We start from the raw sequence: 144,179 nt of genomic DNA, 5'->3' as shown, positions 1-144,179 counted from the left end.
GGACGCGTGGATGGGAGGGTCAGAGGACATGATCACAACCGGAAGAGGCAAGTCTGGCGGCCCAGCGCGTGTCTGCGGGCCCTGCAGCAGTCCTGGCTCTCCGACCTCCCGGAAGCCTTGTTCCCAGGTGGCTCAGGACGGATTTGCTCCTCGCAGAGAGCTTGCCCTTGCATATTCATGGCAAGTAAAGCAAACACACAAAGGATAACCTCTCTTCAAGTAGCAAACGATAGCACTGACAGCAGAGTCACTCCCTGTGGCAAAGTGGGCAGCAGCTCCAGGAGTGGCCCTGAACAAACAGATGGGTAGGCAGAGTTAGGGGGCAGAGCCCGGGCGAGGTGTGAGCCAGGACACGCACCCGTCCAGCCCTCCACACCCCAAAGCCCGCCCTGACCCCCACGGGGCCCCTTCCTGAAACCCACAGCCCACCCAGGTATCCGCTACAGTGGCACTGGTAACAGAAGAGGAAACCCGAGAACATCCCAGACGTGGTGACACCCAGGGAATGGGCTTTGTTCAGGGTCACTGGGACCTTACTGAGATCACAGCCTCCTCCCCGTGCTTATGTAACCCAGGCAAGAAAGAAACCTGCGCAGGGCAGGAGGCGGGTCACCAAAGCCCAACCTCTGCCTGTGCGCGGCTGCACCCGGGAGGTGCACGACGCACCCTCCTTTCCACGGCCCTTCCCATCGACGGAGGTTTCCAAGCAGCATTTGATACTGAAAACGTGGATTTTCCTCTATGATTAATCATAAATAATGTACTCATAGAAGGAGAATCTACCTTTTAAATACCAAAGAAAGATTGCATCCCGGAAAACGTGAATCTGCGCTTGTGTCGTCAAAAATGAAACTCCATAGAGCGGGCGGGCTTCCCCAAAGAGCAGGAGCCACAACCCACCAACGCGCTCGCCACATCGGCCGCTCAGCACCCGTCCATTACGATGACGTGACACGGGTTCCCCCATCTTTACGCCCACCTGGGCCCTACAGCCTCTTCCAGAAATACTTCCAAAGCAGCATTTGATACTGAAAACATGGATTTTCCTCTATGATTAATCAAGAATCACGTAAACATAGAAGGAATATCCACCTTTTAAATACCAAAGGAGGACTGAGTCCTGGAAGGGAAAATCTGGCCCAGCTCATCACAGCACACCCAAGAGCGCCCGTTCTCCGTCCCCAGCACTGCCAAGGTGACAGGGTGCCTGGCCTCTGCCAGGCGGGCTCCTCCGTGAGGGGGCGCCTAAAGGTGACCGACGGCAGACGCGTGGCAGGATGCGGGGCACACGTCCCCCATCTGTGCACTTACCCGAGGCTGCACCCGCCTCGCCTCTCTGAGGACGGGTTTTGTCCCACACGCGAGTTCCCAGGGCCGCATTTGATACTGAAAACGTGGATTTTCCTCTATGATTAACCATCAAACACGTAACCATAGAAAGAAAATCTACCTTTTAAATACCAAAGAAGACTTAATCCTGCAAGGTGTGGACTAGGCACAGTCCATCGGAAGCACCAGGGACGCTGCACAAGAGAGATGGGCCGTCGGAGGCTGTGACAACAGCCTCGCCCCTGTGCCCAGCGGGCAGCACGAGCGGGGGTCTCCTAAGACAAGCGGGTGGCCCCCAGACATATGGCACAAACCAAGCACATGCTCTGAGGTCCACCCTTGGTGCACTTACCCCGAGGGGCACCTACAGTCTCCCTGATGGCAGCTCCAGTCCAGGCCGTTCCCAAGCAGCATTTGATACTGAAAACGTGGAATTTCCTCTATGTTTAATCATAACAACATAAACATAGAAGGAATATCCACCTTTTAAATACCAAAAATGGGTTTAGTCCCGGAAAGCATGAGCCTTAGCACAATCCGCCAGAAGCAAAGGTCACACAGGACAGGCCCCCTCAGCACAGGCCTCGTGGGATGGCGGCAGGGATGCCGAGCCCTGGAGGACAGGGGTCCCAACGACAAGCCTTGCCAACAGAAGCAGAGGCTCTGGGATGTGCCTACCATCTGCTCCCTGAGGGGTTCTGAGGTCAGGACTCTCTGGAAAACAACTTTTAGGTGGGTCTTCCATCTATGTTTAACCATGAATCTTGTAAACATGGAAGGAACACCCACCCCTTGGGGATCAGAATCTAAGCTACTGTGGAGGCACCAACCTGCACGCAGGGCGTCAGGACTGACCACTGGAGGTGGCAGCACATTCTGGCCTCCCCGTAGGAGCTGGGATGCCAGCCCCATCTCTGTGGTCCACTTGGTGGACCCATGACTAGGCATAGGATCTGGGTCAGCCTGGCTGCCACTTGTCCTGGTAGGGGACACCCTAACGTCTGTGCCCTCACGAAAACTCATGGCAACATTTCATTCTGGAAAAGCAGAACTTTCAAACAGTTCCCCATAAAAAAAAGCCAGCAGACTAGGGATTCTACCCTTTCCGTTCTAAAAATGTCAAGGACAAAAAGAAAAACCCTGCAGGGTCCCCAGAGCCAGCGTCATCTCCATGCAGCCCTCCTGAAGCAGCAGCGACAGAGATCCTACCAAAGCATGAGCTGGAGCATCCCTTCACGTACCTTGGGGAGTAAGGATGACAAAGAACCTTCCGGAAAGTGAGGTTTGAGTCCAGAAGGCTCCAATGGGCTGCGTTCAGTGGCGACGTACAGACTGGTAGGAGTGGGCAGACAGATCACAAACAAGGTCTGCTCACACACAGGGTGAGGGCAAAGCAAAGCCCAGCAGCCACCAGCACCTCACCACCAGCTCCCCGCAAGACGAGCACAGCACCCCAACTCCACCCCGGGATGCCCTGGATGCAGTCTTTACCAAAAGAGGTACTGTGAATTCTCGGAAAAACGTGCCTCCCAGAGGACCACACCAAGCACCAGAGTTTCAAGTTCAGTTTCCATCTTCAGCAAGACTGCCACCACCACCACCAGGAAGTCCTCCTGAAAACAGATTTGGTGCTGAGGACAAATGGGCCAAGTGACGTTCTTCACAAAAGAATGGCGACCATTCAAAGACCACACAGAGGAACCGAGACCAATCTCACTTCTCCAAAGTTGGAACTGGTTCAAAAAAGTCTCATGTCTGCTGCTCACCAGGCAGAGTCCAGCATCCCTGCTAAGGAGGCCCCCGGGCCAGGAGATGAGCGGGCTGGGGGACAGCCATCATCTATCTAGCAAGAGCTAGGACACCTAGATGAGCTAGTGTCACCTACCAGGCACGAAGCAGCCTCCCCAGGTGTGATGACCTCCGAGAAGCCCTGTGAAGAACAAGTGAGACATGGCTGGTTAGGGGACTGGATGGGCTCAGCGACAAAGTCTGTCTTCTCTGCAACCACACATCACTCGTGCATGCCCCATCGTGGTCAGAACTCTCTAAGCTGCTCTGGAAGTTCCTGCAAGCAAGGCCTGACGCTGTGAGCATGCTATCGAGGAGTGACTCCCGGCAGGCCGACGGTGGTGGCACTTTCTTTCTTAACTTAAAAGCAGATGCCAGGGGCCCTGGACAAATGTAGTGCTGCACCAAGTCCCCTTGTCAGGGACCCTGGGCACAGTGCCCGTCCACCCACTGTCTTTCCAAGGACTGGGCATCACTCTCTGAGCATCCTGAGTGGCCAAAATGGCAGTTGTGGTCCCAGAGGTTAGTTAGCATCCGCTCACTCGTTCATCAGCTCTGGGTGTCACTGTCACCTTCAAAGCCTACCAGTCCCGAAACGGCCCTGCTTGAAATCAGGTGCTGGTCCACAGATCCTGAGGAGCAGCCTAAGTAGCAGGGGCAAGGCCTCCAGGAGACCCAGGGGACATCAGCCAGAGGCCAACTAGGAGAGAGAGGACAAGCCCCTTGAGGGGCTGGGGTGGCCCTTTCTATCAGTCATCTGGAATCGCTCCCTCAAGCTAAAAGGAGTCTGGCCTTTAAAAAGGAAAGCGTTATTGCAACAAGGTCTCATTAACATCAGCTGAGTAAGGGAGCCTCAGGACCCCACTGTGTGTTCATGAAACCCCTCTTCGCCTCCTGTCCCCAGCACATTTTCTCAGCCTCTGCCAGTGCCTGGTCTCTCCTCCTGAGAGCTAAGCTTCGGAAGCCCAGGGATGAGGGGGACTCTTCTCACGAGTCTGAAGCCAGCTTAAGCGTGGTTTTGTTCACATTTCATCGTCAGTTCTTTAAAAAGAAATTGCCATTCTAAAGCCCGATTTTTAATGTGTAGATTTACCTTCAGAAACAAGATTACAGGGCAGTTCACTCCATCTAGCCTCAATTCTCAAAGTGAAAATTAAATCAAGGGAACACTTTCCACCTGGCACACCACCTGCTCACACGCCCTCGGCCAGGGCAGACACTGCATCCTGATTCTACACCCACAGCAAGACCCTGAGGATGTGTTTCATGTTAAAAAGGGGTCGACTTTTAGCCTCCGCCCCAGAGCAGCCGTGTCAGGAAACCTCCCTTTGGGCCCTCAGGCCAGATGCCGACGTCCTGTATCTCTGCCAGCTGCCAGGTCATCTTCCTGCAAAAGAAAGACAGAGGATGTCAGTACAGAGGAGACAGGTGCCATCACCAAGAGGCTGTGCCCGGGACCTGCCTGGGACGTCCCAGGGCGGTGCAGGTGACAGTGCATCCCTGACAGAGCGGTGGGGCTCGGAAGTCCCCCGAGGTGGGAAGGGAGGCTGCTTCTGAAAGAAGACAGGAGCTGTCAGCGTCCCTCAGACACCCCTGGACAGCCGCTCCTCATACCCCCCAGGTGACTCAGAACCAGAGTCCCTTCTAGGAGGCCTGAGGCTGAGGTGGCCTGTGTTGTACCCAGGACACAGGGGGGACATATTCTGCCAGCTGACTGTGCAGATCAGGAGAGCCACATCTTGGGCAGTCTGTCCCCGTGGACCTCCTGACACAGACAGCCACTGTTTTCTAGAGGTGTCTTGGTCCTCTGTGTGTCCACTGAGGCCAGAATGGGGCAAGCTCTCATCTGAGGCTGCCATCAACCTCTCTTCCAAGAAGCTGCCGTAGGACTTTGGAAGTGGAAGTGGTGATGCTGAAACAGAGGCCACCCACACTCCCTGAGATGAACAAAGCCAGTGGACAATCGAGTCCCAGCATGCAGCCCCGGAGCCACCCCATGGCCTCTCATCCCAGCTGGCACAGCTCCCCAATCCTCCTGGGGTCGAGCCAGTGGACCAGGAGATCCATGTCCCTACACCACTCTGTCTGGAAAGCACCCCTCACTCATCCCAGAGCTGTTGATGTCACCAAGGCCCCCAGCTCAGTTTCCCTCCAAGAGGACATGCCGCCACCCAGAGGAGGCAGGCCAAGACTTATTGGTCATAAAGGACAGACGGGAACACCTGACTCTGAGTACCACAGCACTAGAACTGGTGCTGCCCGGGCTGCTGGCCACGGGGGCAAGCCTGTGGTCAGACACCGAGTGTCCTGAACCCAGCCACAGCGAGTCAATGGGAGCTGCCCTTGGGTAAGTCCTCCACGTACATACCAAGCAGGGCAGTGCCACTGAGCGTTCCGTCAGGGCAGGGAGCTCCTCAAGGTGAGATTTGATACCGAAAAAGAAGTGCACCATGTTTGTTTCGTCACATACAAAGCGAAAATAACATGGGCAACTTCTTTTCAGGTACCAGAGGTCAGCTCTTGCTCTCCTCCAGCAGTGCACCTGGGGAGGGACACCGGGGCAGGCAGTGGCGGGGGCGGGGGGGGGGCGTGCAGACACCTGTAACCACACGTGCATGCACCTGGTGGAAGGAGAAAGCCGCAGCAGGGGCTCACCTGGAGGAGGCAGATACCAGAGGCTGCGGGGCAAGGCCATCTGAGCAGAGTGGAGCTGCAGCATCCATCAGGGAAGAGGCCAGCGGGCCAGCTCTCTCTGCTTCAGGACCCCAGGGGTCCCCAGAATCCAACAGCAGGACAGGGGTGCCATCCGCACACGCTCACGGAGAGCTGAACTTCACAGGAGCTTCCTGGACCCCCAGAGAGACTCTCCTCCCTGAGGCTCGAGACAGAGTCCTCTTCTCCAGACGGAAAACAGGGACATTGAATGAGGTGACATGAGTCCCCACAGAGCATTTCTCCAGCGCCCACCCATTCACCTGCCTGGCATGCTCTGACTCCCAGGTCTCCTCCTAAGGCCCTGTTCCAGGAAGGCATCGTTAGCTTCTCAAAAGCTGGGGCTGGCCTGTGACTTGTGACAAATACAGCCAACCCATGACAGGAGCCACAGACCAGCAGGGACAGCAGATGAGACCCCAGAGTCAGCACTGCTGGCAGGAAGTCCTCCCAGGGAGGGAAGGAGCTGGGTGAGGGGCAGTGGAGGGGCTCTGGGCCCACCCCGTGTGGGTCTGCAGCAGAGGGGCAGTGGTCCTTCCCTGGACACTCAGCACAGTCAACGTGTGGTCATCTGTAAATGAGAACACCAGGTCACTGTGCTTGAAGCACACACTCGGTAAATCCATAAGAAAAAGCCCCCTTTCGCTGAGAATCTGCCTTAGAGAGGACAATGAGGACAGTCTACCAAGAGAAATGCATAGCAGAAAGGATACAGTCACAGTGACAGAAGAGTGGCACCATCTGTTCGTATCATAGTGAGAAAGCCCATCCCACAGGGGCTTGAGCAATAAGGATGGACAGACTTATGAACTGACGGGTGTAGAGGCAGAGCAGTCAAGCTCAGGCAAGGTTTGATCTAGGTCTCAGGTAGAACTCTGTCACCAGGTCCCAGCTAGGTTCCTCACTGTCCCGTCTGCCCTTCAGGGTACAGCACTCCCCTTCTGTGTCTGCACAGCCCCATGCCCTTTCCTCTATCCCTGAAGTGGCCATGGCACCTCTAAATCTCACATCATCACATGGCACAGCTCCAGGGAACAGAGAGGGTCTGCTGTGGTAGCTCTGTCGGGACAGCGAGCGCGGTCTCCTTTCCCAGAAGCCTTAGCAAATATCTCCCTGCACCTCATTGATCCAGTGGGGAAGCGGCCCCTCCCTGAACCAATCACAGCTGCGGAGGGGCTAGAGCAGCCAAGGCCCTGAGATCTGCAGGTGGACGAGGGGGAGGTGGATCCAACCCAAGCCACGGGCAGGAAGGGAGGAGTCGGCTAAGGAAAACCAGGAGCAAAGACATGGGGTGGTAGGATCCTGACCAATGTCCCCCTCCAATGCCACCATGCTGTCTCCCAGGTGGCAGCCGAACCGAGACGTCTTCGACGCAGAATAGGATACTGAAGGAGAAGTGCACCGCGAATGTTTCGTCACAAATCAAGCGAAAAAGACACGGGCAACTTCTCATTAAGCACCGCACGCCAGCACTGCAGGTGACAGGCTTCTCTGTGGTGGCATCACCTCTGCTGACTTCCTGAGAGCGAACAGGCATCATTAGGGTCGGGTGAGCCCTGGGCCCAGGAGGCCCTCGTGGGGGGGATGTGGACAAGCCCCTTTTATGTGATTTTGAAATCTGAAGTACCAGAGGGTGCTCGCCACATCAAAGTGCTGACTCTGCTGCCCCAGAGTCCTCTTGGGACAGAGGAGGGGAGGAGAGTGACATGACAGTAGCTTCCCTTGCTGGGCTCCATTCCACCCCATCAGAGGAAGGCAAGGCCCTCCCCAGCACCAGAGCATGCCTCCCAGTCAGCAGCACCTCAGGTGACAAGGGTGACCCAGGGCCTGGATGCGGGGTCAGGGAGCTGGCGGGCATTTCCACTTACTGTCTCAGCCTCCGCTGTCACTGCGGGAGCCCAGGAGGGTGACGGGCATGGGGCATGGAGTGACCCCCAGAGAGTAGGCCTCTTCTCCAGAATCCGTCCTGGGCATAGAGGGAATGCCTGGGATTGGAGGAGCAGGAGGCTCCCATTGTGAACACCCAGCATACCTCTCCATGAACCACGGCTCCAACATCCTGCCCTGGGGCGGGTCCCATCCAGAAGGCACCGTAGCCAGCACCTGGTGCTGAGAAGATGCGCTGTTTGGGTCCTTGTGCGTCCATCAAAGCTGGGCGACAGAGGAAGAGGTGAGCAATGACATCATGTCCCTTCCACAAGGCCTGGGTGTGGCCCTGAAGTCAGCCCAGGGAGGGCTGGATTATGTGTAGTGACGAATCTGAGGGGCACGTTAGGACCACACTGCCAGGTCCTTGGTTCCCCATCCGTCACTCACCAGCGGTGCTACTGGTACCCATGACCCTGCCTGGATTTTGGCTTCACATCCAAGAACTCCTCCAGGGGCCATCGGTCATTGAGGAGAGAGGAGCCACACACCATCTGTTAGCATGTGACAATCTCCTCAGCCTGTGTTCAAGTGCCACAGCCCAGGCTGACGTCACCCTCAGCGCCGTCTCCCTCCCCCTGCCCCAGGCTCCCAGGGATGAGCCGCGGTGGGTGGCACACGTCCCCCATGCAACAGTGCTGTGGACTGCGTCTTCCCCGGGCAGTGGTGCCCAGGACTCTTCCCCACGCCCTCTGCAGTCACTCCTCCCCACACCCTCTGCTGTCCCCTCTGGGCAGCATTTGACACTGATGGTTGCTTCTATTTATTTAACAAAGGTAGGCCCCTGAGTGTGGTCCCCCTTTAAATATCAGAGGTTCACGTGAATTCTCCCACATCTTCTCCAAGTTGGCACCAAGATGTCATCCCACAGGTGGACTGGGTGCTGATGGATAGTGAAACAGGTGACCTACATCGTGAATGAAGTGCACGTCACCGGTCTACCATCCCCTCAGCCACCCTGCAGAGCAGTTGGCATGACAGTGCCTTCAGTGATGTTGCTGGCGTGTCCTGACGCCACCTGAGCAGGACCGCACCCCGTGGAACCGCCGCCCACCATGGGTCCTCAGGCGGACGAGGCCACAGGGAGCAGTCTCCTCAGCAGAGCCTGGCTTTCCTTCGAAGGCAGCGCTGGGTCCAGGGCCACCCCCAGGAAATGTGCCACACGGTCCACCTTCCTTGAGTCTACCCAGTGGAGCTGGCCATGTCCCTTCCCTGAAGGCTTCATCAGACACAGGAAGTGCCTCCAGGGTGGGATTTGATACTAAAAAAGAGGTTTCCCGTGTATGTTTCATCATGAATACAGAGAAGACAACACGGACAACCTCTCCTTCAAGTATCGAAGATGAGCGCGGAGCAAAAAAAAATAAAGAAAAAAAAAACCACCCCCAAACAGAAACACCAAAAACGAAAAATGTAAAACTGAAACAAAACTGCCGAATCTTCGCCGATGATGGTGTCACCTTCAGGAAATTGTCGCCCGTCTACACTGCACCCTTAGACCAGGTGTCGTACGTCTATGCCGGGACAGTCTGACTTAACGTCTGCCAAAGACCCTTCAGGTCGCCCATGAAACACTGCCCACCATCATGAAGACCATTGGGTGCACACCCTCCTGAGGTGGAACCAGGGTCCCTGGAAGGGTGGTTTGACGTGAGCTGACACCCAGGCCCCAGGGGGCGGCCAGCTGTGGGTCCCAGCAGCTTTCCAAGCCAGGTGGGACTCTAAAAGCAGATGTGCGGCATCAGGTTAGTGCAAAGCACAGGGAGTCCCAGCAGCCTCCTGCTGACGGGGGTTAAACACCAGGAGCAACCCCCCCCCCCCCCAGACAGCACAGCAGGCCTCCCCTGCCTCCGCTTAACTCAGTTAAGGGACAAAAACATTTCATTTCCTGGAGATTGCTCGCCAGATGTTGATGCCAGTTCCAGGTTGGCTTTTCTATTTGCCATAAAACTCTGCTGACCACAATTTTTTTAATTATGGGGGGTAAGTATCTCCTTAAGAGAAGCAGACCAACCCTGATGGGACTGGAGCGACCAGAGTGGGGTCACGGCACAGAACATTCATGGTTTGCTCTTCACAGTTGTACAGTGTGTCCTCCTTTCTGCCCAGGATGGACAGGGGAGAGGGTTTCGGAGCCCTGCTGCTTCCCTGCACCCTCTCATTTGTCTCTGGACCCCACAGAGTGCCCGGCCTGCAGAAGCTCAGCAGCTGCCTGCCCTGGAGGCCTCAGGGGCAAGGGCACACTCCCCAGAGCCACCTCTCTCAGGCTCACTTCAGGTGGAAGCAGTGGTGTTGGGCACCCGCTGGGTAGACTTGGCTATGCCAGGCAACCCTTTCTCAAGTGCCATCGATGAATCGAGAGCCCAGAATCGTGCCTATAAACAGCAACAGCAACCCACTTCTGTGCCTTGGCTTTAGAGGGAGTGGAGAACCACCTCCCTCCTCCAAGGTTGGGTCACTCCGGGAAGTGCCCGAGAAGGCCAGGGCACCCGTAGCCCCAGCAGACATGTGTGCAGAGCCCACTTGCCCTGGAGGAGGCTGGCAGAGAAGTCTTCTAAGCTCGTTTCTGATACTGAAGAGCAGCCTCCAGAAATGATTTACTGTAAGGAAAACCACACAGCAAAGAAAACCTCCTCAATGCCACCGAGTGGAATCACCCACAGACACAGCCTCTTTCTGAATGCCCACACTGCCTCCCAGAGACGAGCAAAAGCCCACGGGAAAGCCCATGGCCTGTGGTCAGCCATCCACTTGCTTCCCCTATGTTCGCGTCACCCTTTGAAATCCCTCCAGACTTCAGTGGTACCAACTTGAGCATGCTTGTTGTAACTAAACAGGTGCCAGCCCAGATCGATCCCAGGGACCCCAAGGTCTCTTCTTGATATCAGAACCCAATACGCCACCCTAGGGCAACACGGTTTTAGAACATCCTTTCAGAATAAGCTGGAGGCTGTGAGGGCAGGGATCTAGACCAGCTGCACTGTCTGCACACAACAGGATTTGAGCAACAGTCATGAGCTGTGAGTTGGGCTAACTTCAAGCACACTGTCCCAAATGGCAAAGACCAGCCAGGCCTCCAAAGCAGGGCCGTTTGCTGCATGAGGCTGGCTGTGCACGATTCAACAGAAGCAAGACAAATGCACAGCAAAACCCACCTGCATCCCTGGAGCTGCCATGGTGCCTCTCTCTGCCTCCCCAGGTGGGCATCCCTGGCTGGTGGAGAAGTCCCTAGGAATGGATAAGACATGCAGGGTTAGGGGGATAGAGAAGGCAGGCGTTTGGGACGGGCCCTGTGGCCAGCAACATTTACTCATGTGGATTGCGTCCTCAGCTGAAGCTGAGGTCCAGACCAGAAGCTCTCTGTGGTGGGATCCAATGGTGGAAAAGGGGTCCCCTGGGTGAGTCTCATCCTCAGGAAAGAAACAGAAACCCAGAAGACCTCTCTTCAGGTCCCAGTTAACACTGACAAGACCACCTCTGACTTCCCCCAAACTGGACACTCTGCCTTGGAAGTCCTGTTGAATATGGATAGGACAGTGAGGGTTAAAGAACAGACGACATCAGTCAAAATGAGAAGGTACAGGCTGATGTCCAGGCAGAGATTTCTGCTCACTGATGGGTGCTGATGTAATGCCCTGCCCTGCAGCTAAGGTCGGGACCAGAAGGCCTCCAAGATGGGATCTGATACTGGAAAAGAGGTTAACCGGGTGTGTTTCATCCTCAGCACAGAAACAGAAGCCCAGAAAACCTCTCTTCAGGTACCACCAATTAACCTGACAAGGCTACCTCTGGCTCACCCCCACACCTGACAGTCCATCCCAGAAGCCCTGTTAAATATGGAGTTGCACCCTGACCATGGGTCAGTCTGCTAGAGGAAGCCACCAGTTGAATGCATGCTGTCCATCAACCATCCCTCCAAGTACCCCCTCAAAGGAGCACCAGGGCCACACACATTTGTGGTTAGTCACCAAGGTCATCTTTTCTCAGTTACCAGACAGGGGCCCAGAAGCCCCGAACCAAGACTGACTCCACTAAGGGTCCTCCTGAGGACCCAGTTCAGAGGTTGTTGGGCCAGGTGGCCTACGTTGCACATAGAGCACACACTCTGGTCAGTGGGGCACATGGGTGCCCTGGGGTGGTGCAGACAGCATGCTCCTTGCCCTGACTTCCCATGGAAAGCACTGCAGACACACCCGACTCTCCCCACATTTGGCACACGTGTCGCCAACGCCCCGCAGGTGCTCTCTTCCGAGTCTAGTGGAGCGCAGCTGGCCTTGGTTTATTGTCTCTTTCCCCCAGAGTTGACATTCTTCCGGAAGTCCTCCAAGTGGGGATTAGATACTGAGGGTTAGTGGACCAGGTCACAAACGGCACAAATACAGCGTGTGCTCTCTGGTCAACCATCTCATGTATCCAGGCACTTGTCGATGCCACTCTCCTCGGGGTCAAGTCACCCTGCCCTCGAAGTCGCCAAGTCAGAGCAGACTGCTGAGAAGAAGGCCGCCACACAGTTACTGTCACACACAAGACAGACAGCCCACGCCCCGCTGGGTGCACTGCGCAGACTCAGTCCCTCCCCATAGTTGGTGTTAGCTCCAGGAAAGCTTGCAAGGCGGGATTAGATACTGCAAAGAGGTCGACCGTGTAATGTGCGCCATAAATAAAGCGAACGCGCCACGGACCACCTCTCTCCAAGTACCAAGCAGCAGCAGCACTACACCAGGACAGTGGCTCTTCCTCAAAGCTGAAATCACCTCCTGGAAGTCCTCCGAGGCGAGATGTGATATTGAGAAGAAGCAGACCATGTGTCCTACGTCATAAATAAAGCGTACACACCATGGTCAACCGCATCTTCAAATACCATAAGTGGCGTGACCCCTGCCTGGCTTCCCTTAATTTGGCGTCACCTCCAGGAAGCCCTGGCAATGTACATCATAAACTGTCCACGGTTGACAAGTGTGGCAGTGACCGCAAACCCATGTCCAACGCCACTACCACTTCCAGGATGCCCTGTGAGGCTGGGATTGGGGGCCGCATACTGGCTGGGGACCAAGTGGCCACCACCATAAATAAGAAACACGGTCTACAGCCAACCACCTCTGGTCTGGGAAGGGCAGCACCCATCACATAGGCCCTGCTTTTAAGTTGGCATGGCCTTGAGGAAGACCCCAAGGCTGGCTGATGGGGAGATTTAGTGGACCACGTTAATGCGTTTTAAGCAACGCGTACAATTTGTGGTCTACCATCTCTCCAAGTCTGTACTGTGGAACAGTACAGAAGCCAGACCAGTGTGTCTCCCACACGGTTGACCTTGCCTCTGGGAAGCGCTCTGTGATTGAATTTGATATTGAGAAGACGTGGACCACATTACATACGACACAGAGAGAGCGCATGTTCTATGGTCAACCGTCTTTTCAGGTACCGTGCAGAGGGCTGATGTCGGACCTGGCGTTTCCTTCCTGTCATTAATATCACCTCCAGGAAGCCCTCTGAGGCCAGATGCAGAACTAAGAAGAGGCCACCATGCAGTGTGTGCTACAGCTGCAGAAAAGGTAGCAGAGAAGAGTGGAGATGATGCTGGAACTACTGCTGTGCCTCATGTCTAATATTGCCCACAAGAAGCCCTCAGTGCATTCGCTGTTATGCAAAGGTGGACAGAGAAGCATGCGTTGTAAGTAAAGCGTATGAAGCATGGTCAACTCCTGCTGGGTACCCGAGGCGGGACCAGTGTCTTGTCTCCGAGGTTAACAGGACCTCCCTGGAGACCTTCAAGGCTGACCTCGACACTGGGAAATGGCAGACCATGTTACATACACGGTTAATAAAGACATGCAGTGTGGCTGAGCCCTCTTCAGGTACCGTGAGGTCGTTGCTGATGCAAGAACCAGTGCCCTGTCTCTGAGCTGGCGGCATCTTCAGCAAGTTCTCAAGACTGGACTGCAGATAGGGGAGAAGAGGACTGTGGACTGTGGCTTATCTGAAAACACACATGGCAGGGTCCATCAGCGTGCCACAGAGGACAGAGCCGAGTGCAGAGCTGGGGCGTCTTCCTCCAGGTGGCTGCACTTGACATGGAAAAGGACACTGCATGCGAATCATCAATGACCAAGCGGGTCTTCAAGGATCTGGAGTGGCACTGTCTTGTGGGCTCGGATCTGCCTCTCCGTGGACATCCTGAGGTCGTCTGAGCACAATTTGGTGGGTAACAAGCAGCAGAGCGGGCAACGTTCCCCGTCCGTGGGCATCTGCAGAACTGACCACCGCGTCTTCAGGTCGCACAGGGGAAGGTGCCAGGACAGCTTCCTGTAGGTTGTCACTGTGCTGAGGAAGCCCCCAGAGGACCATTAGACACAGAAGACCGTGTCTCAAGAATTAACAGACACGGCGCATGTCTGACGTCCACTGTCCCGCCAGGTGTGGTGGCGTTGGGAGGGGCTCGACACCAGCGTCTCTTTTCTAGCTTCAGGTTCTTCTGCAGGATGGTCCCGATGGGTGGGCTGGATACCAAGAAGCGGTTTACCGTCCCACATACATACACAAAATGTATGTGGGACGGTAAACCATTTCTTCAAGTACCGCAGGATGGAACTAAGATTGTAAGGTGGCTCATGTCCACCAAGTTGCCTCTGGGCACCTCTTCGAGGCTGCATTTGACACTGAGGAGCAGGTCACAGTGTCTCCTAAACAAGAGCTGTGTGGTCAGCCATGTCATTGAGGCCATGGCACAGTAGTGATCCCAGAAAGAATTAAGGTCTCCTCCCCAGAGATGGTGAGACTTCCCAAGGCAGAGCTTGATACAAGAAGAGGGAGGTTATGTCATTTCCCATCATGCAGGAGGAAAAACAAAAGAACATGCCATACGGAAACCAACTCCTCAAGTGCCGGAGAAGCCCACGGTGGGTCCGATGGCGCCTCCCCGAAGATAGCGGCGTTTCCAGGAGCCTCGGGGATGGATTTGATACTGAGGGTTAGTGGACCGTGTTACATACGTCACAGATAAAGCGTACGCTATACGGTCTACTATCTCTCCGAGTACCACACAGAGACGCCGCCGAGGACAAGGACCGAGGACACGTCCAGAAAGGCCTCCGAGGCTCTGAGCTGGGTGGGACCAGGGGGCAGTCGGGCACGACACATGCAGCATGCCACACGCACACACAGGCTGGGAGCCGTGTCTCCACGGGCGGGTCAACACCAGCGCTGCGACCAGTGGCTCGTCCCCCAAACCGGCAACTTTTCCAAGAAGCCCTCTGAGGCTGGACGTCCCACTGGGCACAGGTGGACGACGTTATGGATTTCATCATTCCATAAATGCTGATTAAATGGCTACTGAGGGCTGGGCACTACGCTGGGTCTGAGGGATAGGGAGACGGGCACCATGGGAGGGAGGGCCTGGCATGTGGCTGCAGAACTGCAGGTGGGGGACGAGGAGCAAAATGAGGCTAAATGGCCCATGGGCAGCCAAAAAGAGCACCCGTCTAGTCAGACCAAGAAGGCCAGGCTCCTGGTTCAGAGCCCGCGAGGCCTGGGCCTTACCTATTTGTGAGCCTTAGTCTTAGGCATTGAAAAATTGTGCTGCAAGGAGACAGAGGCTGATGGGCATATCTGCCTCAAAGTCAGAGGCACTTCCAGGAGGCCCCCTGAGGCTGGGTTGGATTGGGAGCAGTAGCCCCCATGCCATCTTCACAAACAAAGAAGGTGTCATTTGGGTCAACTGCCTCCCTAGGGGCCAAGGTGGCGCTGCCTCTGGGAAACCCTTGACACTGGACTTAATCTTGGTAAGAGGCGGACATCAGCACACCAAGAGGAAGCAGCCGTGCGCGCGGCACGGGAAGCGTCTCTGCGACAAGGCAGAGCAGATCAGAGGCTGAGCCGATGGTTCCCCTCAAGGTGGCGCTGGCTCCTCCCAGGCCAGCCAGGCTGCCGGGAAGCCGTGTGCCTTGTCTCACAAATCTCTCCTTGTGCCTCTGCCTCATGGAGACCGTCTCTTCAAGCACCACGGCCGAGATGGGCCGGGGTACCTGCCCCAAGTTGCATCACCTCCAGAAAATGCCCCAGAGGCTGCATGGGATGCCCAGAAGAGAGAGGTGTTGATGTGCCAGACACTGACCACAGGCACCAGGCATCACCCAGGCAGTGCTGAAGCTACCCAGCATTCTCTTCCCTGATGCTCGCACACCTCCAGGGTGCCCTCCGTGGATGGGTGGATACTGAGAGTTAGTGGACCATGTTACATAGGTCAAAAATCATAACGCCTACGTTCCATAGTCTACCACCTCTGCAGGAACCATGAAATGGCGCTGACCCCCAGAAACGGGGCCTTGTCCCTGAAGCGGGCGTCACTTCCAGAAAGCTTTCTGAGGCCTGATTTGGCAAGTGAGAACAGGCATGTGGTGAACATCAACAGCCCTCCTCAGCTGTGGACCCTGGTGCCACAGGGAAAAGGTGCCCCGACTCAGAAGGCGTCTCCTCCAGCGAGGCCAGACCAACTGAGAAAACTGGGAACGCAGTGCTGACCATGCTGGGGCCATGCTGTGGTCAACCATCGGTCAGTCAAAGTGAAGGACAGTGTTTGGTTCTACATGGCAGAACAGGACTCTAAGGGCAGCGCTTCTCAGGTGAAAGGCGGTCACTGGACCTGCCCACACGCACCTGTGCTATGGAGGCCCTCGCCACGTGCTATGCTCACAGACCCAAGACACGGAGCCAAGAGGGCATGGGCTCTCCAGCTCCCACCCCACGTCTCTCCCTCTCCAAAGAGGCCTTCCTGGTGTCTCTCCACCCCTACTCCTAGCCCTACTGTGCACACCACAGCCCTATACGAATAAGATGCCAGGCCATCGGGTGGTTCATCCAAGAAAGGGCAAGAACAGGCTCCTGGGCTCCCTGCGGAGGACATGGCTGTCCTCTTAAGTCCCAAAGCCCATGGTAGGTGGTGTCACCTGGATGCACCCCTGGATGTTGAAGCCCAAGCTCCTTAGAGTGACATCAGAGGGTCTTCCTTCTCCCCCATCCTCCTCCTCTGGTCCCTGAACATCATCCACACCCCTGTGCTCACTGGTTCCTCCCCCTTGCGGTACGCTGTGCTGCTCGTCACTATCAAACTCTACCAAGGCCACTCCTCCCACAGCCTGGCTTGCACCCAGCCACAGCTCCCCACGGTCAGCGGTGTTCACTAAACACGCTGAGGTGCGGGAGCTACAGCAGTGATAAGCGTCTCCACCTTCCTGTAGCTTTTAGCTTAGCAGGGAAACCCCCACAAAAATAACTCCTATGAAGTACCAATTTCAGGACTACTGGAGACCAGGGCTGTAGAGGAACAAGGAGCTCTGAACAAGAGGGTCCCAGGCAGCAGGGAAGCCTTCTCTGAAGTTTTGAGCAGACGCTGAAGGAGGAGGCAGCTGACCGGGAAGAGTGGGGAGACGAGCAGGCGATGCGGGAGGAGGCAAGGCTCCGAGGGAACAGGAGCAGGAGCGAACCATTGTCTGGATGGAGCATGACAATCAAAAAGCACCCAGCAAATGGAACATGGAGAACCAGAGAGGGGCCAGAAGTGAGTCTGAGGAGCTGGGGCAGGGGTGTTGCACATCATGCAGGGCCAAGAGCAAATGCTAAAGATTTTGGACTTCATCTTCAGAACAAGGAGAAGCCATTATTAGTTAATAAAGGACATACTGAGTTGCATATTGCTATAATTTCTTTTGCCAACATGAAAAGAAATTGTTCCTGGGGGCACGGGTGGGTGCAGAAAGAAAGAGTACAGGAGCCCAAGTCGGGTAGGAGTCAGGAAGACAGGGTACAGTGGATACGTTTAAGAACGACGAAGAGCCCAAAGAGACTTGGTAGAGCACAGATGAGAATGAGGAATGACGAGCAGCAATCAGTCACCAAGAAGCCTTGCACGTGTCTGCCACAGAAGCTGGTGGAGAGTGGCACCACCCTGGGTGGGGGCACTGGATGAGGATTGTGTTTAGTAGGCAGGATTTGGTTCTGGGAGCAGTCCCAGTGCAGATGCTGAGTTGGCAACCAGAGGAAAGTCAATGGCAACCTCCAGGAAACCTTGCAGAGGACTCGGGGGGCGGTGGGGGGGCTAGAAGCCAAACACACCTGAGCCTTGGAAAAGCTGCTCAGAGGGCATCAGCTGGAGGGAGGGTAGCTGGATTCCAGGTGGATCGTGATGGACTGTACCATCATGAGAGCCAAGGGGGGGACGCCACGAGAGAGGGGAGACTGAGGAGGGTGGTGTAAGACCCCTGGGGAGCCCGCAGGATGGAGCTGAAGCTCAGGGCCAGACTGGCAGCATTGGGACAGAGTCAGGAATCACTTGGTGATCAGCAAAGAGACAATGGGCTGATGTTAATGGTGGGAGGTGGGGAAGATGTTTGGGTGGCTTCTTTTCTCTGCAGCCCTCACTGAAGAGGAAGCCATTCAGGTCTCCTTGGCTTTGGAACTCTCTGGGGCAGGGAGGGGCCCCGGGCTTTAGTGCATATACCCAGCACCCAGCACAGGGCATGCATTCACAGTACCAGGAATAAAGACAGAGACGACTCCAAATGGCAGCCCTGAGAGCGCCCTGTCCTCCCGGATAAAGTGGCACAGATCCCCGTTGGCCTTCAGGACACTACTGGGTGAGCCATCCCCTCTCCCTACCAGGGCCCAACAATTACTCAACCAACTTGGGGGCTCAGCACCTTCCAGACCTTCTTACTTCCCCAGGCCCAGCCACTGCTCCGTCCCTCCTCCCTCCAGTCTGGGGTGAGGGGGGTTGCATCCTCCTTGTCCTCTCCCTCAAGAAGTCACTCACTCCTTCCCCCTCACAGCTTCCTGGCCACTCATCCTCTCATGGCCTTCCGTGTGCAGAAGACCCTGCACACCGAATGCACAGGTCCAGCCTGGGCCCCGTGTCCAGTGGCCCAGGCTGGCTGCAGCTCCTGCCCTCCCAGAGCTCCCCGTCTGGGCCCGGGGTGATGGAGACTCAAGCTACACACTACAGCATCACAGAGATGCATGAGTGGGGCCTGTGGGGTCCACCCTGTCAAGAGTCCAGAAGGAGGAAGGATTCTCAGCTGGTGCAGCAGAGGGCAGGCACACAGGGCACAGAGAGGCCACTGCACCTCCCAAGGGCAGGGCACAGAGCCAGGGGAATGAGCAGAGAAGGCAGTGACAGACCCCACTCAGATCCTGTCACTCAGGAGCCTGTCAACAGGAGGCATGGGAGGAAACCCATAAAAACTACATGTGATCATCCCACACAGGGCCAAGTCAGAGAGCGCAATCACCATCTTCACCTCAGAGAAAGAGAGATGTAAGGTGACTTTTAGGAGCTGACATGTACGCAGAGACAGACTTTGGCAGCTGGCTGTGTGCTTTCTGAATTACCACAGAAACGGAAATGAGGAAAAAATGACGTCTCTATGACATAATGAAAGGTTGCAAGAAAAAGGGGGATTTAAAGAAAAGTGCATACGGTACAATTAAAAAAAAAAGCCAAAACATGATAATCAAGGGGAAAAAATGCAAATGAACTGTATGCCCTTTAAAAAAAGGATTTTCAATTTGGGTCAAAAGCCTCAAATCCAAACTATGTTGCCGATTTGAGACACACCATTTAATTAAAGGAACTCGAAAGTTTCAAAGCCAAGCCAAGGCACAGAAAAGAGAGCCTTCATTTTCATGCACTTAACTTTCAGGCAGCCACACAACCAACCATGCACAGAGACCTCCCACGCCATGGGGTTGCATCGCAGCTGACCGCCAGCAAGCAAGCCCTGCCGACACACCCCGGCCTTGCACACACAGCAATCTGTTAAATTTGCTGAACAACTATTTGAATGCTTAAATGGAAAGGCTTTCCAAGGGTGTGCGGGCCTACATGGCACTGAAAGAGGGCCTCCACAACCCAGAACTCAGGGTCACTTCCCCTCACCAACCAGAGCAGCTCTGATTTCATCTATTCACTTACTGGGCTTCTAGGTAACATTTGGCCTGAATAATGGGTTTAGCGGCATTTGGAAGCCAGTATTTAATTACATTGTGCTCTTATTGGTTTATAAGTAAGTGGAAAATGGAAAAATAAAATTTCTGCTATCACTAATAAGAGCATTGGTCTCACATATACTTAAGAAATTCAGATAAATATGGAAATCATTTGGCACACCCACATCAGCCCCTCTCTAGCTTCGATAATTGTATTTAAGGCAGTCAACTGTGTGTTTGGAAAAAAAAAAAAACTAAAGAACATCCATAGAATGTTAGAAATTGCCTTGAAAAAGTGCAGAATTCCTTGGAACATGCAATTCTCCAAACCAACTTTCAAAACCACTTTGCCCTCAATACAGGCTTTCACAAACAAGCATGGGAGGAAATAGGGTCACCTAAGGTAGGAAGACAAGTCAAGAGCAAATAGATGTGCTTCTGCAGGTTGGAGTCATTGAACAGGTCAGTCAAAACCACCCCTCAGAGGTGGACTGTACATAACAGCGATACAGCAGTCACAAACACCGCATTAGGGATAATCAACATCCCCAAATGAGAAAAAAATAACAGAAACACAGTTCCAGAATTCTCTCATCACTGAAAACATCAAATAGGCAAAAAATAAATAGTAAACATACTTCAAATCTAGAGGTAACATCATTCTTAACAGAAAATGAGAAATAAAAGAAATGATGCTCACTTCATCAATCATAGATTACACTGTCCCAAAAGTTCTGACAAATGTAATAAACCAAGAACAACAAAAGAAAAAAGAAAAAAACCCATAAGTGCTGTAAACTAAGAGAATGAGATTAAAATTATGGTTATTTATATATTTCATAATTTTTTACTAAAAATATCCAAAAGGACCAAAGGAAAAGCTAATAAAGAAAATAAATATCTTTACATCAGAACCTATGCCCTATTAACAAGTAGCATATCTTACTTTCAAGGCCCATGAAACATTTACAAAATTAGTTGTAGTATGCATAAAAGATACATTGATCAATTCCCCAAAGTAGAATTTATATGTCCACATTCTCTAACCACAATAAAAAATAACCACATTTAAATAAAAGGCATAATCAACAATACACAACACAAATAAGTTAATTTAAAAGTGAGATCTAGCTTTTCACATTTAATTCAGATAATCATGTCTTCTAAGAACAGGGAATGAAAATCATAAATATTTAAAAATTCTAAAAAGGCTACATATAAAACATAAGAAGTGTAGTTAAAATTGCAATTAGAAGCAAATTCATATCATACCTGTTTTCACTATTAAGGAAGAATAACAATAGGGCATATATGAACAAAACCATAAACCAAGCTTAAGGAAAGTAGTAGGAAGAACTCAATAAAGATAAAGGCAGATAGCACTGAATTTGAACACACACACACACACACACACACACACTGAATTAATAAATCATTCCAGAACTGATTCTTTGAAATACCTCTAAAATAGACATTTCTCTAGCTCATCATATAAGAGAGAGAATGTGAATATACAAAGAATAACAAAACTGATATATTATAGAAAGACAAAAATTCTATTACAAAAGAATATTATTTATAACTTTTTAATAAAATCTTAAATTAAAAAAGATAATTTTCTAACATTAATTATATTTAAAAACAATTACTGAGCACTAATGATGTGCCATACACCATGCAAGGTACTTTATCTATTAATCTTCACAGTGGTCCTCTTAGGTTCTCATTTTAGTCACTTAACAATTAAGGAAACTAAGAATTGGGAGCAGGTGGCAGGGGGGGGGGGGAGAATCACAGTTTTCCCAGCATCATATAGGAAAGAACTGAACTCAATTTATCTGATTTCAGTGCCTACAGGTTTAAACACTGAGCTATATTAGAAAAAGAATTAAAAGTCCTAAAGATGCAGAAAATCTGAAGAATCCAATAAATACAAAAGCAACAGGAAACATTATGAAAGAGATACCCTGGAGTTATGTAGATGAGTTCTTTAAAGTTTTCAAGAAAAAAGATCACTCAAATGATGCAATATGGTACAGAATGAATAAAAAAAATGGAATGTTCTCATTGATTTTATAAAGCCAGCATCACCAACACCAAAATCAATCAACAAATAGATTTAGAAAATTCTACACCCAATACTAGCAAAGCAATCTTATTAAAAGAATGATATACCAAATTAAATAGAATTTGATCCAAAAATGTTTCAAAGTTATGAAACATTACAATTAATTGTATCAACAGATCAATGCAAAACAACCCAAATATGTGTTAGGTATCAAAAGTGTATTTCATAAAATTCTAAATCAATTCCTGATTTTAAAGACATCTATGAGCTAGGAATACTTATCTAGACTGAAAAAAATGCTTAATAATCAAACTTAATAATGAACTAGAAATAAGACAAGATTTCTGTTATCACCAGTGTAGTGTTTTAGAAGTTCTAACTGATGCTATAAGGTAAGAAAGAGAAATTGACTAGGTAAAATGAAAATTTGCATTATGTAGATATGAATGACTTTTAACCTAGAAATTCCAAAATACTTAGCTAAGAGCTTGTAGAATAAATAAAATAATTCAGTGAAACAGACAGTAACTAAACATTTCCCTACATACCAGTTGCAAGCAGTTAGAAAATATGAGGAAAGATGGATCAAATTTACAATATAAATATCATTTCATTCCTTAAAATAAACTTAATGACAAGTTGTGAATTTGTCAAATTTGACAGATCAGTTATATATAAATGTAAAACTGTAAAATAGTGTAAAGCCCAAGTATCAAAAATATCAGTTTCTTTTTAATTAATTTTTCACTGAAAATCTAAAATTCTTTTGAAAGAATAAATAAATGACATCCCCCAAGACAAACTTTAAAAATAAGAAGGAAGGAAGACCATTGCCACTGAATAATAATACATTATAATATAATTAAAATGGCAATATGAGCCTAAAAATTAGCAAGCCAACAGAATAACCAAAAGCCAGAATAAGAACCAAAACTATACAAGTATCTACCACGTGGCACATATGGAAATGGGATAGATAGCTTATTCTCACAATAATTAAATTGATGATTGAGAATTCAAATGTAAAAAAATGAAAGAAGTAGAAAGAAATAAAATTGACTGTTCATATGAGTTCCATTTGGGAAGGGTCCTTATCAGAAAGTGAAACGCAAACAAAGAAACTATAAGGAAAAATAAGTGATAGATTTTTAGATGCCAATATGAAAATAAGTTCATTAATAATTGAATGAAAAATAATTAAAATCTCCACAAACAAAATTGAAGAGCAAATGAAAATGGGGGGAGAAAAGGGGACAACAGTAACTACTGTTCCTGGAAGGTATCAAGCATGGAAGTGTTGGAGTTGATCATGGTATGCAGCTGAATACATCCCCGTGAGCCCACTGAGTGTAATTGTAATGCACTAATTAAAACACACAAAATGTAAAAAGATAAACACACCAATAAAGAAGGAACCCAATTTCCAGTGCAGCTGGTGGACTGCAGGCAGATGTTGGCCTGGCCTGGAAAAATGGATGAACATAGATCCACATTGAGACACAAATGTGAAAACTTGAAATGATGGGAGACAAGAAAATCCTACACATTCAGAAAGGTTGAGGAATCACAAAGGCTTTGGCCCCCTCTCAATACCCCTAGAAGCTAGAAGACCATAATTTATGATTTCAAGATCTGAGAAGGAATATCAAAAAGGTTTCCAACTTAGAATTTTATACCCAGCCAAATTATGAATGTCAGTGTGGACATTTCCTATTCATATGTGAAAGGTCTCTAAAAATTATCTCCCATGAACTTTTCTCCAGAAACTGCAGGGGGTACACTCTAGTAAAACAAAGAGAAGAATGATAACGTGGGATCTATGAAATCAGGGATCCAACCAAGGAGAGAGGATCAAGGGACTCCCCAAAATGGCGCCAGGATACCTCAACGTCCACTGACCCATAGCACAACAGGCAAGAAGGACGCAGGAAGAAATTTCTTCAAAAAGATTTTTTCCACATATTTAAGTTGGATAAAAAAAATGCAATTGAATATATGAATAGGCTTGTAATAAACCTGAGCTCTATTCAAGAAAAAAAAACAACCCCCCCCCAAAAAAAAACCCCAACACATCAAAGAGAAAAGAACACATGCACACCTACATACAGGGTGAGTATTAACTCCAGGGGGGAAAAATTGTGAAGAAGAAAATACTCACATTGCTACTTCATTCAGCATTCAAGAGTGTTTACATTCTTACAACAATGTAAACTCTGAATATTGACCAAACCATAAATATATGGAGAGGTTGATACACAGAGGAAGGCACTAGGGTGAAGCCAAGGGCGTATGCAAAGTCGTCAAAGTCTTGTTTTCTGAGAAAAGTCAAGACAATGCCTGAGCTTTTTTTTTTTTTAAGTCAAGACAAATGGCTAAGCTTTTAAGAAAAATAAGAAAAGAAAATCATGAAGTAGAAAAATAAGAATATTACTTAGAATTATGGATGTAAATGTCAAAAGAATCAGCTAGGGAACTGTAAGCTGCCGCTACAGTGCGGAAAACCTGGGTGGAGCCGGGAAGGTGGGAGGGCGGATGCTTCTGTGACAATTGCACAGAACTATCTGACTCTTAAAACGAGGCATATGCATAACTTTGACAAAAGTAAAAACTAAGTGAGAAACGAGAAGTGCAAAGCCTGAGCTGGCAATTCAGATACAAATAAGCAAAGAAGAAGTAGGGAGTTCTTCAGACACAGGTGCAGAAGGAGCTCAGACCAAGAAAGAGAAGTCCCACATCAGACCTGTAAAGGCACAGACTTTGGCAATCCCCAGAGAAGTGGGTGCTGCTCAAGCTGACTCTAGAACACACGTGGCCACGAAGTTAGGGTGGGGGCAGATTGGCCACAAGGCACTCGCGCTGCTGGGCTTTCAGAATGAACTGCGGGGAATGAACCAGAGATATGAGGGTGAACACAGAAGCCCACCTTGAACTGCAGAATTTGGATTTTAAGTGCATCCTAATACCAACAAAAGCAAACCCACGAAGCTGACTGTGATACAGTCAGTAGCTAGAAGGCTCTGTAACCATTAAGGAACACAGAACAGGAAACCACTTAGTAGTATAGTTAGGTAAAGAAACAGGATAACAGTGATGAGTTCAATCACACACACACACACACACACACACACACACACACACACTCTCCTAATTTTCAGAAGTAAACAAGAAAACAGAGGCTGGTCACCAAATGTTGGCAGTGGTTGTCTTTGAGTAGTGGGACCAAGAAGATTCTCATTCTTCCAACTGCTCTTCTCAATATTTTATAAGCTTTTGCAAGAAATACGTATTTTTTTGGATATCAGAAAAAATATATATATTATTTAAAATCATTATTGTATGTGACCCTAATTGCTTTAGGGTCTTTGATGAGAAAAACTCAATGCTCCTGTGTTTTGTGTTCTCTGTGATGTAATCAGCTAACAGAGTGCAGTTGTCTGCATAATTGGAGACTCGGGCACAGGTGAGAAGGTGACCTTGAGCCCCAACTCAAGCTGTTTGAAAGGACACTGCAAGGATGCAGAGCCTCCACCCCTTGGAGGGACCAGAGATGAGGGACTTCTCTGGCCAGCCACGGCCTCTACTTGGAGAAGCAGCTGCCAGAAATGGCCCAGCCTCTGCACACTAAGGCTCCGGGAGAGGCGCATGGATCGTGGCCCCTCTCGGAGGCATTCACACACACTCTGGCCCTGCGTAAAGCTCATCTAGGACCACTGCAGTCTCCGCATGTCCTCGACTGGCCCTTGCCACAGGCACACAGCATGCAGAGAAGAGTCAGGAAAAGCACAGCTCACCCTGCAGAGGTGCTACTACACCCATGGCCGTCATCCTCTGGGAAGCCAGCGGCTCGCGGCCACATCTCCAGGGGCTCCATGCTGGAGGACCTTCCAAGGCAAGAAGGAAAGTCAAGACCCAACCTGTACAAGCAGGCAGCTGTGGGGTCAGGGGAACTTGCAAACGTTCACTGGGGCTGGGGGGCCCAGGGAGTGGACCCAGCCAGCACCTGCCCTCTGGGGACTCTTATCAAACATGAGGTACAAGTGTCACCTGAGTGGGTGGAGCTGAGGGATCTTGAGAGTGAGCAGTGACAGGAGGTGTGCACTGGGCAGCTGTAAGAACCTCAGGGAGGCAGGAGCAAAGGGGACAGCAGTGGGGAGGAGTCGGAGGGGCTGGGCGGGCAGCAGGCTCCCTGTGGGGCAGACACAGGAGGCAGCAGGAGGAAAGAGCTGCTGTCAAATGAGCCCTGACTTCAAGGTGTCAGCTGAGGGGAAGCAAGGAGGGATGAAGAGAGGCTCAGTGGACTTGGATGGCCCAGGAGAAGAAGGAGGTGCGGGGGGCGACTTGGGTTTGGCTGAGCAGACCACTGCACTCGTGATCAGCGCAGTTGAGGGGATGCTATCATTATGACCACTATCCCTGCTACTGCCCGAGAACTCAAAGGCACCTAGAACTGAACCCATTGGTCTTATCCAGGACACCCATCAGCTTGGTCTGCAAGTGCCTCTTCTGTCACCTTCTTTTGCCCTTCTAAGGATTCTGAGCACAACTGTGAGGACACCCACTGTGACTTACATCCACAGGGCCTGCTCCCTGGTCCGGTCGGCACTCCCCCAGGCTCGAGGTACCCCAGGCTGTGCTCCAGTCCTGGGCTGGGCAGTGGTCCTTTGGTGTAGCCACTCTCATTTGGATCAGTGTAGTCTGGCACTGAGCTCAGCCCAGCACTCTCCTTGCTGTGGAGGAAAGAGGCTGCCATCAGTGACCAGTGCTCACCCCTCTGAGCTCTCCCAGAGGTCACAGGAGCAGGTGTCTGGGGACAAGTAGGCACCAAAGGCAAGGTTCTTAGGTGGGACATGCCCGGACAGGCCGAGGGAAGCCCCTGCATCACACGAGGGAAAGAGGAGGGGGTCCTGCCAGGCAGGGCCCTGACCAAAACGCTGCAGCTAATGCAGCGCCTGTATCCTGTGCCTGCAGGACCCTGCTGCTGGGGCCACTGTCAGCAGGAGGGAGCTTTCCAGATGCTTTGCTGCGGGGCCTTAGGAAAGGTCACCACATGGCAAAGCTGGCCCGGAGGGTCTGTTATGCTCTCGTCCTGATGAGCGAACCATGAACACATGCCGCGGTCTATCAAGCTAAAACTTGTCCAGAGACAGGCCTTGGCCCAGGACTGAGGCACCAGCCCCCTTGTGCTCCAAACTCCCCACCCAGGCATCCCAGGCAAGGTGATGGGCACAGGGCACAGCTGAGGGGACATGGGACATCCCCTGGACATGGAGGCATGGCTGGGTTCCCTAGGCTCACTCCACCCTAGTGTCCTTCTCTGGAAGCGGGGTTGAGAGGGGGCAAACATGGCCACACCCATCCACTCAGCCAGCTGCAGGGAAGTTGTAGGAGAGGTGGCTCCCTGTGAGCAGGCCGGGGTGGGCACTAGGGATGAGGAACAGCTAAGTGGGGAGACTGTGGCAGGAACATGTGGCCACACCTGCTCTTGTGCTCTCTAGGTGGCTACCCACAGCCCTTGCTACTAGGGGGCTGGCCAGGGTCATCAGCCACAGATGACACCAGGAACATCAGCTGGGGAAGGGTGTGGCCCTGCCAAGGGAGCAAGCTGCCTTTATTTTATCATGTGCCAAAAACACAAGCTGGTCGGAGAAGCCCTGAGCCCTAGGGAAAATACAATATTGCCAACTGCTCCAAAATGGCGACTGAGGATTGGGGAGGACCTGGAGGGCCAAGGAGCAGGAAGGTGGGACACGAGTCCAGCAGAGAGAGGCTGAGACGGCGAGGGAAGGGTTCCTGTCATCATCTCTTGTACCTTTATAGCCCAGGGACTCTGAGGCTAGCCTGAGAAGTTGGGACTCAAATGAAGAGAAGAAGAAAATCTCTCCCCTCATCAAAGTCATGGAGGACAGGCCTTCAGAAGAGGGCAAATGGGGCCTTTGAGGGTAGAAGGTGTCAGGGACAGAAACTCCACATCAGACAGGAGCAAACCTGCATAGTGGCCCTGGAGCTGGGGCATGCACCCCGGGGGCAGGAGCCCCACACAGGCCTCACTGTGGAAGGAAGCCCACAGCATATGGAGACTTACGGAGTAAGAATGAAATGGACTCCCTTTGCAGCTGAGCCTTCTGACCACATGTCCCCAGACGCACGCTATCTGCCCTGGGAAAGCAAAGAGAATAGGAGGCAGGGCAGTGTCCACTCACTAAAGTCAGCGGGACCGCCTGTCTTCAGGGCACAAATGCTGAAAGCTGGGCCAGGGACGTCTCACCTGTGCACCCCTCCAGGCTCTTCTGTGGCCCTCAGCTCCGGCCTCAGCTGCTCTGTAGCAGGTGGCCCCTGCAAAGCCAGGACACCTGCAGGAGCAGAGCACACTGAGTCAGCACTGCCATCCCCAGGCCTCAGTGTCTTGTCTGTAGAAGGAGGAACTGGTGTCCCCTCCTAGAGACAGCACCAAGCCTAAAGGGAGAACGCTGTGCTCCACCTGGTGCACATCTCACATCATCTCATGGTGTCTTTCTTCCTATTCTCTGTCAAGGCCACCAGGGTCTCATGCTCAGTACCACCCAGTGCTGCTCCTGGGGGCATGGCAGCCCTGAGCACCCTCTCCTCTCCTGGAACAAAGTCCCATCTGCTGTCACTCACTCCTCCAACCCCCACTGGCTTGAGGAGGACTTGTGGCTTTGGCCAAAAGTCTGAAAGGGGAGCAAATAAGGGCCTGAGCACACTCCAGTTCCATCAGACAGCAAAACCGAAGCTGGAACTCTGCCCCGTGAAGGGCTGCTCCCCAGTCACGGCTGGGGTTTGCCTTGGCTCCCCCATCCCTTCTCCAAGAGGAGGCCCCAGGGACCCCACAAGCCAGACTCAGCCCTGGCTGGGGTCCACAGAGTTTCAAATTTTGAAAGAGGCCTTTTGCAAAATGTCAGGTTTCCAGCCCTAGTCCAATTGCCCACATCCTGTCCAGACCCCTGGGAGCGAGATTTACTTAAGAAGGGAACAAAATCCCCATGTTCATGCCACTGAGTGGAAACATGCCCCATCCCGGGCGATTCCAAGGATTACGGTTACACGTCTCTTAATGAGTCACAGACGGAAGGCAAAGTGGAGCTGGTGGAAGGAGGGGACAGGCCGTGCCATGAGGAGGTGCTGCTGCCCCCATGCTAGGCTCTCAGGCCCCTGCCAGGGATGTCACTTGTCCCCAGGGAGGCTTTGCGTCATTCCTAGGTGCACTCGCTCTCCTTCTCCCCACCACTCACCTCCGTCCACCCCTCACTACCAGGTTCTGCCCTGCAGTCGGGGCTCAGGGCACCCTCAGCCAGGGAGCCAAGGGCATGACTGAGTAAGAGTGTAGACTTATCCCACCTTGGGGAGGGAGAGGAAAGGTCCCAGCACTGCAAGACGGGGCTAGAGGAGCTCTGCGGGGACCCCAAGGCCAGAGGGTGGATTGGAGAGAGGCTGGAGCCCTGGCCATGAAGAGCCTCGGGATGAGGCCAAGGAGCTGGGCTTTCTCCTGGGGCCTGGGGGAGCTGGGAGAGGGCTCTAGGGAGCTCGGGGCCCTTGGGTGTGCGTTCCAGGAGGCCATGCTGGAATGCGGCAGGAAGGCCAATTCAAAGGTTGACATCCACCCAAGACAAGCTTGACCTGGCACAGTGGTGGCAGAGGTGGCAGAGAGCAGATGAGAAGAATGGCCCACGGGCTCACAGGAGATGCTCAAGGGGTGGAGGGGTGCTTTGGTGGACACTAAACAGTGGAGGAGGCAGAATTGGGGGACACCAGGGAGGATGCAGCCGGAGGCTGGAGGCCACTAAAATGCCATTAGCAACCAAGCTCCTTCTTGGCAATACTCAGAGAAGCTCAGAATGAAAAGGAAATGTCAACTCTTAGTCCCTTCTACCCCAGTGTGTCACCTAGGAAGGCATCTAAGAGAAGCACTTGAAGGCTCACCAGAGACCGGAGAAGCCCAAACACTCAGCAGAGACTTCACTAATATGCAGGGTGCTCCAGTGAAGGGCAGTGTGTGTTCTGCAGCTGCCAGGGCAATGACCAACAGGAACCCCCAAATCCATCCCGTCTGTCTCCTCCACAGTGGGCAAAGAGCCCACTTACCTGACCCCGAGGAACCAAAGCCCCCAGCAAGCACCAACCAAGGCTATAATCTTGTCCTTTCAATTCTTCCTCAAAACTAGGTAGAGAGAAGCAGAGGGGACGTGTGCAGGTCAAAGCCAGCCCAGTTGGCCACACTAAGCATGCCCCCACCAACCTGGCCTCTCAGCACTTATCACAAGCGTAATTGAATAATCTTGCCCTGAATATTTACTTGAAATCTAATTCCCACCCAAGACTTGGAGCTCTGCAAAGGCATAGGTGGCATCTGTCTTATTTCTTGCTATTTTTGCACAGCCTCTGGCAAAGAAAAGACCCAATATTTTTTGAATCCATGAAGGAATGCATGAATGGTTAATTCATCAAACATTGCCTGATGCCTAGACCCTCTCTTAGGCTCTAAGGATGCAGAAAGATCCTGTTCTCAAGAAGCACATAGCCCTTTGGGAAGAATTGGTAGCTCATGACTAATAACGTCCACAGGCTCCACTAGGGATATGGAGAGGGATGGATGAGGAAGAGAGGAGGGACTTCATAAAGGGACACAGGAGTTAAGAGAGGGCAAGACACTGTGAATGTTCCAGAGGGAGTGACTTTGTCAGCGCAGAGCAAGGCTGAGCAGGAAGGAGCAGAAATCTAGAATTGACTCAAAGTTGTCAAACACTGGGAGGCTGGCAGGCTTCATTTATCCAGGGAATTCTGGGAAGTGGTGGGAACCTAACTCAGGCTCTCTATACCTGCACATGTTTACCAAGCGAATCCCAGATCCGGCCCCAAATCCTCAAGGCTGATGTTGCAGCCCAACCTCAGCCCTGAGAGAACCCTCCTGCCACAAATATGCCTGACCTTGTCTCATGGGGGGCTAAAGTTCACCAAATGGAAAATAGCCAAACTGGAAGAGTCCATCTCAGATGTCCAAAATTAGGAAGGGGACCCTACCTGGTTTGGTCTGAAGCAGGAAGGCCAATGGTTTGAGTCCAAATCAAACCCTCACAAAGGAGTCGGCTGATCCCACACCGGACATCGAGCACTGACCACCAAGTCCCGAGGAGAAGTGTAAGACCAGGTGGAGTCCAGGGCCAGGAGCTCCCAGCAGGGGAGGAAGAGGAATGGTCAGTGTGAGGCACGTGGTGGTACTGGACATGGAAGGGACAAAGGAAGGAAGCGGGTCTTGGGCATGAGCCCCAGGAGAGAGAAAGTGGTGCAGCTCACCTCCATCTGTCTGCTCCCTGGTAGAAGGACGTGTTTCGTGGCCTTAGCGGTGCGTGGACTGGCCTGGCCTGGCCTGCCCCAACTGACATTCTTCCTAGAGCTATTTGAACCCTCCCGTCTCCTGGAACAGGAAAAGGTAGGTGTCATATCTGTCTGGGAGCTTTTAAATCAGCACAGCTGACATCACCAAGGATGATGACAGGAGTGCAGAACAAGAGTGGCATGTGACACTTCCAAGGCATCCTTTTCCTCCCAGGTACCATGATATGCACATGACACATATTAGGACATTCAAGGACCCTTATAAGAAGCTCTTGTTAAAAACCACAAGCCAGTCACGTTGGCACCGTTGCCCCCTCCCACAGACAAAGCTGAGGTCAAGAGGGGCCTTGCGTTTAGCCTACCATCGGAAACAAGAAAGAATCTGGTTGGCTTGGAAGGGCCAGGAGTGGGCCCACTCTCAGCAGGCATAAAAACAAGACTGGGTTATTTTCAATCTCCTGTCTTGGCAGAGACAAGGGCGGCTTTCGGGAAGACCCAGGGCTTCCAATCCACCATGCCAAGCCAGTGTTGCCCAAGGATGGGCCAACGGCCAGAGCAGTCAGAACTGCCAGTATTCTGTGCACTGTCTGGCACAGGAAGCTGGACTCCAGGGGGAATCTAGACTCGAAGGGGAGGGTGCCACAGAGTCTCTGATACCCAACACGCTTCTCCCAAGAGCAGCACCCAGGCCATGCTGGTTCCACAAAAGCACGTGTATTTTTAGTTCCTTGCTCATTCATTCAGCAGTAATTTACTGGGTGCCTACCAGGCTCCGGGCTGGGCAGGCTCTGGGGATACAGAAAGAATTTGACCCAGTTCCCGGCCCTCAAGGCACTTCTGTTTAGTGATGACATGTAAAGTGACACCCATGACAGAGGAGAAGGGTGCTCCTGCCCCACGTTCCTGCTGCGGCTGGGCTTGGCTGTGCCTTGCAGTCCTGTGGGGAGGCAGGAGCAGTGAGGTCATGCATCCATCCTCCAAGGGCAGCTGGCTCGGTCACTACTCATTCATTCATTCTCAAAGCGGCTGACTGGGCCCCTGATTCCACACTGACTCACCTACTCTCTGATCCCCTCTTGTATTCATTAGCTACTCTATCTTCACCCATCCATCCATTGGTCTCTTCAGGTGCTGATTTATCATTTCATTCTTTGACTCAGCTAACATGTTCCATATTTTTCTCTTCCACTGGCTTTTCATTCACTCACTCATCCTTGACTGATTGATGGATTCACCCACATGGATGCTCCACCTCACCCCCTCCTTGCCTGATTTGCCCACGGGCATGCTGGGTCATCTACTCCCTCGCTACTGGCTCACCTCTGTTTATCCACCTGCTGGTGAAGCCTCGGGGCTCAGCCTTGTGGGCTGCCCACGCTCCTGAGCACTGGTTTTCCATCTGGACCCACGGACCTGCTCATCTTGCACTCTTCCCTCAGCATCCCACTTAACGTGGGCTTGCTCGCTCAGGCACCCTCACCCACACACCACGCAGACATTCACTTCTGGCATTAGTCCCCAGCTCACTGAGGCTGCTGCGCTCATTTGCATAATCCTTCCCACTTTCATTGCATCATTGATTGATTCCATTGATTTTCAAGGACTCATCAGGCAAAAGTCCTCCTCATTTATCTTTTACCTGCCCATTTCTCAACAAGCTCCTGTAGCATGGGAGGTGAGGCATGAAAGCAAAGCAAGGGCAGAGGGCCCCGTCACAGCACTCTCAGATACCAGCTGCCCCAGTGGGGATCTAGGGGGTATCAGGGCCTCCTACCCACACCTGCAAACAAACGAGTCCCTAAAATACGTGCTTGAGACAGACAAAGATAACCCATGTAGATACCAAGAAAATATCCAAAATATCTCAGGAGTACATGCAGAGTGGGACAATCTACTACATGCTCTTAAAACAGAGATGTAAAAGACTGAACCTTTCTTTCACGGATGTGGGAGGTACAGAGCCACAATAATTATAATTCTTGTTCCAAAACACATCTTAATCACCAGTCCTATTTGATTGCTTCTAATTTACTTTTTCCTAGACTGATTTAATAAATAATATTAATGACACTGATAATTCTGTGAACCCACCAGAATATGAGAAAAAAAACACAAATATTTTGACACATGCCTCTTATTTCCATTACACAGAGATAATGGATTAAGTCTTTCTGGTTAAATGGATTTCCGAGAAGTAATATTGAGTTGATCATAACGTTTTTTTTTCATAAAATATTTTATCATTGGAATAATCCTGGTCATTTCAATTTTCTGCATACATGAATTTTCCTGGTTATTAATTTAGTCAGTTACCCATTTTAGGAAATAAGTTCAAAACAAAGAATCTACAGCCAATAAGAGGGAAAAGTGACTGACCGAAGTCTTTGCATGGACTCCTTAAAGACAGTAGAACAGTTTGACTCCTGCTGAACAAACCTTGTTTCATGACACAGTCACCCAAGTGGACACTGTATTTGCTAGCATTTTGACTTGTTTGGCTATTTGTAACTTTTAGTAGAACAATAAAACCCAATTCAACCAAGAACAAGATCTTTGGCTAAGTCTAGAACCTATTAAATAGGTCATCTACACCTATTTCTCATGGGTCTCTGTTTAGCAAAGTGAACTGATCTCGCTGTTGGTTAGGACACGCACTCTCCAAGGGCTTAGGCATGGTCTGCTCTCAATCTGTGACTGCATGGAGTCACTTATTCTCTTAAAAGAATAAATAGTGATAGACTATAATAAAAAGATGAAGTAAAATAAAAGCCTATGACTTACCCCCATCTATATTGTCCTTTGTCACATAGGTGACACACGTGATTCTTAAATCACGAGTAAGACAGCTGAGGTGTATCCACCTGTGTGCACACAAATCAGATACAAAAGGGAATGGGATTCCCTTGTCACTGGTTCACACCTCCCCCTCATGGAGTTAACCATTTATTTATTATTTGTTTGTTTCATTTTAACCTTTTTATTCACAATAAATCAAAAACCCAGGAACCTTCAGCCAACTAAGAGCAGAACATCAATGGCTGAACATCTCTATCTAGATGCTTCTTATAAGAAGGGGCAACCACCATGTTGACCTGTTTTTCCCCTTTTAAAGGGCCATGGTATTTCAGAACTGAATTAATAATATCCTTTGCTTTATAGTATATCCTCAAAATTGGCTCATGTTTTGGCCTCTTTTTCTTTCCTCATGAAAAGGTTTGCTTATTGATCCATTTATTTATTCACTAATGATATAGAAATGATATCAATGAACCCTCACAAACTCCAAGCGGCGGGCTGGGGATGTGGCTCAGTGGCAGAGTACTTGCCTGGCATGTGTGAGGCCCTGGGTTCCAGCCCCCACGCCACAAAACAACAACAAAAACTCCATGAGATTCCATGAATCATTCCCAAGGCAATCCCCAAATTCTTTTTTGGCAATGGATATTAGTTGCTCAAAAAAATGTTCAATCATAATTTTTATTCAGATGCATCCCATTCACATCGCTGAGCCAGATGATGCCCTACTGCACTGAAGGTGAACAACACATCAGTGTTGTCCTACTACGACCACCCTCCAACGTCCCAAGAGAGAAACAGCCAGCTCTTATCAAGAAGGGGATGTTTAAATAATAAGATATTTAAAATTTTGGAAAATTAATGGAAAAGCTGAGGGTGTTTTCCGCCTTGTACATCATCTTGTGCTAAATTGGATTAATTTTGGTTTATAACCCATTCTTATCATAGGACGATATGTGGCCTCCTAAAATTTAATTATCTTTTATAATGACACAGTGGAAACCATGAACTAATGACCCGAACCAAGAACTTTATTACTCACATTGTATGATATTCTCCTTACCCAGAGGGAAAGGCACAGACCTTCACGACTGGAGGATAATTTAATCAGCCATGGTACAGGCACCCTGTGAACATAAAGAGGCACCAGCAAATGAAAATCTGAGATTCAGGCTCAATTTAGTGAACACAAGGCCCCATCACAGAGATTAATCACTAACAATGATTTATGCCACATTTATATCTCTGACTCAGGAAAGGGCCTTCATTTTATTAATTAATGCAGGCGGTTATCCAATTTGATAATATCATGGACATGCTTAAATGAACCACCCACCCAACATCAAGAACTAGGAACATTACAGGCCTCGGGCACTGTCCCTCAACCCAAGGTAAGAGCACAGGGCTTCTTTGATTTTTTTTTTCCCACCTGATAGTGGGGATTGAACCCAGGAGCTGCATCCTACTCCATTTGATCTTTTCATTTAGATACAGGGTCTTACTAAATTGTCCAGGCTGACTTGAACTTGTGATCCTCCTGCCTTAGCCTCCCGAGCCATCAGCTCACAGGCATGATGACCATCTTGAACCTTTTTAAAAAAGGGCTTCCATGTAGTGATTTGGATGCATCTGAGCCTCAACTGTGACATGATCTCATCACTGATCTTCACATGGTCCTGATTTTATCCCACACTTTTATGTCACACACCGAGAACCCTAAACAGACCGCCACCCAAAAGATAAAATCTTGAACTACTACTCACATTGAACCACAAAGGACGTCATCATTACAGAAAGGTCATTGACTGGAGTTGTGTGCATTCTGCAGAGTGGAAAACAGATGGCAAAGAGAACAAAGAAAGAAAGAGAAGGAAAAATTAAAAAGGGGGATGAATATGCATTATTCTCTGATTTTAAAGAGTCCTCTCTATGTCCAGGTAACTATTAGAAAAAAGGGAGGAAGGACACTTGATCCATTGATCCATGTTTTCCCCTCAATTTCCTTCAATGTTTGTAATCAGGTATTAATTAATTAGTGAAATTATGTATTTCCATTTCTGTTAATAAATTTGAACTCACGACTGTCCCAGAGTAAGAACATTAATTATTATTTCCCTTTGTCTATATGACCCTGACCCAAAGAGGGATCATCCCTGATTGATTAATTTATTCATTAACTTGAGTGTTCCAGGATGGTATTCAAAATGGCCGAATTCCACAGTTGTACTGATGGTGCCATCCCCATTCTAACCCTTGGGTGTGACACGCTTTCATCCCTGGGACACATGGAGCCATTTAAACATTTGTTTCACAACCCAAGGAATACCTAGGAGCAAGCCGTCCACCCAAGGCAAGAACTCCGAGCACTCCTTGTTAGGTCCCTCTGCTGACTGGGGATTTGGCAGCCAAGACCATCATCTGTGAGGATCTGTTGTAGGGTAGAGAGAGCATGAGTTAGAGAGAATGGACTCCCCTAGAGTGCGGCTGTACTCTAATATTCTAATGGAGGCAAGGGAAGCAGGTTGGTGTTAGTCTTAAACTTGGGTCATATCCCTTTTATAATTGGCCGAAAAAGCACCCCCTTTTGGCCAGATTTACTCAGTTATTAATTTTGCATTAAAATAGATGCATGTGAATCCACCATCTCAATCCACAATGAGAGTGGCCTACAGCAGGCTTCATGCTCAACACCTCCACCCTCAGAACCCCTCGAATCTCTGGACTTCACACGTGCAGGATCGGATTAATTTAAATGCTAAGATTCAAAGGAATTTCAGGCCATGAATAATGCTGTATCCTACTTTATTTATCCATTTATTGATAAAATAGTTGGGCCACCTATTTCATTCCTTTTAAAGAAGGACAACAATGTTTAAACTCTCAGAAATCTGAAAATAAGCTATATCGTGCCTGTCTACATTCTCCTTACCATCTTATAAGAACCAGAATTCTTTCTGGAGAGAAGCATCATCTCAGGAACAAGTTAAACCATCACATCTATCCCATGGCACTTCCACCAAGGCCCCCCTGCGTTCTCCCTTCTAGCGAACTGAACTGATCATCACACCCTGGCAGGACCACAGGGATAATGGCTCTCCAGGTACACTGCCTATCACTCAAGTGCAAGGGACAGTGCGTCTGGGTAACAGAGGTGGTGAGCCCAACAACTCCTGACCAATGCTGACCACTGACTGTTAGCATGGAAGCAATGTTCAGCCTTTCATACAGAAATGGCTTTCCTGTTTAGTAATGAAATAGCCAGGCGACCACAGATAACCAGAATGTAAACACTGAAAGCTCACACATTTCTGAGAGATCAACAACAACAACAAACGCAGGGGTCTCAGCTGCTGGGAGGCCGCGTGGCACAGCAGCCGGCTGCACCCCACGAGCTAGAGGTGGCCCAGGCACAGCTCTGCTCCGTCATCCCTACTTCTTGAGCTCTTCATGCCACTGACTCACTCCTCATCTCATCACCAGCCATGAGCCACAAGATCACAAGAGCTGGGTCGGCGACTGTTTTGAACCCCTGGGTAGAGGATCATTTCCAACAGAACAATAGACCATGCTTATTTTATGTTGAGCTTAAACTTCCTGAAACAGGATTCATCATCCTGACCCAAGCTGCCAGTCACTGGGCCAAGGCAGCCTAAGTCACTCTGCCCACTTGCTCACGAGGCATGGACCCCCTTCCAGGCCCAGGCCATGCCAGGAACTGGGACTACTGCTCACACCTGAGACACCGCAGAGCTCGCAGCCGAGCTGAGCCCCAGCCCTCAGTCCAGTGGGCCCCAGGACCGCTCTGACCAGATCAAGGGCGGCAGAGGTGAGATCCTGACTCCCACCTACCCACCAGGCCTGGGTCCCACCTCTGTGATTCAAGCCATCTCGTATTTACTTGAGTACTTTTCCTGGTACGAAACAAAGGTGAAACATGCAGTGGACCCAGAGCAATGGCCTTGACACTGACTTATCAACAGTTTTGGACTCCTTGCCAGGAGTGACCCCGGTGTGTTGTTGGTGTGTTTGATGTGACATTCATGCGGCTGCCATTCCAGCATGAGATCCGGATGGTCTCTAATGCCTCAGGACCTACAGGGTTTTCCCAGCCCAGGGTAGACCTGATTTCTACTGTGTGGATCTCAGCGCCAGATAGCAATAACCCGTGGCCCACGTCACCCATGCCACCAGCGCAAGGGCATTTCGGACTCTGTGACCACTTTCTTCATCTGTATTTTTATTGACTAATTCATCAGCTCAGTAAAAATAATTACCTAAGAGTCACAAGAGTTTCAGATCCTTGACTCTCTCTAACATCTTCTTACGTAATAACCACGCGGAGCGACGAACACTTCTTTCGGTAATAAGCCTTAGTGTTTCTCTCTGCATTCATCAGCATGGTGTTTTTCCTGTCTCCAATTTTTATCCCGGGGTCAAAGTTTCCTTTCCATGATCATATTTTTTTTTATACTTTTTTAAAACACTGACGCCAAGAGAAGAACTATGACTGTGAACTGCTCCCACAGGTCTCCATAGTTACCGCACAGATGGTTCTCCGGAGCGCAAAGCACAGTGCAGATGACGTCTCCGTCTTTTAAAAAGGCTGAGGGAAAAAAGACTGGGACGTCATCTGCGCTGGTCTTTGCATTATTCCACTTAGCCAGTCTATCAGGCACTCAGGGATGCCGTTTAATGTGTCTTCCTTCGCATGGACAATTGTCAGCTGGGCCACCAGCATGGAACGTGGGCCCTGACCCTCCACTAAAGATATTAGAGCCTTACAGTGTCCAGGCCCTAATGGGAGTCAGTGCTTCCAATACAAAAAAGGTTCTCCTGCCTCACAAAATGCTTTTCTAGTTGGACAGTGCTGACCCCGACTCAAAAGCATTTATTGGGTTACTGGATTTTTCATTGACTCAGTTGTAACATTAGAACAAAAATGCGTGTCCACAGAGTGAACCAAGCTCTTTGTGCGACCCTGGCGCCCGTCTGCGGCATCAATTCTAAAGGAGGAAGCAGCTCGGTTGCTTTGCGGTGAGCCTTGGTGTTCTGCAGGGACGGCCAGGCCTGGCTGAGCTGCACCACAGTCGCGACTCACCTAGGATTGGCGTCTCTCCGTTGGTTGCCACTGCATAAAAGACTAGTACGTCTTAAACACTGTGATTCACAAAAATTCAAGAAAAGCATTGATACCACCAACCCACACGTGTGGACTCCTTGTCAAAACAGGAATGCCATCACTGCAACCCTCTGCCCGTGGCACATGTGCCTCAGCACGATGTTCACACCCGTTCCATGTTAACCACGAAGGCGGTGCACTCTCGTTCATATTGTCCTTACACCTAGGAACACACAACCTAAGCAGGGACAAGCACGTGGCTCCTGCACACAGTAGTCTGCAAGTTCCTCACACAGACACAACCAAGGGGCGCGTGAACGAGGAGAACTCACACCAGCCAAGGGTGCCCATTCTGAGGAATGCCCCAGAAGAGATGGCAGCAAAGCTCAGGCCCTCTGCCCGTGGATCCCTGCTGCTCGGCTTTCACAAGTTACTCATTTAATGAGCAATAATGTGGAGTATACGAAGTTCATTTTCTATTAGGAAAAAAAGAAGAATGTTAAACTTCTGATCCACCCAGAAACTGAACATCGTCAACGTTTTACACTGTCCACTCCACCAAGCAGGTGACAGGTATGTCAGGCTACACTGACTTCAATATGAATCAAGAGTATTTCTTGTCTCACCACATATTTTGATAAATTGAACAATGCCTAAATGTATTCATCTTTACTGATTCTCAATGATAAAAGTAAATGACCCCAATGAAGAAAGTGAAACTAATGGCATAAACACAATACCCCAAAGAAACACATTCTGTATTCTGACACCTGCCTACAGGGTCATTTGAAAGACAGAATAGACTTGTTATCTTTTGAGATGGACCTCAAAGTTACAGATACATAAACCACTAGTGGTAATCATCAATCCACAACTGGCCCTCAATTCATTTCTACACTGTCTATTGACAGTCTTTAACTCACTGCTTACTTTAAGCCTATAAACAATAAAATATGAAGAACTTATTATTCCTAGAGTATACAGAATCACTCAGATATTAAAATTTTCATTTATATTTAATATTATCTTCAGCATTAATATGCATTAGCAATAGAAAACTTCATACCAATGGAACTTTACCATTTTTCTCTTTTTATTCTCACGTTAATTCTTGATTCTTTCTAACATTGTTGCAATTTTAAATATAAAATAAAAATATGCAACCCCAAGTAAAGAATGAACCAGATTTCTTCTGTAGTGGACCTCAGAGTCGCAAAAACACCTATTCATTAATTGCAATTCATGTCAACAATAGTCATCATTAATTCTGGATTTGTACTTCTTTCCCCATCATTTCTATACTGTCTGTTGATTGATTTATTATTCACTGACAATAATTTGATATCTGTTCATTAAAAAATACAAAAAAAGCCATGATTCTATATATGGAATCATTGTAACAATGATGTGTCTGTTTCATGGATTACCCTAAGTTCTTAATAAACAATTGAATGCTTCCTGTCTCTACCACAACCTTGACTGAAGTCGAGTGGTGTTATGATTTGGATTTGGGATGTCTACCCAAAACTCCTGGATTAATTAAGAAATGGTCACAGGTAAAATGATCAGATTACAAAAGCTGAAACCTAATCAACTCGTTCAAGTCTGAGTGGTAGGACGAGGGAATGATTTCAGGAGACGGGAGGTAGTCATGGTTGGACGAGAGGAATCAAGGAGGGGACAACTTGGAAGGGCTGTGCTTCCTGTCCATCCCCTTCACTCCCACGCTGCTTCCTGACCCCTCCACTAGCTGAGCAGCTTCCCTCCTCCACTGGCTGCTCCCACCATAATGTCACACCTTGGCCCAGGGCAATGGATTTGGCCATCTAAGGACTGAGACCTCTGAAACTGTGAGCTCCAAATGAACTTTTCCACCTCTAAGTTGTTCTTGTAGGGCATGTCAGTTGCAGCAGCAAAAAAAAAAGAAAGTAAAAAAAGTTGACTAAAACAAGTGAAATTAGATACATTTAGCAACCCATGTGTCCTGCTAAACAGACCACTCACATGAGGACTGCAGTGAAGGTCAGGATTCACGTGATCCACAAGCTCCAAACTTGGGCCAACAGCAGTGATCCAGGAGGAGTCCTACAACGAGCCCTTCTAACAGCAGAGAGCAAAGGATGGTAATGAAAGGCACACAGTCACCATGGAGGCCAGATTACCACCCTCATCCACTCTGTCATTTAGGACATTTATTTCACTGATTCTTAATAAGTGAATAATTCCAAACTGAATAATGAGCCAGAACTACAATCTTGACAATGTTCTCAGGATCATCTTAAGCCAAAGAGAGCATGTGGGAGTGATTGCTCTTTGACCTTTGAGTACTTCATACCTCTCCAGATGTTTTCATAATGGAAGAACATGTAATCTTATTCATTTAAATGTACCTATATTTGATAATTCTCTTCTTGATTCAATTACACGAACAGAATGAACATACAGGAACCCTAGAAGCAAACAAATTAACTGTTCTGAACGGATATATAAAAAGATAATTAATAACAGCAGAATTTGAATAAGTAGGAGAACTCAGATCCAGAGGTAAACTCCATTCTATGAAGAAGAGGGCAGAGAAGATAGCAACAAATGAACATGAGTCCACATTCCCAAGGAACACGGAGACGTTGATGCAATTGCCCTTGGAGGGAGATACCAAAGGATCTCAGATGCCGCAGGTATTCCCAGTCCTCACTCATACAGATCCGGATGTCATCATCGATCCAACAGCTTTCCTCCACCTTTCCCACAATGGCTACTCTCAGATTCATTAATTTATACTTGACTGGTACAGTCCCCATGCTAGCCAAACCGTCCCACTCACAATCATTCACCAGGACTCACACTGATGGGCAGCTCCTCTCAGGAGGGTCCTAAGGGCAGCAGACCACAGAGCCATCCTCCTGTCCACAGGCAAAGTCCAATCTGAGGAGCAGAGGGCAGAGAAGGTGACAACTAATGGAGATAAGCCACTCCCTTGACATCTGTCACCCTGAGACTGTTCTGCAATCCTTGTGCATTGCACTCAGGGAAGGACCTCAGATCCAGAGGTTAGTCACTTCCTCCCTCAGAAACCTCCAACAGTCATCATCAATACACTATGGGTCCTCACTTTTCCCCCAAGGGGCTACTCTCTCATTCCTTCACTGAGTAAATCACAACTCGAATGAGGAGAAGCCCTCAGAATGCCACCCCACCAAGTGGGGACCGCTGCCTGCGACTCACACCTCTCTGCAGCCCCTGCCCGCCATGGGCTCATCACACCTCAGCATGGAGCCATCTTCCTGTCCATCGGCCTCGTCCAATCTGAGAACATGAGGGCAAAGAAGAGGGCAAAAATGGATGTGGGCCCCACTTTTCTCCTCTCACAAAGACCCTTTTGTGCCATCACCACCGACTGGAGTGACGGAAGGACCTCAGATCCAGAGGTTAGTCACCGTCCTCACTCAGACACCTCCAGCAGTCATCATCGAGCCCAACAAGTTCTCACTTTGTCCAACCTGTGCTACTTTCTGATTCATAAAGCAATGCGTTGACAGAGGGAATACAAGTTCTACAGATCCCACCCTGTCCCAATAAGGAACATGGAGAAGGACTCACACAGGGCTGCTGCTCCGCCTAAGCAAAGTCCTACGGCTACCAGAATATGGAGCCATCCTCCTGTCCACAGGACGCATCCATTCTGAGAAACACAAGGAAAAGTAGAACACCACAAATGAATACTTGCCCTACTGTGACTCTGGCACTCTGAGACTCTCCATCAATCATCCTTGGTGGGAGATACTGAAGGATCTCAGGTGCCACAGGTATTCACAGTCCTCACTCATACAGATCCGGATGTCATCATCAATCCAACAGCTTTCCTCCACCTTTCCCACAATGGCTACTCTCAGATTCATTAATTTATACTTGACTGGTACAGTCCCCATGCTAGCCAAACCATCCCACTCACGATCATTCACCAGGACTCACACTGATGGGCAGCTCCTCTCAGGAAGGTCCTAAGGGCAGCAGACCATGTAGCCATCCTCCTGTCCACAGGCAAAGTCCAATCTGAGGAACAGAGGGCAAAGAAGGTGGTAACTAGTAAACATACGTCACTCGCTTGCCATCTCTCACACTAAGAAATTTCTGCAATCGTCGAGCATTGCTCTCAGAAAAGCAAATAAGATCCAGAGGCAAGTCACTGTCCTCAGGTATACACCTCCAGCAGTCAACATCGATTTCTACGGGTCCTGATTTTTCCACAAAGGGGCTACGGTCTCATTCATTCGCTGAGTATATCACAACTCGAATAAGGTGATGCTTTCAGAATGCCACCCCCGCCAAGAGGGGACCCCTGCACGGGACTCACACTTCTCATCAGCCCCCGCCCGCCATGGGCTCATCACACCTCAGCATGGAGCCATCTTGGTGTCCATCGGCCTCGTCCAATCTGAGAACATAAGGGCGGAGTAGAGGGCAAAAATGAAGGTGGGCCCCACTTTTCCCTTCTCACAAAGACACTTTTATGCCATCACCACAGACTGCAGTGAGGGAAGGACCTCAGATCCAGAGGCAAGTCACCGTCCTCACTCAGACACCTCCAGCAGTCATCATCGAGCCCAACAAGTTCTCACTTTGTCCAACCTGTGCTACTTTCTAATTCATTAAGCAATGTGTTGATGGACTGACTACAAGCTCTACACATCCCACCTTGTCCCATGCAGGAAAACAGAGAAGGACTCACACATGGCGCTGCTGCTCCACCTCAGCATGATCCTTAGGGCATCTGTCCATGGAGCCATCCTCCTGTCCACAGGACGCATCCATTCTGAGAAACACAGGGCACAGGAGAACACCACAAATGGACACGTGCCCTACTGTGACTCTGGCACTCTGAGACTCTCCATCAATCGTCCTTGGTGGGAGATACCGAAGGATCTCAGGCGCCACAGGTATTCACAGTCCTCACTCATACAGATCCACATGTCATCATCAATCCAACAGCTTTCCTCCACCTTTCCCACAATGGCTACTCTCAGATTTATTAATTTATTCTTGATTGGTAGTGTCCCCATTCTAGCCAAACCATCCCACTCACAATCATTCACCAGGACTCACACTGATGGGCTGCTCCTCTCTGGAGTGTCTGAAGTGCAGCAGACCACAAAGCCATACTCCTGTCCACAGGCCACGTCCGATCTGAGGAGCAGAGGGCAGAGAAGGTAGCAACAAACGGTATATGCTCCCCCTTGACATCTGTCACCCTGAGACTGTTCTGCAATCCTCGTGCATTGCACTCAGGGAAGGACCTCAGATCCAGAGGCAAGTCACTTCCTCACTCAGACACCTCCAGCAGTCATCATCAATACACTATGGGTCCTTACTTTTCCCCCAAGGGGCTACTCTCTCATTCCTTCACTGAGTAAATCACAACTCGAATGAGGAGAAGCCCACAGAATGCCACCCCACCAAGAGGGGACCGATGCCTGCGACTCACACCTCTCTTCAGCCCCCGCCCGCCATGGGCTCATCACACCTCAGCATGGAGCCATCTTGGTATCCATCAGCCTCGTCCAACCTGAGAACATGCGGGCAAAGAAGAGGGCAAAAATGAAGGTGGGCCCCACTTTTCTCCTCTCACAAAGACCCTTTTGTGCCATCACCACCGACTGGAGTGACGGAAGGACCTCAGATCCAGAGGTTAGTCACCGTCCTCACTCAGACACCTCCAGCAGTCATCATCGAGCCAAACAAGTTCTCACTTTGTCTAAACACTGCAACTTTCTAATTCATTAAGCAATGCGTTGACAGAGGGAATACAAGTTCTACATATCCCACCCTGTCCCAATAAGGAACATGGAGAAGGACTCACACAGGGCTGCTGCTCCGCCTAAGCAAAGTCCTACGGCCACCAGAATATGGAGCCATCCTCCTGTCCACAGGACGCATTCATTCTGAGAAACACAGGGCACAGGAGAACACCACTAATGGACACGTACCCTACTGTGACTCTGGCACTCTGAGACTCTCCATCAATCGCCCTTGGTGGGAGATACCGAAGGATCTCAGGTGCCACAGGTATTCACAGTCCTCACTCATACAGATCCGGATGTCATCATCAATCCAACAGCTTTCCTCCACCTTTCCCACAATGGCTACTCTCAGATTCATTAATTTATACTTGACTGGTACAGTCCCCATGCTAGCCAAACCGTCCCACTCACGATCATTCACCAGGACTCACACTTATGGGCAGCTCCTCTCAGGAGGGTCCTAAGGGCAGCAGACCACGGAGTCATCCTCCTGTCCACAGGCCAGGTCCAATCTGAGGAGCAGAGGGCAGAGAAGAAGGCAACTAATGGTATACATGCCCCTCCCCTTGGAATCTCCCACACTGAGACTGTTCTGCAATCCTCGTGCATTGCACTCAGGGAAGGAACTCAGATCCAGAGGCAAGTCACCGTCCTCACTCAGACACCTCCAGCAGTCATCATCGAGCCCAACAAGTTCTCACTTTGTCCAACCTGTGCTACTTTCTAATTCATTAAGCAATGCGTTGATGGACTGACTACAAGCTCTACACATCCCACCTTGTCCCAAGCAGGAAAACAGAGAAGGACTCACACATGGCGCTGCTGCTCCACCTCAGCATGATCCTTAGGGCACTAGTCCAAGGAGCCATCCTCCTGTCCACAGCACACATCCATTCTGAGAAACACAGGGCACAGGAGAACACCACAAATGGACACGTGCCCTACTGTGACTCTGGCACTCTGAGACTCTCACTCAATCGCCCTTGGTGGGAGATACCGAAGGATCTCAGATGCCACAGGTATTCACAGTCCTCACTCATACAGATCCGGATGTCATCATCAATCCAACAGCTTTCCTCCACCTTTCCCACAATGGCTACTCTCAGATTCATTAATTTATACTTGACTGGTACAGTCCCCATGCTAGCCAAACCACCCCACCCAGGATCATTCAACCGGACTCACACTTATGGGCAGCTCCTCTCAGGAGGGTCCTAAGGGCAGCAGACCACGGAGTCATCCTCCTGTCCACAGGCCACGTCCAATCTGAGGAGCAGAGGGCAGAGAAGGTAGCAACTAACGGTATACGCTCCCCTTTGACATCTGTCACCCTGAGACTGTTCTGCAATCCTTGTGCATTGCACTCAGGGAAGGACCTCAGATCCAGAGGCAAGTCACTTCCGTCCTCACTTTTCCCCCAAGGGGTTACTCTCTCATTCCTTCACTGAGTAAATCACAACTCGAATGAGGAGAAGCCCACAGAATGCCACCCCACCAAGAGGGGACCGCTGCCCGCGACTCACACCTCTCTGCAGCCCCTGCCCGCCATGGGCTCATCACACCTCAGCATGGAGCCATCTTCCTGTCCATCGGACTTGTCCAATCTGAGAACATGCGGGCAAAGAAGAGGGCAAAAATGAAGGTGGGCCCCACTTTTCTCCTCTCACAAAGACCCTTTTGTGCCATCACCACCGACTGGAGTGACGGAAGGACCTCAGATCCAGAGGTTAGTCACTTCCTCACTCAGACACCTCCAGCAGTCATCATCGAGCCCAACAAGTTCTCACTTTGTCCAACCTGTGCTACTTTCTAATTCATTAAGGAATGTGTTGATGGACTGACTACAAGCTCTACACATCCCACCTTGTCCCAAGCAGGAGCACACAGAAGGACTCACACATGGCGCTGCTGCTCCACCTCAGTACGATCCTTAGGGCACCAGTCCATGCAGCCATCCTCCTGTCCACAGGACGCATCCATTCTGAGAAACACAGGGCACAGGAGAACACCACAAATGGACACGTGCCCTACTTTGCCCCTGGCACTCTGAGACTCTCGGTCAATCGTCCTTGGTGGGAGATACTGAAGGATCTCAGGTGCCACAGGTATTCACAGTCCTCACTCATACAGATCCACATGTCATCATGAATCCAACAGCTTTCCTCCACCTTTCCCACAATGGCTACTCTCAGATTCATTAATTTATTCTTGATTGGTACAGTCCCCATGCTAGCCAAACCATCCCACTCACGATCATTCAACCGGACTCACACTGATGGGCAGCTCCTCTCAGGAGGGTCCAAGGAGCACCAGACCATGGAGCCATCCTCCTGTCCACAGGCAAATTCTAATCTGCGGAGGAGAGGGCAGAGAAGGTGGCAACTAACAGAGATACGCCCCCCTTGGCATCTCTCACCCTGAGACTGTTCTGCAATCCTCGTGCATTGCACTCAGGGAAGGACCTCAGATCCAGAGGTTAGCCACTTCCTCCCTCAGACACCTCCAGCAGTCATCATCAATACACTATGGGTCCTCACTTTTCCCCCAAGGGGCTACTCTCTCATTCCTTCACTGAGTAAATCACAACTCGAATGAGGAGAAGCCCGCAGAATGCCACCCCACCGAGAGGGGACCGCTGCCCGTGACTCACACCTCTCTGCAGCCCCCGCCCGCCATGGGCTCATCACACCTCAGCATGGAGCCATCTTGGTGTCCATCAGCCTTGTCCAATCTGAGAACATGAGGGCAAAGAAGAGGGCAAAAATGGATGTGGTCCCCAGTTTTCTCCACTCACAAAGACACTGTTATGCCATCACCACCGACTGCAGTGAGGGAAGGACCTCAGATCCAGAGGTTAGTCACCGTCCTCACTCAGACACCTCCAGCAGTCATCATCGAGCCCAACAAGTTCTCACTTTGTCCAACCTGTGCTACTTTCTAAATCATTAAGCAATGTGTTGACAGACTGACTACAAGCTCTACACATCGCACCCTATCCCATGCAGGAAAACAGAGAAGGACTCACATGGGCCTTCTGCTCCACCTCAGTACGATCCTTAGGGCATCAGTCCATGGAACCATCCTCCTGTCCACAGCACACATCCATTCTGAGAAACACAGGGCACAGGAGAACACCACTAATGGACACGTACCCTACTGTGACTCTGGCACTCTGAGACTCTCCATCAATCGCCCTTGGTGGGAGATACTGAAGGATCTCAGGTGCCACAGGTATTCACAGTCCTCACTCATACAGATCCGGATGTCATCATCAATCCAACAGCTTTCCTCCACCTTTCCCACAATGGCTACTCTCAGATTCATTAATTTATACTTGACTGGTACAGTCCCCATGCTAGCCAAACCATCCCACCCAGGATCATTCAACCGGACTCACACTGATGGGCAGCTCCTCTCAGGAAGGTCCTAAGGGCAGCAGACCATGTAGCCATCCTCCTGTCCACAGGCCAAGTCAAATCTGAGGAGCAGAGGGCAGGAAATGGGGCAAAAAATGAAGTTTCTCCCCGCATTTTTTCTGTCATATTCAGAGTGTTATATAATCTTCTTGCTTTTCTTTTAGTGCAGAATCTCAGATCCAAATGCTTGTCTCTTTCCCCACTCATATACCTCTGCATCATAATCCAACAGGATATGTTCTTTTTACTTCCACCCATTGCTAATGTAATTTAAATTCATTATTTCATTAATTTGCTAATTATAAATGTCATTATTCATCAAGTCTGATGTGTCTTGTTTTCTTTATTCTGCATTGGAACCTTTGTAATTTGACACCTCAGTGCTAGTCAAAATTCTCACAGATACACAATCAATCTTCAACTTTCTGTTATTTCTTTAATTACCCAACTTTACATTTTTCATTTTGCTTTACATCTTTTAATAATTCTGTCAATAATTTTATGCATACTACTCCATATCAAGCAAGAATTCCTACCACACCTCAGATTGGTGTATAACTCCTCCTCACAATGCATCGTCTTCCTGTCCGCAGGCCATGTCCAGTCTGAGGTGGAGAGAGCACATGAGATGATAGCTGTTTGTATGTGTTCACTACTGCACTCTGCTTTTTCCTACTATTTGTTCCTTATTTAGATATTCATTATTCTACCTTTCCTCTTCCAGAAAATGTATGTCTGAACTTTTGAGTGAACTAGCTATAAACATTGTTGAATAATGTCTATGCTGAATTTTCTAAATAGATGTTTATTATGTGTCTTTTATTTTTTTAGATTGTTTTAGTGTACGTTAACAGTATACATTGCCTCACCAGGTTTTACTGATACGGCATTTTTTTTACATAACCTATCTTTATATTCTTATATTCTTATATATTGGTTCTTTTATTAATCTTATTACAAAGGAATAAAAATGCATGATATGAGGTACAAGGCAAATACAGGCTATTTCCCTTATCTATCTGTAGGATTTTCCAGATCGAGGGCATGGACCATTTGTATTGATGGGCCTTTGATAAATATTTGCTAATTTTTTCTTCGTTGTACTAGTGATGGCTCTGAGGGCATCACATATGCAGGTAAGAGTTCCATCCCTGAGCTGTATCCAACCCTTTATTGAGGAAGGGAGCAGGGGGAGGAAGGGAGGGAAAAGGAGAGGGAAAAAGTAAGTGGTGGGGATTGAAGTGAAACAAATGATATTCCATGCATGTATGATAAGGGAAATGAACACTGTTATGTGTAACTCAAGTGCTCCACGAAAACATAAAAAATAATTACAACACTGAATATTGACATGTGACAAATATTAGAAGGTAAATATATTTCCCAATCCTTTTTAATTAGAAAAATATACTCACCAATGTAGTACTTTAGACAAAAATAAAAACAGTAACTTTTATTTTGAGATAGGTTCTCACTAAGTTTCTGAGACTGACCTCAAACTTCAAGTCTTCTTGCCTCAGCCTCCGGAGTAGTTGGGAATACAGGCATGTATCACTGTGCATGGCTTGTCTGATATTTTTTAATGATGCTATGTGGACTCTCAAGAAGTTGACTGTACCCAATGATGGGTATATAGCTCAGTGCAGAGCACTTGCCTAGCATGTGCAAGGCCCTGGATTCTAGGATATCCCTAGTACCATACAAACAAGAGAAATAAAATGAAAGAAATGACTGAACTCAAGACAAGAACACTGTCTATATGACTCTTTTTGTATAATCTAATTATGAAAGTAAAATAAAAATCTATGAACAAAAGATAAAAATCAAATACACTCTATATTTCCTACCATCTGTGTGCAGCATCCTCCAAACAGAAAGATTGATTCAGATTTCATTAAGAAACAAACAAAAAAATGATCTCCTCAGAAGAAAGAAGTAACAGGAGAATGTGATACGGCACAGTGCTTAATTTAGCTTAGCCAATCTCCTCTGCAGGCTACTTCAAGGAGATAACAATAAAAAGATTGGGACATTCTGTCTACTGACCCATAATTTCTATCTCCAATTTACATGTCACTTAGATATTTATTAATTTAGGGTAATATTTGCTTACTTTTCTTCTTAGAAAGCTTCAAACATGGACAGAACTCGGGGCAATCACTGTTCCTTAGTGCATACACCATTGTTAGTCAACAAAGCTATCCACCTGCTCCATCTGTCATCCACTCCAGCGCGCACTGGCATTCCCGCTTGCTACTGCTTTAGCCACGAACAATGTTTCACCTCTTCATTTTTATTCACTTATACGTTTGTTTTCATACTACCATTGATATTTTTTGGATGACATTTTCAAAGCTCATGGACAAGACCACGAACCAGCCCTTGGGTATTCCTGTCCCCATCTATGGCATCACACTGAATATGGGCAAGGACTAGATCCTGTGTGAGTGGTGTCCAGTGCTTCACATGGAACATCCACAGCACAGCCTCCCCTGTCTTCTGCATCTCAGGACTGGCCCTCTTTCCCAGCATGCACATCTACTCTTCTTTATGGAATTACCAAACCACTTAAAGCTGGGTCAAGTGGAGGCACCCCCAGTCCCAGCTACTCAGGAGGCTGACGGAGAAGATTCCTTGAGACCAGGAGTTTGAGATCACCTAGGGCAACATAACCTTGTGAGATCCCAGAGGGCAGAGGTTGAAGAGGGGGAGAGAAACCAAGAAGGAGACACATGCAAATCACAAAAAGAGCAAGCTCTTTGATGTCCCTAGAAGTCAATCACATTATATTTACAAAAACCTAAAATCTTTCATGAATGAAACTTAGGCTTCTTTTATACATTAAAGTAAGATTTCATATTAACGTGAAATATTAATCATTGGCATAAACCAAGCAACCACCAAATATGACCCATGCTGATGTCTCTGTTCGGAGCCTGCTGAGGCAAGAGCTCACCACCATAGGGATCACCCTTGAATCAGCACAGGTGCATCCACTCCAAGGAGCACAGAGCAGAGCAGAAGACTGAAAACACTGAGACATTCTGTCAACTGATCCCCAGGCCTCCCTCTAATTACCTAGTCTCCCAGGTTATTTGTGATGATATTTATTTTTCTCTTAACAAATCAAACACTAAATGTATAAATATCTCAGATCAAACAGTATTATGTATTCCCTTTCCATTACTATTTTAGTCAAAGACAATATACACAGGAGGAGGAAGTACATTTGTTCCATTATCATTCATTCCACTTTATGATTAATATTATTTTACTTATTATATAGTTTAACAATGAACACGGTTACCACCTTTATGCATCATATGTTCGATTATGTGGCCACTGATACCATTGATTCCTTGTAACACCACCATGATGAATTCATCAACACAACAGCCTAACACAAGATCCTTGTATGTTCCTGGCAACACTTTTTAGGATGGGTCACATGGAGGGAACAGACTGTCGACTCACCTTGGTCAACATGTTCCGAACACACAGAGAGAGCTGCAGAGCTCCTGCCCCAGAGAGAGTGCTAAAGTCAACTGGAGCATGTCCATCCTGGAAAGTAGAAAACAGAGGAGGGGATAAAACCGGGGCATCCTCCCCAGACCCCTGCTCTGTGCAGAATCTATCATCTAGCCAGTCACACGTGCAAAATCATTCCTTAAAAGGTTGGCATTTCATTTTCTCTTAAGAAAGCGAACAACTTTGAAATTGCCATTGGCACAAGAGTACCTTATAATTCATTCTGTGTTAAGCACAAAAACCAAGCCCATAACTTCTTGCCCAGCATCTCCCTATGGGACCCCTCTGAATGGGGAATGGACAAGAGTCCTTGGCATTGGACCTCAGAGTTTCAGACACATGTAGTCATCATGCTTGACTCACACACCACCAGTCGTCATCATCGGTCCAGGAAGGGGCCATTTGTTCTTGACTTATTTCTAGATGATTTGTTGATTAATTCAGAAATTCACTAATAATAATTTTAAAGCACTATGATCCACAAAACCCATGAGGAATCCTAATATCCCTAACTTGCATATGAAATCATTCTCTGATCAATATCTCCTTTACTGGGCGGGGGCTCTAGTTCAGTGGTAGAGTGCTTGCCTTGCAGGTGTGAGGCCCGGGGTTCGATCCTCAGAACCACATAAAAATAATTAAACAAATAAAGATAGTTTGTCCATCTACAACTAAAAAAAAAAAAATTTTAAAAGTATCTCCTTTACTAAAAATCCTCACTTTTCATAAATGAATTAATAAATAGAGTACTCTGTGTGCACCCTGTGCTTGTCATTGGACCCTAGCGGGCCCTCTCCATATGGCACAGCTTTAATGCTACAGTGAACATCCTTAAGCCAACACAAGGGCACCATGACTCACATCAGTCTCCAAACCCATGAAGGATGCACGAACCATCCCGAGGGAGTTCCTTCCAATGTGTACATCAGAGCTGTAATCAGTGATTCTGAGTACATCATTCCCTTTCTCTCAAGAAAATGAACAACCTCAAACTTGCCACTGACCCAGAACACAAACCCTGTCTGTAATTCACACTGTATCATCATCAGCCAAAGAGCTGCCACTCAAGTGCCATTCATTTCTTATTGCCTTTCATGTTTCCAATGTACATTAATCATTCTTCTGGCCTCATCAGAAAATTCTGTACTTCAGCAATGCTTCATCTATTTTATGTCGACTTATTTATCTATTTGTTCACTGATTCTTTCATTGATCAATAATAATGATAGAAAGACAGTGTGTGAAAACAAAGACAAGATTGTCTTTATGTTGGGCCTCAGAGTGTCATACATACATTTTTAATCTTTGACTCACACTAGCATGTCTTGTTGGCCTGGGGAAGGCCCACAATTTCTTCATTCATTTCTGAATTATTTAATTGATTAATTCAGTAATTACAATTTTAAAACACTATGAATGACAAAGGTCCAAGAAGAGACTTAAGATCCCAAATACTCAACTAGGATCATTCCCATTATACTACATCCCTCTCACTCATTACCCTTAGTATTTCTGATATACATTAATCAATAATACCTCATATGAATCCCTTATTTGCCACTAGGCAACAATTTGCCTTTATTTATTATATTTCACGCTTTTTAATAATCAGTGCTTTCAATCTCCATAGTTTCAGTTACTCAGGATGGCAATGATCCGAGAATATTTAATTAAAAATTTCAGGAAAAAAAAATCATGTTTTAAATAACTTTTATTCCAGTATATGTGATAACAGCTCTATTTTATCATCAGTTATTGTGGACCACTAACTGCTCTTAATTTATAATCCAACTATTTTAAGTACATGCATACAGGGAAAAACATAAGTGTGTGTAGGGTTCAGGGCTGTATCCAGTCTTGGCATTCACTGGGGGTCCTGAAACACATCCCAGATGGACCAGGAGAACTATTGTGTCCTTAAATAAGTCCCTAAATCAGGGGTAAGAACATCAGCTACACAGTGCTCTCCAGGTTCCTAACATAACATGCAACCCAAGCAGAGCCCTTCAGCCCGGGGAGGGGTGCATTCTGAGGAGTGTGAATGAGAGCAAGTGCTTTTTAAATGAGGACATTCTGTACCCTGGTCCTTGTTTTTTACCTCACATTTAGCCACTCACTGAGGTAATCAGTAATTTGAAATATACATTCCATATGAAAACGAACAATTTTGCACATACTCCTGACAGAAAATGAACCTTTGTCTATAACGTACTCTCTCTAAATTATCCTTTGCCAAAAAGGTGAGCACTCGTGGGGCTCTCCTTAAACTGGACTTGGGGTTCACATTACTTTCATAGTTTTCTGGAATCATCCATGTTTTAGTTCATTCACGTCTATTTATTTATATTTATTGATGGCTCGTTTCATAGGTATAAGCATGACAGTTTGAAGACACATGGCCACAGGTACGAGACCAAGGCTCCGTGAACCCTGACACCTGCCTACAGGATCCCACCCACAGGAGGGGATGCGTTTTCCACTCTGACCTGAGCTCCAGGCACCTCTTCCACACACATGACGTATATGGCCCCTGCAGTCATCACTGGCCTAGACTGCCATCTTCCACCACTGTTACCTGACTTCTTTCATGATTCATTTGATCATATTTGGTAATGAAAATTTGAGAATATAAATTAAAAATTTTTAAATGCTACCATTCAGAAGAGTTAGGAACGTCTTTTTGTATTAGAAGAGGCTTTATAACCCTGATCTGCACACAAAGAAGTACTCTCCTATTATTATGTCCTTTGTGTGTATTATCCTGTTTTGTGGCTACATTCACTAATACAAAGCTTCAATATCCATAGATGTCACAAGAAACAATTGTGTTCTTTAACTACTTCAATCTCTTTTACTGAAAAAAGTAAGATTTTATTTATGTAGAATTAAAGCAGGCAAAGAGTTGAAAAATAAGCAAATAGAGGATTTTCTTTTTCTTTTTCACATTTATATTTATATGGGGCTTAAAAGAGCAACTTAATTTAATTTCTAAAATTTTTATTTGTACAAGTTAATTATCACAATTAAAAGCCTTCTGTAATCCTGAAACTCACCCATGAACAGAATCAATTGCAAATATTTCTCTATGTTTTTAGGTATTGTTTCTATTTCTAAAACATATGTTTCCCAGGGCTAGGGTTGTGGCTTACAGGTAGAGTGCTCGCCTAGCATGCATAAGGCACTGGGCTCTATCATCAGCACATAGAAAATAAAGATGTTGTGTCCACCTAAAACTAAAAAGTAAATATTAAAAGAAAACAGAATATGTTTCCTGTACCTGCCAAACTCATTTTCTTCTTGTCCTTCCAGGTTTTGCTTTCAATTTTAAACACTATCGATTACCTGGGTCCTAATGTAGACATTTCTCTATGAGAAGATTGATACTAAATGCTTTTATCTCCTACCAAACTCCAAATCAAAATATCACACTTTTAATAATACATTCATAATTGTAGGATGAAGAAAGACCCTGACCTGAGGGAGAGAACTTTAACCATTACTCACAAGAATCCCAGCACTCTTAAGCAACCACAGCTAGTGACCAGGGAAGAATGTAAGTCACCTCAGTGCCTCATTCCAAGAGTCAAAAGGAAGCTCTGTGTGCACTGATTTCTATGTTCTTCATTTCATTCATGCAGTCATTCAGCTGTTTATTACTATTTCATTTGTGCTGTGTGTGTTTGTGTGTATGCATATGTATGTGTATATTTTGTGCTTCTGTATGAACACATATGCGTGCATGCACACACATCTTACAAAAGGAATATCTCCATCTTGAGCCTGACCCAGAATAAGAAAACTGACTCTTATTTACTGTCTATACAATTCTTACCTAAAATGGTAACATTGTTTCTAAATAGCCATAAAGTGTTATATATTTTAAACAATATTTCTATTTTAACTTAAATATCTGCACATATAACCAATATTTCCTGCCTCAATGTAAATGTTCATAAAGAATACATCACCTCTTCTCTATGAATTTATTACATTAGCTTAATGACACATTAATAATGAACCTATTGCCATAAATGCAATGACATCAAGTGTATACATCCCTGATTTTTTTCTAGAGTCAATTCCAATAGAGAAAATGGACTAATTCTGCAGTGTGTTGGACCTCAGAGTTTCAGACACATATTATTCATAGTCTGTAACACAAATTGTCATCATTGCTATCACTGGTCCCTGACTGGATAACCTTTTCTGCATTTGTTCTGATGTTCTGATCAATAAAAAGGTTATAACATTAATAACAACAAAACTGCATGGTTTACAAAAACCAAAAAGATCTTTGGACATCAGTCTAAGAAACAATTATCAACATAAGAGTAAAATTAAACTGAATAACTTAATGTTTAATCTGATACTAATAATTAGGTCATGGTAAATATTTTATTCACTTAAAACTTCTTAAGTTTTTAATTGAGAGATAAGATTCCTTCAGTGGATGAATGGATAAAAAAAATGTGGCATGTATACACAACAGAATATTACTCAGCAATAAAAGAGAATAAAATCATGACATATGCAGGTAAATGGATGGCGTTGGAGAAGATAATGCTAAGTGAAGTTAGCCAATACCCAAAAAAAACAAATGCCAAATGTTTTCTCTGATATAAGGAGGCTGACTTATAGTGGGGTGGGACGGGGAACATGGGAGGAATAGATGAATTCTAGATGGGGCAGAGGGGAGGGAAGGAAAGGGAGGAGGCAGGGGAATAGATGAATTCTAGATGGGGCAGAGGGGAGGGAGGGAAAGGGAGGAGGCAAGGATGGTGGAATGTGATGGACATCATTATCCAAAATACATGTATGAAGACACGAATTCGCTGTCAACCTACTTTATAAACAAACAGAGGTATGAAAAATTGTGGTATATATGTGTAATAAGAATTGTGATGCAAAAAAACACACAAGTACATGTATAAAGACATGAATTGGTGTGAACATACTTTATATAAAGATATAAAAAATTGTGCTCTATATGTGTAATAAGAATTGTAATACATTCCACTGTCGTGTATTTAAAAAAATAAAATCCATAATAAAAAAAAAGAAAAAAAAGACCTATGTATTCCTCATGTATAACATTGTACAATCTATACAGATTGTACAATGACTAAATCTAGCTAATCAATATATGCATTACCTCATATATTTATGAATTTTGAGGTGAGAACATAGAAGGTCTCCTTTCATATATTTTAAAAATATAATATATATTATTAACAACAGCATAATATTGTATAACATACCTTTTGAATTTATTTTCCTTATTGAATTAACTTAATAGTATTTCATTTACCATGAACACACTCAAATGAGTAAAGCTAAGAAAGAACTTTGGCAAAAACTCACCTTAAGTCTTTCTTAACTCAAAGGAAGAATGACATTTTTGGTCACAAGAGAAGCTTCAATCAGGTGACTGCGTCACTTCCAAAGAGTACAGAGCAGGGGACATGATGAAAACCTTCTCTCCATTGTCCATGTTATCTACTATAAATGAGAAATTTAGACATTGATTAATCTATTGTAATTAGATTTCTTTTCCTCTTAATAAAATCTCAAATTTGCCAAGAGTAATGATTAGCTATTACTTATCATGAGAATTTTCATCTGCATATTATATCTGTGTTGACAATCATTTAGCTAACTATATATTTTATTAATAAACAATGCTTGACCATCTTCATCTTTCTTAATTTACATCTTTAATGATACATTCTTGATCACTTACATTATTTTCAAAACTCATGAACACAAGGATCAAAAATAAGACCCTCCAACACTGATATTGAAAGATAAAAGATCAGAAATGAAGAAGGGACCTCAGAGTTTCAGACACCAGGTGCTCATCGCAAGTCACTCACATGCAACCAGATGTCATGATTGGTCCAGTGCTAAGCCCCCTTTCAACTAAAACTAATAGAAATTGATTTGTTGGACAATTCATCGATAATTATACATGAATAACAAAACACAAGAGTACTATCATTCACCTATTAATTAGCCGATAATATTTATGAGAGCCTATGATTCAAAACACGTAAACCAAGACAGGAACAAGGACCAAGACCCACACTGACCTCCAGATCTGCTGGAGAGTCACCCATGGAGCACCTGGCCACGGAGGAGTTCCAAACCAGCTCCAAGAGGGTCCACTGGGGACAAGTGCACAGCAGACCCAAGGAAAGAAAAGCAAACAAACAACACACTGAGACATTCTCTCCACTGACCCTTGCTTTTCACTCTTCATTGAGAAACTCACTCATGTGGCCTCTGCATGTTAACTGAAAGGGTATTGTTTTAGCTCTCAGCAAAAGTAGCTAATTCAAAATGGCCCCAGACCACAGCAGGAACCCTGCAGGGTCCCTGCACTCACTGTGTCCTCTAAGCCACGAAGGCTTGGCCATGGAACACCAGCACAGATTGGACTTGTGTGCTGACACCATGTGTTCCCTGACCCACCACTGAGTTCTGTCATTAAACAATGCCTCGGTGCGCCATTGTCTGGCACTTTCTCATCTAACTATAGTTGTAGGATTTGCAAGTGTAACCACACAGGGGAAGACCAAGATCCTTCCATGTTCCTGCCTGTGTCCTGAGGATGGTGCCTACCAAAAGACTTCTATTCCTCTCATGTTGGACATCATGTCCAGACACGCTTTCTCCCTCATATGTGGCTCATGTGACACCAGCCAAGAGCACAAGGTCATGTCTTGGTCTCTTCATGGATCATTCATTTGCTCCTTTGTTTTGATTAGGTAATTAATTAATGTATAAGAATAAAATGAAACATGATGTCCAGAACCTAAGCTGCTGGACAAATCCAACATCTGTCTGTAGAATCCTCTGTCAAACATACAGCATCTCTCAATATTCAACCTCCGTGTGGCTCATGATCAATTAATAACTGCAAGGTTCCTCATCATATTCATTATTTGGCCATGGTTAGTTTTTATTTGTTTAAGAATTTTAAGGATGCTATGATACCTCTATACCATCCCCCAGAGAAGGAAAAACACCTTGGCTATCACTCACAGTGGTCACCTCCTTAACACAGTGACACAACAGAATGTCTCCATACAGCAGGGTCCTCATACCAGTCAGGGACAGCCACTGTAAAGCACCAAGCAGACAAGATCACACTAAGCCAGGGACGCCCTCTCCACTGATGGATGCATCCCATCCTTCACTAACATCCTTCGCTTGGCTTCCATCAATTACGGCAATATTTGTTTTTCTCAAAATAGGATAAACTCTAACTTGCAAAAGATCAAGAACAATGCCCAAGTATAATTTTTCACTGTGTATACCTTCCTGACCCCAGAGGAAATACCCTTCATGTACTTTACCAGTGGACAATGCTGCAGCCCCTAAATGTGTTTATTCTGCCACCATTAATCAGGTTATAAGAATACACATGAAATACATGGAGAGAAAGATCCATGCATCCTACCATCACCTGACATTGCACATAGGATCCATTCCATAGCAGGTATGAACAAGGGTCTGCTTCTGTTGGACCTCTGATTTGTTTATTGGTCCAAATAAAATAATAGCATAAAACACTTGAAAATAAAGATCTTATCTGTTGTGGGATAGCCCTCAAGGGCACTTGACCACTGAGCCAAATCTCCAGCCCTATTTTGTATTTTATACAAAATAGCTGCTTAGTACCTCACTTTTGCTGAGGCTGGTTTTGCACTTATGAACCTCCTGCCTCAGCCTCCTGAGCTTCTGGTATTGCAATTGTGTGCTATCGTGCTGGCTCTAGACACTTTCATAGTACATGAGGCACATACCAACAGTGACCTACTGATTTAATCATTGATTCACTAATAATGCGTGAAATCCTTCTTATTCCCAGAAAGCCCACAGATAGCCCTGGTGGTGGTCATCTGTATAGGTATCATCTTACCACTCTACTTCTCCAACCACCACCCTCAGCTTTGTACACATGTATTTTGGTATACTACTTCCCATTCATCTGATCGTTGGCCTTGGGTGTGCCTAATGTATTACAGTTCACATTTTCTACAACTTAAGCAAAGACCCTTCAATGATCCAGCAGAACCACCCAAAGAACTCTAGCTATGACTCACATCGGTCCCAAGTCCTGATGCAGAGATGCAGCCCATGGTTTGGCGACCAGGGAGGTATGGCTCCATCCCCTCGAAAGCATCCATGCTGAGGAGTAGAGAGCAGAGCAGATGGCAAGAGTGAGACGTCCACCCACCCACCTTCGCTGATCCCATTCCCTTTGGGGTTGGACCTCAGAGTTCCAGAAACGTATTATTCATGATCGGAGATTCATACGCCGGCAGTGATCATCAGCAGTCCAAGGAAAGACCCACCTCATTCAGCCAACACCATTCATCTCTACATTTAGTGTCTGCATGAGTAGATCCAACTTGACCATTTGAGCTGTGTACTAATTTTTATTCCAGTTGTACAAATTAATGGGAAGCACTATGGAAAAGTGACCCACGTATGCAGTGGCAAGTACTAAATGAGGAGCTTCACACTAGCATCACGGGAAACGTTCTTCAGACTCTTTGATGAGTGTGGAATAACTGCACACAGGTCTATGCACAGTGTGCTATCTCAGAGCACATCTCTTCCTACCAAGGTCACTAACATTACCATCATTACTTTCTTTTTGCTCGGGGGGCGGGGGGGTTCCAGGGACTGAACTCAGGGGCACTTGGCCACAGAGTCACATCCCCAGCCCTATTTTTTTTTTGTATTTTATTTAGAGACAGAGTCTCACCAAGTTGCTTAGCACCTCGCTTTTGCCAAAGCTGGCTTTGAACTCATGATCCTCTTGCCTCAGCCTCCCAAGCAGCTAGGATTACAGGCGTACACCACCGGGCCTGGCCATTACTACTTTAAATTTGGAAACTTTGTGCACAGCTCTTATAATTGTTCATAAAACATATAACAGGTTTATTGAACTACAGTCACTGTTAATCTGTTAGTTCACTCATAATGTTCCTCAAGGACTGTGATTCACAAACACCCAACAAGGGCATAACTCTGCATGATAAAGATCTAGCAAGATCCTCACCGCAATATACATCTATCACTACTCATTCACACTTTTTTATATCTGGTTTACTTCTTATCAAGATTCATCTTACTCCAAAATTTAAAAGGACTACACTAAGCTTCATGTGGTGGTGCCACACACATTTCAAACATACAAGGAGTTCCCCTAAGCACACCACCCAAACCAAGACAGGAACAAGGACCAAGACCCACACTGACCTCCAGATCTGCTGGAGAGTCACCCATGGAGCACCTGGCCACGGAGGAGTTCCAAACCAGCTCCAAGAGGGTCCACTGGGGACAAGTGCACAGCAGACCCAAGGAAAGAAAAGCAAACAAACAACACACTGAGACATTCTCTCCACTGACCCTTGCTTTTCACTCTTCATTGAGAAACTCACTCATGTGGCCTCTGCATGTTAACTGAAAGGGTATTGTTTTAGCTCTCAGCAAAAGTAGCTAATTCAAAATGGCCCCAGACCACAGCAGGAACCCTGCAGGGTCCCTGCACTCACTGTGTCCTCTAAGCCATGAAGGCTTGGCCATGGAACACCAGCACAGATTGGACTTGTGTGCTGACACCATGTGTTCCCTGACCCACCACTGAGTTCTGTCATTAAACAATGCCTCAGTGCGACATTGTCTGGCATTTTCTCATCTAACTATAGTTGTAGGATTTGCAAGTGTAACCACACAGGGGAAGACCAAGATCCTTCCATGTTCCTGCCTGTGTCCTGAGGATGGTGCCTACCAAAAGCACTTCGATTCCTCTCATGTTGGACATCATGTCCAGACACGCTTTCTCCCTCATATGTGGCTCATGTGACACCAGCCAAGAGCACAAGGTCATGTCTTGGTCTCTTCATGGATCATTCATTTGCTCCTTTGTTTTGATTAGGTAATTAATTAATGTATAAGAATAAAATGAAACATGATGTCCAGAACCTAAGCTGCTGGACAAATCCAACATCTGTCTGTAGAATCTTCTGTCAAACATACAGCATCTCTCAATATTCAACCTCCGTGTGGCTCATGATCAATTAATAAATGTAAAGTTCCTCATCATATTCATTATTGGGGCTATGGTTAGTTTTTATGGGTTTAAAATTTTTTAGAAAAGAAACATTAAATCTCACTAAGCTTCATCTATATTATTTGCCAGGAAGAAGCATCTGTGACATCCTGAGCTTTCTGCTCATGTATAGCTGGCTGGTATAACATTATACATTGTATACTTCATGTGGGAACATTTTACCTTCTTGGGTTATATTTAATTTTTTAAAAGTAGCAATACTTCTTTAAAAAAAAAAGCAGATAAAACTGGAACATCAGCTATTACTCACGTAATCCAAACTCCATGACAACATGATGGCAGCATTAATGGGCTCAAAATCATCCAGTCTGCGGAACAGAGAACAAAGCAGACCATTGATACAGGACACCTGTCCCCTGACCCTGGCTTTTCATATTCCCTGTACTTGTTCTACTAGGAATTCATTATCTGGAGGATATTTGTATCATTTTTTTGTACAAAAATGAATAACCAGAAATATTGTTTGTCCCGGATGCTGAGTAATACCTATCAATCACACTGTGTACAACACTCTTAGCCAAGGAAGGCACAGCAGTGTGACATTTACTTACATTGCTGTCAATAGTTGTAATACGTAATAATGACTGGTCAGGCCTCTTATAATAGTATTTCCATTATACAGATTTTTCATTGATCCAAATATAATTATAGAATAAAAATCAATGAATACAAAAAAAAAAAAGAAAAAAAAAAATCAATGAATACATTGACCCAAAATAAATATATTCTATATCACTAATGCCTGTTTAATAACATTATTTCAAGAAGAGAAAGCCAGACATGCGTTCATATTCTATGACTCATACGCCACCACTAGTCATCATCCTCTGTTTGCCCAAAGAGTTCTAATTTGTCTATTGATTAATCCATTCATTGCCTATTGATTAATTCATTAATGGAATAATTATAATTATAGAACCTTGATTCACAAAACCCACAGAAGAGCCACATTATTCCTAGTCTATTATGGAATCATTCCAGTGTTAGTATCTTGGAATTAATCCATTAATAACCCTCAATTTTTCATAGACACAGTATCAATACTTCATAGGGCACGTATACCTATCAAAAATACACCGTCTTTTTTTTATCATATTTCACATTTTTTTATAATTCAGGAAGTACTCAAGAAAACCATCCAAACCAAGACACGAACACTCCTATGACTCACAGTGGTCAGCAGCTTCTTCCAACCATGGACATGGAAGACCCTTCTGTCCACAGGTCGTATCCATTCTAGGGAGCAGAGGGCAGAGAAGATGACAACAAATTGAGAGGCGCCCTAGAGTCCACCTGTCACAGTGAGACCCTTAAGCAATCAGATCTGGTCGGAGTTGGAGAAGAACCTCAGATTCAAAGGCAGTCACTGTCCTCACTCGTACAGCTCCCAGGATCATCATTGTCCCACAGCGGCTGCTCGCTCACTCCGACCACCTCCTTTTCTGGATCATTATTCATGCATTAATTGAATGATCATAAGCCCTGTGCAAGTCACCCCGTCCCAAAGAGAAAGACTAACCACAACTCACACTGGGCTGTAGCTCCTCTCAACAGGGTGCTCATGGCTCCTGACCATGGAGCCGTCCGCCTGTCCACAGGCCAGGTCCGTTCTGAGAAGCAGAGGGCAGAGAAAATGACAACAATCAGAGAAGTGCCCCACTTTTAATCTGTCACAGGGAGACATTTAGACAAACACCCTTGGTGGGAGATAGGGAAGGACCTCAGATCCAGAGGTCCTCACCCATACACCTCCAGCAGTCATCCTTGATCTGTCTGACCATGGCTACTTTCTGATTCATTAATTTATACTCGACTGACACAAGCCTTATGCAAGCCAACCCATCTCAAACAGGAAGATTGACCAGGACTCACACTGATCGGCCGCTCCCCTCAGGAGGGTCCTAAGGGCACCAGACCACGGAGCCATCCTCCTGTCCACAGGCCAGGTCCAATCTGAGGAGCAGAGGGCAGAGAAGGTGGCAACTAATGGAGATGCGCACCCCCCCCCCCCCGGCATCTCTCACACTTTAATGCGATCATTGTACATTGCACTTAGTGAAGGAACTCAGATCCAGAGGCAAGTCACAGTCCTCACTCAGACACCTCCAGCAGTCATCATCGATTCACTATGGGTCTTCAATCTGTCCAACCATTGCTACTTTCTAAGTTATTCATTCATTAATTGATAAATTATAAGCCTTTGATTCACTAAGTCTGAAATGCCTGGTTGTTTTACTCTGTATGTGTAATCATTCAACATTGACACCTCTGTGTCATATGCATAATCAAGGCAATGCTTCATGTCCCTCCTGTTATCTATGGGAGGTACAGAACGTCACATCTGTGCCTATGCTGTACACTTCCTGTGAATCAGTAAATGGTCTTAAGCCTGCTACCCATCCGAAGTAGGAACGCTAGTTATGACTCACACAGGTCTGCAGCTCTTCCTCAGAAGGGCGCTAACAGCACCTGACCATGGGCCAGCCCTCTTGTCCAAAGGCAATGTCCACTCTGAGAAGAAGAGAGCAGAGATGTTGACAACAAATGGGGTGTGCTCACTGTTCATTCTTGATTTGTGCCAATTCATTAATTTGAACTTGCCATTGACCCAGAACACTGTCTATAATTAGGTCTACACCACCATTAGTCAAAAGGAGACATGCACACACCAGTTATTTCTCTTTGAACTGCACTATGATCTGTATGTGTTGATATGTTTCCTGCTTTACCACAAAGTTTCGGAACTGTACAATGTGGAACATATGAACACAAAGTTGTGATTCCTCTTTGGGGCCCCGCCTTTCACTTGGCCCTTGCTCAGTGTTATACTGCACAGGGAAGTAGGACATTCACTGTTCTTCTCTGGAGAAAACCAACATTACAGAACTTGATTATTGGCTGTAGATGTCATTCCTGTCCAGAGAAGGATGAGGGTGGAGACAGTTATATTCCTTGATAGATGTCTGTATATTTACTGTGTTCATGGTTTTAATTACTTACCCATGTACAGGACTGGTGGGAATGTGAGACCATCTTCACCATATTTTATCTGTACACTAATTCTTTCTTTGGGTCATTCCAAAAAGTGAGCCTTTAACTTTCCTGATATCAGTCTATGGGGGCGCTTTAAACAGAGGTGTAGACTACACCCACTTTTTTATTGGACCTCAGAGGTTCACACACAGAACACTCATCCTGTGACTCAGGATTACATCCCTTTTTCTTTATTCTCGTGTGTATTTGTTAATTGATCAACTTATTGATGTAAGTTTTAAAACTAGGTTTCACAAAAACCTGAGAGGCAGGGCAATGAGTGTCGTGCATGTCTGAAGGATCACTCGGCGTATCCATGTATTTTTTCCATGAACTTTCATCACTTGGGGATTCATAAATCTCATTAATTCCACCTTAATTGTTGTCCATGGTTGGCCTTTTGGATTATGTTTCACATTTTTAATGACACAGTGACCACCTCATGGCAAAACTCTCAGAAGGATGTGAGCCTTCCTCACAGTGGTCCTCTGCCCTCAGCCTCGAGGGAACACGGAGCTCGCTCCATGGAGGAACGCACAAATGAGGGGGCGTGTGTCCTTCTTGAGGACAATGAGACAAAGAACATGAGTAAGAGGCTGAGGTGGTCCCTAAGGAGTCCTTATTGTCCTCCTTTGTGCCGACAGTCAGGTGTCGACTGTTTCATAATATAAACATGGATACAAACACAGAAACATGTTTGGGTGTGTTGGATGCACACCTACAAAACTGGATGCTGCCTACCCGTGTCACTGCCTAATGGTCCTTAGGAAAAGAAGTGACATCTTCAGTCCACTGATTGCTTGACGTGTTTCAATGTGTTGTTTATATTCACGTTATTCCATGCCTCACCACAGACATTCATGGCTAGACAAGGTTTCATGCACTTATTTATTGTTTGACACACCTAGTTATTTATTGTTCACCAATGAATTAATCTGCATAGGCGAAAGCATGGAACAGAACAAGGGCATCCCTCAGGATAGGGCCTTGCTGGGTCTGGCTCAGATGTCCAGACATGGTACCTGTTATCCGTGACTCAGGTGCCACCAGCTGCCCTCGCTGGACGAAGGTTGGGCCTTCCTCCGTCCTACCTAAACTGGTTTATTGATGACTCTGTGATTTTGCCAATAATAATTAAATACGTGTGAATCACAAACACTCAAAGACCACATAAGATCCATCTGTGTGCCCACCACCTGTCTTGGGAACCGTTTGCCTGATGGATCAGGCCTCTGATTGATCCCCTTGTCACAAAAACCAGTAGATGTGCTTCACTCCAGCCCAGAGTGGACCGAGTGCCTCAGCACAGAGAGGCAGCCTGGGCACCCAGAGTGTGGTCGGTGCTGGGGGTAGTTCAGCAGTGCACGTGCTGAGCAACTGACCCCAGATGGAGGTGCTCCCTCATCGAGCCCTCTAGGTGCATATGAATTTGAGGTGATACCTATTAAGTTTTCTCTCAAGAAAATGAAGAATATCAAAATTTCCACTGATCCATAGACAATCTGAATTGTCTAAATCATCCTCATTCAAAGAAGTAAGGCACTTTTTTTAATAGACTATTTTTAATTTTTAAGAATAAAAAATTCTTTTTAATAAAATTTGGTATTTTCTTTTTTTAATATTTATTTATTTTTTTAGTTGTAGTTGGACATAATATCTTTATTTTATTTATTTATGTAGTGCTGAGGATCCAACCCAGGGCCTCACATGTGCTAGGCGAGCACTCTACCACTGAGCCACAATCCCAGCCCAAAATTCGGTATTTTCAATATATTTTAGTATTTTTATTGCCTCGCCACGGTTACGGAGTAGACACTTCTTATCTTCGCTTATTTACATTTCTCCAATGATTGTAACGTTGTTATCATTTATGACAGTAGAACACAACTATAGAAAAAGCAATCCAAGAAAATGGTCCCTTTACATTGCTAGAATCTGTACATAAGATCACTCCAACCCAAACGGATATACTTTGTTTTGTTATTATCAGGTCTCACTGAATGGAGCACGCAGTAGTCACTCACTGCATAGAACTCATACCCCAGGGTCATCGTCATTACCCTGTCTTGGGTCAATTTCTCTACACTCTCATCTACTTTTATTAACTAATTAACTTATAATTCTCCAGTAATAATAAAATAAATAGCCACTGATCATAAAAACTGCACAGGAGATCCTTAATATTTTTCTAGACAATCACATTCATCGACTACTCTTCCTTCATTATTCATCCTCACTGTGACAAGAAAAAAAAAAAAAGATCAATGGATCAACGCCATGTTCCATTTCAACGCCATATTTATCACGGGGCAACAGCTGCCCTCTCTGATTAGCCTTACTTTCTGGGATAGCACACTCGATATCCCGGACAAAACACTGAGCACACTGGCCATTATCCACACTGGTCTCCACGGTCCGACACACAGAGGTGACCGCACAGCCTCGTCCTACCCACCTGGCTCTGCCCATCCTGAGAAGGACAGAGTCGATGACCAAGACTGATCTGCACAATCCCCCTTTTGTTTAGTGAGCGATTAAGTTTATATGACTTTGGGTTCATATTTGTTATTTTTCCATAAGAAAATGAAAAATATCAAAATTGCCGTAGGCCCAGAATAAAAACTGAGCGTACTATCTATATCATCCTTGGTCAGAGATAAGACACGTGATCCACTGACATTCCCTCGAGGACCTTAGGTTTCAGCTTACATTAACAGTATTAGAGGGGTATTAAGAGTAGGCACTCTCCACCCTCCACGCCCTCTCTCATTTACTGTGCATGCAATTCTGCCATGGGGGCCACAAATGACACTAGGATCAAAATCCACGAAAATAATTCTTTCATACTTCTAAAATCTTTCTCATGTGAGAGTATCGGTCTAGTCAGGGTTTCTTTTTCCATTTTTAATTGACAAATAATTATATATATTTCCAGGATACAATGTGCTGTTTTGACATATGTTTTCACTGTGGAATGGTTAAATCAAGCTAATGAAACACATCTATCAATTCATAGCCTTGTCATTTTTGTACATATTTGTACATTTTTGTAAATATTCTTGTATTTAAAAATCTAGTCTTTGAGCCGTTTTGAGACAGTGCTACCCATTGTTAACAACCACTCTCACCAGGATGGGCGAGGCTCCCCTAAACCTCTGCCTCTCTGAATGATGCTTGGTATGCTTTGATCTGCCCCTTTCTCCCACTGCACCCCAGCGTTGGGCAGCTACTACTCTGTGTCTGACTTCGCATCACGTAGGACTCGCCTGCCGCCCCTTCCCATCAATGGTCCACGTGCCCCATGCATTTCATTCCCATCTACAATTCTTCATTGATTAATCCATTAATATTGCTTTTTAAAAATCCTATGAGAAATAGAAAGATCCTAGGAGACAAAAATTCCAAGGGACAAAGAGAAAACAAGAAAGAAAGACCTGACACCCACATGTAGCTACAGATTCACTGTCAACATGGGCATATCAAGACACGGTCCTCAGTGTTTCACGGATGCATTAAATATGATGATTCAAGTGTCCACAGAAATGTCTCCAGAATCCATGGCCCCACTTCAATCATCCTGATCGCCAGAAAAATGATTCATCAACACAACGTTTCATGTTAATCCCACCTTTTTTTTTTTGGACAACAATTGTTCTTTTTACTTTAAATATACTTCTTTTATTAACTTTGAATGTTCCAAACAAAATAAACAAACTTCCCAAAGATGGTAACTGACGACCACATGTTGATCTTTATGCTCCCGCACCCAGGGTCTGCCACAGAGGTCACAGTCAGGGCCAGATGCTTTGATCAGTCGGGGTGTGTCCACTCTAGAGAGAAAGAGCAGATGACAACATGACTGAGATGTTCCCTCCACTGATCTCACACCCACAAGTCATTATTCAGTCATTTAGGCGATACCTAATTTGGCTTGATATACATTTCACATTCCATTAAGAAAAAACAATGTGAAACTTCCATCAGTGCAGAACTAGAACACCGGCATTATCCGCATTATCTACGTCATCGGAAGCCAGAACCATTTTTCCTTACCAGATTGTTATCACTATTAATTAGTATTTTCTCTCACCTCACCTACTCCTGATAATTAGATAATGCTACAGTGTCTTCATTTTTACTTATTTTAATTGTGCATTGATTTTTTTCATTTTTAAAATATTCTGACTGAAAATTCTATACATTGAAACTGTGAAACATATTTTAATTTTACACTGATTCTCTTATTGATCCATTTATTACGAAAGTATCAAAAGCCACCAAAAAAAGAAGATCCTTATGAAATCCTAAGTCCGTCTATAGAGTCATTACCTCTACATTTTTTTAAAATGACACTGGGTTTTACTAAGTTGAGCAGGCTGGCCTTGAAATCCTCGATGCAAATGATCTTTCTCCCTCAGCCTCCCAAGTACCTGGGGCTACAGGTGCTTGTCACCCTGTCTAGCTCGTTTCTGTGTCCTTAATGATTCATTTATCTATAATCTAATAACAATAAAGTAAACATGTGTGACTGAAAAATTTACACAATTCCAAAAACCCTTGAAGATCCTTAAACATCCTCAATATCTGTTTATAGAATCATTCACTTCATTTTATATTCTCCTTAATCATTCTCAAAGTTGTAAATATCAACAACTAACATGTTTCTTGCCCTGTCTATATTTATCACTGGGTTATAGATAGCTTTTTCTTTAATTATTTTTTGATACTTCTTAATTATTACAGTGAACGCCATGAGCAAACCACCAAAACATGGTGAGAACATCACCCATGACTCACCTTGCTGCCCAAACTCCTACCCAGATAGGCAACCTTTGAACCCACGATGGAGGCAGAATGCTCAACACAGCCCAGGGGTCTCTTCAGGGAAACGAAAAGCAGAACAAAAGCAAAATTGACACCTTATCTCTACTGGTCCATGCAGGTCACCTGTCAATCATTAATGATTTAGGTATTTAATATTCGGAATTAATACGTGTTAATTTTTCTTTCAGAAAAACCAACAATATCAATCTTGACACAAATAAAACAAGAACATTAAAATACATATGTATGTGCACACATATATGTGTGCATATATTTGTGTATGTATATTTTTCTATGTCTTCCTTATCCCATAGGATAACACCCTTTAACTATTCATTTCTTTACAGACCTCACTGTTTTCAACGTACATTATTCCTTTCTCTCATCTCATGTGATTTATATCAGACAATATTTTGCTCATTCGTATTTATTCATTCCTGTTTGCCTATTCTCTCACTGATCTACTTGTAATGAAACCTAAGTCCATGAACACAAAATCAAAACCATGGTTCTTTTGTATTCCCCACATTTGCCAACAGGACAGAATAAGCAGTGGCCAGAGGCAACACTGCTCTGGCTTCAGTGCCCAGTGCAGCGGTCATCCCTGGCTCATGTGCCACAGTCATCACCACTGATCCTGGTTAGGCCTGTCTTCATTCTTATATACACCTCCTTATGACTGAATTCATTAATTCTCTAATAATAATAAAAGCACAGAAAAATAACGGGCTGGAGCCTTGACTAATGCTATAGTTTTCTGTAGACTAACTTCCTACACCTATAGGTACTTTTGCTATTAATGCTTCTACATGGATTTGTTCATGTAATACATCATGTAAATTTTTATTGCCACATACATATCACAAATATATATATATATCATCATGTCAGGGATGGCTTTCAAAGAAGACATTTCACACCTTTTAAATACAGAGGAAACACCTTAACAGCAGACTGGGCTAGCAGGATGAGTCTGGGGCTAGGACTCACACTGTCATCATGTGCCACACGGAGGCATCTGTAAGCCCACGTGCACATCCATCCTGAGGAGCACAAAGCAAAAATGTGACTGACTGCCGAGCCAGGGCCGCCCTGGCCAGTCTTTCCAGCTCAGGCCCTTAGATGCATGTTCATTTATATAACTGGAAAATACTTCACATATTTGCTTATCTTAGTTTATTAATTCTTCATTGCCCTATTTGTACTAATCATAATGATTATTACTTGTACAGTTTATATGATCATTAGCTAAAGTACCATTCTTAAACGATGCCTTTCTTAATAGACTTGAGCATTTCTAATTTACTTGTATTAATGGGCTCTCTTCCTTCCACACATTTTCATAATTGGATGATACTTTACCTATTTATTTATTTATTTACATTCATTTGTTGATACTTTTAATATATCCAACTATAATCCTGGAATTAAAATCCGTGAACGCAAAGATCAAGAACACAATACTCGCATCTTACAACCTCTCTGCAGGATCACTTCCTACTGAGGTAGCATGCTAGATTGCCTTTGTTTGGAACTTCCAGTTCCTCACATGGTGTTTATCAGCCACGCATCATGAATGGTGCTGGGCCAAGAATCATTAGGGTCCAGGTGGAGCACCACACAGTATTTCATATGAATACATAACTATCATCAGAGACAATTGGCTTTCTTTGACAATATTAAACCCATTATATTAATACATGGAATGCCTTCTTGAAAAACATTCAAAAAGCTATTTTCCTGAAAAACATTAAAAAAACTATTATCACTACTCACATTTCTATCAGTTCCCCAATAAGACAGGCAACTTCAGAAATCCATCAATCAAATAGAGTGCATCTGTTCTAGAAAGAAGAGAAAAGCAGGGATCAAACATTGACATGCTTTTTACACTGATCCTTCACTCTGCATTTCAGAGAGATATATACATGGGTTTTGATTTGGAGTAACATATTTCACATTTCCTTAGACCCTAAAAAAACTAGTTAACTAATCTTCAGAAATTCAGAATAAGAAGAGTAGCTCTTTGTTTTATCATCTGTATCAGCTTTAGATACAGGAGAAATACTAAAAGAATGTATAATTAATATATTTACATTTTCCATAAAAATTGGTGGCACATTTTACATGTCCACAGACTATAAAAATGCTATCATGCTTCACTTATTCATATGTATTTATTTACACTTAATTATTGATATTTTCATTGGAACTTTACAGCATCCATTCTAGAAAAAGACTCCATCCCATACCTTTCCTCCCAATTGGACCTCTGTGATTCATATTTATCAATAGTGGCACATGGTTTTCCCCACTGGAGAACACCTTGCCCACTTCTTTCCTTACTTTTATTTTCTGATAAAATTACAAAAAAAATGGAAGTTCAAGAACACAGAGACCAAGGGCAACATCCTTGACTCTTGCCAACATCAACCCCTAGGATAACAGAGTGAACCCTAGATGTCTTATGGTGTTGGACCTCAGACTTCCAAACCTATAGTCATCATTTTTGATTCATGTGCCACCAGTGGTCTCCATAGATCCAAGACATGCCCTCTTTCCCTCCTGTGTTATCAATGTTACTTGTTGATGAATTTGTAATGTCACGCATAGCAACTAGATAACCCGGATTCTCAAGCATCTGAGATCAAGATCCTGAAGAACGCAGCATGGCCTTCTACAGGGTCTTGAGGTTCATGGCCTACATCTCTTCCACTATGCCATGTTGATTTTGCAAACTGTGATCGATCAATGTGATCATGGCCAGGCCATATTTATCATTCAGCCATTGTTGTTTTCATAGATGTGTAAGGCTTTTTCTAGGACAGTGAATGTCCTGGAGAAACAACCTCAGTCAAGATAAGAGCTCTTGACTCTACTCACCTTTCTCACAATACTCCTAACACACACAGGAACTGTACATCACAGGGCCAGAGAAGAATGCTTCCATCATCTGAGAGTGTCCATTCTGAGGGGACAGAGCACAAGGGGTTAGAAAAAGATTGAACTTCTGTCCCTTGATCCTTCCCTTTCTCCTTCCATTTCATAATTCATTCCGTAGGAGTTAAATCACAGTTTTGCTCAAGAAACCAACAACATTGAATGTGGCCTTGACCCTAGCAAGGATTCAGAACCATTATTTTTTCTGCACATGCCATCCTCGTCCAAGGTTCTAAAAAATCACTACTATTTATGTCTGAATAGACTTGCATGTTTTTCAAACATTTTCAAGCTACTTCTGGCCTTGACATATACTTTCATAACCAGACAATGCCTCCCTCACTTTATCTTCATTTTTTATATATTGTATATATTGATGTACGGATTTCACCATTGTTCCAATTACAAAAATAGAATGAAAATTCATGAACCATAGGACAGAGAACAATATCCTAGATAATACCTAATATCTATCCCTAGGATTACAAGCTAGATGTCTTCTGGTGTGGACCTCAGAGTTTCAGAGACAGTCATCATCCTTGACTCATACGCCACCAGTGGTTATCACTGGTCCCAGATTGGCGCTCTTCCCCTCCCTTAATTTCTACCATTGTTTATTGACTTATCCATCCTTTCACTGATAATATTTATAACAATGGTCCAAAGGCCCTAGGGTAACTTCTTGATGTGTACTTTACAGCTCTCTACAGGAGCTTTCCCTACTTTGAGTATGACTCTTACTCGCTCAAAATAATATAGCCATTATTGAGTAGTCAACATAATGATTCACGGCCATGACATGGTCATTGTTTGGCCACGGTTGCCCTTCTGAGATGACATGTGCTGCTTTTACCAATACAGTGAACCTCCTTGTAACACCACACAACCCAGGGCGAGAAGTTTCACTCAACTCACATTAATCTCTAAACTGTGAACATAAGCAGGATCCACCGACCTTGTGGCCAGAGAAGAATGCTGTCGACATCTTGGGAGCACCCACTGTGAGAGTACAGAGCACAGCAGATTTTAAAGACATTGGAATTCTGTCCATTTATCCTTCCATTACTTCCTCATGAACCATGCATTAAATTATCACACTTTCTTCTTCATAAAACCAACAAACACTGAACAGAATTCTGTTCCCCACACTTTTTTTATAAACTGGACACAGCATCCATTCCAGAAAAAAAAACATAGCTCATCTGTTTCCTACCAGGTAGACTTCTGGTTTTAAGAATCAATGGTCTGAGGAAGCAGAGTACACGGTTTTCCCACTAGAGAAAGCCTTGCCCACTTCTTTCCTTATTTATATTTTTGATACAATTATAACAAATAGAACTAATGTTCAAGAACAACATCCTTGACTCTTGATATTATCTATCCCTAGGGTAACAAAGAAGACACTAGCTATCTTATGGTTTCGGACCTCAGACTTCCAGACCTATAATCACGATCCTTGACTCATACATCACAGTGGTCATCATTAGTCCAAGACCAACCCTGCTCTTCAATAATATCTTCAGTTGCTTATTGTCGAATTGTCACTCAAGCCACTACATAATTATGACTCTCAAGTATCTGAGATCAAGAACCTTAAAGATGACCTGGGTTGTAGCTTATGTGGTACATGTGAGGCACTGGGCTCGATCCTCTGCACCACATAAAAATAAATAAATAAATAACATTAAAAAAAAAAAAAAAAACTTTTTAAAAAAAGTAACCTTAGAGACACAGCATAGCTATCTACAAGATCTTTAACATCATGGCTTCATCTCTTCCCGGACGCCATGTTGATTTTACCAACTGTGATCAACCAATGTGACCATGGCCAGGCCATATTTATCATTCAGCCATTGTTGTTTTCATAGATTATGTGGGATGCTTTTTCTAGGACAGTGAATGGCCTGGAGAAACCACCCCAGCCAACACAAAAGCTCTTGACGCTACTCACCTGCTCCTAACACACACAGGAACTGTACATCACAGGGCCAGAGAAGAATGCTTCCATCCTCTCAGAGTGTCCATTCTGAGGGTACAGAGCACAAGGAGTTAGGAAAAGGTTGACCTTCTGTCCCTTGATCCTTGCCTTTCTCCTTCCATTTCATAATTCATTCCATAGGAGTTAAATCACAGTTTTGCTCAAGAAACCAAGAATATGGAACCTGGCCAATTCATGCCCAAGACATGTTTATTTTCTGGTCATTTTTGCCCTTCTGAAATTATATATATACTGCTTTTATGGATACAATGAGCCTCCCGAAACACCACCCAATCCAGGAAAGGAAACCTCACTCCACTTACATTGGTCTCTCCTCCAAGAACACAAGAAAGATCCATGGACCTTGCAACTCTGGTCATCTTTGGAACACTCATTCCGAAGAGTACAAAGTACAACGGATTTTAAAGACACTGTTACTCCATGCATTTGTTTCATTTTATTAGTCATTTGTGTTTGTATTAAACTATAATTCTTTTTCCTTGAGAAAATAAACATTGAATGGGGTTCAGCCCAGAACAAAGACATAGGACATTTTTTTTCATGAATATATGATCCTCATCCAAAGTTATAGCTCTTCTGATCCTTCACTTCCTAATGGATATCTGTGATTCAATATACATCATTGGTGTTTTGTGCCTTCACACATCATTTGTCCTTCAGAGAATACTGCTTACTGATTCAGATTTTTGAACCAATTATAAAAATAAAATCAAAATTCAAGAATCCAGAGACAGGGGTTGGGATTGTGGCTCAGTAGTAAAGCACTTGCCTAGCACATGTGAGGCACTGGGTTTAATTCTCAGCACCACATTAAAAATTAAAAAAAAAAAAAAGATATCGTGTCCATGTACAACTAAAAATATTTTAAAAGAAAAAAGGAATCCCGAGACAAAGAAAAACATCTTTGACTCTTCCTAACATCTATACCAAACATCACCCAGTATCTACTAGGTGTCATCTGTATTGGACCTCAGATATCCAGACCCGCAGTCATCATCCGTGACTCATATGCCACCAGTGGTCATCATTGATCCAACTTTGTCTCTTCTTTTCTCAATAATATCTACAGGTGCTTATTGACCAATTCATCTTCTCACTGAAAGTATTTATGTAACTATGAGTCACAAATCTCTGAGAACAAGATCCTTAGGAATAGGGCATGGCCCACTATAAGATCTTTCTCCAAAGTGCCTGCCTCTCTCCTTAACCAACGTTATTTGTATAAATGATGATTAACCAATATAATATTTCATGTTCATGCCATATTTGTCATCCAGCCACATTTGCTATGTTCAGATTGTATATAATCCATTTATCATATCACCAATATACTTGAAATACCACCCGCTCCAGGACAAGCAATTTGACTCAACTTACATTGGCTCCTGTGTTGTGAACAACATGGCAGTGACCACAAACCTCATGACTACAGAAGAATTCAGTCACCATCTTGGGAACACCATCTTGGGAACATCTTTTTCCTATAACAGAGAATCACTTTAAACAAACTAATCCAAAAAAGGAAAGTTGTACTACTATTCACAAGAGTCTTCATGCTAACAGAGAGAGTCAGGTTGGGAGCACAAGGCTGAAATCAGGCTGGAGACTCAGAATAATGCAAATTATAAAACTGGATGATCTGTCTTTATTAATCTGTTTATTGCCCTTTCCGTTTGGGTATTTATGAATCTGTGATAATATCTACATATTCCCTCTATGTTAAAAATAACGCTGTCAAACTTGAGCTAACCCAGAAAAATAACATGGACTATTCCTTCTAGTCACTACCTTAAAGATATTTAACGAGGCATCCTTAAATATCAGTCCCAGGACTTCTTGCCTAAACACATGGATTCAGAGTTGGACAATGCTTCGTCCTCTATAATTTATTTATAGATTTGCTTATTGGTTGTGAAATGAATCAACTTACAATGATAAAAATCACAACTCTCTAACTCAGAACCTCATGACAGGGGCCTGTGTTCGGATGGGAGAACGTTGACAGTTCCTGGGGTCAGCCTCTGCACTCCACGTCACACTGGCACATATCCAAGCCTCCATCACCAGAGACTGATGAAACCAGCTGTCAGGCGTTTAGGCTGCGGAACAGAAAACCGATGTCAGAAGGAAGGAAACTCTGTGGTTGTTTTCCGTGTTGTGGATGTCATGTATGACTAAACTAATTAAAGTCCTTGAGATGTGACAAGAGTTTTGTCACTGGTGGTTTATGATTCACTTAGGACCTTCTCAGATTTACTTTTTAATTGTATGATGAAAATGATTAACTGATCAGCAAACACAAGGAAAAGTGCTACATCTACTAGGAGCTGCTGTTTCTATGCCCCATCCTATGTAGATCACAATGTATGTCTACTTTAAAAATAGAATATTCTCCAATATAATTAATTTAAATGACTGTTTGATAGCCTCACCAATGGGCCTTGATTACCCCTGTGGATGTATGCATAAGTTGCTGAACATATGTATTTATTCTATATGTACTTCCTCATGGATTAATTTGATCATGCATCCACATTGCTTAAAAAAAATCAATAGAGTAAACAAACCAGCAATGCAGAAGTAAAATAAATGAGTGCTTCTCCCTGCATGTGTAATGTCCAAGGCACAGGCAGCCTGTGTCTCCTATATTGGGTAGAGGTTGCATCGAACAGGATGAACCATCATCCTTGTTACATAACCCAGACTTCCTATGCCATTTGGTCGTTTTTTGCTTATTTTCATTTATTTATTTAACATTTTTTCTTTTCCTTTTTTTTTGTATTAAATTGAACAACTACCAAATTACCCTATTAGAATAATAAGAACAATGCCTATTACTAGGATATGTTTATATGTTTCTAAGCCAGAGGGGTCGTCGTGGGAATGGAAAATACTGATTTGGCACTGACCAAATTTGGACTACCCAAAACCCTTGGTTCAAAGCCAACAAAAACCCAGCATGCTCCTTGCTTAGCATTCTTCGTCATCTTTCATTCATACATTTGCTCCCGGCTCAAGAATCCACTAAAATATAATCAATACTTATGGTTCACAAAACACAATAATAAGAAACTGAAGTTTCTTACAGGGCTGGGGCTATGCTCAGGGGTAGAGTACTTACGTAGCATGTGCAAAGCCCTGGGTACAATCTTCAGTAACACAAAAGAAAGAAAGGTGTGCTTAATACCTGTCCAAAGTCCATTTCTCACAGAGAAAGTAGATAGTTCTCTTTGAGTGACAGACTTAGTTTTGTAGACTAGTAATTAAGAGCAAGCACACTTGCTTTATGTTAATCCCATACAGGTCAGGGTTGGATCATCTTTTAGCTACTTCACCCATTTTTAAGGAGATGACAAAAACGAGCATGAACCCATCCTTTTACTCCACACATACAGTGCTGACGATATCTTACATTTTGGAATGTGACTAAACTATGTCTTCATAAGCAGAGGGAGAATAAATCAACTGACACTCAGAAATAAAACAGAATAATGAATGTTACATTAATTAATTCACGAATAAATTGAGTATGAAAATAGAATGGTCTTGCTTCTTTCTCTTTAATGGACCAAAGATATGATGAATTAGTCCACGTCTGACCTTCATTCATTTCACTTGTATACGTACCCACTTATTCCCTCTCAATGACAGAATTAACGTCCATGATAAACCATAAAACCAGAATCAATTAATCTATTACTTACATAGATTTCTAACCTCATTACTCAAAAGGATAACAACCAAAACCTTCCTCGCTAGAGAAAGATTGTATCTCTGTGCATCCATTCTGCAGAATAGAAACAGAAAAAGAGCAGATTAGATAGATAGAGGGATTTTTTTTTCTATTTCAGTTCAAATCAATATTTGATCAGCATAAAACTCAGTGCTTGTCATACATTTAAACATACCTATGGCATCCCTGTGGACTCACCGATTGGGCGAATATTAAATATACTATAATGAGCAACGGACAAAAGAATAAGAACTATCACATATGTCTATTTGCATGCCTCTACCCATGCAGGGAAGTGCTGAATCTTCTGAATGAACCCTGGTACAGGATGTGGATGGAGGCACACTCAGCTATATCCACATGCACATGAACACACAGGACCTCTCTAGGTACACATGGTGTCATTTAGCTATTCCATATTTAAGGACATTGTATCAACAAGCCAAAAAAGGGAAATTCTATTTAAATTCATAAATATAGCCATCATTCCAAAAATGCAAGGTCCTAAGTCTATTTTAACTATCTGGAGTGCGTGGGGAACTACACTGATCCATCTCCCTGTTTTAGAACCTGGGTCCTCCTTGGTCCATGATTTGCTTCCTTTTAAATGATTAACTGCGGCATTAACTTACTGTTTTTCAAGTTCATAATGAGACCATTATATATCTGTGACTCCACAGGAACTGCACAATATTAATGCCTGTCTAGATGCTCATTAGACACAGAAAAAAAAGATCCGATCATTTTTTTATTATTTTTTTTAATTAAACCCAAGAACTGACGTTAAGCACAGTGCAGATCACTGTATTAATCAGAACTGGCCATGTGACAGGCTCTCAACATAGATCCCGACCTATGCCCTCTTTCAATTAATCAATAATGAAATTAAGTAAATATTTTGCCTTTTTAAAAAATAAAACATAATTAGAACAAAACAGTGTCTAGCATCCACCTATCTCAATGCTCCTTCACCAAGAGGGGTGGCTCTGATCACCTATGTCCCTGGAACTGTCCTCTTGTTGCCTTATCAACCCCCATGCTTAAATGGGAGTCATCCATTCTCTCTCATTTATAGGTTTCTTGGTTTATTTATGACCTGCTCTACTGAAAACAATATATTCCACACTCAGAAGCCCCCAAAACACTATCCCTATTATTTTTAACTCCTAGAATCAGCTCATTTCTTATAGAGATAACAAATCTCAATCTTATTGCAATGAACCTCCCAGGCATAGGGTTTAGTCAAAAATCCTTGATGCAGACACCCAGGGTACTGCTCATCATTGATTCAGGATAGCAATCTTGTTCTTAATTTCTGTCTTTATTTATAGATCTATGCACAGCTTCACTAGAGTAAAAAACATCAATAATCATGAATGTTTTTTAAAAGCCAAGAACAATAACCTGGATTGCTACCAGGATCTGGTTACAGGTTGTTTCCCTACAGATAAGGCCTCCTCCCTCCACAGGACCTCTTGACAGAGTGGCCCTGGGTGGAGCAAGCGTCCTGCTCCTGGCCAACCTGTCCTGTCTGTCTCTCACCTTCCCCTGTGCTCTTCCTCAGGGAGTTTGTATGATGACGGACACGTGCTACCAACTGCCCCACAACCCCAGGCAGCGACCAAGAGGACTATAGCAACTGAACACAAGAATTCCTAAAATTCCCATCATTTAAAATACAGACAGCCACGGACGGATGGGGCAACCCTATTGGACATGGCGACCCTAGATTTTGTGACTGGATAAATTTTGAATTAAATGTAGAGCAGAAATTAGATGAATGATTAGCTCTGAAAATGAGTGGAATATCTTCTATGCTTTAACTACAACTGTGCTTAATCGGACGAATCTGAGTTTCATAACACATGTCCTTTTTCCATATATGGCTTAATTCAAGCAATTCAATAAGCAACTAATGAAAATATCAAGCAAATTGACAAAACTTGAGCTTTTACTTACTTTAGTCATTAGGTTTCTTACTCACAAAGGCAACAGCTAAGATCTTCGACAGCAGAGACTAAATAAATCAGCTGTGGTCTTCATTCTGTGGCATCAAATACCAATGTTTAAAAGAATAAACAGTACAGGGTCAGATATTTTAAAAGACATTGACTTGCACAGTAGGCTAACCACATTCTAGATTTGAGTTCAGTTTCCACCATTGAAGGACTTCTATTTATTTACTTTATAGAAAAAGAACTTTTCATTTATTTTATTTACTGGCCTATTAATTTCAAATAATAGAATGAACATTATTAAATTCATCAATCAAAAGTAAGAACTAACACTTTTGCACACATATGTTTACTGACCCCAGCCCACAGATAATCTCTCTTTTTTTTTTAAGTAGTCTTTTAAATAAATAGATGAATTTAAATTCATGATTCATTGTCAGTCCTCACCAATAATCTGCATTTGACCCTACAATGTTATCATTCACTGTTTTATTTGTTTGCTGATAGAATGTTCACTCATCTATTCCCAAACACACAACAGGCACACATACACACAGGGGTCAACTCAGGACCAACCCAGAACAGAGCTGACTTTCATGGTCAAGGACCTACACTCCCACACCTGATTGATTCACTTCTTCCTTGGCCATGTTCTGCCCACTTTTAAAAACTTAGCTATGAGCCAGGTGTGGGGGCTCATACCTAAAACCCAGCTACTCTAGAGGCTGAGACAGGAGAATCACAACTTCAAGATCAGCCTGGGCAACTTACAGTGTGTACAATTAGCACATGAAAATAGGAATTAAAAAAAAAGATGTTTTGCTTATTTATAATATAATTCATAGTTGGATTAATAATAATTCTTTTCATTGGTATATCCTCAAGGTGAACAATGCTCATTCATTTCGCCAATTACATTACTACTTCATCTACTATTTATATAATTTTCCTTTTGCTAATCAAAAATAATTAGGAAACAAACCCTTTACATCAAAATATTATATAAAGTCTTACATACACCTGTCACATACTTCTTTCCAAAAAAGCAACCACCTTTATTCATATGTAGCATTGGAGTTCAGTACTCCAGAAACATGCAATAATAATGCACGGTGCATCACAGAACTGAACCACGCTGGGCTCTCTTTAGATTTGCCTATCTCTACATTCCTTTATTTATTCATGCACTGAATTACTTATAAACCCAGTCTATTTCCATAAAATGTGTACTCTGCTGATCAAGATATCGAGAAAAATGGGAAACTAGTGTATACATCGGACCTCAGAGTTCCAGATGGCTTTAATCAAAATCTTTGATTCAGACACCCTCCAATCTCATCACTGGCCAGACTCGGCTCTCTCCTTCTTCATTCTCTTATTCCTTTACTTCCTCATGAGTCACAGGCTCAAAAGAAAAGACCCTTGATATGACTACGATATGTCCCTACACTCAGCCCCACAAGGTGTACATACAGGAGCTCAGAGCCGTTCTCATGACCTATTCAGTGAATCTGGCCCATGAGGGCCACATTCATTGAATGTGTTCTTTTTTTTTTTTTCTTAAAGAGGGTATAATGAATAATCAAAATCCCCAACAACTAGGACACAAGTGATGTGCCCTCCACCACTGTGGAAGTTCCTCAATCAACCACAGTTCGGGAACAATGCAGAATGTCACACAGCTCTGGAGATTAAATTCCTTCCACTTCATTTCTTAAGTTTCTTTTTTTAAGTTGAGCTGTCCTTTCACACATCTCTACGACAGGTCCATACTTCCTATGTTTAATTTTTGTGCAAGATCTTTGGTCCTATACTTCAGTGGCCACATATGAACAGAGAATGGAGACTGCGATTGTTACTAACATGGCTCCTTACCCATGGAAGCAACTGTCAAGGTCTTCATCATGAAGAATGACCAAATCCAAGGTGCTGTGCTCATTCAGGAGGAAAAGACAGAGTTCCAAGAAAATGAAAAGTATAAAATTTTAATATTTTTAAATAAAGGTTAGTTCTGCATTATTTGATTAATCACAATCATTGGCTTATATCACACAATTATCATCAATCCAACAGTGATATTATCTTCATCTACTGAAGTACTTTAGTATGAAAAGATACCACATAATTTTTTGACTCTATCACCCCCCCAAAAAAGATGATTAATATATATCTAGATAATCTTACCTTACAGCAAAAAAGACCAGATTACTGGGGTTGGAGGGAAGCTGGAAATTGAATTCTGGGGTGCTTTACCACTGCGCTACATCCCTAGACCTTTATTTTTGAGACAGAATCTTCCTAAGTTACTGCAGGTCTTGTAAAATTGCTGAGACTGGCCTCCCTTTTACAATCCTCCTGCCTCAACTTCCTGAGTCGCTGGGATAACTGGTGTGCACCACCATATCCAGCAAGTCCAGAGAATTTTTTTAATGAAGAAAAATTTTGCAAAATAGAATGAATTTAAATTCATGTTTCATGACACAATCTGGTCAATGGGCCACACTGTAATTTAATTCCTATATTTACTGGTTTATTAATTTAACAATAATGAATAATAATATTTATTACCTAAAACTGAGCACCATTTCCTGCCACTTGTCTCTACTGTCCCTCTCTCCCCCAAGGGAACAGGGATAACAGATGTTCTCTATCAGTATCATCTAATATGGTACCATTATCCACACGTGACTTGGAAAGTGGCCGGTGTGACTGAGGAACCGAATCTTTATTTTTAAGTAATTTGAATTTGCATGCGAATGGCAAGTTGCATCTGCAGAGTAAGGTCTATACCACCCTTCCATCAAGGTGCAGGGGCCTCAGCCTTGTGCACCTGAATTTCAAGAGGGTCCACATAATAAAAGATGCCACTTCACAAACCATATATGTCTTTTAGTGGTCCTTCTTTTAAATAGTGAATTGTGATGTTATTCTTTTACTCATTTGTAAAAATAGCAACGGTATTTATAAGCCCTGAGAGCAATGGGCAAGCGTCTGTTTATACACTCACTTATTACCAGAAATCATACAAAAATGCATTTATAATTTTCTTCTAAATACAAATCATTGAATAAGAGGATTTGTAGTAATTATGTTCATACTCAAACTTTTCTTGCTTAAGCTTTTTCCACATTTCAATAACTATCTCGTCATAGTATTTCAGTTTTTAATTATATCAAGTTATTTAATTATATCCAGTTATTACTACATTGATGAATTCAGCACAACTATTAGTTGTATTGTTATTATGGAATATACATACAAATTTTATTAGTTAATTGATACGCATATTCCATAATAACAATTCAATGTATTTGACATAATAAATATATTGTTATTATGACATAATAATAAATATGACATAGTAAATATGATTACAACATAATAAATGTTATTATGTCAAATATATAATTTAATTATATAAACTGTATGCCACTTCTAAAAATAAGAAATGCAATGAGCAACTCACCACTAGTCCAAAACAAAAACACAGAGAGCAACTCTGTCAACACCCACTTTACTGAAACTCAAAATTTCAGAAATGAACAATCCTTGATTAATTTGTTCCCCTCATATTATATGAGTTATGGCCCTCCTTGTCTTTATTCAGGCATTGATTTACTTAAAATAGCGCAGTATAAACCTATGAAAAACAAAAGAGCAAAAATGCATTCCCTCTGCCAGGTGCAGTAGGACGTGCCTATAATCCCAGCAACTCAGAAGGCTGAGGCAGGAGGATGTGAAGGCCTCAGCAACTTAGGGAGACCCTGCCTCAAAATAAAACATTTTTAAAGAAAGGGCTGGGAGTGTAACTCAGTGGTAAAGTGCCCCGGGTTCAATCCCCAGTGTCAAAACAAAAACAAAAACATGTTCCCGCAGATATTTCTAATGTCTATAAGCACATTTCTTTTAAACAGTGAATTGTAATGTTATAGACAGAGCAGACCTCAGAGTTACAGACTGGGTTTAATCAAAATATTTGATTCAGATGCCCCACGCACACTCATCATTGATCCAGACTTGGTATTCTATGCTTTTATTCAATGTTAATATTCCTGATTTATTCATTGATTCCCCAATAATATGATCAACAGCCATGAATTAAGGGCTCTGAAGATACAAATATGGCTGTCAAAGTTCACACCCCCACAGAGCTGAGGACCTAAATCTCTGCAATCTCCAGACATGCGGATATGAACTAATCCACCTCCTAGCACCACGTCAATTTGCTATTAGTCACTGGTCCATGGTGCCGCAGTCCAGCTGCAGCAAAATAACCGGGGGGGGGGGGGGGGGGGGGGGGGGGTGACGAATAACTTGTGTACGTTGATACAGCAGGAGTAGGAACCGTTTATTGCAGGACAGGAGCAGTATTTATACATTCCACACAGCTTACCTAATTAGCATAAACTAGATACATCAGTCAACCAATAAGGAATCTCCACACTTAATGGCTCGCTTTTGTTACTTCTCAAACCACTCCCTCTGGCATTTTGCCAGGCACCATCCAGACTTGTTTACAAACTCTAACATTCCCCTGGCAAAATGCCAGGTGTTATTTTGACTTGTTTACAGACTCTAACACATGGTTGGGCCACCTTCATTTAAAGTGCATCCATATTTTCAAGATGACGCAATGAACTGCCATCTTATACCACAGCTAAGGAAAAGGTCAGAGTCTCCATTTCCTCCTCTTCTCACCTCAATGAATTAAGAGTCTACAACAATATCACTGGAGAAGTGTTAAATCCACTGGGCTATAAAAACAGAGTCACGTATTAAAAAATCCTTAACATGACAGAAATGCCTTTCATCTTTTTGTTCTAAGAAATTCAATTGTTCTGAATTGGATTAAACATGATTCTTAATGTATAATGATTTCCACCACTGGTCAAGACATGACCACTTTTTGAACTGATCCCTTTGAAATAATTCAGTGAATATATGATTAAGCCCTACCATCAGCAAGAACATGAACTTCGATCTTTACTTACGTTGACATCTTCTCTTCTTATCCAAAGAGAGGAAAGGCCAGGTCTTCACAGGAAGACAGTGATTGAATAGGTGAATGTGTTCACCTGGAGGATAAAAAGCAAGTATTCAAATGGATTGAATAGTTGGATTAAATTGTTTTAAATGGACCATACTTGTGTAGTAATCAATTAACCATAAACCTTGGTTTGTGTTCTATACTAAACATTTGGGAAGAGAGGAGTACTTTATATTTATTAACTTCTGTGATTTAGAAGAGAGGACAATACTTTATTAACTAATATAATGTATTTTGGTGTAAATAATATAATGAACACCATTGAATCCAGCATTGAAAACAACAGAAATAACTATTAGGATTGCCAGTCTGTTATTGCTACCCACATGGGCAAGAGCAAGATCCTCATTTTGTTGAATTTTGTGCAAAACTGGATCCACTGGAGATTCAATTCATGACACAATCTTGCCAATCGTCCAAGGTGAACCCCTTTAATATACTTATTAATTCACTAATATCTCTATTTACTCATGTGATAATTGTCTAAGAGAGCTTTGAAGTTTAAACAACCATCAAAATAGAACTGAAACACTAATATAGCAAATGGAAAGGTCTAGAAATCTTTGCCTTGAATATGAATACAAGCTTGAATAATAAGATGATCAGGATCTTTATACACAACTGCATGTTTTCCATTGGCACTTTGATTAGTAACATTTTCAAAAATTAAGACACAAATTTATGAATTAGCATTATAATTCATTATATGTGAGCCCACCTACACCAGATAAGTACCCTGAATAATATTTACATTTTTCTTGTGTAATTACCCCAAAGAGTAGCAAATTGGTTCAATTTGTTTGCTTAAGTAAAACTGCACAGAAAATTTGCATTAATTGTACATGCAGTTGAATAAAAGTCTCATCATTGCTCCATGCTCTCTCACTCAAACATTCAATCAACGATTCATTTATGTAAATGCATTCCTTCTTTCTTAATAAAATGATCAATGGGCACAGAACAAAATCACGCCTCTTTATATTCAGATGACTATATGGTCTGAGAGGGCAAACAGCCTCAACTATTAATTAATTGGGACTAAGAATCTCAAAATGGTTTTAATAATGGCCCATGTTTCATTATATGTCTTAAAAAATAATTACATACATATATTTCTTATTCTTCACTCATTGACATCCATTCATGGCTAGCTTGGTTATGATAATGTCATTCAAACGCCCAAACCAAAAGAAGAAGACTACACAGATGCTTCTCCCTCCCAGGGATAAATACCGGTGCCTGCCGCTTGGCAATGGACCTCAGAGTTGCAGATGGGTTTAATCACTGTCCTCGTGTCAGAAACCCCATGCCATTCATCACGGGTCCATCTCTGGTCCATCTCTACTCACAAATAACAACACAGTCACAAAATCCTCAAGAAAAGATCTTATGCGTTTTTAGGCTCTTATTCCTTTAAACTGTGATTAAAGTTCTTCAACAGCACTCAAAGGTTTTATTTTATTTAATCTGTCCATATGCAAAGATGGCTCAGTGAAAACTAATGACCCTACTGTCCTCCATCACCTGAGACACTCACAGATCATCCATGTTCTTGTGGACGGTCCCAAAGGCAGTACCAGCCAGGATCTCCACACATGTGGGAATGCTGAAATCAATTATGGTACAGAATGAAGAATAATATTAAACTGTTCTGAGAATAATTTAAATAATTTCTGTTTTTTTTAAAATAACTTCAGTTGTGTTAATGTGGAATATGTTCCTAACACATTCCATTACTGCTCCATATTTGGAGAGTTTTACTTATTTTATGTATGAAGACATTTATTACTTTGAAATTCTTTAGCTAATAACCATGAAAAAAAATGAGCCAAGCAGAGATTATAAACCAAGGGGCTTACCTTTATCAGCATCTCTGCTCCTCATTCAGGACAATAATTCTTGATTAAATGATTAAATCAGCTGCCTGGTGTTCACTCTGGGGAGGAAAAAGATTTAGAATAGATTTAGATTTATTTTTAATGGATTATTCAAGCAGAACTAGGTAGCAATAAACTTTGACTCAAAACGCAATTTTTCATTAGTCAGTATTGAACTTTTAATTTTAAATAATGTGATAAATACTATTGAGTACACCACCCATCCCCCAAAAAAGATCTATAACAATTACAAATACCTGCCTAGATAAACATCTAGTAAGTAGATGGGTATTCAGAGGATTACTGGTTGATACAAACACTTTCCCTTTTCTTAATTAAAAAAAAAAGAAGCAAATTGAAAAAAAAAAGTCTTGTAACTATCAGTATTATGCTCCACATTAAAATAAAGCATTATAGACTCCGTCTGTTCATTTTACTTCAGATTAATAATTGCCCTTCTTTATGGCAAGTAATAATGCTAATAATATTTGTTTTATTGTCCTCTACTAATTGCTCTGTGAATAGGTCTGTTAATCTTTCATGTATATTTCTCAACTCACGAAGGTATTGATTTGCTTGGTATAATACATTCCATATCTTCAAACCACAAAATCCCAGGGCCAAGTTTATTGAATTTTCCTAACTTCTGCTCTTAGGTAATTTCTACAGAACATATTAGCTGCTTCTTATTCTGTAACAAACCCGAGTTAACACAGAGGGCTTCATCAGAAGGTTGATGTGGACACCTCAACCAATGCTCACCATTGATCCATTGGCGTTCCATCTCTTCAAGCATTTATCCCTCCTTGAACCAGTTCAACCATTCTCTGATTCATGAATAATAATTATACATTCAGAACCCCATAATGACAAGAAGACCAAGAACAAATGAGTTTAATGAAACCAAAATCTGTTCACTGTTCCCCTTCACTGAGAGCAAAGAGATAAGACATCTTATCACAGTGAGCCCCTGGTCCAACATACGGACCAATCAGCACAACATGCTTCATGTCAATCCTAACTTCTGATTGGCTGGTGAAACCAGCAGCCATGGACCTAATAACAAAGTACATGCCCTTCAAAATTACCTTTCAAAGCACTCCTGCCACAAGGAGTTAGCAACGTTTGTAAATAAGGGACTACACTAGGTCACGGTTGGAAGAGACATAAAGTAGAAAGTTAAATATGTGAAGTGCCCTCCATCTCTTCAGTCTTGGTCCTTAGTGGGAATGAGTTAAATTACTTGTAATTTTTGGTTCATGACACATTCCAATCAACAATTATTTTATTGAAATAATTTAGTGGGTTCCCTTGAAGGAGGAAGGCCATCTGTGCCCAGAACAGCCATTCTGAGGCTTCCTCACTTGGGTCTTTATGCTCCTTGTAGAGAAGTAACAATGATGGTTACTGATCATAGAGCAATAACATCTCCACTGTGGTTTGCGTTCTACAGTGGGGAAAGAAAGCCTACTTTTAAAAATGTCCTCATGCTTTAAAGAACCAGATTAAAACTCCATGTACATCTTTCTAAAAAATACAAGAGACCCTGTTTAATGTCATGGAAAAAAAAAAAACAGGGATCGGAATCCTCATGACTTGTTCCTAATTGGTCCAGTTTGCTGACTTAAAAAAAATAAATAAAGTCATAAAATCATGTATATTCATAAGAATGGGATCCTAACTAGAATAAGATAGATCCCATGCTTGTATAGTCATATCAAAATAAATTCTGCTGTCATGTATAACTGAAAATTAAGAAAAAAATCATGCCTTGCTTTTCAAATATCAAGACACTATAATCTGTAATGTCACAGCACCGGGCCATGACACAAAATAGTATTTACATGTCCACAGACATTGAACTCAGGATAACAGATCCATTTGGTTTTATGTTGTTTTAATAAAAATTAGTAAAAGTGAAAAGATGAATGGTTGGATCATTGACCCTGTTTGCCTGACAATTATGTGGTTATTTACCAACAATTTATATGAATATGCACTTTGTTTCCTTAACAAAACAATCAATCAGTAACCATCACCACAACTGATCACAAGCTTCTGTATACAAATGACCACCTGTACCTTCACCAAAATGGCAAGAGCCTTGACTATAAATCTTTTGGGAGACTCAGACACGTTTTAATAATCCATGTGGCATGACATTCCTTCATAATAATTGCATAATTTGCCTTCTTTTTTCAGACTTTTTAAAATTAACAGGCTGACTTTATAATTTAAACAAAAAGTAAAATCTGGGCTGAGGGTGTAGCTCAGTGGTGGAGCAGTTGCTGGGCTTGATCTAACTAGCACTGTACTAAAAAAAGTGTGGGGGGAATATATCCCCCAAACCAAGGAAACATTACCTTACCTTAACTCACGTCCAAAGGAGGAATGATTATGTCTCTCTCTGTGGACCTCAGAGATACATATGGGTTTAATCAAAATATCCTGTTTCAGATACCCCATGGTACTCATCACAGGTCCAGCACATTTTCTTCCTTTGTTTATTGATTAATTAATTAATTAACAACAATACAATCACAATGTTTTAGCAACAGGACCTCCATGGGAGCCACCCTCTCCTCATAGACAAGAGCCCTTTAACATTGGACCTCAGGGAACATGTGTGACCTACTGGCGTCTGTGCTGCACACCAAGATCTGCAGGGGCCACGGGTCCTCCGTGACCTTCTTGGACTCAGTTTGCCCACTTTCAAAGGTGGTTTAATGAAAAGCCATGAAACCACCATCTTGCTCTACTCGCAACGTCTTCCCCATCTCCCCAGTTGCCATGGGCAGACGCCTCAGTCAGTACCACACAGACAGGGAAATGTTCCAATCATGTGTGGTGGAAAGTAAGCTACAAAGCTAAACAGCTCTGAAAATAACCGAAACAACTACTACCTTTTAAAAGTCACCTCCAAAATTAAAAATGAAAATAAAGTCACCTTCATTGCATCAAATTAGATTAAACCTATTTTTTGGTTCGGGACATATTCCCATCACCGGTCCGTTCTTGGTGATGTTTCTTTCTCTTGTGCACATGGGTTCCTTTGCACAACCACTAAACACAGTAAAAAAGCAGCACAGGCAAGGACAGGAGGGTGAGGTCTCACTTACATTGTTCTCTATGTTCGTTACCCACAGAGCCAACCACCCAGGCTTTGTTTCTCAGGAATAAGCCACTCTCCAATGGTCCCTGTGGGAGAAACATAGACTTAGCCTGACTTAGATTCTGCAAGGTGTTATGTGGAACTACATAGTAGTGAACAGTGGTCCTTTACAATTAATTCAGTATTTTATTTTTGCTTTGAAATAATGTTATCACCACTGTTGCATCTGTCACCCAAAAATAAGATCTACCCCTATGACCAACACCTGTTGTGTAAATACCCGACTCACACAGGTAAGCACTGCCTTGTGGGGTAAATATTCACCTACTTCTTTCTTTCTTTTTTCGGTACTGGGAATTGAACTCAGGGACACTCAACCACTGACTGACATCCCCAGCCCTATTTTGTATTTTATCTAGAGACAGGTTCTGAGTTGCTTAGTGCCTCGCCATTGCTTTTAACGTGTGATCCTTCTGTCTCAGCCTCCCAAGCTGCTGGGATTACAGGTGTGTGCCACCTGTAATTAGATGAGTCAATAAATTAAGATGTTGTAAGATAGAATTATGCATAGGCCACCGAAAGTGGAATGATGATTACTCTTGGATGATTCGCTGTTTATGATCTAAAGAATAACCAAAATTGTAACTGAGCCAGTAATTCACAACTGAAAAAAGTCCCTGTGCAATAATCTACATGTACCTTATAAAAAATGGCAGTAGGCCAGGTGCCATGATGCACACCTGTAATCCCAGTGACTTGGGAGGCTGAGGCAGGAGGATCTCAAGTTCAAAGCCAGTCTTAGAGATGTTGAGGCACTAAGCAACTCAGTGAGACCCTGTCTCTAAGTAAAATACAATAAAAGGGCTGGGGATGTCGCTCAGTGGTCTAGTGCCCCTGAATTCAATCCCTGGTATTAAAAAAATAAAAATAAAAAGTCCTCTGTAAAAGTGGCAAAAAGGGTGGTTGCTTATGGTAGAGTGCCTGCCTCCCATATGCAAGACCCTGAGTTTGTTCCTCAGAACCACATAAAAATAAATAGGTGAAATATAGGTAATGTACAACTAAAAAAATAAATATTTTGTTTTTTAAAAATGGCAATAGCGGGCTGGGGATGTGGCTCAAGCGGTAACGCGCTTGCCTGGCATGCACGGGGCACTGGGTTCGATCCTCAGCACCACATACAAATAAAATAAAGATGTTGTGTCCACCGAAAACTAAAATATATATATATATATATATATATATATATATATATATATATATAAATCTCTCTCTCTCTCTCAAAAAAAAAAAATTTAAAAAAAAGATGGCAGTAGGGTGTTGAGAGCCACAGCCAAAGGGGCCCCAGCAAACTTCCAGCTGCCAGCAAACTTCCAGCTGCTGGCTGATGATTGGCTCACAGCGGCCCCAGCAACATCTAGCTGATTGGCTCCTCGGCCCCAGCAACATCTAGCTGATTGGCTCCTCTGCGGTGATGCTCATTGGGCTGTTTCCCTGCCCTTTCAGACCACGGAGCTGCTCATTGGGGGACTTTTTTGGCTCCGCCCACGTGACCCAGCCAATCGGCCTCAAGAGCAGGAGGATTGTGGGAGGTGGGGAGAAGCTTGTGGTGGAGAGAGAGGCTTGGGGAAAGCCGGTGGTGGCAGTTGAGGCTCTGAGGGTTTTTCCTGAGAGACTATTTTGTTTGTCGTGTGTGGTTCTAAAAATAAAGTTAGTTTCTTTTGACAAGTGGCTCCTGATTGTGCCCAGCCAGACTGCGGCATTTGGTGGCTCGCACGGGGAGCGACTGAGGGTAAGTGAAACTGCTCGCCCCTGAGGGCAGGGCGAGAGGATGGGTAGCCATTTTAAGATTCTTCTTTTGTTATTTTGTTTCACTTTTGTTTTAAGTTGCCTGTCCCTGGAGATGAGTGAGACGGAAGAAAAACTGCTCACATCTGAGGAAAAACTATTTACGTCTGAGGAACAGATAGGGAGAAAGGACGGATGCCCATGTCAGGAGGATAGAAAGGCTATAATGACTTTTTGTTGTTCCCTTTTTATTTCATTCTGTCTCGGTTTTGTTTGGCGTCATCTTGTTGGGTTGTATTATAGTAGAAATATGGGATCAGAAATTAGTAAAAAACAAACTGAAAGAGTGTTAAGTAAATTGTTAGAGGAAGGAGGCATCTCAGTAAAATCAAGAACAATCAGGGCATACGTTGATACAATACAAAAATGTAGCCCATGGCTTTTTAAGGAGGAGTTGTTAAATGTATCACAATGGAACCATCATGGTGAAGATTTAAAAAGAATAGAAAAGAAAAGCCCAGGGACTCTGCCAGTTGGCACATTGCCATTGTGGACATTCGTATCTTGTTTGCTTAGTCCAAAGCCTTCAGTTCAGACAATGGTAGAGGAAGGAGAAGACATAATGATTCAAGTAAAAGAGAAGGTCTCTCAAGTTAGTCAGACAGAGGAAAAGATTCAAGTAAAAGAGAAGGCCTCTCAAGCTAGTCAGACAGAGAAAGAAAGTGTAAAACAGAAAAAGCCATCAGGGGGAAAGTTACAACAGGAGACTGCTACTAACACCTTTCTATCACCAGAGGGTGTAAGTGTCCAACCAACAGCACCACCTCTACAGGAGACTGCTACTAACACCTTTCTATCACCAGAGGGCGTAAGTGTCCAACCAACAGCGCCACCTCCATATGCTGGGAGGCCCCCAACCCCCGCAGTTGATAGTTGGGATCCTGAGACAAGGTCTCAAATATTAACATGCCCTGTATTTGAGGCAGGAGGGCAGCGATTTTACCAAGTTTTAAATTTCAAAACAGTGAAGCAGCTAAAAGAGGCTGTAACAACCTATGGTCCTCAAGCACCCTTCACTGTAAGCTTGGTCGAATCCATTAACAACTTGAACATGACGCCAGCAGATTGGGCTAATATGTGTAAAGCTGTGCTAAATGGAGGACAATACCTGTTATGGAAGGTTGCCAATGAGGAATTTTGCAAGGAGACGGCTAGGCGAAATGCAGCAGCTGGTTATCCTCAGAGAAATCTAGATATGTTGTTAGGAAAGGGACCTTATGAGGATCAGCAGCAACAAATTGCATATGATCCTGGCGTATACGCACAAATTGCTGCAGATGCAATTAAGGCATGGAAGACTTTACAAGGACATGGAGGTTTACAAGGTCAATTATCTAAGGTAATACAAGGAGCTAATGAACCTTATGCTGAATTTGTAGATAGGCTTATTCAAACAGCTACCAGAGTTTTTGGGAATACAGAACAAGCAATGCCATTACTAAAACACCTGGCTTATGAGCAAGCGAATCGTTGGTGCAGAGATATCATTAGACCATGGAAACATGAAGATTTAAACACATATATTAAATTATGTAGAGACATTAATGAACAAGAGCAAGTCGTGGCAGCTGCAGTAAAACAGGCTTTAGATGCCAGAGACATTAATGAACAAGGGCAAATTGTGGCAGCTGCAGTAAAACAGGCTTTAGATGCCAGGCCAAGAACATGCTACAATTGTGAACAAACAGGACATTTTAAAAGGAATTGCCCCATTGGAGGAGGGTTTAACAAAACTAGGTATCAAAGGAGTAGAATACCAGGTATTTGCCCACGATGCCGTAGAGGGAGACATTGGGCTAATGAATGCCGTTCTCAAACCACCATAGAGGGTACTCCATTATCAAAAAATGAACAAGGACCAGGTGTTTATCCACAATATCGTGGAGAAAGGCATCAGGCTCCATTGCCAAAAAACGGACAGGGGGGCCCAATGCTCCGGGGCCCAAAACCACAAATATACGGAGCACTGGAGGAACCCAGCAACCCCATCAGGGTAGTGCCCAGGACACATTGTCCATCAGATCCCTCATCAGACAAACCAGAGGGAGCGCAGGGTTGGACATCTGTGCCTCTGCCAGAGCAGTACTAACTCCAGAGATGGGAGTTCAAATCATTCCCACAGGGGTGAAAGGACCTCTTCCCAAAGGAACAGTAGGCTTATTATTGGGACGCAGCTCTTCTACTCTAAAAGGACTTATGATAAGTCCTGGGGTAATTGATCCCGATTATGAAGGTGAAATAAAAATTATAGCCAGTTCTCCAAAGGGTATATCAGTAATTTCACCAGGAGATAGAATAGCACAGTTACTAATAATACCCAGCCTACATGATAAATTTTCCAGTCGTACTGTAGAAAGAGGTTCCAAGGGATTAGGCTCCACAGGTGTAGATTGGGCTATGCTTTCTTTAAATTTAGATTCTCGCCCCATGCTAAAACTAAATATTCAAGGACATGAATTTAATGGGCTACTGGATACAGGTGCAGACCTTAGCATCATCTCTCGTCAAGAATGGCCAAAACATTGGCCATTACAACAAGCCACTCAAACGCTTCGAGGCCTAGGAGTGGCGACTAATCCCCATAGAAGTGCAATGGTATTAGATTGGAAGGATCCTGAAGGATGTGAAGGAACTATACAGCCATATGTATTGGATCATCTTCCCGTAAATTTATGGGGACGAGATGTCCTAGATCAATTAGGTTTGACATTAACAAATAACATCAACCAAAATGCACCCACTATTATGACTAGACAAGGTTTTAGGAAAGGAAAAAGATTAGAAAAACAAGAACAAGGTATAGCAGCACCAATACAAATAGATCAAGGAACAGACAGACATGGGTTGGATTTTCAGAAAGGGCCACTGAGACAATAAAAATTACTTGGAAATCAGAAAGACCAGTATGGGTTCCTCAGTGGCCCCTGACTAAAGAAAAGATACAAGCAGCCCATGACCTGGTCAAACAACAATTAGCAGAAGGACATATACAACCTTCTGTATCTCCCCATAATACTCCCATTTTTGTCATCAAAAAGAAATCTGGTAAATGGAGATTATTGCAAGATTTAAGAGCCATTAATAATGAGATGGTTATTATGGGACCTGCTCAATCAGGGATTCCTCAGTTGTCTGCTTTGCCAAAAACCTGGTATGTTTTAGTTATAGATATTAAAGATTGTTTTTTTTTCAATTCCAATTCATCCTGAGGATAGTCCACGTTTTGCATTTACTATCCCTGCACTGAATCATGAAGGTCCTGATCAGAGATATGAATGGAAAGTACTCCCTCAAGGGATGGCTAACAGCCCAACTATGTGTCTTGGGTTGTGGCTCAGCGGAAGAGTACTTGCTTAACACAAGTGAGGCTCTGGGTTCGATCCTCAGCACCGCATAAAAATAAATACATAAAATAAAGGTATGTGTCCATCTACATCTAAAAAATTTTTTTAAGAAAATGGCAGCAAGCTAGGTATTTTCCTTTGAATATCAGTGGTGGAACTCAAATAATTATCATCTTCTAATAAAACCTCATTCTCATTGATCTGTGTTTTATCTTATTTTATAAAATTTTATTTATTTGACTATAATAATATATCAATATACAAATGCAAACACACTAAAAATGAATCCTGAAAATACTAACCTCTGTCTATCCTTCTCTTTAGTCAACAAAATGATGGTCAAGATCATTTTGGGGTTGTTAACAAAATTCTTTATTCTTGGCAGCACTATTCCCAATAGACAACATATGTAATCCACCTAATGTCCATCAATGGATGAATGGGTAAGGGAAATATGGTCCATGCACCCAGTGGAACACTACTGAGCTTCCAATGTTGTGTTGATAATTGTGAGTCTGTTGTCTATGAAAAAATTAGAATGAGTTAACATCCCCAGAAACAATTTTCTGGGATTTTTATTGGGATTGCATTGAATGTATAGATTAAGATGGGGGAAAACTAACATCCTAAAGCCAAGAGTTACTAAACAACACCACACATACAAAAAAAATCCAGATCAAAATATCAATACTGCTAAGGTTAGAAAGCACTGCTTTACCCTCTCCAAAATAATTGGCCGAAAGATGAAGATATTTATAAATTCACTCACAATCTCATCAGCATCTGTGAGCATGGAATTAAAGGGCAGGAGAAGTCTGAAGTGGGTCTGGGGTGGAACTGAGTGCTGGTACTTAGCATGCATGAGGTCCTGGGCTTCAATCCCCAGCCAAAAAATTAATAAAAACAAGGAAGGAAGAAATCTGAATGGCATTAACAGCTGTCCATGTGTTTATTATTCCCAGATATAACCAAGTAGATCTTATTTTCAACAAGCAACCAACAACCTACATAATGTAAGACAATAACATTAATTTCTCAGTATTTAATCTCTAGCTGCTCCTTACCCAAACAGGCATGAGAATTAATCAATTTGTGTTGGAACTGACCACTTCAAATGTAAAATAATAATAAATATATGACGCAGTCTCATAATAAAGCTGTGTATGGTTATCCTTTGTCTTCACTCATTTACGTATTTTCCTTGTTATTCTTTCATTAATGTACTTATAGTAATAACATCCAGACCCATGAATCTTGGTAGCCTGAGAACAAAATCCTGAATGTCCCTACCTTCTGCTGTGAGACAATTTATCACATAGGGATTAGTAAAGGCAGCTCTCATAATGGACCTCAGAGTTACAGGGTTTAATCAAAATCACTGATTCAGACACCCCAGAATACTCATCATTGTCCAGGCTCCGCACACCTTTCCTCACTCGGCCATCCCTCTGCCCTTCACTCCTTAGTCGTCAATGCTAACAAAGTCGACACCCCTGAAAATGCCTAGGTGGACCCCACCATCGTGCCCACCCACAAGCAGGGGGTCCTAATCAGAATACGATTTTTCCCATGCTTGTACAATTTTGTCAAAAAGGATTCTACTGTCCTACATAACTAAGAAGAATTCATAACTAAAAAAAAATTTTGAAAAAGTCAACATCCATGAAATATAAACCTCTGAACAAGATCCTTAAATATTACCAAGATACTTCTACTGGGTTAACCGACACTCGACTTCCTTGCTTTGTGTCACCCTGCATCTATACTTCGTCTGTGCTCGCCCTCCTTTTATGTAACCTGTCTCCATGGTAAAAACAGTACATGACTGCCAGGCACAGTGGCACACACCTGTAATCCCAGCGGGTCAGGAGGCTGAGATAGGAGGATCACAAGTTCAAAGCCAGCCTCAGCAAAAAGTGAGGCACTAAACAACTCAGTTGGACCCTGTCTCTAAATAAAATACAAAAAAAAAAAAAAACAGGACTGGAGATGTGGCTCAGTGGTCGAGCATCCCTTTGTACCCTCCAAAAAGATAGCACATGTAGTAGGCAACCTCCAAGATGGCACCAGGGACCCCAGGGTGAACAGAGTCTCGTGTCAAATCCTCCACCTGCATCTTTGATTGCCTTTTCTGACAAACAGGACACTGCAGGACTGATGGCTCTACCTTCTGAGGGAGGGTTCCACCTTTCTGTCTTGGGCTGGCTGCTCAGGGGAGTCCTAAGGAAAGCTCCCTGCAGGAGGGAATGTGGCTCCCACCAACAAGCAGCCATGTGTGTGAGCCAGGAAGCTGACCCCACAGCACTATCAGGTCCCCAGCAGAGGTGACTCCACCTAACGTCTCACCTGCAACCTCACAAGAGACCACAAGCCACAACTGCCCAGTAAGCCTCTCCTGGATTCTTGTTATACAGAAACTGAGCGAAAGATCAAAGTTTATTGATATTTTTGATGTTTTAAGCCATTAAGCCACGGGATGATTCATTATATGGCAACAGATAGCTAACACAACACAGGTAGGGTGTCCCTTGTCCACAAATGCTTGGGACCAGAAATGTTTCAAGATTTTGGATTTTTTCTGGTTTTGGAATATCTGCATATATGTAATGAGACATTCTAGGGATAGGACCCCAGTCTAACCATGAAATTCCTTTATATTCCATACACATCCTATATGCAAGGCTTGAAAATAATTTTAAATAGTATTTTTAGTGTGTCTGCATTTTGACTGCAACCCATCACAGGAGGTCAGCTGTGCTCAAAAAGTTTCAGAATCAAGAGCCTTCCAGATTTTGGACTTTCAGGTGACAGATGCTCAAACTAGCCCAGGAACATCCATGAACCCCCATCTCAACTCACACCACATCCCCTCTTCTTGTCTTTACCCACTTGAACAAATTCATGGTCTCAATATTTATGATTGAAGAAATATTAAATCAATGATGGTACAAACTGAATTTTAATATTCAAAACTTCTAAGAATGCATAAAAGCCCCCTAAGTTGTGCTAAATTGGATTCATCACAAACTTTGTTTTGTTTTCACTATTGGTTCATGCACGACACAGTTTTATCTATGTACTTAGTCATTTATTCACTTATTTGATATAATTTAGAGATAAAAGAACCACGTAAACCCAGCACATAAAATTTGACTGTTCTCTCTGTAATGGTCTCTAAGCTCCTTACCCACAGAGAAAAAGCCAATGTCTCTATTATGGCTGAATAATTAAATCAGCTATGGTTTTCTTATTCTGTAAAGTAAAATGCACATTTTATAAAAAATGGAACAGGGTAGACTTAACTCCTTTTAATAGACTTGAGTCGTGAGGGATTAGATGGATCATGAGCCTTGGTTCCTATCACATTCTCATTACTGACTTAAGAATAGTGCTACATTTTATGTACTGGCTTATTTACTGTTTAATTTTTAATATAATAAACACTTAAATCTACCACCCAACACAAGAGAATAAATAAAACTATCACGATTATCCACCTATATACTTCCTAACCACATAAAGACCCTAACCTCTTTAATCTTTTGTGTGTTGCTAAGAATGTATCTTTGAAGCATTGATCCGGGATTTACCCTAATTTATGCATTAACTGACTCACTCATGATTTTTTTATTCAAATAATAATTTGCTTCTATTCAATTTTTAAAGAAGAAAGAATAAAACCCACCAGTAGTTCAGGATTGAAATACCACTTCATGCAACTGCTGATTTTTGGCATTTTTTCCAAAGTAGGATAAGTCTAGATTTCTTTTTTCTTCCTATGCAAAAAAAAAAAAAAAGTATTAATCATAACTTTGTTTCAAGACCCCTGCTCCTCACCAGTTCACGATATGCCTTACTTTAAGTAATGGAATAAGATATAAACTCATTCATTCTTTCACTTTTAATAATGCAACAAAATGAATAAAAATCAAGGTAAGATAATGTCATCAACTAACATTACCGGGATCTGTCCATAATCTCATTGCTCACAGATATCATCAACTGGGTCCTTTTCTTTTTAAATAGTGGGCAGTGGACAGAATTAGATTAATAATATTAACTATCACATGCACAACTATAGTCCACTCTTGGCCTTCTTTCAATTAGGCAATTACTCCAACAATCATTTCTAACATGAATGATTTGCTTCTTTTCCAAATAAAGCCAACAACCAGCTACCCAGCACCAAACCACAAAACAACAAGGACTCCCATGGAGTAAGTCATGCCCTCTGGGGAAAACACTAAGAATGACTTGATCCATTCATGAGACTCATTGCTTCAGAAAATGATAACAGTGAATAATAGCTTGTTTGCTGCAGACTTGCAAAGCAGCACTGTGCACTTACACATCTTGATCTATACAATTCACAAACCTGAAGAACTGGATAAACGTAAATCTTTATTTCATGGGTTGGCCTCACAAATAACAACAGGTTTTTCTGATTTCCATGGCTAATGGCTCATGTATTTACCTGTGTCTATAATTATGCATGGAATGAAACAATCATGCATTTCCCTACACTTTACCCAGGACTTCGACTATTCTAACTTTTGTATATTCTCCCCACCACACAAAAGAGGAAGAGATTTCCCAAGAGACCTCTAAGTTACAGAATTCAATCGAAATCTTGATTTACACATCTCAGAACACCTATTGCTCAAGGCTTGCTATAAAAATCTTCTTCCTTTGTTTATACATTCCTTATTCTTTAATCCAATGATCCACTAAAAACAGGATAAATTCTCATAAATCGGAAGTCCAAAAATCAACATCCCTTGAATGCTACTTATAACTGTTTAAGTGCCTATTTCCCATGGAGCTAATAGACGACGTCATGTTTTGCACACATAAACTGACATTCTAGCAGCTCCATACCAGCCACACTTGGCCCCTTTTTATTTAAAGATAATGCAACCAATAGCCACAGAACCATCATCTCACTCCATAAGGAACACTGACAATATTGCCCATCCTCCTTTGTGCTTCTCATTCAAGGAATTAATCGTCAGAACCTTTACCAGTGGGGAGTACTTCAGTGAATCACAAAGCAAAAATAAAACAGAGTAGGAAGCAATGAATGTAATGTAACATCCGGCATCATTTTTATTGGATACAGTTAACCCTCAATTCCAAATCTAAGCACAAACTCATCAGGGGTCACAGCTGATGTTAGTTAGTCTTATTTATGAATACATTCATTTATTACTTTGAAAAATGCAGACAATAACGATAAACCAACCGCCCAAGCAAAGAACATGAAACTATAGCTATTACTGACATAAATCTCTTCTCTTCCTCCCTACAGAGGTGAGAACCAAGACCTTTAGCATGAGAGAATCACTAAATCAACTGGGGGATGTTCATTTGGTGAAGTAAGACATAAACTTTCAAAAGAAAAAACCTACACTCAGGTAGTTTAATGAAGTTTATCTTGCAGTATTAGTCGAACGTGTCATCTCATAATTTCATCATTTCCCTGAAGGGTACTTTTTAGCTATTGATTTACTTAGTTTTTATTTTTAAACAGAATAATAAAATATCACCATGTGAATAAGAGTCCTATCTATCATAAACATCTGTCTCCACACTCTCTACCCATAAATTTGAGAACTAAATTTATTGATTTTAATGGACCTCACTTGTACCAAATTGGATAAATGTAAATCTTTATTTCATGGCATGGCCTCACAAATGATGAACAGGTTTTTCTGATTTCCATGGCTAGTGGTTCATGTATTTATCCGTGTCTATAATTATGCATGGAACAAATTAATTATGCATTTTCCTGCACTTTACCCAAAGGGCTGGTGGGAACCTCAAGTGCTATTTATTAATCTGGTCAGTCATTGGGGTGTAACAGTAATAAGCATGGTCTTTGGTATTTTGACCCTTCTTTTGTGTAACTGATCAAGATATAAACACATTCCTTTGTTCTCTTAGGAGCAGTTAAAGTCAACACAAGAGACAACAAGTTGGAATATCTACCCACATGCTCACGACCCACAGATGTGACCAAGTAAACCCTCTCTGGACTTTTTAAAAAATAAAACTCAGTGAATATATTTGGATTAATCATAACTCTAACTATATATCCCATTCTCAATATTGGCTCATGTTTGGCCCTTTCTCAAATTTAAAAAAAAAATAGTAAGCTCCCTACAAATTAGAGGAGACAGTAGCTCAGCCCTCCTCATCTGCCACGTGTTGCCCAGTGGGCCTTCTCTTAGGTAATCACCGGATGAGCACCTTCCTTAATGTTCTACGTTATCTTGGTGCCTAAGGACCTGTGCACTCTATACCTTTCTTTTTCCAGTACTTGGGCTCTAGCCCAGTGCCTGGCACATGGTGGGGGAGCACAGGCTTTCACTGAGCTACACCCCCACCCCTTTTTGGACATGGGATCTCACTAAGTTGCAGAGACTGGCCTCTACCTTGTGATCCTTCCACCTCAGCCTCCCAGGTAGCCAAGGCACGCTCCACCACACCCAGCCCAGACCTTACCCTTGAACACCATAAATGTGAACAACTGCCCACCTGCTCATTGACCACAGGAATACTTGACTATATACCTCTTGTCAATTTTTGTTGTGGTTTTTCATAAACTTCAGTGAACATGAATTAGTCATGATTGTTGTCATATAATATGTTCTCTACAACTGGCCCCCGCTTGGTCTCTTTTAATCACAAAGAACATGAAACTATAGCTATTACTTAAATCTCTTGTCTTGTAATTTTTTTGTCTATGGAAATGCTTTCTCTGTCTTCTTAATAAAACCAACAAGTAGCAAACTCCTACAAATCCAGAACGTCGGCGTGGACATGTAGATGCCCCCGTGTCTGTCTATTTGTGTCTGGAGTTCCTGAGTGCACTAAGGAGTCAACGGTTTCAACCTGTGTTACGTGGGAACTCAGTATTAGACAAATTCATTCCTAATAAGACTTCTTTCAGGACACACCCTCATACATGACCCACACCTAGCAATCTTTATCCTTACCTACACACTCATTTACTCGTGAATTCACGTACTCACCCAGGACCCACCGGAGCCCAGGCCACTCATGACTGGGGTCTCCACACCCCCACAGGAAACACCTGGGTTCTAATGGCCTTCAGTTTCAAGTTTAATCAAAATTCTTGATTTGTCTTCCCTAGAACTTATCACGGATCCAAGCTCAGCACCTTTTCTTCATTTACTTATTCATACAGTAGTGTTTACATATTATCTTGTATTTTACTCCTGGCTTCAGCAATTAAAAATATTAATATCCAGGAGACACAAAAATGCAACGACAGATCTTTGCCTACTGCAGAAAGCTGCTTGTGGACCCACTTCCCACAGAGCTGAGAGGCGAGATCTGCTCTCAGGCAGACCGCAGTGCTGCACGTGCAGTTCAATCCACGGCTTCCCACCAGCCCCTGCGCTTCACTGCTGTCTGCCTGTCAATCATTCAACTTCCTCATAACTGAAGACAGTACAGTGACCAACCCAGTGGCCACCTTCACTGCTACAGCAAGGACAGCACTGTGCACCCTGCCCCTCAAACCCAGATCTTTAATTGCAGATATATTTTCTTAAAACATGAGACAAAAATAGAGTGGGATTTTGAGCACCTGTGGAAATGAGTGTGACACCCTCTTCTTTGTCCCCAGTGGACTCCAGTTATGGGAAATGGCCTGATCCATGGTTCAATGCACATTCCTAGCACATTCCCAGTGTGGTGTTCTTGGATTATTTTTGTTTTACTTTATTCTTTAATTGAAAGATAAAGACCTGTGCACTACTGGATGTTTTCAAGTATACGAGAGGCGGGGTGACGAACTCTGGCTAATTAATGTGTGCGTTACCTGGAGCAGTTGTCGTTCTGTGGTGAGAACTCCGACCTCCCCTCAGCTCGAGAGCTGTGATGCTGTCTGGTTGCAGCAGCCACCAGTTCCCTTGCTGGCAGCCCCCAGATAGTATGACTCGCCCCTGCAGACCCGGAGCACAGACACTGGTACTTACCCAAGTCCCTTTGCTCCTCAGCCACAGAAACAACAGCCACGGTTTTCAACAATGGATAATAAATAAATCAGATTTGGTATCTTGGATCTGTGGAGTGAAAAGCAGTTGTTAGAAAATTCAAGCACTGCAGATTTAGGTTTTGTTTGTGGGACTTTAATCCTGCTGTACCCAACGTGTTAAGTACCCAAGTTTTCCCAAGTTTTCATCACATTCCCATTACTAGCCCAAAATGTCCCCCACTTTATTTATTGACTTCAATTAGTAATTTATGTGTTACAATAAAAACTGCTAATTCTAAACACCCCTGTAGGCAAGTCACAACTATGCACATTTCGATTCTGTCTGGATATGCCCCACACACAGGCGAGAACCTGGGTCTTCTCTCATGGGTGCTCCTGGATCATAACTCAGTTTACCTTCTCATTTCCTCCCACATCTTCTCCGATTGCATTATGATTTCATTCAATTATTCATTTATTTTCTATTTACCCACAGAATAACTTTTTAAATCTTCATAGAAAATGCAAAACAGTCTGCAGTATTATTACAGGTAATAACCTGGGCGGAATCTCAGGCTCCTTTTATTGACATGGGCATCAGTAGATCAGAACAAGAGGAACGTTGAGCTTTTCATTCCTTAGTTCATTCGATGACTTATTTACTTACTTGCAGTACTAGAGATGGAACCCAGAGCCTCACACATGCTAGGGAAGTGCTCCGAGATGCATCCCCAGCTCTGCAATTAACTTTTCAAATGACAGGTGGTCTTCCATGGTCCATGTCTGCCCTCTTTTAAATACTCCCTTCCTTCATTCACCGATAAGAATGCCATCACTGTTTGTGAGACTGCATACCCAGGGATAGAGCCCTAAATAATGCCAACACCTGCCTATGGTCTCAACACCGACACATACACTAGAAACTTACTGAGTGGGCCTCGCCGGATCATTGCTCCTATCTTATAACACCTCTTACTATTGGCCAGGACTTGATCTTCTATCAGTTGGGAAGTTCTGATTTATTATGTTTTTCTTTTTTCCCTTCTCTTAAAAAAAAAACTGATTCTTGGGGCTGGAGTTGTGGCTGCTCAGTGGTAGAGTGCTCACCTAGCACATGTGAGGCACTGGGTTCAATCCCCAGCACCACAAGTTGATAAATAAATAAAGGTATTGTGTCCAATTACAACTAAAATATATACATTTAAAAAAAACAAAAACGATTCTCTCAGTGCTGGGGATGGAACCCAGGGCCTGTACAACTAGGCAAGTGTTCTACCTGCACTACACTCAAAGCCCCTGATAAAAGTCTTAATAGAATTAGCTATCGCCAAGCAGGAAAGAACCTGAAGCTCACATACATCCATGTTTGCTACTAACCACACGGCAGCACCCTTGACCCACGGACTCACTGCAACCCAACTTCTCAGAGATAATTTAATAATGATTAATATCCAATACCTACTGTCATGATTAATGAATCTGTAACCGCCATTGTCCTGACTCACTGGGGGCAGACCTAAGATCTACAAAAAACCCAAACCAAGATGCCCTTCCCCCTCATGGGAACTACAAACTCATGTCCCACCAGGACGATGGATTAGGTGTGTGTGCACAACGGTCCTTGGGTCACGGGGTTCAATCGAAATCCTTGATTCAGACACCCTAGGGTGCTGATCACTGATTTAGGCTGGGGAGCAATGCTGTATATTCATTTCCAGATTTGTTATTGGTTTATTCATTAATTGGCTAATAATTATCACAACAAAGCTAGATCACATGACCCACCTCAGTCTTTGTGCTGGTTGCTCCAGTTGCTACCACACTGGACAGTTTGCCCCAGGGGACAACCACCATATGAGGATGAACCAGTGTCCCTTACACAATCCTCTCATCATCAGGGCATGGACTGGCCCTCTTCCTTCAATCTGCCCAAACGTTAAATATTTAACAAAACACATCCAGAAACCTCTCGTCTTACCTCACTAACAATATTTCTGCCCTTCCTCACATTTTCCTTCTCTTAGGGGTAAGGCAAATGAATTATTAAGCTACAGTTTTCTTCCTCTATCTTTTTTAATTGATCCCACCTGTTCACAATTGAAGGAATATTAATTTTGTTCCATGGAACATTGGTCATAATGGTACGTCCTTCAATTACTATTTTATTGTTAATTGGCAAATCATTCGACCCTCTCTGTAACTGTTTGTTTACTGCTTAATTTAATGTCATATAAAATCTGACACTATCACTGTCCTTTCACATGAATCTACACGGAAGCCTTAAACACACAGAAGCCTAACTTGATGCCATCTACAGGGACAGGAGCAGCATGCGAATGCCCGGATCCTAATATGAGCTTCATAATTTATTCTCCTGACTGACCCATCATCTGCTTCTCTTAACTAATCGTGACATAAACTTATTCACTCCTTCCTTTATAATTCATAGCTGGGAATCCAAAGAAACAGGACAAAAATTCCATATACAACTAACATCTGCCAATGTGTCCCCGACCCACAGAGATAATCAATTATATTGTCACTGGATTAATAGAAATTCTTATCCTGCAATTCTCAACACTGGTGCTCTTCCACTTTCCTATCTATGTAAAATTCCTCTTTTTAGAGACAAGAGCCACTATCCACCAGTTTGTGTGTGTGTGTTTGTGTACATAGTTTAATGGACTTAAGTGCTTCAAAAGCATATTAATAACAGTTCTTGTTTCACTACATGCACTCATCATTGGTCTTTATTCACTTTATTCAATTTTTAGTGATTTACTCATTGATTGATTATACAATAAGGTAATCAATACCCATGAGCCAGACTCTTAGGTGTTCATAACCCTAGCTGCAGAGTCCCTTCCCACACAGAGTCGGGGCACCCTTGGGATGCACTTCGGGGCTCCCTGACCCTGCCTTGGCTCACTGCTTGGTTCTCTCCACCTTGGCCACGGGCTCCTCTTTCCTAGAGTTCTCCTTTACCAGACATTTGTTCATGTACGTCATCTTCTCCAAAAAACAAAACAAATAAATACTCCTGGCAGACATCACCACGCCCAAGCCTCTGAGGAGTGACCAGGTGTCCTCATGCTAGCAGAGGCTCTGTGGCTCGGTTCTGTACCCAGTTTATTCCTACCAAGTCAGCCATTCTCCAGGACAGCCCCGACATGGACCAAAGTAAGCTTCGGGCATTAGTCAGGTGAAACACGCAGGTAGCAACTCTACAGAACAGGAAATACCAGAAGGCAGCCTGCCTTGGAGAGCCAACAGTTCACCTGGCAGTTGAGAGCAGTCGCCATGTGCTCATGGTCTATACACAGGGTGTCAGTGAGTGGGAGAGTCAGGTGGGCAGTGCCGCCAGGAGGTACTTGTACAGGGAAGACCCCGAGGAATGGCAAGGAGGTGGGACATGGGAAACTGTCAGGGTGAATGTTTTAGTCAGCTTTTCATCACCCGAAAGACCTGACAAGAGCACTTAAAGGTAGAAAAGTTGATTTTGGCTCACAGTTTTCAAGGTCACTCCATAGTCAGACAACTCCTTAGCCGCAGGTCCAGGGTGAGGCAGGACATCATGACAGATTGTTGAGGCAGAGGCGAGCAGCTCAGGACATGACAACCAGGAAACAAAGAGAGCTCCAGTCACCAGGGACAAAATATATACCCCAGAGTCACACCCAGTGACCCACCTCCTCCAGCTACACCCTACCTGCCTACAGTTAATCCACACAATCAATCCACCTAGGTGGGTTAATTCCACTGATGAAGTTACAGTGCTCATAATCTAATCTTTTCACCTCTGAACATTCCTGCATTGTCTAACATGTGAGCTTTTGGGGGACACCACATATCCAACCCATAACCGTGACTGAGCCCTGTTTCTAATCTAAGTTAAACTCACGTTCAAACTAGATACCAAGACAACAGAAAATTTACTAAAGTAAGATTTGATCATCGTTATCCCATTTTTCTTTCTCTCTTGATGTCTTCATTGATTTCTTCACTCATTCATTTACTTATTTCTGAATACCTTTGAACAACTGTCCAAAGATTTCAAAACACCAACTATTACTTACATTTTCTTTACGAACCTAACCTACCCAAATAAGAGTCAAAGCCCTCATAAATAATGCATGATTAAACTAGTATGTGTCCTTTCTGTCCAACAAGAAGCAGCTATTAGAAAACTAAACATCCTGGATTGTTTTTAGTGGCACTCACTTGTATAGAGTTGAATTAATAAGCCTTGGTCTGTGCTTAGCCCTTTTCAAATTTATTTATCCCTTAAAAATCAAGAAAGAGGGCTGGGGATTTGACTCAGTGGTAGAGTGCTGACCTAGGCAGTACTCAGACCCTGGGTTCAATTTCCAGCACTGCAAAAAAAGAAAAAAAATTATGAAAGAGCAAGGTGCAATGGCATATGCCTATAATCTCAGCAGCTCAGAAAGCTGAGGCATGGGGACTGCAAGTTCAAAGCCAGCTTCAGGAACTTAGCAAAGCACTAAAAAGCAACTTAATTTTCAAATTAAGCAAACTATGTTGCTTATTAGTCTCTAAATAAAAGATAAAAAAGGGCTGGGGCTGGGGCTCAGTGGTTAAGCACCTCTGGGTTCAATCCCCAATACTAAAAAAATTAAAATTAAAATCCTTGAAAGAACACTCATATTATCACACCCAACAAACAAAAGACTACTGATACCTTTTTCCTGACTGAGCCTCTCTCACAGATAATATCCCAGACTTCACTAATAAGGAAGTGTTTATATAAACCATAGTGCATAAATAGTAAAATGCTAATAAAGTAAATGAAAACATTCATTATTGTGCTGATGCCTCTCAACTTTGGAGAATTATATAGATGACTTAAGGTTTATAAGTCATTAAATATGACCTTCATTACTCTATCCTTGACCCTCTGATTTTATTTATGTAACCATTATTTTTAATAAGTCCATAAACATACATGAACCCACCATCTAACCCCAAAACAAAAAAAGCACTTACATCTCACATATTATCTGATATATATTATTTATCTATAAGTAGACATATTCCATTTTTCTTTGCTATTTCCTACACAGAGAACATCCTAATGTTTTTTTTCTTTTTAATTTGGTGACAGTTGTGCCTACTTGGACTTATCACTCTAGATTCATGACAGTCTCATCACTGTCCTGTGCATGGTCACCTTTGACTTTACTTACACATCATTCAGGTTTAATAATTCAGTAAATATCCACCCACCAACCACCCAAGCCCCAAACAGTAGCACTAGCCACAACTCACATTGGCTGGTCCGTGGCACTTTTCCACAGAGGTCACCTCCAAGGTCACTGTTGGTAAAGTGGCATCACACCCAAAGTGGGGCCTCCATCATTCTGTGAGACATAAGGAAGATATTAACATGATAAAGCCTACACTTTTTAATGGCCATTGGGGAGCAGAACAGGACAAGTCACAATCTTTGGTTAATGATACAGTCTCACCCACTGGCCCAAACGTGAGTATCAGTATTTGTATTTATTCATTTTTATTATTACAATAGACAGGCATTAATTTACCACCCAAATCAAAAATATGTACTGTTACAAGAATCTGCCCTTATGTTTCTTCCCCACAAACGAACCCACAGACATCATTCCTAAAAAACAGGCATGCAGAGTTACAGTCATCACGACCCTCGACGCCACAATCTCATCATAATTTCCTACTCATCCTTTTATTGCTTTTATTTATTTTTTTAAATACAATAAATACAGATGAACCCAGTACTAATCCACAACAAATTGATTAGTCAGTACATCCAAACGCTTCTTAACCACAGAGGTCTTATTTTTTTTAAAATCATTTTAAATGATCAACAATTGTAGATGAATAGATGAATCGTAATCCTTAGTTCAAAATACATCATTTTTGATGGTCCATTTTTGACCATCTTGCATTTCTTACTTTATTTATTGATTCATTTTATTCATGCTTAAATATACAACAGATACACTTGAAGTCCCCTCCAGCCCAAAGTCAATGTCAGTTCTATACACTGTTGATAGCTTCTTGCCCATAGCACCACAGCCTAGAGCTTTGGGGGTTGGGGTTTTATAACAGCCTTACAGAAACACAGACGAGGACGTGGTTAACAGGGGTCAACAAGTGGGAAAACCACACAAAGCTGGTCAAGGGGTACAAGCGTGCAGTTGTGAGAAAAATTCTGGAGCACGGTGACTTGAGCTAATAATTCTCGAAATTTGCAAAGAGTACATTGTAAGTATTCTTGCCACAGACACAAAAGAAGTCACTGTGGTGTGGATGAAATGCTGATTGGCTTGGATCTGGAGACCAATGCACAACGAGATACCTAGGTACATCAAGACATCATGATTTTCAACTGAACCTCACTAAGCTGGAGGGGAAGAGCCCATTTTCGTCACTGGCCACCTCCGGCACTCTTCACTTTTATTTACACAGTCGTCATCATTTTTGCCTACTGAGAGAACTTCCATTAAGCCTGGCTTTTACCTGTCCACAGTCTCCTCTCTGGCAGAGGAACCCCAGCGAGCCCGTTTGAGGGAACACAAAACCACTCTGAAAGGAAGAAAAAGGCCTGTGGACCCTCCTTGTTCATTAATGTCAGGTTAGCAGGCCTGAATTAGTCACAATCTTTTGTCCAGAGGATTCTCACAACTGTTCCATTCAAGGCCTTGATTACATTATTTCGTATTCTTTTATTATTCTTAATAATAAAATTAACAGCCACAAACCATTCTGAGCTCTTTCCCCATGTCCCTCAGTTGTGGTGAATAAGTCACAGTCCCTGCTTTACGACCCACTCTGCCCTTGCCCCCTGCATCCCTCACTCTCATTTTATTGATTGCTAAAAATAGTTGTGGCAAACCACACAAGGCCCCACCTCCATCTTCCCTTCCCCGCTGCCTCTGTAAACCTTTGTGACCACTCTGAAGTCTCCTGGATACCATCCCCTTCCCCTTGTTTATGTAGAAAATTTTAACAGATATGTATATTCATAAAATCCGTCTTTGGTGGGTCACGTATGTGTTCCTGAAATCTGTTTCCTGTGGGTCCATGGCTTGCTGGGCCTCTACAGGTTTCTGATGAACATGCAGGAATCAACGGGGAAGGAAATCCTCCAGCCCCTCCTCCAAGCACGCCCTCCCTCCTGCATTTCCTCCAGGACTCAACCCCACCCCACCCCCATTTCCTCTACCACTTGTCCTGCACTGTCCTGAGGCAGGGTCTCCCAGGGGTTGGAGCACAAAGGCCCACACAACTGTGCCTGTCCCTTAAGCCCAGCCCCAAGCTCTGACTAAGTTAAGTGACATTAAGAAAGCTCACTAACCTCTCCATGCAACATAGTCACAAAACCAGTGCCCCAGCAAAGTTAGTTATCATGTGCATGCCAAGTCAGCCAGGTAGAAGCCCTTCCACCCATCTCTGAGCCCCTCATCCAAATCTGTGCTCCCACTGCAGCAGCGCCCGAGCTGTGGTGCTAGACAGACAGACAGACCAGGTTCCACCCCAGCAGGCACTCATGAGCTGTGTAACTGCAGAGACGTGACCTGGCCTCTCTGTCTTGTGCCCCGAGTTGTGCGATTTGCAGATTGAGGACAGCCATACCCTCCTGGGTCCAATGTGAGGGTGAAGGACTACTGAGCGATGGACGGGCCGATCCTCACGCAGCTCCCGCCCTGCATACACCTGCTCACAGCGTGCCCTCCCCTGCCCCACACCACACACCCCACACCCCCACCCCACACCCCCACCCCACACCCCCACCCCACCAGTGCAACAGGCTCCTGTTGGATTAGAGAAACACATGGTCTCAATGCTCAGGCCAAGCTGAGGGTCTCAGGGAGGATGGGCCTCAAACTCAGAAAGGAAACTGTGGGATCTGTTCTTTTTTGGACATGGCATCAAAGCTTAAACAAGGGCCCTGGAAAGCAGAAACCCACCCAAGGAATGCATTTTGGGAAAACAAAATCCATTGCATGTAATGGGGCTGCTCTCTGGGGAGTCTATGCCACAAGATTCTTGAAGGTCAAATTATTTCCCAGGAACCAAAGCAGTTCTTACTGACAATACACAGCCAGTCTCCTCCCAACCCTCCCAGAATGGCCTGGGCAGGTACACAGCATACTGACCTCAGAGCAAGCGAGAGACATGAAAGTCATTCTGTAAATTACGTGTTTGAGTAGAATGTCATGTAAACACAAACATATCCATTTGAGGATTTCCACAAAAAAATCCTGGAAAGACCACCAGGCGGGGCTCCCCCCTCCTGCCTTTGCCTTCAAGACAAGGCCTGCCCCCTCACTGAGCTTCAGGGGGCAATAATTCAGGCAGCCTCCCTCCCTCCCAGGTGGTGTCAAGACAGAAGGCTCAACAGAGAGGTGCAGACTCCCTCCAAGCACCAGGGACTGTTAACATTGTACCTCTGCACCCAGCACGCAGCGTTCACAGCATGGGTTAGCATACATTATCCTGCTTGATCCTCACAACCGTCCTGTGAATTAGACATAATAATCATAATTAGCCAATATTTATTGAATGCATACTCTGGACCCAGCACCCTGCTGCCTGCTTTGCATACATTGACACTAATGCGTGGATGTGATTCAATGGCACCAGCTCCCCTCACCCTGCTACTCCTCAAAGTCTTTTTAGCCCACCTGCACTCTTTCCCAGGGGCTAGATCCAGGTCCTAGTGGAAAAAATAGACAAATCCTCTAAGAATTAATATCTCCACGGGTAAAGACAGGAACAGAGAATACTCAAAATAAATAGGTGTAATACATGTGGTAGGGGACAGTAACAAGAACCAAGGAAAAAAATAAATCAGGAAGGGATGAGGAGAGAAAGCCTCCCGAAGACGGTGACACTGGAGCAAAGCAGAACCTTTGCAACTTGAGCCGAGGTGGCATGTGACTGTACGTGAAGTTAGGGGCAGTTACCATCGGACACCCTACAGTCTGGTAGGGGAGACAGGCTTTGTGTTGGTGCTGACTTACTCACATGCCACCTAGGCTCAAGTTGCAAAGTTTCTGCCCCAAAATAGAAGGAGGTTACCTGCCCTCATGCCCCACATGATATAAGACTCAGAATTGTTCTGACAAGTGACCTTCAAAAGATCAGCCAAATTGGCTGCTTTCTAAAATAAATAAATAAAAATAAAAAGAGGCAAAGAAGGTTGGTGGGAATGCATGTCAGAACTGGGTTCCCCAGAAACTTCAACTAGGACAACTGGCATATGCATCTTGCCCTTCACCTCCTCCCCAGCTTCCACCCAACCTCTAGCAACACCCTGCACTGCTCAGGATTTCGCCTCATCTATGGCAGAGTCTCTGTAAATGGATCATGTGCATTTGGTGTGATCACATCCATTTGATCTGCTCACTTCCATAGCTAGAGCTAGAATATTTTAGTCTTAAATCTGTGTTTGTGTTTCTATTTCACTAATTCATTCTCCAAAAGAAAACTCACACACCTGTCTGAGTACTTGTTTGGGTATCTATAAAATGTGAGTAATAATTCTTACCAAAGGGATTAAATGACATCTCAATGAGAATGGTTATAAAATTATAATGAAATATTTATTGAGTTCATTGAGTGCCCACCATGCGGGAATCACTGTTTTAAGCACTTGATTATGTTTGACTCATTTAATTTTCAAGTACCCATTAGTATGGTTGTATTGGTACTTTCATTTCACAACTGAGGAAACTGAGGCACAGAAGTTAAATACCTTGCCCAAACTCACAAAACCACTAACTGGCAGAGATGAGTTGTTACCTCAACATGTTGGATGTGCATAACTGAGCTTGGCCCATAAGCAGACTCCCAAAACATATCTGGTAAATAAAAGCCAATTCTGGTGTGTGGCGGGGTATTTGACTCACCTTTCCATCCTCTGTTTGGTCCCCTCCCTCCTTGCTTTGAACCCCTTTAGGCTCTGGAATCATTTTCACATCTGCTTCTATTAGCATTCAGTGACAAGGTGAAATGCCAGCATCGTACATTGACTAAATTGTGGCATGAGAGCCACAGTGTGGCCCCTGTTTCCATGATAATTTCAAGTAGAGTACTCTAGGGAAGTCGTTACTTGAGAAATCTAATAAAATTTGATTGAATAAGGAGTTCAACTGACTGACAGGACAGCGGGGTGAGCCTGACATGAGGGAACCTCTGAAGAGTGCAAACTTTTTTCAGGAATGGCCATTAGGAAAAGGAAATAGGTTAAGGGTGTGTGTGTTTGGATGGAAAAAAGACTATGGTTCAGATCCTGGGCGTGCATTTGTTCCCTGTGCATCTTTGGGTATGTTCTATACCATTCCTAATCCTCAGGTTCCTTTTCTTTTAATTAAGGATGGCAGTTGTGTCAGAAAGTGACTGTGATCATAAAGAGGAGACAAAATAATGCCTAACACCAGGGAAGGCCTCACCAAGTGGTTGGGGTCAGAACTTAGTGGAAAGCCAGCTGCCTCTTGCTCCCAGCATTGTGTGAAAACATCAGGCTCTGAAAACTACCATGGAACAGCTCTAGCACCAAAGCTGAGGCGCAGATCCCAAGATTGGCAGCTCACCTGTTGTCCCACGGCCATCTGAGCTAGTCAGTACACCAAGAGGCAGCACACAAGTGAGGAATTTCACCAGCAACTCCATTCAGAGGAAGCCTACCTTGGAAGATCAAGTAAGCATTTGACCTTGGTGAGAGACTGCCTATTCTCTCATTCATCTTTCAGTCCTCCTTCTGCACCTGCTCATTCACCTGAATTACCAGCATTCATCAGCCAGACAACCCTCTTTCCACGTACCATCCACCCATCTGATCTAAACCTCTGTCCACATCTAAACCTCTATCCTTCCGCCTCTCACTTTGGCAAAGGATTCAGACAAACCTGGGTTGGAACCCTGGGTCCCCGTGTCCTAGCAGAACTTGAACAAGCCACTGACTTCTCAAAGTCCTCTCATCTGTAAAATAAAGAGAAATCAGATGTAGCTGGGATGAAAAAATGTAGGAGCGAGAGACGTTCTAGGGCCTGGCCTCAGCAAATTGTCGTTAAACGTTCATTCTCTCTGCTTCTGCTGTTGGGCTGGGAGTTAAGCAGGGAGAAAAACCACTGCATCTTGCATGTCATGTTGAGAAAAGTTTTTTAGAAAATATCTGCAATGTTTTAGCAGTGTGCATACTTCAGCAGCACCCAGGGTTGGAGCCGCGGTCAGAGGGGTACTGGTGTATCCTGGGATCACAGAAAAGAGTGCCACCTAGCAGATAAACACCCCTCGGGGTCCCCTGTTGATCCCAGGTCTCAAAAGCTGCTGTCAGGCACCAAGTTGTGAGGTCCAAAAGGACCAGACCCCCAGACTGCAGACTGCCCTGCTTGTGATGTGGAACACGTACTACCTTAATCACTGAGGGCCCTGGACTGCCAGGAGCCTGTTTTGTGGATGATGGCCAACTCTATTTTGCCTACCCCAGCCCAATTCTCCTCCAGAGGCTTCCGGGAAAAGGAATAATTCAAACAGTTACTCTTTGCTGATGTCAACTGTGTATAAGACCCAGGACTTAGGGCTTCATATGCGACATCTCTAACCTTCCCAGTGCCTGTGGAGGGGTTAGCCTGGGTCGTGTTTCTGCCTTGAGCTCTGGCAGATGCACAAAACCCTGGACGCATAGCTGCACCAATCTTCTGAAACCCCACCTGTCCCCTGCAAGTACAGGAAATCATTTGGACACAGATCTGAACAAGGAGCTGCAAAAGAAATTTATGGGTGAATCAGGAATATTGCAGCGCTGGAGAGAGGTTGGCTGGCATTAAGGATACACTAATTTTTTAATTGTGATAATGGTATCATGCTTATATTTTTATGAAAGAAGAGTTCTTTTTCAGAGATATATGCTCAAAAATGCTCAGGGGAGATGATATATGTTATACAGAATTTGGGCTCAAAATAGTCCCGAGGGTTGGGGTATAGGGGTTAGGAGTGGAGGTACAGTTTGGGGTTTGGATGAAACAGGAGAATCCTGGATTGGATGACAACTATATCTGGGTAATGGCTATAGAAAAGTTAAAAATCATGATTTTTTAAAATGCATTATTTTTTCTATATTTGTGTCATTTGAAATTTCCCATAATAAAACTTTTTTTATTTTTGATTTTTAGGTTTTGTTTTTTTTTAATCTATAAGTAAAAATTAAGCAAAGGAGACACTGAAAAACATTAAGGGCCACTTGGGGTCCAAACTAAATCTTGGGGAATATCAAGGGACTGACTGACAGGGAAAAAAATGCCTCAAAATGGAGAGGGGGCTGAAAGAGGCTAACTGTTCAAAGGTGGGTGGACCAAGGAGAATGGGCAAAGGTGCGCCCATCTCCTGCCACGCCTGCCTCTTCAGCGTCCCTGGGGGCCCTCCCTTGGCTCTAAAAGGACAGTGGGTGTCTCTTCCCTTCAAAACAGAACCAGCCACCTGATGATGCTGGCCAGTTTGGTTACTGGGACAACGCTGTCACCCATCAGACAGGCTTTGAAGGAAGACCCCCAGAGTGGCCAGCTCAGCCATGCTGGGAGGATTCAGCTGTCAGCTTTCAAAGGCTTGTTCCCCTCCCTCTCCCTCTCCCTGTCTTCCTCTCTGCTCCCTCTCACTCCCTCTCTCCCCCTTCTTGAAAGAGCAAGATTTGGTGCTTTCCTTTTCACTAAAACTTGTGCCAAGTACCCTGGGTCCACTGCACAGCAGACTGACTCACCCTGCAGCCCCATCTCATCTACTCCCCGACCCCCCAGCCCTCCCACCCACAGCCCTCTACAGCCCCCAGGCCCCTCTGCAGCAGCAGCCGGAGACTCTGGCCCCTTCTTCCCTTCTCCCATCAGCTTCCTGGGCGCACGGCCACTGCGCACTCGGGAGGCTCTCCCCCCCGCGCTTTCGCTCCCACTTTGGGAAGCTGCGCGCCGCCGGACAGCGCCGGACAGCTTCAGCTGTGACCCTCCGCAGCTAGGCTGCTGCACTGCGGCACAGCCCGCAGCCCGGGGCGTCCCTCCTCGCGGACCCTGGCCCAGGGCACAGTCCACCCGCCCGTGCCCACCGGCGTCTGCTGCCGCAATTAAAAGCGCCACTGAAAAAGCAGAAACGCCGGTCCCTTTTGACCGTCTCCCCCTCCTCACTTTTCGGACTCAGAAATGTGGCCCAGGCAGCCCCCTTGTGGCACTTGGGGGCGCCACAGATTCTTGGCTGGTGTCTGAAGAATTCAGACTGTCTGATTCCACCGCACCGTGAGTTGGCACAAATCTTAAGTGGCCCAACTCCTACCCGACGCAGAACTCCTCTGGCTGCTGCGCTGAGTGGGGGGCTCCTCTCCCTCTCCCTCCCGGGCAGCATCCCTCCCTCCTTCTTCCCGGAAGGGACCTGCGCTCTCCTGTTGAACACTGCTCTGACAAGCAGACAGGTGTCTGGCAATCGTGGCAGTGGCCAGGGGATGTGGTGGGAACAGGGTCTTTCCTTGCAATGAGGTTGCTTTCCATCTCTCTCAGAGATGGGAAAATGAGGTGAGGGGAAGCGTGGGGTCCCTGTCTGTGTCAGAGTTAGGGCTGGGTACCCCCCTCAGGGGTCCCAGCATCGGGCACTTCCCTAAGGCGAGGGGCTACCCTAAGAGGCGTCTGCTCCCAGCTGTCAAGCCCGAGCCTCTTAAAGCTCGTTCTTCCCATCAGAAGCCCTGGAGGGCCCCTAGATGTTCTCTGTCCTCTCTAGCTCACTGTCCACACAAACAAACCCCAGCCCCCTCCATCTCTATCTGCAATCTGCTTGCAGACAGGCAGAGCCCTCTGCACATCAGGTTAATAATGCCATTTTCATAAGCCTCTGCCCATAGGTGCTAACACCTAATTTTGAATCTGCCCTTCAAACGGATTGGGCCACAGAGGAGCTGGGATCTCAAGCACCGCTGGGAGGTGCTTATAACTAATCAATCCATCCCCTGCCCACCCACACCCCCCCAGCACTCGGCACAGCCTCGCTGAGCAGTCTTCAGCAGCAGGGTGTGGTGGGGAGCCTCGGAGAGCCTGGGGTTCCATCCTGACCCAACCTCACACCAGCTGAGAGGGTGAGTATGGGACTTCCCTTTCTGTGCCTCAGTTTCTTCATCAATCAAATGGGGATCATGAGATTATTGCCCAGTGAGTCCTGTGCAGGCAGCTCAGCTTGGGGCTCTTGGATGGAGTTCCATGAATGCCAACTGCCCTCACTCCCCTTGATCACCTTGATTTATACTGACTTGTTCCCTGTTTGTTTCCCCCACCAGACTGACTGAGCTTCGGGGACAGGAAGCCGACCGGCATCACCTCATCCCCAGCCTCACTCTCGGGTCAGGTCTGGGCCCGGGGAAGGTAGGTGCACTGTGGGGTTTGGGAAATGAGTGAGTGGAGGGATGGCAGCTCCCCAGTCTCTGGGATGCCTGGAGCCTGCTGGCTTCTCCTCCCCAGACCCCTCTCTGTGTAAGCTGGCCCTTCAAAAAGTAGCAGGGAAAAATATTTTTTTATGCCTTCATGCTTTGCCTACGGTGCTGTTATATATGATGCAAATTCTGAGTCCGTTAAATGCAGACGAGGGCTCTGGTGTCATTTCTGCTGCCTGCTGCATCTACTGTGAGTCCCGCAGGCCGGGGGCTGCCTGCATCTGACTTGATTTGTGCGATTAAGCCGGCAGAGGGGACTCTGCCAGGAGAGGTTCCCATCTGAATGCGGTGCAGGGTCTTGAAAGGCCAGATTGTTTTCTCTCTTAGGACACTTGTTACGTGTATCCCTCCGTCCCGGGTTCCTACCGTTGACTCCACAAGCATTTATGAAGTGTCTTATGTGTGCTAGGCTACTCTTATCTCATTGAGTCCTTTCTTCAAGCTGGTGAGAGAGAAACTCTCATCTCCGTTTCACAGGGGAAAAACTGAGGCTCTAAAAAGTCAAGGGAATTGCCGTGGCCTCATAGCTGGAGAGCTGGGGTCGAGTCGGTCAGTCTGCTCAGGGAGCCCCCCAGTTCTGCCGCAGCTGCTGCTGCCGCTGCTGCAGGGCTGACCAGGGCCAGCCAGCAGCTTCCGCAGGAAAGGCAGGGGGCTTTGCCTAGAGATCTTTCTCCCTGGCAACTGGCGAAGGGGCCATAAAAAAAAAAAAAAAAAAAACAAGAGGGCTCAGAGCTGCTTAACAGATATACGTGGAACAGCCCCTTGGGAAGCATCACGCCCTCCCCTGGGCTTCTGGCAGAACAGCAGGGCAAAGGGCTCTGTCCAAGGTGCCAAGAGGCAGAGAGGAGGTAGCCCAAACAGGTGTAGAGGCCCCCAAACCTGTTCAGATGTGGGTAGGGGTTTCTCTTTAGCACAACACTGACAGGAAAGTGAGCTGGCAGCCTGCAAAGACCCGAGGACAGAGGGGCTGGGGGCTGCTGCAAGCCGCAGAGGCAGCAGGCAGTCGAGGGCTGAGAACAGCAGCTCAGCGTGGCAGCAAGCTGCTCAGGGAGGAAGGAAGCTCCCTGTTACAGGAGGCATCCAAGCAGAGACGCAGGCCAGTGCTTGCTGAGGAGGCTGCAGTGCAGCTTCCTGCCTGGGCTGGCGGTCCTCGTATCCAGGCCTTGGAGAAGCTCCCCCAGTTCTAAGTGCTGAGCAAGTGAGTGGGGCTGACCTGCCAGGAGCAGGCTGGGGTCAGGGCAAAGATGCACAGTCTCTGTCATGTCATGTGCCCCGGGGGCTAAATGGCAAAATTGTAGAGACGGGGAGGGGGACACCTCTGTCCCACTGAGGCAGTGAGGGAGGGGCACAGAGAATGACGGTGAGTGCTTGGGCCTGTGGGGGTTGTGGAGGCTGTGCCAACTGTAGTGACCAAGTGCCAGCACAACCCCCAGACCCAGAAATGCTGGCCAGGGTCCCCTCTGGGCAGTAGGGTGGCTAACTATAGAGGGAGCAGGGGTTGGGGGATCTGGTTAATTGAGGTGCCAGTCAGTCATGTAAAAAGTCTGTTTTGGAGGCTGGGTCATAGCCACAGGTCCATCTGGCTGAAAGATTGTGATTTGGATCTCGAGAGGGACTCAAGAAAGCCCCCTCACCTGCACTGGAGACAAGGGATCTGCATGCACATGATGCAACTCATGCTGGGGCCCAGAGTTGCCCCTCACCACATTCCCAGGGGCTGTGGGTGGACAGGGCCTTCATCAGAGGGCCTCTGCTCGACATGCCTGTGTTCCGCAGCCTCTAAAGGAGTTCCTGCTCTTTGTTTCCAGGGCAGACAGTCAGCGTGTGTGTGTGTGTGTGTGTGTAGTCGGGGTCCCTCACGTGTGGCCTGACAGGGGGCCTGGCGAGTTCTCGGGAGGCAGACACGCACCTCTCTGAGGCAGGAAGATTTCAGACAGGGCAGAGCATTCAGGATAAGCGGCCCCGGGCCGCTGCCTGTTTGTCCTGCTCCTGACAGCCCAGTCTGTTGGCCTCAGGGTCGCACAGCTGCTCTAGCCCGCCGTGGGGGGGCAGCATCGCGTTGCAGGTGAGAGCGCAGGCTGGTCCGCTCTCTGCGGGCCTAAGGACAGACAGACTGCCCGGCCGCCTGATTGAGCGCCGCACGCCGGGGAGAAACGGTTTGCTCTCTCTTGTTTTTTGTTGTGCTGTTGTTGCTGATGTTGTTTTCGCCTATTAAAGGATTGATTGGAAACTCTCGATGTAAACACGTTTTGAGATGTGACGTATGCGTGTTTGTTGCAGCCCCTGCGGCAGTACACGGGAGGGGGGACAGGGAGGGGCCTGGAACAAGGAGGCACTCACACGCAGAATTTTGTGAATAAACCTTTCTGGCTGGGTGTGGCTCTGAGGAGCTTTGGTGTCAATCTGGAAGTACCTTTACCCCAAGACCCTCGGCAGGACCAGAGACTGCAGGGCAACAAGCCCTCCAGCCCTTGCCGGGCAGGGAAGGAACACTGGCCATGTTCTGCTCTCACTTGTAATTCCTTTTGCAAATAGGGCCTGGCTCCCTCCTAACACACGAGGAAGGTAGGAAAGGGGGTCTCCGCAGAAAATCTGAGGCTACACTGCAGAGACCTGAGCCAGTCTACAAATAGCCACGGAGAAATCTCCCCCGCGCGAGGCTCTTGCTCCAGAGTAAAGAAACAGAAAATCTAGGAGAGGAGCCTTTGTGCCCCACAGAGGGCTGCAGAGGGTCACCTCTGCATGAAGGCAGCATGAAAGTCCTGCCTCACAGCCACCTTGTCCAACACACAAAACGCTCATTTAGACTGGGCCCGGCCCAGGGGGAATTTCCTGTGAAATTGAGGAGAAGTCAGGCTTAGCCAGGGCTTTTTCCAGGAATTCCTACCTCTGGAGACAGCGACCACTGTTCCTTCCGAGGCACCCTTGCCAAACTCTGTAAAATATGAGCCTAAAAAATCTGCCTGAGAGCAGTCTGACTTTTTATATGTATTTATATAAAAATAAAATAAACTCTCACCAAACTTTTCAGGAGAACCCAATTAAAAGCTACAGGGGGCAGCCCCTTCCCTAGACTCAGGTGTTTGAGAAAAAGGACACGTGTCCCCTGGGGGGAGCCTGCAAGGGGTGCGGGTGACAGGGGGGACAGGGGGCGGCTTTATTTTCTGGCCGGCATTCTCTGGGGACTGCCTTTTTGTTCCTCTGTTTGGTCTCACTCTGAAAAGGAGCGGCTTCGGCTCCAGGGCGGGTTAAGCACTTGGAATGGATGAGCTGGGGACCGCCGGGGGTCTTTGCTGGGCACGCTGCGCCCTGTGCTGGCTACTGTGCTGGATGATTTATCTGCGTTATTTTCTCATTGAGATCTCAATAGCCCTGTGCGAGGGAGATTATGGCTCTTTTTTTTTTCTTCTTCTTCCTTTTCTTTTTTTTTTTAATATCAAGAAACCAAGGCACAGAAACAATTGGGGATTTGCCAAGGACACACAGCGCTGCTCTGTAGCTAGGTCTGAGCTCAGGGTGGCTAGCTCCTTAAGATGCCTCCCTCCCTCCCCGCTCCCTGGGAAAGAACATTCTGGTAGCTCTTGTTCCCCTGACATGCAGGCAAAGACCTGTGTCCTCAAGGGTGGTGCTGATGCCCATCACGGCCCCTCTCCCCCTGCTTTTCTAGAACATTCCCAGCGGCAGAAGTACCCACTCTCAGCCCAGTCGTACCCTGTCCTCAGAACCTTCACTCTAACCCAGCTATCCCACATCCTGGGACCAGACCCCTTTGCCTCTGGCAAGGAACACGCTGTAAAGATGCAATCAGCCGTGTCCAGGCTGTGATTACACCCGAACACTCATCACAGGATCTCAGCCTGTGTCCCATGCCGCGCCTTGGGTCCCGGGGCCCTGCACAGAGAGGTGCAGAGGGACTGTAGGGGGTGCAAGCATGGCCCCCTGGCATGTGTGTGCAGCTTTATGGTAATCTGCAGACTCACCCGGCACCACAGAAAAGGAAACACGACCCTCTGACACTGCCCATCAGACCCAAAGAGAACATGACGTGGTCTCAGTAAGGGGAAGTCAGACCCAGCACACGGTGGAGATGGGGGCTTCTGGAAAAGGACAAAGGAAAGGGGTGATTAACATCTGGCCACTCTTTGTCAACTCTAGAAAAATGTGAAGACCCTCTCCCACTCGCAAACAGTGTCAATGAGGCATGAGGTTTCCAGGGACTTTTGAACGTGTGGAGGGGAGCCGGGTCTAACTCTGGGGGTATTTCACGGCTGCCCTTAAAGGTCAAGGACAGGCTGGCTGAAAGACCACTCTGCGGCATCGGCAGAGCTGAAGTGTGCCTGGCAGGGAAACGGGGTGGGGCACAAGGTGGGAGGGGGATTTTAGCCAGACCCCGAAGGAGCTCTCATGCTAGACTAGTCTAAGGTTCTCTTTTCTTTTTTTCCCTTTTTTTTTTCTGTTTTGGACCCTGTCCCGGAAGCTCCGGGAAGTCAGATAGAGGATTGAAGGCAAGACAGAAACAAGGTCAAAAAGGCATTTTAGAAAGATCGCTCAATGAAAATGAACTTGTGTGAACTGTTTAACCCACCTGTCCCACCTCTAGGAAGGTGGGGTAAACGCAGTTGGGGATGTGTTTACAGATGTAGCTACAAGAGTGCTCTCTGCAGTGTCATTAGTAATGACAAAAGGGGGGAACCTAAGCTGGTCTTTTTTATTGGGCATCAGTTGAGCAGAACCCTATTAATTAAAATGTCGGCTTGTGCCACACCCTCCTCACTGATTCCTGCAGAGCATTTTTACTTACATACACATTTTTATTTTTTTTTAATAACATAGTGGGCACTCACAAACCCGTGACCCACCTTGACAACTCGGACTTTTACCAAAGAGTCTCTGCACATATTCTCCTGCCCCCCAGAGGAGGTACAGCTGGGATTCTCCACAACGAGGAGGGTGTAATAAACAAAGCCCCCCCCAGCCCGCCAATACCCCAGAATATTAAATAGCTCTTAAAAAAATGGAACAGTGGAGACCTATTGTCTTTTAATGGACCTCAGTATTTTGCGCAGAACTGGATTAATCACGATCCTTTGTTCATAGACACTTTCTCATCATTGGCCCAAGCATGTCCCCTTTTATTTTGCTAATTTATGCATTTATATATTCATTTGTAATAATGTCATAAACACTCGTGAGCCCACTCCCCAAATCCAGACCTCAGCAATTACTTACACCTGCCTCTGCAATCCAATCCCCGGGGGGCGGGGATTGGGGGGGGCATAGAACCTCAGGTTTTGTGGCAGCAGTGAGATAGTTAAATAAATCCCGAGTATATGGATCAGAGGGTACCAAGGTGCTATTATAAAGAATGGCGTTGATCTTTATTTCCTCCAAGCAGATTCTGGAGGGAAGAAAAACAAGCTGATGCAAACCTCAAAGGGAAACGTACACTGAGATACAGTTTATGTAAAATAGAAACAAAGTAATATATTGTAGAGGTATATTTACATACATATGCAAATGCACAGAGAACTAGCTGGAACAATACACCTGAAACTGAGCATGGAGGTTAATTTGAGGAGAGGGAGGGTTAAAGATAACTTTAGCTTTATCTGCATGTTTGAGGTTTTTTTACTAATGAGCATATTAATCATCAATGCATTTCTCGTATAATTAAAATAGACATGTCGTGTGGGTTTTTTGGTTTGGTTGGGTTTGCTTGCTTGTGGCGTTTTCTGCTTTTGTTGTCGTTACTAATGCAAAGAGCACTTGGCTGATGAACTGGAAGCTGGTTACATATGCCCAAAGCAAGCGCTACAGACACAGGGGATTCACGCTTTATCATTCTTTTCTTTTCTTCCCCCCCCCCTTTTTTTTTTTAATTTTATATGCACTAACGCGTGAGCTGGAGCCTTCCGGCTGCCTGTCAGTGACAGGAGCCAGCAGGTGTGTGCCTGCCTGTGGCTATGATTTCACCACCCAGAGCCCCAAATCCCTCCGAGCCGCTGCCCGGCAATGTCCGCAATGCACCCATGGGGGAGGGCTTTCCTTTTTGGTCTTTAAGAGGCCCCGAAAGCTAATGCCCTGGCCCATGTTCTCGGGGATTAGCAGAATGGAATGAGAACTCAGGGGGAATGTGACATGAGATAGGTCCTGGAGAGGAGGACACAGGCCGGAGAACAGCGGGTGCAGCAGCTCGGGTGCATCAATAGCCAGGCCTGCCTGCTGGCCAGGAGCCGGGGCCGCACCACAGCCCCTGACAGCTCCATCCCCACAGCACACAGCTGCCACGCCCCCTCCCCATTCGGATCCAGAGGGCCGCTAAAGGACGTTAGCATCCTGTCAGCTCTGTGAAAAGGGGAAGCAGTCTGGCTGGCCTTTGCCCACCTCTGTGTCCAGGGTACCTCACTGCACCCCGCCCCCATCAGAAATCCCCCTTCCCAAGACCCCCCCCAGGCTTGCTTGCACATATGAAACCCCTCAGGCCCCTGCAGCTGCTGCAGGCTGTCAAAATCCTTGAACACTACAGGCTGTGACCAGGCTGGGATGATCACACTCTGTCTGCAGCTTAAGACTAAAGACCCCTAAAAAACAAAACCAGACAACTGCAAACCCAGATTAGTTCTGAAGCCCCGGGCAGCTTTGTCCTGGCCTCCACCTGCACGGACCGTGGGTAGAGAGTTGGTGAGAAAGACACTACTCTGAGTAATGGGGGTCCATGGGGCCTTCAGGGAACTTCTCTCCCCTATGCCACCCAGAGCCTTACTTCCAAGCACGACTTTGTGCAGAAGACGTGAGATAGGTCATCTGGCCCTGTGCCTTAACCCCCTTCCCAAACGTGGGACCCTGCCATTGATTACAAGATAATAGGCTCTATCTTTGGGAATACCTTGAAGTGACTGTCAGAGTTTTGCAAATATTTTTATGATAAAAATAAAATGCAGTCCCCAGACTAAAGTTCCCTGCTTCCAACTTCCAGGCCGGGATGACCCTAGGGAACAATAAACATTCCTCACTGATTCATAAATCCAGGAAATGCCAATAAAAAAGTTAGTTGCTTCAAGAAAATGCCCTCCGGAAACCAACACTGCCCTCCCTCTTGGCCCTTATCTTCCCTCTGAATTCTAAAAACTTACAAGTGTTTTCAAAGGGACCCCTGAGGAGACGCATCCCCTTGAGGAGCCCGCCGTCTACACGTGAGCTGAGTTGCCACCGAGGGTCAGGCATTTTCTATTTCATTTCATTAAGGAATCAAAAGAGCACTTGAAAATTGCTGCCCACCACACAGAAGGGGAAGGTGATCGCTGTTACGTGTCCAGGGTCACCTAGCTCCTCCAAGGGCAGACTGCTTTCTCCCCCCTGCTCTGTTGTGGTGATAGATCTTAGGAATCCCGGGGTTACACATAACAAGATTAGCAGGGTTATTCTGCTTCCCACTCCTCTAGAATTCTACCTCCAAAAAGAAGCTTTCAGTGTAAGAGAGGAGGGCGACGTACCTAGCAGGCCGTGGATGCTGGAATACTGATTCTCCAAGGTCAGCCAGGAGGGTGGCCATGCTGGGACAGGACAGAGCTGCCTCAGGAACCCGCTGACTCACTGCCCACTGGGGGCAGTGAGCCCCAGCTGCAAAATGGAGGCTTAAGTTAGTTCCATTCTAAGAAGTTTACAAATTTGCAAATTGTCTAAACCGATAAATTGGGGGGAACAGGAATCATTTTTCAGACCTTTTGATCCGATCCTGGGCCAGGCATTTGCTCGCTGTGGGGAGAAAGCAGCCATCTCACCTCCAGGCCACCTGAGAGGAAGAAGAGAGATTGCTGACCAGGTGTGATGGATAGGGCCCTCCTGCCTCCCTGAGTCATTGCCCCAGGCCTTGCTTGCTGCCATCAGCCCTACTATGTGCAGGGGAGGATGAGAGTAGGGACAACAAACCCAGACTGACACCAGGGGACAGGGCCCAGAAGGTGGAGGAAGAGAAGGGGGAGCTCAGGACCTGAGAGATTGGCTCAGGGTCCCACAAGGCCCAGGCCACAGACTGTATTCGTTAGAGAGAAAAGTTGGGTCTCTAAGTGCCGCTGGCCCGCTACTGTGGAAAAGGCATGTGTGTCCAGAAGACTGGACCTTCAATGCTAAGAAGATGCATTTTTCCAAAAACCTTTTAGAGAGAAGCTTGCTTCGAGGCCAGCGGGACAAGAGGAGATCCACTTGGACCCTCGCAGCCAAGGTAAGACTGGGGGTAGAGGTCCCATGCTGGCCTCTGCCAGGGCCCTGGGAGGGAGGAGGTGGGCTGCCTGGGTAATAAACAGGGTGTGGCCGTGCTTCAGACGAAAGGTTAAAGAGTTATTTGTACAAAAAAGCAGGACATGGTCGAGGTACTCAATACCTCTGTTCAAATACTTGAGCCGCTATAATTAGAAGGTCCTCAGCCAGCTGTCCTGCCCCTCTGCCGATACCAAATAAGCCAAGATGAGTTGGGAATGAGAGCACAAGCCTTTTGGGGAGATGGAGGCAGACACCGAGGCCCCCACTTCTGCGACCTGGCAGCCCGTCAGGCCACGAGGCTGCTGCATCAGCTCCATGGCATGAAGGCAGCCTCTGCAGTCACGAGGCCCCCTCCAGGTCCCCAAATGGCAGCAGCTGACCCCACCCTGGGTGTCTGCCCAGGGCTGCGCCATTTGCTGGGGCAGGGGAGTGACCTGGCTCTGAACTCTACCTCCAGCTCTGCCTCTGAAGCTCCTTTCTAGAGCCTGGGGGCAGCACCAAGCCCTCTAAGCCTCAGCTTGACTTTACAGAATTGAGGACCATTCCCCACCATAAGGAGCAAACCTGTTTTCTGCAAGTCCGTATCCCATCCCTCACCAGCACAGGTTGGCCACTGTCCCCAGTACGGATAGGGGTGTCCAGTGGCCTGGGTCCACAGGCTGAGCAGTTAGGCCACCCTCTGGACTCCCAATTACCCACTTTCAAAGCTGGGCCTCCTTCCCTCGGGAGCTAATGGGAGAATCAAAGCCCACGCCCGCCCCGCCATGCGTGAAATGCTCTGAATCGTGGCCTCACACTGCAGTGGGTGTTCTAAAAGCAGCAGTCATGAATCCTAATGATAAGAACATGAGGTGGGAAGGAGGTGCTCCTGCATCTTGTAAATGAGGAAACTGAGGCTCTGCAGGGTCATCCAGCCTCTGCCTCCGCACTGGCTCTAATTCCACTGTCCGTCCCAAGGGCCTGGGCCTCCTCTGTGCATTGAAATCACCACTTTCCAATTCTGAGAAGTGCCACACCCCAAGCCTCCTACCACTCAGGTACATCCACATGGCCAGGAGGACACAGGCCAAGCAGGGAGCCCACCAGAGACAGAACAGCTGTGAAGTCGAGACAGATGCTACCAGAAACAGCTGTCTGTGCTCTCAGCCACAGCCCAGGGCACTGTTCAAATGAAATAGTCTGAGGACCCCAATTTATTGGAGTAGCTGGTAGAATCGAGGCAGGGGCTGGGGTCCCTGAGCCCCATCTGTTCAGACAGCCCCTCCCACACCTGCACTGTTCCCCAGGGGACACCATAAACCACCTCTCAGGAGTCCCAGAGCTACAGATACAAAGGAGAAGATCAATGCCCATTTCCCCATTGAACAGGGGAAACTGAGGCCTGGGAGGAAAAGGTCAAAAGGAAAGTCATGCAGACCTGCTGCTCACAGGGCCGTCGCTGCCCGCTTGCCTTGAAAGGCAAGCGCAGGCTCAGGAGCAGCTGATTGGCTGCGCGATTTGGGCAGCTTGCAGAGGAGGGGCACACATGACTGCCTCCCCCCGCCCAGGGTTATTCTGGGCAGAGTGATCCAGCTGCCCCCTGGAGCTGCCAGTCAAGTGTGGAGGGGCAGGGCTGAAGCCTCAGGAACACTGTTGGGTCAAGGGCACTGCCCTTCCACTCAATGGCATAAGGAGATGAGGAGTGGGGGACCTCTCAGAAGACCCTGGAAGGTGTGAAGGCCCAAGCTGTCCTTAGCCACAAGTCAGGGTCATGCAGGCAAGGCAGAGACCCCAGCAGGAGGGACCCCAGCATGTGTCATGTCAGCCTGGCTGGCCCTCCAGGCTCCCCGGTCCATGGGTCCTCACCACATACTTTATGGGAAGTTCCCCTGAGAGTCCCACCACCCTCCTGTCCCACTCCACCCAGGGAGTTGAATAAAAAGAGTGACCCTTCAAACCCCTGGTCCCTTCTAGGGAAATTAAGACAAATTCCAAGCCTTGGCACATCTTGACCTTGACATTTGTTTAACAAAATAAATGAACAACAATCCTTGGCCCTCGTGGTGTTCTTCTGTGCCCAGCCCCATCCCACGGCTTGACTCCCACCCATGCCACCAGCAGGCTAAGGCCACTTAGACCCTAAGACTCATGGCTGTGTCCCTCACATTCAAGTGGCTCTAGTGTTGCCTACAAGGAGGCCCAAGTGACAGGGGTCTTCACCTGAGACCGCTTTGCAGCCCAGAGAGCTGGGGCTGTAGGTGTCCCTGGGCAGGTGTCCAGGAGTCAAGGAGAGGGACAGGCACAGCACTCCCTCCTTTCCCTTCCCGCCCCTCTGTCCTCACCTTGCTCCTGAGCTCCTGAGGGGCCTCCGCCCCCCCCTCCCCTGTCCTCACCTCTCCCCGAATTCCTCCAACCCCCCCGCCCGCCGCCCATGCCCAACTCTGCTCCTAAATATCCTCTCATCTCCTCTTCCAAGCTCTATTTTTAAAATCAGATTTCCTTTACTGTACAGGGAGAGGTATTCGCTGAGGGATCCCCCCCGCCCCCCCCCATCCCAACCCTTCATAGATGCACGTTGGCAGCCCTGACCCCATGGGCCACTTGCTCAGAGGCAAGCAAGGAGCTGACCTGACCGAGGCTTTGGGCACTGACAGTGGTGAGGCTGGGGTGTCTGTCTGAGTGTTGGGGGGCAGAGGGACCCATCAAAGATCTGAAGGGCAGTTCTGAATCCAATAGCAAATCCAGATTTTTTTTTTTTTTTTTTGTAAAGTGGGAATTTCCTGATCAGTAGCTGTTTTTCAAAGAAAGTGCATGAAGTTTGAGAACAATGTTTATGGAGATAACATCTGAAGGTCTGAGTATATTCCTTCTGCAGAGCCCAGGGTGGAGGTAGGGTAGACTGGCAGAGGACAGAAGCCAGACAGGAAGCCCACAGTGACTATCACAGCCACAGCAGGGGCACAGGACAGAGGCCTGAAGTCCACCCAGAGGGGCAGACCTGTGAACTGAGCCTCCAAGGAGACACTCACCAGGTGTAGAGAGGCACCTCCCGCAGCACCTGGGTGAGGGTTTCATTTCCTTCTGGGACGCACTCGGGCAGGGTCCTCCATCTCTTGGCATGGGGCTTTCTAGCACAGTGCCTGGCCCAGGAAAGGAAAGAAGGTATGCTGCTGTATGAACTCACGAATTGTGAGCTTCAAAAGACAGAAAGATCTGGGAACGATGAGACCAGGATGCATGTGGAGTGAGAAACCAGGCTTCAGTGTCTACAGAGAAGCCTAAGGAGGAAGGAGCCGGAGCCGCGGGTCCTAGATGCTTAAAAGGTTGGGTTTTGTGCAAAGGTATTTAAGGTTTGTATTTTAAGGAATAAGGGGCAACCTAAAGATTTTCAACATGAGACATACTTGCTCTAATTTCTATTTCATGCTCAGGCATTTGGATTTTATGTCGTGGACACAAAATGTGAAAGGTTTGAAGCTGAGAATGTCATCATTAAGTCTGGGTGCCACTCAGAGACAAGGGGGCTACAGGAGTGATGAAAATACAGGAAAAGATTCTAAGCAGGAGTGTCACGAATAGAGTTGGGTCTCATGGAAAGAAATCTGGACTTTATTTTGAGGGGTGACAGGATCAAAATTTTACCTCATGCTAAGGAGTTTGGATTTTTGCCTGAGTTTTAAGAAATTGATGGTGAGATTTGGGCTTGTGGGAGATGGGTCTGCAGAAAACACAATCAAATCTATTTTATAACTAACAGCTTTGGACTCTATATTACAAGCAATAAGGAAACACTGAAAAATTGTAAACAGAAAAGTAACAGCCACAAATTTAAGGATCATGCCCAAACATTCTGACTTTCTATGTTGGCTGAGGGAATGCCAAAGTCTGATTTGCAGGGCAGGCCAAGAGCTGATTAATGTTGACACCAAAATTGAAAGGTTTTAATCAGACGAGTTACATGATCAGCACTGTGAATATGCAAAGAAATTTGGAATTTATTTAGACGCTCTGACATGATGAGGTTTTTGCACATGCCTAGGAATTTTATTTATCCAATAAAAAGTTCAAAGGGAGCGACACAGAGTCTTGTGTTGGATAAATAGGATGCAGTAAAATTAAGAAATAAAATTCACATTTCGCGCCAAGAATCTGGACTTTTCTGTCATACGCAATTAAGAGGTGGAGTTACGAGATCAGATTTAACGTATTATGCTAGGAAGTGTGAATTTTATTTTAGAAGATGGCATGATCAGATTTTTATACCATGCTAATAAGTTTGGATTTAAGCCAATAAAGGGCTTAAAAGAGTGACAGGGTGAGACTGGGGTTTTTTTATAGACCAGTCTGGAGATAAATTACATGGTAAAATGCTGCGTTTTATGTTAAGTACTTGGGACTTTATGTTACAGGAAATGAAGAAACTTTGAAAAGTTTAAATTGGGGAGTTACATGTTCCAACTTTTACATTTCGGCATAGCCAGAGTGGATTTTTACAGTTAAGATAATATGATCAAATTTTTCTAACATGCTAAGGAGCTGTGGTTTTATGTGCGCACTGAAGGCACTGTTACAGGAGGGAAATGACCTCATTTCTGAATCCTCATGCACAGGCATTTGGAGTTGAGACAGCAGAGGGTTTCAAGGAGTGAATTGATGAGTATTTTGTCTCTAGAGGAATCAGATGGCAAAGCATGCTCTAGCTAAGGTGTCTGAATCGGATGAACCACAAAAGGAACCAGCCCTGACCCCTCAGCCTCCAGAGGCAACTCCTCAGCCCAGGGAGCCCAGCCTGCGCCATTGCTGAGGAGCTGGGTGGGTCATCTATATGCTGGGCAGAGAAGAGAGATCATGATTAAATTTATGTTGCATGCTAAGAAGCTTGGACACAGTTTTGAGGAATGACAGAATCACATTTTTATGCCATGCTAAGGAATTTGGATGTCAGCCATTCAGAGACTGTGAGCAAGTGATATGGTGAATGGGCGGGGTGCGGGGGGGATGGAGCAGTCTGCACAAAAATCATGACGAATAATGTATCATTTTATGCTAACAGTTTAGACCTTCTCTCATAGGTAATTCAAAGATATTATAAACCTTTAAGCACAAGTTACAAGAGCAAATTCCATGTTTCTTGCAAGAAATGTGACCTTTGGAAACTGTTGAGAAATAACATGGGCGATATTTTATATCTTGCTGAGAGGTTTGGAATTAAGCCAATCAAAGATTTCAGGGATTGGCCTGGAGAGATTGAGGATTTTGTATTCATCAGTTGGCAAATGAATTATATGGTGAAAATTTTTGTTTTTTGTTGTGGTCAGAATTTCATGTTAGAGGCAACAAAAGGAGACTTTCCTATGTTTGAAACAGAAATTATGGGATGATTTTTACTTATCTTGGCAAAAGTTTTAAACTTGGATGTTAAGGGTTAAGGAGTGAAAAGGTCTTTGTGATTAGATTTTAGGTTGAAAGCAGGACAGTTGAAAGATTTGATCTATTAGTTATAGATTTTCTTAAGAAGGTATATAATGTGGTTTTAAAATCATCTTGCTAAGGAATTTGAATTTTAGCCAATCAAGGATTTTAAGGGAGAGACAAGCTGAGATTTTTATTTCTGATAGATGAGACGGCAGATGAATTACTTAGCCAAATTTTGTACTTCAATTAGAATTTTATATCAGAGACTTGGAATTTTACAATAGTACAGACCTCAGAGGACTTTCATGAGGAGGAAATGAGCTAATTTATGCAGTTGCTACCTACATGTTTCTGTGATGATGATGACGGTGATTTTGTCCAATTTGTACACCATGCTAAAAAAATGTGAGCCCTGCCTTGAGGAATGACATGTCAGAATTTCATATTATGTTAAGACCTTTAAATTTTATCCAGAGAATGGTTTTGGTGAGTTTACATGTCAGATATGTTTACACTAAAAGGTTTGGATTTAATATTGCAGACGGTAAATAAACAGTGAAAGGCTTTAATCAGAAGGATTGCATGATCAAATTTAAGTGTCACGCTAACAAGGGCATACTTAATTTTGAGAAAGAGCAGATCTGAATTTTGTATCCTGTTGAAAAGTCTGGATTTTAGCCAGCAAGGATTTTTTACAAAAGGGAATGCACTTTTTTTTTTTTAAATAGACCAGCCCAGTGGCCCTAAGAAGTAACAAAAAGTGTTAAATTTACAAAAAGCAATAACTTTATGACTTATCTATCGAATAATCAATGCTGAATTTTCTCTGCCCCGGAGAAGCAATATGCAAATAACCCCAAACCAAGACAACTCTTTAAATTCCATTTCACCCCACTACAACTACCCCTGCTAGACTTTCCAAAATTTCAGGACATTTGGGTTTCAAAGGTATCCCATGCTCTGCTCCCCACCCAAGGTCACATCTCTGACAGATACACCCCTAAGTAGGAGAAAATCGATCAGGGACAGAGAGAAGGGGCATCTGCCAGAACGAGGCCAGCCCCTCCTTGAACAGAGGAGGGGACTTGGGAAGATGTGATTGGTGAGGCCTGCAAATATGTTTGCATGCATGGAATTGAGGCCAGATGTGGGAAGTTCCAGGAGCCCAGCAGACCAAGAAGGCAATCCTGAGACAGTGCAGATCTTAGGAGGGCGGGGAGGTTACCTGAAGATCTCCTTCACAGCTCAGAGCTGGAGAGAACATGGCATTGGAAGGAGATCAAATCGAGAAAGAGAAATCCCCAAAAAGTGTGGCCTAGGATCAGGTAACCGAGGTGGAGTTCTCCGACACATAGTAGGCCTTTTAGAAACATGCATGGTGGGGGGGAGGATTAAAAATAAAAGCCAGAACCCAGCCTTCTATTTCTCCCCTCCGTATTTTTTTATTTTAAACGTGGAGGAGGAAATAAGAGCTATTTTGGGCTGCTGACCCAGCTGGCGGGAGAGTGGCCAAGTGCCCGTTTTCTCCTCTTCCCCCAAAGTGGAGCCACAGCGGGCATCTCTGCCGGAGTTTCCCGCCTCCACAACCACACGGGCTGGGCTTGCTCCAGAGCCCCAAGCCTGCCAAGGGTGGCTTGGAATGGCACTGAGATGTGACCTCTGTGACTCGGATGATCAAAGACGGGGAGGAAGACTGACCGGGCACATGTGCCAGGGAGAAATGGAGCAGCCCTGTACCCTGCCAGGTGCCTGCCTGCTTGCCACAGCAGCCGCTCTGGGCTAGTTGCGCCACAAAATTTATGGGCTGTGAATTTCTCACACCCATAGAGGAAGTAGGCGGGCCAAGCAGGCAGACTCCGCCTGGGAGGCAGGTCAGGGTTGACTGAGTCTCTCCCTGGGGGTGCCCCAAGTGACCAGCCAAGGAGGCTGGTTTGGACACAGGAAGGTTTTCCCTGGCTCTTCTGTGTTCTGATTGCTTGGGCATCTGATTTGTGCTTGAGAACCTGACCCTGACCTCTTGAGACCCTAAACTGCTGCCTTTACTCCCCACTCCATCCCTCTGTTCCTAGGTTCTGATCTCTACAGGCCCAGTCGCTGGCGGGAGGCGTCCCAACCTTACCGATCTTCAGAAAACACTCCTTTCCAACCGACGAAATGATAGAACCCTCTGAAGACTCATTTGAGACGATGATGGAGCGTAAGAATCCATCATCAAAACAAATGGAGTCCTCCGAGGGCTCGTCCAACACCACCATGGAGACACCGGGCAGTGGAGCGCAGGCGGCGGCGGCAGGGCCATCCAGTGGCCCAGCCCAGGAAAGAGAGGAGCCACCCAGTGGCTCACTCCAGGAAATGAAAGAGCTGCCCATTGATCTACTCCAAGACATGGAGGAGCCATCCAGTGGCCCACATAAGGAAATAGAGGATCCACCCAATGACCTACTCCAAGACCTGGAGGAGTCATGCTATGGTTCACACCAGGCAGTGGGGGATCCACTCAAGGAAACATCTGAGAGAATGAGAGAAGCGTCAGTCAACCCATCGGGAGCCCAGGGAAAGCGAGAGGCAGACAACACTGACCTGAAGGAGTCAGAAAAGAAGGAGAATCCCGAAGAGGAAAACCAGACCGAGAGCTCTCCCGCAGAAATCATGACCATGATGCGGTCCATCATCTCACTGTACTTCCGAATGCAAGACCTCAAAGAACAACAGAGAGTAGCAGAGGAGATCCTGGTCCGGGGGATCAATGCCGGCCGCCTTCCCGCCCCAAAGCGCTTCTCTGGCGATCGCAGAGAATACCATGAGTTCATCGTGCTCTGCCAACTGATCTTACAAAGCTACCCGAGAATGTTTTACAGCGACCGCCTGCGGGTGAAGTATGTCATCTGCCACCTCTCGGGCTTAGCCTTGGAGTGGGCCAAAGCTCTGCTGCAGCAGAACAGCCCCCTGATGGGAGACTTCCCCGCCTTCCTGGAGGCCATGTCAGAAGTGTTCGAGTACCGGCAGACACTACGTGTGGCAGAAGAGGCCATGTTCAACATCAGGCAGGGCAATCGCTGTGCCACCGACTACATCAATGAGTTCCAGAGCCTGGTACCTACCTTGGGCTGGCCAGACGAAGTCCTGCAGGCCCACCTGTGCCAGGGGCTCAACGAGGACATCAGGCATTATCTATTCCGCGTCCCACAACCGGATTCCCTGGACAGCCTGATTGTGGTCATCCTGCAAATAGAAGACAAGCTGGCAGAGAGACGGGCCATGCTCAGGCTGCCCCCAGAGGCCCGCCCACGGAACCTGACCTGGATCGACTCACCTGCTCCAGAGAAGTGGATGGTCAGCAGCTGGCTGCCCAGCGAATTCCATCCGGCCATCAATCGCGCCCATCTCTTCCTGCTGCTCTTGGTCAGAGTGAACCCCTACCACAGTGTGGCGGTCCAGGCCCTGGTGGATTCCGGAGCAGAAGGCAACTTCATGGATGAGAAGTTTGCCCAAGAGCACTACGTGGAGCTGTACGAGAAGCCCTACCCACAGTCAATCCAGACCGTTGACGGCTCGCTGATCGGCAACGAGCCCATCTGGCTCTACACGGAACCCCTGGTGTGCATTCACCAGAACCACCAGGAGTCCATCGAATTCGACATCGTACCTTCACCTAACTTCTCCGTGGTCCTGGGCATCAACTGGCTCCGAATCCACGCCCCAGAAGTCGACTGGATCAAAGGCCGCTGCACCTTCCACTCTCCCTACTGCCTGAAGAACTGCTTCCGCCCACCCCCGCCATGCATCGCACTGGAGAGACACAGCATAAGCCTACTGCCCGGATTGCCACACCCATACTCAGACCTGGCCGACGTGTTTAACCCGAAGGAAGCAGATGATGAGACTTCCGACCAGCCAAGCTCAGACGGATCCGATGATCTTTCTGAATCAGAGCCCTCTGAGCTTCAGCAGGCTGGAGACAGTGATCACAGCGAGACCTTTTACGAGTGTCCCTCCACCGCGCCTTGGGAACCTGTGGGTGCCAGGATGCAAGAAGAAGCCAGGCAGCAAGAGGAATTCTGGGAGCTGCAGGACATGCTGACCGACAGACAGGACTACATACAGATGGTTCCGGAACTGTTTGACCAGTTACACGGAGCCGCGTGGTTCACAAAACTAGAGCTGCGTGGGACCATAGTGGAGGGGAGCATGAGCGCCCACCGAACAGAGGAGACATGGAAAGCAGCGTTCGGTCTGGAGCTTCAAGACATGAAGAGCTACCAGCCCTTCGCACTGTCCCCAGACCCTATCATACCACAGAGCGTGATCCACTTCATCCTGAAGGACATGCTAGGCTTCTTTGTGCTCTCCTACGGCCAGGAAGTCCTCGTCTACTCAATGTGCCAGGAGGAGCACCTCCAGCACGTCCGCCAAGTCCTCGTCCGCTTCCGGCACCACAACGTCTACTGCTCACTAGACAAAAGCCAGTTCCACCGACAGACGGCAGAAATCCTGGGCTTCGTCGTGTCCCCCAAAGGGGTGAAACTGAACAAGAACATCATGAACATCATCACGGGGCACCCGACCCCAGTCAATAAGAAGTCCCTACGCAGCCTGATCGAGTTCGTGTTCCCCTACCGCCACTTTGTGGAGCGCTTTGCCATCATCGCAGAGCCCCTGGTGCGGCAGGTGCTGAGCACCCAACCTTTCTACTGGGGAGAAGAGGAGCAGGAGGCCTTCGAGTGCCTGAAGAGGGCTTTCCGCAAGGCGCCCATGCTCTACCACCCCAGGCCTCAGAACCAGTTCTACTTGGAAACGGGCATCTACAGGACGGCCCTGTACACCTCCCTGATCCAAATTGACGACCAAACTGGCAAGAGAGTCACCTGCGCTTTCTACTCCCGAAACCTCTCCCCCATCGAGGTCGAGTACCCTCTGGTGGAGATGAGAGTCCTTCCCATCCGGGCTGCCTTCATGGTGTGGTGCCGCTACCTGGAGAACACCGAGGAGCCCATCATGATCCTTCTCAACACGGAGGATCTAGCCTCTCTGAATAATGACAGGCTCACCGTACTTCTCCCCGGGCATTGGGTCTTCTTCTTCTCTCACTTCAACTTTGACGTCATGGAGCTGCCTGAACAAGACGGGGGCCGCCCCCTGACACCTGTAAGAAACCGCGGCCGCAGAGGGCTGCGCGGCAGGGCCACACGGCCCGTCCTGCTCTATGCCACGAGAGGATCCCCCAGGGATCAGACCATCGAATCCGAGGAGGAGGAGAACGAGAACGAGCCAGACCAAGACGAATTCAACGAGCAGGCCCTGCAGCAGGAGCTGCTGGCCATGATTCCCATCGACCAGATCCTCAACAGCTTCCTGGCCCACTTCAGCATGGCCCAGATCAGGGCCGTCATCCTGCACTTCTTCCGAGGCCTCCTCTACTGGAAGAACCTGCTCGCCTTGGCAGCCGTCCTAGTGCTCATGAGGGTGAGACAGTGCCCTGCCCTGCTGCCAGCCCCCACCATGGCGGTGGCTCGGCCCCAACCACGGCGCTCCCTGCGGCTCATCCTGGACTCGACCCTCATTGCCAGCAGCAGCATGGCCACGGCCATTGCTCAGCTGCTCACTCAGATGCCCCCTCTGGTGGGCGCCAACACCGTCCCGGCCCAGGAGATGGCCGAGCTGTTCCTGGGCCCCCGCCGCTGGCAGAGAAATGCCCTGCACCCCCAGACCACCGGGGGCCTGAGATTCACCCCGGGCTTCTGGCTGACACTGTGTGAGTTCTTTGGTGTCCGCGTCACCCCACCTGAGGGTGGCCGCCCTGCCCCACGCCAGAACCGCTACTTGGAGCTGCACGTCGTTGGCGATGAGGATGTCGTCTTGCGAGAAGCCCTGCAAGACGACCTGCAACGTTACCGTCAGTGTGGCCTGCATGACGGCCTGCAAGACACCTCGCAGGACGCGCAGGACAACGACGCGCAGGAAGCCCTGCCCACACAGACGGCCGGTGCCCTCACACTCCGCCCACGCAACCTGATGGACCCTGAGGTCCTGGACTTCCTCCAAAATCGCCTGCTCCATGTGCGAGGTGCCGATGGGAGGCTCACGCTGCTCAGCAGGGAGCAGGTGGCCCAGGCCCTGACCCGATTCCTGAGCATGGCCTACAGGCAGGCCCCGCCTGCCCCAGCCTCTGGGCATGAGCCCAGGGAACCAGCAAGCCTGGAAGAGCTACCCGACCTCGAGGATGCTGACCTCGACTGAAAACACCTCCTCTCCAGCCAGGAGGCCCCTCTCCTCCAACCAGCACCCTGCAGTCTCCACCAGGCTCCCTGCGCCTCAGCCAGCTTTGCTCAGACCCAGCGCCCCTCCTGCCACTCCTGACCCAAGGGGAACCCACTTGTGAAGGGCAAAATTCCTTCGACTCATCAACCAGCAACGCCATCTGTGCTAAAGGACTATCAGTCATCAGTGACCCAGTCAGTTCAGGGCTACACAACCCCGTCCAGATTCTCCAGGTCCCAGGCCACAACTGGGACTGACATCCACGAGAGGAGAGGGCAGTGACGAGCAGGAAATGACCCGTGACCCAAGGCCAGAAGCAGAAGCAGGCACAGCGGGTGCAGCCAAGCAAGCAGATGCCAGGGACCCCCGCCCGGAGTGGCGCGCAGCCCCCTGTGCATCCTGGGACACTGACCTCGGGTGCTCCACTGACTTCTTCTACCTCCACCACCGGTGCTCCTGCTCCCCTGGGCCCCCACCCCACCCCCTCCCGGCCTCCCGAGGTCCTGCAGGTGCCTCCCGCCACCCCAGCCCACCCCGCAAGCAAGCCCACCCCCACCGTCTGGTTCGGCTCCCTCGACACTAAAGACTTCATCTGACCCTGAGCTCTGGACTTACCTGGACAGAGCCGCTCCGAGGAGTGTCTGACGTGCCCGTGCTACTTACCAGATGGACTTGCCCACCTTGATGGCCCCCGAGACTCAGGGGACACCGGAGCGGGCAGCCGTGCTGATTGGACTCCCTGCCCCTCCCAATGCTCACAGCTGGACAGTGCAGGGCCCAGAGGCCCCCAGTAGAGGGAGGGGACCCGAGAGAGACGGAGAAAGTCCCCAGACACCCTGCCCCTGTGCTGAGGAGCCAAGAGTGCTCCAACCAGACCCCGCTTCTTGCCACGGAGGACGCCCTCCCCACACCTTCCCACCCCACCGGCTTCCCAACCCAAAATAAAGCAGAATAAAAGATGATCTGACTTTGTGGTTTGTTCTAAAAGGTGGGGGGTGGGAAGGGAGGGAGGAGGGTAGACAGGCATGGGAGGGGACAGGTGGGGAGTCAGGCAGGAGGGGGAGGGGGGCAGGAGCGGTTGCAGGTGGCAGATGGATGGGGGAAGAGCAAGTGGAGTGAGGGGGAGGGGGTCCCCTGAAATGGTCCCCATGAAACACACAACGGCAGCCCTCTTCTACCTCCTAAAAGTGTCCCCTTCCAGGCCCTGGGCACTTACTCCTACCATGTGGACATGGCTGCTCACCCCACAAGCTCATTCCAAGAAGGGAGGTGCACTTGGGAGGGGACACGAGGGACAGGAGTGCTGGGTACAGCCTCTGCCTGAGAGCGGGGATGCCCAGAAACCAAGGCCCCTCAGCCACAGGGGAAATGAGGGTAATCAGTGCCCACAGCCCAGAGGGCCAGCAAGCCCTGGCCTCACACCTCAGCCCCATTTCAAAGGGACCCCTGCCCTAAAAGTGGCAAATGGCTATACTGCCCGGAAAGGAAAAGAGGCTCCTGAGGGCCAGGAAAGCAGGGGTTGGTGGCACGCACTGGCTTCAGACTCACCACTCCACATCTGGCACACACTGACCCCACCACCTGGCACAGGCCCCGATCCAGGAGGGGCCTCTGCACTCTTAGGGGTGCCCAGCCCACCCTGGTCCTCCTCATGTGGGAACCCTGCAAGAAGGCAGGGCGTAGGAAACTGGGACCACTCCCAGCAAAGCCCAGACCTCCCCTGGGAGGGGGACAAGACAGGTTCCATGCACAGGGCCCTGGTACTCTAGGGACATCAGCTCTGCTCTCGAGGCCCTGACCTGGGATCTGCCCCTAAGTAAGCCCCAAGAGACCACCCAAAGAGCTCAAGTTCAAAGGTCAGAGCACTGCAGGGGCCTGACACACCTGTCCCTGAGCCAAGTTCTCAGCGGCCTCACAGATGGGACCCTACTCTGTCCCCGAGAAGAATGCCAAGGCACAAGGAGTTCTGCAGCACCGAGACGTGCGACCCCTCCTGCGTGTGGAGTCTTTGGACAGAGACAACACCCCACAGGAGCCCAAGGTCAGTGCTGGAAGCTCATCCACTCCCTCCGTACCCCCCTGGCCCCTTACTGGACTCACTGTGCCCTCACAATCCCTGGGGTGCCTGGCTGCCACCTCCCGTTCATCTGTCTGAGTAATCTACCCCTGACAGCAACACCCAGAGATCATGGTCAGGATCCCCAGGCCTAAGGTCAGGGGCTCAGCTTCACCTCCAGGCAGGCTCTGCTGTCTGGTTAGGAAGGTGCCAGTGTCCCCTCCCCAGCTCTGCTGGACTGGCTGACCTCTGTTTCCCCACCTGTCATTCACACCCATGAGGGTTCTGTAACAATTCAGAAGGGTCACCAATAAAGTCCTGGGCACAGCCCACATGCCACTCCCCCTGCCCATCTAGTGCCATTTATGCAGGCAAGCTTGGGGAAGTGGGGCTCAGAGAGAGCTGAAAATAGTTGGGGACAGAGTTAAAATTGAGATTTGGTGGCCTTTGCCCTATCATCCTGGGCCATTCTGCCCCTGCAACGTATGGTCACAGCCAAGCAAATGACTCCCACCTACAGCTCACATCACAACATCCCCAGAGCTCCAGAACAGGTCTCCTGTTTGTCCACCCTGCCCAGGCAGCAGCTCCAAGCAGGCACCATGGGTCAAGGTCAAAGGCTCAGCTGGGAGAACTCCAGCATCCCCTAGCAACCTGGTCACGGGAAGGCCCTGACCCTAATATGCTGGGTGACCTCAGAGGGTGGCTGTGTATCTTGCAACCTGCTCTCCCATCATCAAACAGGGGACACAGTCACCAGGTCGCTTCCTAAAACCCCCACTGTTCCCAGATGACACTCTGCTTGGCAGGGCGGAGGGGGGAGGGTCCCAAGATCTGCTACCAAGAAGTGGAGCTTGAGGTCCCAGTGTGGAACCCACCCCAGCACAGGCACTCTACCTCAAGTCACCTGGTGTGACCCCTAGGGGACCCAGAGGCTGTGAGGACCTGTGAGTACCACCATGTCTCCCTGCTTAGCTCCTGGAAGGTAGAGAATCAAGTGGGACCACCTCACAGGCTAAGCCACGCAGAAGTCATCACCAAACAGTCAGTGCCCTGAAGGGACCAGATGCCCACTCAGGCCTGTTCACAAGGACAGCGCAGGCACGCACACACACACGCACACACACACACACACACACACACAAGCTACAGGGGTGGCCTGCACAGGAGCAGCCCCTGCCTCCCAAACCCGAGATGGCTCCTTCACAGAGACAGGGCGCAGCCCAGGCCCAGAGCTCCACTAACAAAGGAAAAGTACCAGGTTATTTTGTCCCCATCTTCCAGGAAAGAGGAAAAAAAAAAAAAAAAAAAACATGCATTACAAACCTTTTTTCTCCTGTCCTGAAAAATAAAAAAATCGGCATTAAAGGACACGCTACTCAACAACATTGCGGCCACCACAAAAACAACAGGAAGCTCAAGGCCGGCTTCTGTCACTCCAGCCCCCACCCCCACCAGTGCTGACAGCATCTAGGAGATGAAGGAGAGCCCCAAGGCCCATGCTTGGCAGCCCCCCAGCCCTGTCACCCTCCCTCTCCATCCCCAGCCCACCTGTCCCCTCCACGAGATGCCTCCCCCACCCAGGCTCCAGGCTGGGCTCACACTGGGCCTGTTTGGGAGCCCACAGGCACACACTTGCCAGCCATCCCCGCCCGCGCACCATCAGGCCCAGAATGGCTTGTCCTTCTTGCAAGTGGTCATGGGTCAGATGGGAAGCCCTGACTCAGGGGCTTGGAGCCTTGGAAGCTCCCAAAACTCTGGCCAGAGCAGAGGAAGGAGGTCACCTCCCCCACTTACCTGTTTGGCTCAGCTCTGCTCTCTTCATGAAAAAAAAGTGACGCACAGAATCCGGCCCACCCCACTCCACCGGCCCACCCCAAACCCTGCAGCTGGGCCCATGGGCCCTCAAGTCACACCTCATGGCCATCCAATGTGACCTGAGACCAAGCAGTGAGACTCATCGGGACCTCTGTGCGCCAGCCTGAGCTCTTTTAGAGACCATTAAGTCCACCCAACACCAGGGAAGATGCGAGGCTAAGGCAGGAGGAGGGTGGGGAGAGGGAGTGAAGGAGGCGCAGAGAAGAAAAGGGGAGAAGGTGGGAGGGGAAGGGCGAGGGGGCAGGACGCCCCTGTCCCACAGCAGCAGCTTCACACAGTAGCACGGCCTTGCCACAGGCACGCATGTGTGTCCTGAGCTGTCTGCGTGGCTAGTTAATGCATTGATGATGCTGGTGTCCCAGGGGCTGGGAGTGGGTCACCTGGGTCACACACACCTCTTAATAGGGGATGCAGAAGACACAGGTGACATGCCAGCCTGGCACAAGAGCAAGAACAGGGTGGCTGCGGACAGCCGCTAGGGCACCCAGAATTGGAACGTCCGGGAGGAGGGGGACCGTGTCTGGAAGGGTTGTTCAAGAAGAGAGTAAGAGGCCGCCTATGAGGGGCCTCTGCCTCCTGGTCATGGAAAGTCCTGGTTAGAGGCAGAGGCCCCTCAAGGCAACCCTTCTCTTGGGTCAAAGGGTGGCCTGCTCTGTCCCAGCCCTGCCCCCAGTCCTGGGGACAAGGGGCACCCTCTCTCCAGAATCTGCCCTCTGTCCCGTGAGCTGGGTCTTCTTAGAGAGCTCCTGTGGGAACACCATCCCAGAAGCCCCAGGGCTGGCCCAACTCCACCTCTGCCCTGTCTGCCCGGGGCCGCAGAGTCAGAGGGTGACCCTGGGCCCAGCCCCAAGGAGGGTCCCACTCGGGGCACAGCCTTCTCCTCCAAGGAGGGGCCCTCAAAGAAGGCCCAGGCCAGGCCCTTCCTTCCAGGAACTCAGAGAGCCGTGGAAGACAGGGAGAAGAGTCCGCAGAGCAGGCCCGACAGGAGCAAGCTGGAGGACATGTCCCCATGCAGCGGAGGATGCAGAGGAGGGTCCCCAGTGGCAAGTGGTTGGAGGGGATGAAGAAAGGCACCATCTAGGAGCTGGAGAATTTAGCAGTCACCTCCTGCATGGAGCCGTTCTCACCCCCCAACTGCTGACAACAGCCGCAACCTTCTCCTGCAGGGACGCGCACCTGGAAAGCAGGTGAGGGAGGAGCCAACAGTGGTGGTGAGGGCAGAGATGCAAGGGACAGCAGTCCAGGCAGCACTGCTCGGTACCCATGGCCCTGTGGCACATGCCCACCCCTGCCTCCTGCAGCTGGGACCCCAGCCTCCCTTGGCTGGGCACCACACAGGGCCCCAGGAGACCGCAGAGCCAGGCCAGGAGGGGGGCTGGGCAGGTTTGGAGCTGGCCTGGGAGCTGAGTGGACATCCAGGGCTCGATCCTGCCCACACCTTCTGCATCTGTGAAATGGAAATGGGTATGACAGGCTTCCCAGAGACCTCGTGGGACTCCTGGAGCCCAGCAGGACTGTGTCCCAGTAATGGCCAGTGGCTCTGTGGTTGCTCAGGGGGAAGGTGAGGGGGACAACTCGGGGTCCCTGAGCGTAGTGCAAGGCTCTCACGCTGGCCGTGGCGAGGGAGCACACAGCTGCGGATAAACTAAAAACACTGCTTTGTGCATTTTAAGGTGGCTGAAGTGCACATGGGTATAGGACAGTGAAGTGGGCAAAACTAGAACCTGCCCTGTCCATGCACAGCTCAAGCACCACACAGGTGACGTGCTGATGAATGACCTGATGACGCAGGACCTGCAAGAGCCCCTGGGAGGACTCCTGGCCTTGAGGAGGGGTGGGAGATGGAGAGGGGAGACAGAAAAGGGGTTCTGAGTATCACACGTGCTAAAGGAGCTCCATGACATGGGAGGGGTCCTCCCTAACATGCAGAGGGGACAGGTGTGACACGTGTGGGGGAGGGCCTCCATGACATGGGAGGGGTCCTCCCTAACATGCAGAGGGACAGGTGTGACACGTGTGGGGGAGGGCCTCCATGACATGGGAGGGGTCCTCCCTAACATGCAGAGGGACAGGTGTGACACGTGTGGGGGAGGGCCTCCATGACATGGGAGGGGTCCTCCCTAACATGCAGAGGGGACAGGTGTGACACGTGTGGGGGAGGGCCTCCATGACATGGGAGGGGTCCTCCCTAACATGCAGAGGGGA

General features: G+C 46.1%; 1 protein-coding gene, 2 long non-coding RNA genes, 15 other non-coding genes and 1 pseudogene across 26 annotated transcripts in view; 1 reads left to right on the top strand and 18 right to left on the bottom strand.

Moving 5' to 3' along the window:
- LOC131423484 (uncharacterized) overlaps positions 1 to 5,536 on the bottom strand; it is a 12,595-nt gene extending 7,059 nt beyond the window's left edge. For 4 of the 5 annotated variants that reach the window (XR_009225116.1, XR_009225118.1, XR_009225119.1 and 1 more), the window contains exons 1-2: positions 2,821 to 5,536; positions 1 to 2,661 (exon numbers count right to left, since the gene is read on the bottom strand). The exon at positions 1 to 2,661 is cut by the window's left edge. This is a non-coding gene — a long non-coding RNA (uncharacterized LOC131423484). The remainder of the gene's footprint in view (positions 2,662 to 2,820) is intronic. The other variant, XR_009225120.1, reaches the window with a different exon arrangement.
- A 19,139-nt stretch (positions 5,537 to 24,675) lies between these two features.
- On the bottom strand, positions 24,676 to 128,692 carry LOC124080362 (uncharacterized). 5 transcript variants are annotated; one of them, XR_009225109.1, is made up of 41 exons: positions 125,851 to 128,692; positions 125,623 to 125,749; positions 122,110 to 122,226; positions 114,582 to 114,654; positions 114,267 to 114,356; positions 112,119 to 112,189; positions 103,673 to 109,049; positions 99,352 to 99,442; positions 87,345 to 90,560; positions 87,023 to 87,091; positions 85,430 to 85,513; positions 82,314 to 82,367; positions 76,681 to 80,527; positions 75,053 to 76,231; positions 74,703 to 74,777; positions 73,707 to 73,750; positions 72,695 to 72,779; positions 71,588 to 71,655; positions 69,785 to 69,934; positions 64,384 to 68,817; positions 63,126 to 63,907; positions 62,205 to 62,262; positions 61,081 to 61,155; positions 57,897 to 60,000; positions 57,169 to 57,306; positions 48,261 to 51,840; positions 47,889 to 47,970; positions 47,135 to 47,594; positions 46,761 to 46,844; positions 46,049 to 46,467; positions 45,675 to 45,758; positions 44,169 to 45,375; positions 43,795 to 43,878; positions 43,420 to 43,500; positions 43,038 to 43,118; positions 42,666 to 42,747; positions 36,273 to 42,371; positions 35,710 to 35,768; positions 27,882 to 35,073; positions 26,369 to 26,526; positions 24,676 to 25,680 (listed from the first exon to the last, which is right to left on the bottom strand). It is a non-coding gene; the product is annotated as an uncharacterized LOC124080362 (long non-coding RNA). The 5 variants fall into 5 exon arrangements; XR_009225110.1 differs by lacking the exons at positions 125,623 to 125,749; positions 125,851 to 128,692 and adding an exon at positions 123,359 to 124,522; XR_009225111.1 differs by lacking the exons at positions 112,119 to 112,189; positions 114,267 to 114,356; positions 114,582 to 114,654; ... (1 more) ...; positions 125,623 to 125,749; positions 125,851 to 128,692 and having other exon boundaries at positions 103,673 to 107,275; positions 108,958 to 111,393.
- LOC124080412 (small nucleolar RNA SNORD113/SNORD114 family) lies at positions 40,263 to 40,334 on the bottom strand. The gene has a single exon (XR_006847693.1). It is a non-coding gene; the product is annotated as a small nucleolar RNA SNORD113/SNORD114 family (small nucleolar RNA).
- LOC124080413 (small nucleolar RNA SNORD113/SNORD114 family) lies at positions 52,124 to 52,197 on the bottom strand. The gene has a single exon (XR_006847694.1). It is a non-coding gene; the product is annotated as a small nucleolar RNA SNORD113/SNORD114 family (small nucleolar RNA).
- Positions 55,922 to 55,996, bottom strand: LOC124080407 (small nucleolar RNA SNORD113/SNORD114 family). Its single transcript, XR_006847689.1, has one exon. It is a non-coding gene; the product is annotated as a small nucleolar RNA SNORD113/SNORD114 family (small nucleolar RNA).
- On the bottom strand, positions 57,633 to 57,707 carry LOC124080404 (small nucleolar RNA SNORD113/SNORD114 family). Its single transcript, XR_006847686.1, has one exon. It is a non-coding gene; the product is annotated as a small nucleolar RNA SNORD113/SNORD114 family (small nucleolar RNA).
- Positions 60,080 to 60,154, bottom strand: LOC124080418 (small nucleolar RNA SNORD113/SNORD114 family). Its single transcript, XR_006847698.1, has one exon. It is a non-coding gene; the product is annotated as a small nucleolar RNA SNORD113/SNORD114 family (small nucleolar RNA).
- On the bottom strand, positions 62,714 to 62,785 carry LOC124080414 (small nucleolar RNA SNORD113/SNORD114 family). The gene has a single exon (XR_006847695.1). It is a non-coding gene; the product is annotated as a small nucleolar RNA SNORD113/SNORD114 family (small nucleolar RNA).
- Positions 72,285 to 72,356, bottom strand: LOC124080402 (small nucleolar RNA SNORD113/SNORD114 family). Its single transcript, XR_006847684.1, has one exon. It is a non-coding gene; the product is annotated as a small nucleolar RNA SNORD113/SNORD114 family (small nucleolar RNA).
- On the bottom strand, positions 73,257 to 73,326 carry LOC124080417 (small nucleolar RNA SNORD113/SNORD114 family; annotated as a pseudogene).
- Positions 74,172 to 74,242, bottom strand: LOC124080403 (small nucleolar RNA SNORD113/SNORD114 family). Its single transcript, XR_006847685.1, has one exon. It is a non-coding gene; the product is annotated as a small nucleolar RNA SNORD113/SNORD114 family (small nucleolar RNA).
- Positions 75,714 to 75,785, bottom strand: LOC124080416 (small nucleolar RNA SNORD113/SNORD114 family). Its single transcript, XR_006847697.1, has one exon. It is a non-coding gene; the product is annotated as a small nucleolar RNA SNORD113/SNORD114 family (small nucleolar RNA).
- LOC124080406 (small nucleolar RNA SNORD113/SNORD114 family) lies at positions 81,714 to 81,787 on the bottom strand. The gene has a single exon (XR_006847688.1). It is a non-coding gene; the product is annotated as a small nucleolar RNA SNORD113/SNORD114 family (small nucleolar RNA).
- Positions 84,376 to 84,452, bottom strand: LOC124080405 (small nucleolar RNA SNORD113/SNORD114 family). Its single transcript, XR_006847687.1, has one exon. It is a non-coding gene; the product is annotated as a small nucleolar RNA SNORD113/SNORD114 family (small nucleolar RNA).
- LOC124080409 (small nucleolar RNA SNORD113/SNORD114 family) lies at positions 86,738 to 86,812 on the bottom strand. The gene has a single exon (XR_006847691.1). It is a non-coding gene; the product is annotated as a small nucleolar RNA SNORD113/SNORD114 family (small nucleolar RNA).
- Positions 89,772 to 89,847, bottom strand: LOC124080411 (small nucleolar RNA SNORD113/SNORD114 family). The gene has a single exon (XR_006847692.1). It is a non-coding gene; the product is annotated as a small nucleolar RNA SNORD113/SNORD114 family (small nucleolar RNA).
- Positions 97,010 to 97,080, bottom strand: LOC124080408 (small nucleolar RNA SNORD113/SNORD114 family). The gene has a single exon (XR_006847690.1). It is a non-coding gene; the product is annotated as a small nucleolar RNA SNORD113/SNORD114 family (small nucleolar RNA).
- On the bottom strand, positions 123,172 to 123,248 carry LOC124080415 (small nucleolar RNA SNORD112). Its single transcript, XR_006847696.1, has one exon. It is a non-coding gene; the product is annotated as a small nucleolar RNA SNORD112 (small nucleolar RNA).
- A 5,205-nt stretch (positions 128,693 to 133,897) lies between the features above and the next one.
- Rtl1 (retrotransposon Gag like 1) lies at positions 133,898 to 138,019 on the top strand. Its single transcript, XM_046426290.2, has one exon. It carries the CDS (start codon positions 133,937 to 133,939, stop codon positions 138,017 to 138,019), a length of 4,083 nt encoding a protein of 1,360 aa, XP_046282246.1. The 5' UTR covers positions 133,898 to 133,936.
- Positions 138,020 to 144,179: the final 6,160 nt, after the last annotated feature.

The sequence above is a fragment of the Marmota monax genome, unplaced genomic scaffold (genome assembly GCF_021218885.2).
Source record: "Marmota monax isolate L192 unplaced genomic scaffold, Marmota_monax_Labrador192_F-V1.1 WCK01_AAM20220418_F8-fsc00183, whole genome shotgun sequence".
In the NCBI taxonomy this organism is placed as follows: domain Eukaryota; kingdom Metazoa; phylum Chordata; class Mammalia; order Rodentia; family Sciuridae; genus Marmota; species Marmota monax.
The sequence above is the reverse complement of the archived record's forward strand: the minus strand, read 5'-3'. Positions and strand labels throughout refer to the sequence as shown.

Excerpts from the sequence above, each read along its gene's own strand:
- Rtl1 (XM_046426290.2), top strand. The coding sequence starts at position 133,937 with ATGATAGAACCCTCTGAAGACTCATTTGAGACGATGATGGAGCGTAAG.